The sequence below is a fragment of the Cyprinodon tularosa genome, unplaced genomic scaffold (assembly GCF_016077235.1).
Source record: "Cyprinodon tularosa strain WSP-4 unplaced genomic scaffold, ASM1607723v1 ctg469, whole genome shotgun sequence".
NCBI lineage: Eukaryota > Metazoa > Chordata > Actinopteri > Cyprinodontiformes > Cyprinodontidae > Cyprinodon > Cyprinodon tularosa.
The window spans coordinates 483996-588106 of record NW_024039195.1 but is presented as its reverse complement, the minus strand read 5'-3'; the positions used below and the strand labels follow the sequence as shown (position 1 = coordinate 588106).

The following is a 104111-nucleotide window of genomic DNA, read 5'->3' as shown; positions in this document are numbered from 1 at the left end:
TCTTATGATTAGTGCAGATTAATACACAACACCTCCATGGTTTATAAATCAGGATTTGTTCACCTATATGGTTTATAAATCCAGATTAGTTAACCTCCATGGTTTATAAATCAGGATTTGTTCACCTTTACGGTTTATAAATCCAGATTTGTTAACCTCCATGGTTTATAAATCAGGATTTGTTCACCTATACGGTTTATAAATCCAGATTTGTTAACCTCCATGGTTTATAAATCAGGATTTGTTCACCTATACGGTTTATAAATCAGGATTTGTTCACCTCCATGGTTTATAAATCAGGATTTGTTCACCTACACGGTTTATAAATCCAGATTTGTTAACCTCCATGGTTTATAAATCAGGATTTGTTCACCTATACGGTTTATAAATCCAGATTTGTTAACCTCCATGGTTTATAAATCAGGATTTGTTCACCTATACGGTTTATAAATCAGGATTTGTTAACCTCCATGGTTTATAAATCAGGATTTGTTCACCTATACGGTTTATAAATCCAGATTTGTTAACCTCCATGGTTTATAAATCAGGATTTGTTCACCTATACGTTTTATAAATCAGGATTTGTTCACCTCCATGGTTTATAAATCAGTATTTGTTCACCTCCATGGTTTATAAATCAGGATCTGTGCATCAGCATGGTTTATAAATCAGGATTTGTGCTTTTCCATGGTTTATAAATCAGGATTTGTGCTTTTCCATAGTTTATAAATCAGGATTTGTTCACCTCTGTGGTTTATCATAATTTGTGCATCAGCATGGTTTATAAATCCAGATTTGTGCATCTCCATGACAGGATTTTTTTTGGCATATGTACACTTCTGCCATGGATCATACTCATTTTTATAAATGAAACCCCAGAACCTTCCTTCCTTTACATAAAGTAATTTGACTTAAATTTAAATATCTAGTGAATTTATGGCAATCGTCATCAGTCCGATCATGGACCAACCCAGCTGGTTTCTTAGTCCTTTAACCCCAGACTGGAGTGTAGAAGCCTCATCTCATAACAGCATCCTCCAGGACAGACGGATGGATGTCGGCGGTCTCCAGACTCTGGAGCAGCCTCGCCAGCGTAGCCTTCTTCCCCTCGGACCGCCTCCACAGAACCAGGCCCGCCAGCGCCGCTGCCTGGCTGCTCAGGATGTGATCGGAGCGGCAGCGGTACAGAGCTTCGGCAGACACACCCAGGTCCAACAGAACTTCCTCCCACTCGGCGCCAAGTCTTGAGGCCAGCCGGGACAACTCCTGATCCGAAGGAACCTTCTGCAGGACTGAGTCAGGAAGCTGGCAGCCGTCTCCGTGGCAACGGTAAGGAGCAGCAGAGTCATCTGTGGACATTTATTTTTTATTACACATTTTTCTGAAAATCAGCTTCTGTAATTTGTTGACTAAATATTGAATTTCATTACAATTTTAATGTCACCTAAATGCTTTTATTAATTCTGTCTTTAGAACTTTATCAGAACCTTTGACCAAACCTTAAGACAATAAAAAATAATCTTTAATCAGACTTAGTGAACAAACTAAAAATGTTCATTCTTTAATTTTTGTTGAGATTATAGAAAATGATTTACTTGCATACATTTTTTACTAAAATGTAAAAATCTGATGTTCAGGTTCTACATGAGGAACCCAAACAGCATGAGTCCAAGTCCTGGCCCTGCCCAGGTCTGGGTCCATTCTAAGCAGAGAACACATCATTTGAGGGACTGCTATGAAAAAAATGACCAAAGCAGCCAAAGGCCACATTAAAGCACGGTGGAGGATGTATAATGCTGAGGGGATGGAAACTAATGAGCCTAAAGGCTACATGCCGACTGTCAGCTGAGCGTCCATTGCTGATGGACGATGCTGAGAACACATGGGTCAGCTGGAAGAAATGCTGTAGAGAACTCTGTAGGGAATGCTGCAGCAGGGAATGCTGGAGCAGGGAACGCTGCAGCAGGGAGCCCTGCAGCAGGGAACACTGGAGTAGGGAACGCTGCAGCAGGGAGCCCTGCAGCAGGGAACACTGGAGTAGGGAACGCTGCAGCAGGGAGCCCTGCAGCAGGGAACACTGGAGTAGGGAATGCTGCAGCAGGGAACGCTGGAGCAGGGAACGCTGCAGCAGGGAACGCTGCAGCAGGGAACACTGCTGAAAACTCTACAGGGAACTGCTGAGTGCTCTACATGGAACTCTGCAGCAGGGGACGCTGCAGCAGGGGACGCTGCAGCAGGGGACTCTGCAGCAGGGAACGCTGCAGCAGGGAACGCTGCAGCAGGGAACTCTGCAGCAGGGAACGCTGCAGCAGGGAACGCTGCAGCAGGGAACGCTGCAGCAGGGTACTCTGCAGCAGGGAACGCTGCAGCAGGGTACTCTGCAGCAGGGAACGCTGCAGCAGGGAGCAGGGAACGCTGCAGCAGGGTACTCTGCAGCAGGGAACGCTGCAGCAGGGAACGCTGCAGCAGGGAACGCTGCAGCAGGGAACGCTGCAGCAGGGAACGCTGCAGCAGGGAACGCTGCAGCAGGGTACGCTGCAGCAGGGAACGCTGCAGCAGGGAGCAGGGAACGCTGCAGCAGGGTACTCTGCAGCAGGGAACGCTGCAGCAGGGAACGCTGCAGCAGGGAACGCTGCAGCAGGGAACGCTGCAGCAGGGAACGCTGCAGCAGGGAACGCTGCAGCAGGGAACTCTGCAGCAGGGAACTCTGCAGCAGGGAACGCTGCAGCAGGGAACACTGCAGCAGGGAACGCTGCAGCAGGGTACTCTGCAGCAGGGAACGCTGCAGCAAGGAACGCTGCAGCAGGGAACGCTGCAGCAGGGTACTCTGCAGCAGGGAACGCTGCAGCAAGGAACGCTGCAGCAGGGAAGGCTGCGTTTTAATGCATTTCTGAGTCACTGCTCATTTCTTACTGTTAACCGAATAAAACTTCACTTTTTTTATTGCATTTAATTTCTCTGCATCAGTTTTTTTTTCACATTCATCTTCTGCGATTTTAAAGGACACCTTAAATTAATGAAACATTGAACATTCCTCAGAGACTCTTAAAAGCTCCTTATTCTTTTATTTGTTTATTTACTTTTGCTTATTTTCAGTAGTGTTTAGTGTCTGCATAGATATTAGATATAATAAAACTGTGATGGGATTATTGGCTAATAAAGGCTAATAACTGTGGTCTTTTGTATTTATTTTATGCAGTGAATGATTTATCACTCAGATCAGATTCAGTCTTCTTTCAGTAACAGCCGAATGACCACATACACATTTCTTTGGTTGGTGATTAATAAATTAGCTGATAGCCATCAGCTAAATTATTAAATTGGTGAAGGCAGCTGGATTTTAAACAGCTGGATTCAGGAGTCAAACCTTTATGTAACAAACTAAAAACACTGGTGAGTAAGCAAATTACGGTTATAATCATTCAACTAATAATCAATGATTGGTTTTACCCTTGACTTGAATGACCTATTAGATATGAGTGGGCTAGCACTGATCTGGTTCTGCTTCAACAAAAACATCTTTAACTCTAATTTCCACAACACACGGAACCATTTTCTCTGCGTTTTAACAGAACATTCCTGCTTTTGTCCTGAAAGATGGAAACCAGGTGTTTTTCCCAATGCAGCCTGAATCAGCCACCTCTGCTTCGGCTGATGCTAGCAACAAACAGAGGATGCTAAGTGAACACAAGGGGGCGCCAACTTTTCAACAAAGTCTTTAAAAAGGAAATCGAGCCCCTTCAGGACATTAGAGCCTCACCTCGGCAATGCTGCCCTGGGTCACAGCCTGTATCTCTGCTTCTGTCTCCTTGAACCCCAGTCGAACTCAGCAGATGGCCGCTCACACTGAGCCTGGTTCTGCTGGAGGTTTCTTCCTGTTAAAAGGGAGTTTTTTCCTCTCCACTGTCGCTACAAGCATGCTTAGAGTGAGGGATTGCATTCAAGTCAATGAGTCGATGCAATCAACTGGTTTTCCTTAGATAGAAAACTTTGAACTAATCTGACTGGATGATCTGGTGAACTATAAAGTGCCTTTAGATGACATGTGTTGTGAATTGGCGCTATAGAAATAAACTGAATTGAATAGAATTCCCTCTGTGCCACAGATACTGGTGGTTCTTGTGGTATTAGTCAGACCCGGGTGGTATCACAGAAGCTGGCCAACTCCACTTGGTCCTTAGAACCAGAGCCACCAGTAGAACTCCTAGTCTGACCAAAAATTTGGATTATAATTCTTCTAGAGACTGTAATAGAACAGTCATTCATCCTACCAGAAGCAAAGGTTCTATTAAAGGAAAAGTCCGGTCAGCAAGGAATAATCAATGGATCATTATTTATACCTAAAACTAATACGTTTGCGATAATTTAATGAATTTAGTGTTAATCAGTAAGAAAAAATAAAAACAACAACTACCGTTGCGATCATTTTTGCCCAAATATAGTAGCCCCTCCCTCCTGCCATCTTCCAGCAGTGACGTCACGGTGCGGTAAGCCTAGCGCCATTCTCCCCGCTTTACAAGCAGAATTAATGGGAACTACTAGACACATCTGCAATCAACAACAATTATTGAAGATTTCCAGAGGACTTCACCATTGAAATTCACCAGAGCTATAGTGAAACTGACAATGCCCACGTGTATGGCAGCTGGATGCTGGAATACATCGGTTAAAACTGAAAAAAAAAAAAGAGTTATTCAATATTTCTGATTCCTGATCCTCCACGGACGGGTTGGTCGTTGGATCGCCAACTTGAAGAGGGAGGATTCGCCATTGAACTTCTGGCCAGAGAAAAAACACGTAATCTGTAGCCAACATTTGGAAGAAGAATGTTTCCAAGATGACTTGGATAATAGCGCGTTGTGACAAACACCAGATACAGCACTGGGACTTGATCAACAGCCGATACCGCACCGTGACGTCACAAACCAGTAGGTGGCAGTAGTGTTCTTCGACAAACATGGATGCCTCCAGTAAAGCACATTCAAATGAAAATTACTCTGAATTAAAAACACTGATCATTTATTGAACAGGATGTAATAATTTCATATTTAAAGTACTTTCAAATTTGCATTCTGAATATGAGCGGCCTTTTCCTTTAAAGCAGAGAAAACGTGTCTTTGTTTTGTTTTTCCTCAGATCTTCTGTTAACATTCCTGCTTTCATTCCTCAAACAAACCGGTTCCTTCTGCTCCGGAGCGCCTCTTTAGGAATCCCAGCTGTAGGGAAACATCTGGATCATCAGCTGGAGGAGATTGGTGGTTCTACCATCAGTTCAAAAAGTCTGGCGAGATGGAGCAACAGGACGAGGTTCCTAATGAAGCTTTTCCTGGGAGTTTCACTCTAATGTTTAGGAAATCCCAGGAAAAGTGGGTCAGCTTCAGCAAACAGGAAGGAGACTGGAAGGCAGAATTCCTGCTAACTTGGTGGGAGCTGGAGCCCAGTTTTCCTGGGAAGCAGCTGACTGGTTCTGATGGGATTCTGGAGATCCAGTTCAGATGTTTGATTTGGTTCCAATCTTCCTCTTCCTCCTGTTTTCCAGGAACCAGCAGCAGCAGCAGGATGTTCGGAGCGTGCTCCTCACATGATCCCAGTTAATCCTATTCACTCTCTGAACCTTTCAGTCCCGCTGAATGTTCTGTGTGAGGGAATCGGATCTGTGGTTCTGTTCCTGGATCTGGCAGCAGATGGATGTGACCCAGATCCACCAGTTCGGGGAAACTAGAACAGATCTGATCCGTTTTTTGTTAAAAATAAATAAAATGTTGATCAGGAGCTTTTTAATGAAACATGAAACTTTTTATTTCATTGATCATCCAGAACCAGAACCACTCCTTAATGATTAGCAGAAGCTCTCCAGCAGAAAACTCGGGATCATCTCCTCATTAATGGTTCCGCCAGCTGGGTTTACACGGGTCAGAACGTTTTCCAGGAACTCTGGGGTTTCCACAGAAGAAGATTTCCAGGAAAGCCTTTAACCCCCGACCCGCTGGACTCGGCTTACCGCTGCAGATTAGCTCCAGGTTTTCAGATCGGATCTTTAGAACCTTCAGGTGTGAGGCAGACAGGTCCCTACTTGAAGGAGTAACTACGGAACCGGGTCATTGTTTACCTCTGAACTTAGCATCACTTTAAGAATAAAAATCCATCATTAACCCCAAACCAGAACTTAGTGTCGTCAGAACTATTTTCCTCTGGTTCTGAGGGAGCAGAATTAATTAACAGGTTTAAAAAAAATGAAAAAAATTCTTTAAACTGTTTGAAATCATCTGGATTCGAAGCTACAGCTTGGTTCTGATCCAATCACACTCCTTCAGGCTTCCTTAGAATCCCTTTCACCACATGGTGTCAAACAGAACCGACCTGGATCTGAGTCTCCTCCAGAGTTCTGGAGCGGCCCAGTCAAAGTCCGGACTTTAATCTGACAGAGAAACCTAAAGATTAGGATGAAGATGAGGAGTCCTTCCGACCTCCGACACTCAGAGCTCATCTCCGTCCCTCTTTAAGGAGTAACCGGATTCTGCTCCTTCATCTGACTCGTTTCAGGATCTTTGAGACGTTTGGATCATTTCCTGTTTGGAACCCTAAATCATGAACCCCGAGTCTGCATATGCGATTGGACCGATCCGATCCGGGCTCGTCTCTGAGAACAAACCAGACCCATCTGTCTGAGGATAAATTCTAATTCATGCGAGATTAATCTCAAATAGGAACCAAAAAATATGGAATAAATTCATTTTAGATTGTGACAAAAACTTAAAATTGATTTGAAATTATAATCAGACAAAAAAGCCTAATTTTTTTTCAGTCATTTATTTTGAAAATTATTTATAAAGTTCTATTTTATAAATCTGAGTTCTTCCAAATCAAAGTGAAAAACCAATTTGTTTAGTGCTGCATTTGACTGTTAAAGTGTTAACTGAGGTATTATTAGATTAAGGTTGTGATTCAATTGTTCTATGTGTTTTATTACCTGCTTTTATATTTATCTGCTTTTATTTTCAATTGTTTAATTCATGTAAATTGTGCTATAAGAAGTTTTCCTGATTTTGGTTTATTTATTGACTTTTTTTTTTTTTTTCTTGGGGTTTTTGTTGCTGTCGTTGTGGCAGTTAGTTTGTTCATCTTGTTAGTTTAGTATAAGAAGCTTTTATGCTTTTGTACAAAGCTTTTCCTGTATAGGTTGAAAAAGAAAGATATGTTTGAAAACAAATCTAAATCTTTAGACCTCATTAAGTTTTACACATAAATATAAAAGGTTTAAAACCTAATTATAGCTTTTAAAATGTAGAGATTAATTTCATCCATTGATTACAAACATAAAGATTGGAAAATTATGATTAGGCCTCTCAAATTAAGTATAGTAATTTTAATCAGATTTAAGGTTTAAAAAAAGTCAAATTTTTTTTTTACTGTTTTCAATTAATTTTTTTATGTTTTATTGCTTTTTGAAAATAATACATATTTTTTGTACAAATGATCGACGTCCAAAATTCAAAGTATAACAAAATAACAATTAATAAAGGTAAATAAATTAACTTCAATTTAACTTTTCTTAATTCTTGATTTAATCTTTATTTACAACAGACTATTACGGCCAGGCTAGAGATTTTTTTCTTCTATATAAAGTCGCAGCGAGAATTGTTATAAAATTACGAGAATTAAGTGGTAAAATTACGAGAATAAGGTCGCAACGAGAATTCTTAAAAAATTATGAGAATAAAGTCGTAAAATTAATAAAATGGTGTCGTAAAATTATGAGAATAAAGTGGTACCGAGAACTGTTATAAAATTACGCGAGTACAGTCATAAGATTATCAGAATAAAGTCGTAAATTACGAGAAGTTGTAAAGTTGTAAAATTAAGAGAATAAATTTGTAAAATTACGAGAATAAATTCGTAAAATTATGAGAATAAAGGCGTAAGATTACAAGACTAAAGTTGTAAGATTACGAAAATAAAGTCGTAAAATTAAGAGAATAAAGTCGTAAAATTACGAGAATAAAGTCATAAGTTACGAGAATAAAGTCGCAAGATTACAAGAATAAAAGCGTAAAATTACGTGAATAAAGTCTTAAGATTACGAGGATAAAGTCAGAAAATTACTAGAATAAGGTCATAAAATTATTAGAATAAAGTCGTAAGATTACGAGAAGTCGTAAGATTACGAGTATAAAGTCGCAAAATTACAAGAATAAAGTCGTAAGATTACGAGAATAAAGTCGTAAAATGACGAGAATTAAGTCTAAATGACGAGAATGGTGTCGTAAAATTATGAGAATAAAGTCATAAAATTACGAGAATAAATTCGTAAGATTCCGAGAATAAAGTCGAGAAATTACGAGACTAATGTCGCAACGAGAATTGTTCTAAAATTACAAAAATAAAGTCGTTAGATTACAAGAATAAAGTCGTAAGATTACGAGAATAAAGTCGTAAGATTACGAGAATAAAGTCGTAAGATTACGAGAATAAAGTCGTAAGATTAAGAGTATAAAGTCATAAAATTACAAGAATAAAGTCGTACCATTACGAGAATAAAGTCGTAAAATTACGATAATAAAGTCTTAAAATTAAGAGAATGGTGTCGTAAAATTATGAGAATAAAGTAAGATTACGAAAATGAAGTCGTAACATTACGACAATAAAGTCGTAAAATTATGAGAATAAAGTCGTAACATTATGACAATAAAGTCGTAAAATTACGAGAATAAAGTCTTAAAATTAAGAGAATGGTGTCGTAAAATTACGAGAATAAAGTCATAAAATTACGAGAATAAAGTCGTAACATTACGAGAATAAAGTCGTAACATTACGAGAATAAAGTCGTAACATTATGAGAATTGGTGTCGTAAAATTACGAGAATAAAGTCGTATTCTAATTTTATGTAATAGAAGAAAAAAAAACTCTAGCCTGGCCAAATACTCTGTTGTATTTATTAAATTAAGTAATGGGACCTGAATCTGTTATTTAGATTTAAAACTGTCGCCTGGTGACCCGATTCTGGTGACCCGGTTCTGCGGCATGCTCTCAGCTCCGGGTGTGATCTCACCTGGTGACCCTTCACCGGAAGTGTTCCGCAGCTCCAGTTCCAGCTGCTCCCGGATCCAGCTGTAGTCCCGCAGAGCGTCCAAGAAGACGCTAAAGGCTCGAGGTCCGCGGTTCGGCAGGAGGTCCAACAGCTTCAGGTTCTTCTGCTTGTCGGTCGGCTGACTCTCCACCTGCTGGACCTGGGCCACCGTCAGAATCCCCTCCTGGAACAGAAACGGAAGGATGGTGTCGGTGACCAGCAGCTGGTCGGACAGCTTCACCCGGAACCTCCGGAGCACCGCTCTGTGCGCCGGGTCCATCAGAACCTTTGGGCCCGATTAAGCAACCAGAATCCTCTATTTGGGTTAGATCAGAACAAATAGCAGGACCCGGGAAATAAACCCACCCCACCCGGTCCGGCCCGGTACCAGTGCCAAGTGGCAAGCGCCACAGCTCCGCCCTGGATTTTGTGCTCGACTAGAAACAAGGAAGCGGAACCAATGTTTAGTAGTCTATTCCAGAAATAAATAAGGAATGTTAAATTTGTTAGGTGAATGTAAAAAAAAAATAATAATAATAAAATTCAGAAAATTATTTTTTTTATTTTTTGATGATAGATGTGAAGATTTTAACTAAAATCCTCATTAAAATATAAATGTCACCAAGCCCCAAATAGCAATCCTACTTTTTTTTAAAGTGTAATATACCAATAATTTAACAGAAGTCAAGAACAGCCATGTTGGAAGTTACTGGGGTTGTACAGATGTATTTAAGCCTGCATGTATAATCTTGATTCTGGTCAGATGAGAGGAAATCAATTCAAATATGTATTTGATTAAATTAGTTGAGTTGGTTACCATGGTTACAGATGCAGACTTGGAGTCCTATAATATCAGATCCAGAACCTTCAGACCGTGAACACCAAGTGATGATCATTTATCCTGCAGGGATGAGAAGTCCAATCAGGCGGTCCAGTAAGATCAGCTGGAAACGAGTGCAGTTCTACTTTTTTTTTTCGCTACAGGGAAAAGAAAACCATACAATTTCTCCTTCAGATTTTATTTTATTCAATGCATTAATTCCTGTTTTCCAGGCTGTGAAAGATTCCATTAAAATGTGGGAGAGTGGATTAGATGTTTCAATATTTGCAGAGCAGATTATCCAGAAAAAATCCAAGGAATCAGATTAATTTCAGGGAGCAGCCTTACTTGGACAGCAGTGATCTATGGTCCTTCAGGAGGTTCTGAACCAGGAACCATATGGAGCAGGGATCTATTCAGCTCTAGAGAGGAGGTAACAGCAGGAACCAGCTTGTCAGGGCTCAGTGGATTCTGGCATGGGCCACCACACAGTGGCAGCATGGATCAGTTCTCCAGCTTTTTGTTGAAGGAATGTAAACACTGCCATTTATTAATGAGGTGTGATGGAGCTGAGGTAAAAATAGAAACAGGTTGTCTAAAGTTTTATTGATCCGTTTTTAGAGTCTGAGCAGCTTCTCAAAGTGGTGGAGAGCTGATTCCAGGGTGTTTTGTCAAACAATTATACCATTTTAAATGAGAGAACTCACCCAAACACTTAAAGAATTTACTTTTTATTCCTCTGAAGTGAAGAAACTTGTATTAAACATAGAATCTGAGTTTAAAAGCCAGAAAAACTCACCAATCAGCTCTCTGATCTGAACCATGGGAGGAGCTTGTGATCATCATCACTGTAGCCAATCAGGAAAGACCAAACAAAACGAGTATTTGATTGACTGTTAGAACTTAGACGTTTCTATTATTTTCTTTGACATTTTCTGAATGAATGTTGGTCAGTTATTAAAGATTTAGAATAAATCTAAAACATAACTGACCACGAGGCCATCAATTATTCATCTATTTAACAAATTTACTTGATAAAAATGTTGAATATTTGTAAAAAGGGTTATTTTAATTCCATTTAGACCAGCTATGTTTTACAAACCATCCAAATGTAGATCCTTCTTACTTAAGAAAAACTCTTTGATATGAGAATAAATCTCGATTCTTTTCTCAGCTCTACGCCTCACCCTATCTCTAAGGGAGAGCCCAGCCACCCTGCTAAAAAAGCTCATTTCAGTTGCTTGTATCCATGATGTTGTTCTTTCAGTCATGATCCAGATATAATGACAATAAGTGGAGGTAGAAACATAGACCAACCAGTAAATTGAAAGGGTTGTCTTTTCAGCCACCTCTCTCTTCATTGCAACAGACCTGTGTAGTGTTTGCATCAAAGCAAAAGACGCTCCGATCCGTCTATTTATCTCTACTCCATTCTCCCCTTAATCATAAGAAGGACCATATGATATCTGAAATTCTTTACTTGAGAACCCTCCTCCAACCTAAAGGGAAAAAGCCATCTTTTCATGGTCGTTTGGCAACATCTAGAAATGCTGTCCAAAAAGGTTCTGACTGGACCAGTAAGGGATGCCAGCCCTGCTGGGGTCTACCATGCACTGGCAACAGGTACGACTTGATGTCGGCAATGAGGACCAAACTCCTGCTTCCTCAGAACAGAGACCGGATGGCCCCTAGTCAAATACCTCATTGACACTACCCCTGAAAAACCGATCCATGCCGAGACCGGTCCGAGCTCGGATCAGTTAACCAGGCCGAGCTCGGTTCTGACGACCGTTTACACATCACGCTATCTTGGTTCCTCGCCTCCTCGCCTCCTAGTGACGATCTGCGGTATTACTGCCAGTATTGAAGGAGGAAATCAAGCAGCTGGTGGCGGTAATGCACCAAAAGTTGTTTGCCAACCGCCATAAAACACAAGAAGAAGAAGACGAAGGACGGAATCAGGCAAATCAATATGGCGGTGTTTATAAATTTATGGCCATTATTTAAAATGTTGCATGGAGAAGATTTCAATTGTTGTTTATAGTTGTTGTTGTTCTTCTTCTGTTTTGTGTTGGTTGGCAAGCAACTTCCGGAGGGGCATTACCACCAACTACTGGAATGGAGTGTGAATCGGGATGTGCAGCCAGACGGAGATGACGCGTTCTGCTCATGCGCTCTTGTTATCTGAGAACCAAGCCGAGCCCACCTCTGGAACTGGTCTGCAGTTAGCTCGGTTGGGTTGTGTCTAGCTCGGTTCAGTTCAGTTTGCTTTCCATTTACACCTAATAAGTTATCTCAGTAACTGAGCTCAGACCGGTCTCGGCACGGTTTTTCAAGGGTAGTGGAAAGGGGGTAATAGGCCACTAACTAGGCACTCCTAGAGCACCCCTACAGGGCACCATGATGGACATAGTAAAATGGCTATGTGAATTCTCAGGTACTAGGGTCATAGCAACCACAAAACAGACTTAAATTGGAAAGCAACTGCAGTTTCTCTAGATGTTTTGATATATATCCAGGAGTCTATGTCAATTCTGTCGGCTGACACCACGGTAAAATGCCTTCTCCAGGTCCACAATGTGGAGATATTTTGTAATTTTCCATGAACTCTCAGCCTGCAGAGGGTGTAAAGCTGGTTGAACTGGTCCAGTGTCCCAGTGCTGGGGCAAAAAAACAATACACACTTCTCCTCCTGAAGCCAAGGTTCGACAATCAGTCGGACTCTCCTCTCCAGCACCCTGGCATAGGCCTTCCCTGGGAGGCTGAGGACTGTGATGCCCCTAATATTTACAACACAACCTCTCTTGTGAAGGAGGACCATCATGCCAGTCTCCCAGTCCATGGGCACTGTCCCAGATCTCCACCTGATGTTGGACAGGCATGTCAAAAACAACAGCCCAACAACATCTACAAATGTAAGGTACTCATGGCAGATTTCATTCACCCCTGAAGCCTTGTCATTCAAAATTTTCCCACTTTCCTTGATGGGCCCTTGGCTGGTCCCCTACAACTCCTTCTTAAACGTCTAAAATATTGTCATGATTTGTGGACATTAAGATCTAAAGAGAAGCGTCATCTCCTGGTCAGACCCTGTAATTCAGTGGAAGGGTGGAGTCAGAGTAAAAGAAATATGCACGCCCATGAGAAGGCCAGTGGCTGGAAGTTGGAGGGGGTTTGGCTTCCATTGGGCTGGCTTTTAACTAGGAAGGGCCAATTTGAATGGCTGCTACTGTATTTTTCTTTGGGCATCTTGGTGACTTCAGCTTGGGTGATAAACAAGTCCAACTAAAAGCACCCTGTATCTGCTTCCACAAGGAAAGGAATGGCAATTGGGAGATCCCCAGAATATTTCCTCCACCGTTAAACAATGTCCTCAGTATAGGTCAGCAGCTCGCCGCTCCGACTGTAATCGGTGTTAGTGAAACACAGCTTGGCTCTCTGAAGGTCCTGCAGCGGAACACACTTGATAGGACTCCCTCAGCTTGACTGCATCCCTTACTAGCAGTCGCCACCACCAGGTTTTGGGGTTACCGCCACTGCAGGTCTTACTTCCACAGTGACAATAGAGGCAGAAAACAGGGTCCACTCAGGCTCTATGCAGCCAGCCTAACCGAGGATCTTAAAAAAGGCTCCTCTGATAAATCACGCACTTTTTGTTTTTGTCTTTTAAACATTTTCGGGTCTGCAAAGATGTTTAACATTTCTTATATCAGAGATCTGATTGTTCCTAACAGAGCACTTCGCTCTCAATCTACAGGTTTACTAGTGGTTTCTAGAATTTCTTAAAGTAGAATGGAAAGCAGATCTTTTCGATATCAGGCTCCTCTCCTGTGGAACCAACTACCAGTTTTAGTCCGTGAGGCAGACACCCTGTCTACTTTTAAGGCTAGGCTTAAAACTTTCCTTTTTGATAAAGCTTATAGTTAGAGTGGCTCAGGTTATCCTGAGCTATCTCTATAGTTATGCTGCTATAGGCTTAGCCTGCTGGAGGACATAGAGACCCCTTTTTCCATCATTCTGCTTCATTCTATCTCTATTCTCCCACTCTGCAGAATCTGTTAGTTCAATCTCCAACGTTCTGCTCTCTCTGCTTTTTCTCATAGTAGCTTCATCTGGTCTGTTCCTGTTTGGCTGTGACTCCATCCTGGAGAGAAATATCAGCTGTGCTGCTGCCATCAACACCTTTGTTTATAGATGTTGGAGCTCTGCCTGTTTTTTAGTGTATTCCTGTTTCTCTGACTGCGACTAATTGGATGTGCTCTCTTTATCCTCTGGCATTGGAGCTGGCTCGGAGCTCGTGTTTCCTGGATGCCTTTTACACTTGCCTTTTGTATCTCTGCTTCTGTCTCCTTGAACCCCAGTCGGCCTCAGCAGATGGCCGCTCACACTGAGCCTGGTTCTGCTGGAGGTTTCTTCCTGTTCAAAGGGAGTTTTTCCTCTCCACTATCGCTACAAGCATGCTTAGTGTGAGGGATTGCCTTCGAGTCAATGAGTCGATGCAATCAACTGGTTTTCCTTGCATAGAAAACTTTGAATCAATTTGACTGGATGATTTGAGGAACTTGAGATGACGTGTATATAACTAAACTGAATTGAACATTTCTGACAATAACATGGATTTAAGTTTAAGATGAAGCTAATGGGATATAGATTTCATACAAGGTCCTCTGTCTGCACAAACCCAACAGAAACAAACAGCCTCCATGGTGGATGTTTTGCTTTAGAGTACTACAGGTTCAAAGTCTACAGATGCCCGAAGAGGTCAAACTGACCTCATCATTCAATCCACTACTCTGACGTCTGTTGGCATCGACTCATCAGATGAATTCTGTTTACGTCAATGACAAAGAGTCATGGTCATCAGTCGGCCAATCAGAAAGCTTCATTCATGATCCAAAATGGTTTGAAAACAAAAACAAGAAGGTTTGAAAAACAAAACCCCTGGACTTTAAACACTCATCGTTGATGTTTACGGGGGACCTGGAAGGTGTTGATTTTGGCTGAAGGTTTTACCTCCAACATTCCGCGGGTCGGTTCCCTTCAAAACAGCAGTATACAGTTCCTGGGATCATCAAGGTAAAAATCAACCAGGCAAGATCATCATTTGTTAAATACTCAGAAACTTAAGTTTTCCTCCAAAATAAAACTCTGCTTTGGTTTTTAAAATAAATGAACAGAACAGAACCAGAAGAGAAGCGCTTTTTTTGAAGAAATCACCTGAACTTTAATCATGTTTTTTTTTTTACAGATCTGAATGGTAAAAGTCCAAAATAAGAATTTTACGGAGAAATTCTAAAAGAAGCAACGATTCAGACCCGAATAAGGACATGTAGAGGAAAACCAAAAGGAAAACAGCTGATCGGTCTTTTAATCGAAGCGTTGAATAAAAATGATCCAAATCATTTTCAGAACTTCAACATCTCTACATCCTTTACTTTTATTATGTTGTTCATCTTTTATCCTCATTCTGTACTTAAAGCTTAAACTATTTGAAATCAGAAGGACGAAAAACTTCAGGTTGGATGTTCAGGTTCGATCCAGACCCGTACTGAAGGACGCAGGATCAGGAATTGGCGGCCAATCAGCTTTCAGACGCTTATTTACATGACCTCTACAATAAAGTCCTGGACAGAAATCAATGGGATGTTTGGTTCTGCTGAGGCCCAGTTTTGGTTGGGTCAGGCTGGAGTTGGATCTGAAGCGGAGATGGTGACCAGAACTCCTGATGATTCTACAGCAGACAGCCAGCAGGTCGAGGATAGTGACCCCCACCGACTTTTTCTACCAGATCGTCTTTATTTTACCTGAGCCTGATTTGTTCAGAACAAGGACAATGAGTCCAAAAAGCTCACTGGTAGAAGATTAGACAATCTTGAATCAGAGGAACATTTTAAAGCACATAAATAAATATTTCTGCAGAGCTCCAGGCTAAGCTGGATCCGCTGGTCCAACCTTTGACCCGTTGGGTTTCAGTTAAAGCTCCGGCAACTGATCCATCCATCAGTTCTCCTGATTAGAACCTTTGAGTCAATCTGGACCAAACCTTGCTCAGGAATTTCCAATCAGAGGAACGTTACCGTGGCAACGAGAGAGGAAATCCCCTCCCTTTCGAAAAAACCGGCGGATCTTCCCGATGTGCCGCCAAAGTGTTCAGAGACCTACACATTGTAGGCGTAGTCCGTCAGGTAGTCCTTCAGGCGGTTGGGAATGGGCAGGTCCTGGACCTGACGAGCGGTTCTGTTGATGACGAGGCGACAGAGATGCTGCAGCGACGGCGCCGTGGTGTAGACGGGTTTGGTGAGGAGCAGCTGCACGGTGCCGTTAGGACCCGCTGCCGCCGCCGCCGGGGCCACCTTGCTGCTGGATCTGGACAGCTGGATGTAGTGCTCCACCAGGTGGACGACGTTGTCGAACTGCTTCAGCTTGGGCTTCACCAGAACCACCGAGTCCAGCTTGAACTTTCCGTGTCTGAATTCGATCCGCAGGTTGGTGGGACCCGCGGACGTCATGGCGGAGATGGTGAACAGGTAATCCCTCTGGGAGCTGTCCCGGAGCAGGAAGGTTCCCTCCGAGGAGTCCTGCAGGATCTCTCTGGCCTCGTTGGCCGTGAGGCTGCCCCAGTACCAGCCTGAAGGCAGAGAGACGGGAAGAAATCAGAACCTGCAGCACCTGCAGAACATCTAACCCATGGAAAACACGGCTGTCACTAAGGAGCCATTGATTGGTTGACCTTGGTTCAGCTGGACCAAAGCTATCTGCAGGTTCCTGTAATCCAGTGGTTCTCAAACTTTTTCTGTCATTCCCCACTTTGGACAAGGGGGAATTTTCAAGCCCCGCCTGTCCCCATCGCCCCAACACAATGCTAATGAAATGTGCAACAATCTTAAAATGTTCCAATTTTATTGAAGTAACAAGTAGTATCTAAATACAAACTATCTACATCAAATAACAGCAAGCTCAAAAATAAAGAAAATAAAAATGCAGCTGTGTCAAAATTTGTATCAAGCTCAAAGATAGAAAAAATTAAAGTGCCACTCTGCAATCTGTTAATAAAAGAAAAGAAGTGAAATCCATCTGGCAATACAGGTCTATTTATCCCTGCATTAGTGGCTGCAATGAGCCTGTTTTGCATTGCACAGTTTCTCAAAACGGGGTTGCAGGCTTGATACTGCCACTCTCAAGTCATGCTCAATGTTCAGCTGAGATCTGTATTTTGTTTTCAGTGAAGCAACAGTTGAAAAGCCCATCTCACAGAGATATGATGTGGCAAAGGGAAGAAGAATGCACACAGCTCTCTGCCCGATGAGTGGATACTCCCTCTCCACTCCAAACCAGAATTCACTATGAGTCTGAGCATTAAACCTGAGCCTCAGGGTGGAGTCAGACGTCATTTCAATAAACTGGTCCTATTTATTTAAGATAAAATATTTCAAATTCAGTTAATTATGATCAACCTGCGCCGCCAATCCCGGCGCATGTGCGCTTTATTTGCAGTCTGGACGCTGAGGGTAAACATGCTGTGTCTCTGCAGCGCTGAGAGGGACTCCTGCGATAGTGGGGGAGAACGGGGTTGGGACGGAGGCGCCCCACGGCAGCACCTGCCGCTGGAGGACAAGAAAAGGAACGATACGTGCTTTCACGTAAGAGTCTCCAAAAGTCGCTAATTTGTCGCTAGTCGCTTTTTTGATAAAGAGTCGCTGAAGGGGTCTGAAATATAGCGACAAAGTCGCTGAGTTGGCAACACTGGGGCGCGAAAGTTTATTCCGTTACAAATAATATGCCGACGTCACGTCAATCATTATTTTGGCACTTCAGTTCCAGGTGAAATTTTTCTCATATCTAATGTTCTTTTAATTAGACTGCATGTAGGCTAGTAATGATTACTTTGTGGGTTTGATTGGTCTAAAAAGCGGCAACATACAGCTATAAGGACAGTTTGCTCTCACACGTTCTACATTTATAGTCACACACACACACACACCGGAACTTGGCGCGCCCCACCTGTCACGTCTCAATTCCCCACCAGTGGGTCGCGCCACACACTTTGAGAAACGCGGCTGTAATCAATGAAACCTTTAGCTGCTCTCTGAAACTATCCCTACTGTATTTTATCAGGTCGAGTTCTAGACTTTGACTACACCACTTGAAGCCGTTCTACTGTAGATCTGCTGCTTTGGTTGGGTTCATAGTTCTGCTGCTGACCCGGTTTGGAGCAAGGTTCAGCTCTTGGGCTGATGGACTCTATTTCCTGGTTGTGAATAGAGCAGTGATTCCCAACCAGGGATACTTGTACCCCTAGTGGTCCGTGAGTGCATTGCAAAGGGTAGATGAAAATATTTTATTTATTAAGTGGGGCACATGCTGTGCGATGTTTTTCAATCGTCGCACGCAGCTACAGCTCACACTGTACGACGTTCACGATGTATGTGCGACCCAACGCTTTGATGCGATCCAACTGCTCACACTGTATGTCTAAAAACCACGTGGGACTCGGCTCCGCAGTGGGGTGGCGCTACTCGGACTTGTCTATCATGAAGCCAAATGAGTAGAAGAGGAATATGAAGCTCACTAGAGTGAAACGCGCTGCCTTGGCAATTTGTGCAGTTTTGTGCTGAAATCCCTAAAAAGAAAAGGCGATGACGTATTTGGACAAAGACATGGCTGAGCAAACGTGGCTACTACAGTCTGTCAATTATACAGAAAGAACTCAATTTATCTCTCTCCCCCACCATGCTGCTGTGTTTTTGCCTGAGAAGAAGAAGAAGAATCCTTGTTTGCGCACTGAACGATTTGTCCAAGATGGTCGACTGAAAATCAAACATGTTTGATTTTCTCCTGACCTCATGATTCCTGATCAGTAGGTGGTCGTGAGAGGCTGATCTCGTTACCCCCTGTACACTACACAACGCACCATCAGGCTGAAAGTTGGCCTGAATTGAAAATTCCCCCACGACTGGAAAGTCGGCCCGAAAAGGGCAAAATAAATACATAAATAAGTCGCACATTGTAAGCCCGGCTTTAGGCAGTAAAATGAAATAGGGCTGGGATCTATTTTGCTTTCTAAGGACCAAATTGAAAAAATTAAACAACCAAAAAGTTAGTTTTTCTTATATGTTTGAGTTCAGTTTCAGTTTTGAGCAGTGGCGGCTGGCCACTAGAGGGCGCTAGGGCGCTGCCCCACCCACCCAATGACCCTGATTAAGACATAAAAATAAAGCATATATATATTTTTTTATAATATAAGTTTAATTTTAAATTAAAAGTATTTTGAAATATATTAATATATATTTTTTTAGATGTGCAAAGTAAATGTTTAATCTTTAATGACTAGTAAAGCGTCATTTCATTTTTCGTCGGATTGGTGACGCATTTCCAACCTAGGGCGCAAACATTTTTATTGGAAAAATGATCTAGAAATAAAAAAAAAAATGTCTTCAATTAAGTGTATTTACCCTTGAGTCGGTAAATGAGATGATTTGCCAATGGAATTCGTTTTTTTATTCTTAAAATAAGTTAATTAGATAATATGCACTCTAACCTCTTACACCCTAAGGGGGTATAAATAAATTTCTGCCTGACAAAAACACACAAAAGTAAATAACTTATAGCCTCAAAGCTATTAGATTTAAGAAGAAACTTTTGGTACGTCTGTAAAGGTAAGATGTCATAGAATGGTTTTCTGGTGTCAGCACCATTGTAGCTTTGACCCTGCCTGAAATATGAGGGACAAAATACAAAATATTCTGCATTTTTTGAACCTCGCCAAAATATTCTTTGAAATACACATTGCAAAACACTACCAAAATATTATTTATAGCACAAAAAAGTAGTACAGACTTTCAAATCTAAATGTTGTGTAAAAATATACCAAATTTGGACTCAATCAGATGAATCATATTTATTTTAGAATGGTATTAGTGAGAAATTTCTTAGGCGGAGAGGCCATTTTGGCACATTTATCCATAAATGTCACCAAACTGTGCCAAATATGTTTTTTACATCAATACTGGGGGTTTGGTAAAACTACGAGGTCATGTAGCAGCTGGACCCGCCGGTGGGTCCGTAGGGTTCAAGGGGCTAAATAAGACAATGTAATTGGGATTTCTTATTTTAAATGCAAATTTTCTTGTTCCATTGGCAAAATGTCTCTTTTGCCTCCTCAATCCAAGAACAAGTGCACTTAATTTAAGAAAAAAAAAAGACTTATCTACATTTCCATTTTCCAGTGTTTGCCCATTGACTCTGGTTAAAAGTTGCACATGCGAGCCTTTGACACACATCCAAACCAAGCAGAGGAACAGCCTGGATGTAGAGAACAGTCTGGAATCAGCTGTTTTTCACACTGAGATATCTGAACACATGAAAGCAGCTCAGGTGTCTGGATGAAAACAAAGCAAAACTAATTAAGTCAGTCTGATTTTTGCTCTGTATTTAGCTCTAATCAAGTTTAAATGTGCTTATAAGGGAGTTACTCAGGGGAGCTCCAGTTTTATAAATACAGGTTTAGCTAGAAAACTTTGAACACACCTGACTATGACTAGGATTTAGCTAAATTGTCTCTGTAAAGTACCTTGAGATAACATGTGTTATGAAGTGGCGCTTTATAAATACACTGCTCAGTGGCAGCAAGACGGTTTGCGGGTCGATTCCCAGCCTTTCTGCATTGAGTTTGCATGTTCTCCCTGTGCATGTGTGGGTTCTCTCCAGATACTCCGGCTTCCTCTCAGTCCAAAAACATGACTGTTAGGTTAATTGGCTTCTCTAAATCCTCCTTAGGTGTGAGTGTGTGCGTGAATGGTTTTTTATCCTGTTTGTTGGTGTTGCCCTGCGGTGGACTGGAAACGTGTCCAGGTTGAACCCCACCTCTCGCCCATAGACAGCTGGAGATAGGCCCCAGCTTATCCACTTGGGATAAGCATGATGGAAAATGGATGGATGGATGAATTCAGGCTCAGACTGCTATGCTGTGATAGTGGCCATTTGCCAGGTAGGCTGGTCCTAATTTCAGCGTGCGAGGGCCAGTACCTTTAAAATCATACCAACGCTTACTCTCCAACCGAAGCACCTAGCTGTGACAGTAAATAACTCAAGGAGCTCAAGAAGTAATAAAATGTTAACTACCGGTACCTAAATGATGCATGCTGTATATATAGGCCTTCCTTGTGACGGTTGGCATATGGTGTAATTTTCTATTTCTTCAAACTGTAAAATCCTTGCAACTAACGAAATTATGTCCGCTCAGCAGGAAGCTCTTCCTCCCACCTGTTTTCCTTAGCTCCTTCATGGCCGAGGCGACGCGGCTCTCGTCTGACTCCTCGGTTCTGGCGCCGTCGTCGGCTCCTCTGTCGTCCTCAATGGCTTCGGGTGATTCTGAGGACTGGCAGGTCATCGAACAAATCCCACCTTTAGTCTACATGCACGGACACTGCTGTGATACCTGCAGAGACGAATGGATCTGAGAGGCTGGATTGGGCCAGAGAGGGATAACAACAGCACAAATATACGGAGGAGATTTGGTAAAGATGCTGAAATTCTCTGAGGGGATTTTCCTGGTCTGCAGCTGGAACATCTGAACATTTGATCCATTTATCATATTTCTATCTTGTCCTGCTTTATTACTTCTTCAGTTTTCATTGTTTTATGTGAGCCACTAACTGGAGAACAGTTTCCTGATGCTTTTTTTAATTTTTATTCTATCTCCTGCAATGAAAAGAAGCTGCATTTGAATCTGAGCATCAATAAAAGAGGAGGATAGATCAAGGGGTGAAACATTTGTTTCAGTTATTTAATAAAAAGCTGTCGGCTTTCCCTGAAGTTGAACTCAGTCTGGTTTATGTCTCTAGCTCTGAACTGACCTTTCTGTGACCTTTAACCTCCTCTTTTATCTTGAAAGGATCCATTTGACGACGATTCAGCTGCAGTGAAGATTCAGAGATGAGAAGGACTTAGAGGAAACATGAGACCAAACGTAGGACATTTCACTCAGATTTACATTATCAATGCTGTAAGGGTGCTGGTGAGGGTCAGTATTGAACCCTGGCTGTGTTCACAAAACCAAACCCTTAAGTTCTACTTTTATTGTCATATATCCAGCTTTGAAATTCACACTAAAGTTTAGTTCAGTGGAATGACCGAACATCAGGTCAGAATAGATTCATGTCATGGGGTCAGTTTGGTGTGATCAACTTAGCTTTGTTCTATCGGGTCGTTTATCATTAGAATAGACTAGTGCCAAACATTCCAGCAGTGGAACCCAGTGCACCTGAGTGGGTGACATCTGCAGATGTCCAAACTGATTCCTGAAAGTTCCAACAAACACCATCAAATAGTTAAAGAAAGCTGATCGACCAGCGATTCTTCCTGCTTTTTATGTGTTTAAGCTGCTAGAAGCAGATGAAAATATTAGGTTTCCTCACATAGCAGAACCAGAACTAACACTTGGTTCTAGAGAAAGTCTAATAAAGATCAGAGTTCATGGAAGAAGCCCATAAAAACTTCAAGATTTGAAGGCGGTTTGTGTGAAAGAATGGGCCAAAATCACACCTGAGCAATGCAAGCGAGTCATTTCTCCATACAGGAGAAAATCTATAAATCTCAGTAACTGTGTTCAATACTTGTTCCCTGTATCATTTCACTTTATTACCTATAAATTTGATGACTTCTATGATCTCAGATGTCTTTGTATGCGTGGATTGCAGGGATTGCACGGACATCTGGTGAAAACGTCCTGTTAATAGCACCTCTAGAAATATATTTACTGAGAAAAATGATGGCAAGTTCTGTACTTGTAACATGAACCCCTTAAAGAAATTAGTAGTGCAGAACTTTAAAGGAAAAGTCCGGTCTGCAAGGACTAATCGATGGATCAGTAATTATACCTAAAACCAATACATTTGCGGTGATTTAATGAATTTAAGTAAACAAGTAAAAATAATAATTTTCGTTGCGATCACTGAGTCTGGGAGCGGCCATATTCTGCCAATACATTGAATCTGAATTTCTATGAAGGGTCAGTTAAGTTCCTGTTTCTAACTGTAGTAAAGGTCAGCTAAAGTAAAAGGAATAATAATTATAAATATATAATAAAAGTAACAAACAAGGAAACAGACCATGCTTATCTTAGGTGAATAAACAATCAAAACAATCAAACTTTTCGAAGTCGAGTTCGCCACTAACTGTTGGTCCCTCCATTGTTGTTTTTGAGCGCGGTTGAAACTCAGAGCGGAAGCACTGTTGGTTTTTGGGTCGTGTAGTTTTTTTGACTTGCATTATAGTGTAGGCTTCAATGAAAAAAACTACAAAATGGCGGCGCCAGTACTGGATTTTTTTCTTTCTATTTTATTTTATTTTTTGGCATCAATCCTAGTTTTTTTTTAGTTACTATTGGTTTGCTCCTGCTCCCGTCTGCTCCCGTTAATGTTTAATCCTGTACCGTCCCAATCATGTGATCGTTACTAATACTGGCTCCCATCCCACAGGAATCCCGTGGGATTCCCGAAAAAATTTCAGTCTCTACACCAGATACAGCACTGGGACTTGATCAACAGCCGATACCGCACCGTGACGTCACAAACCAGTAGGTGGCAGTAGTGTTCTTTGCCTCCAGTAAAGCACATTCACATGAAAATTACTCTTAATTAAAAACACATCATTTATTGAACAGTATGTAATAATTTCATAATTAAAGTACTTTCAGAAGTTTGTATTCTGAATATGAACAGACTTTTCCTTTAACACAGTCAGTTTGCACCGATGATGTTCGACTGTAAGGAAACTTTTACTTTCAGGATTAAAGTAGCAATTGTGAAAAAACCAACAGGAAGTACCGGGTCTCAGGAATATACATGTTTAAGACTCTAAACTGCATTTTAAGCAGATTTCTGAGTACATGTTAATGTTCCTTCTGTGGGTGTAAGGAGAGATCCTGCTGACCATCCTCCGGTTCCCCAAAGATCCGAACCCGGCAGCTGTTTGGACCCTTTCCTGCGTCTCTTTGTTCCTCGTTTACTACCAGGTACCAAAGAAAGCTGTGGAGCTGCAACAAATCCCGGTTTTTAATCCCAGACAGAATGGATCCCTCCGATCCTGTGATCAAAGACAGGCTGAATGAAGTCTGTTTTAGAGTCAAAAAGGGAGGAAAATCTCTGCATATACCAAGATTTTGTAGTCTGCTTTGTGGAAACAGGAGATGATCTAAATGAACTGGAAAGAACAAAGGAAACCAGGAAGTCCAGCAGCTGGATGATTCCTGTTCCAGTTTGGAGACTGGAAAGGTCGGGACGAAAGCCCCTCAGAGGAAACCTCAGTCTAGATTACATTAATTCTGCTGTCTGATTTAATTTGCCCTCATTTTAAATAATCCGACTGTGCAGTTAAAGTTCAATTCACTGCATTTTAAAGAGATTTCTGAGTAAATGTTGATGTTCCTGCTGAGCCTGAGGGAGATTCTGCTGCAGCTGCTGCTCCTTTAGAGCCTCAAGATTCGAATCCAACAGCTGTTTGGACCCCTTCCTGCCCTGCGTCTTTCCTCTAATACTTCAAATCAAATAGTTGACTCTGAAAAGGAAACTGCAGAAACAGAATTTTGTTCTCCGATTTACAACATTTGGCAAAAATGGGTTTAAAAAAAACAGACTCTGAGTAGTCTGAGCAACTCAGGGGCGGATTTACCGGAAAACTAGGTGGCTGCCTAGGGCCCCAACTTCCTGGGGGCCCAATAAGACTCATTTTACATGTATGGTTAATACAGCTATTACTTATTTGTGCACATTAATGATGTATTAATGTTAATTATTAACATTGCAAAGAGCAGTATTGCCACATAAGCGCTTTTGTTGCTATATTTAGCAACTTTTCAGACTCCTCTAGCAATTTTATTTCAACAAAGCGTCAAATCTAGCGACTTTTTTCTGCTACTGCAGACTTTGGAGACAACATCTAAAAGCAGCGAACTCTGCTCTCCAGAGCAAGTAGATTGGTAACCCCGCCTCCTGCTATCCTCTATCTTGTCTGCTGTCATGATTCATGCAGCGATTATTTCATCCAAATGAAAAATGGAGAACAGAGAAGCAGATCATGGCTTGTCTACAGTCTCCTAACTCTTTCTTAAACGTCGAAGTAGCTGCTGGTTAATATTCACTGAGTGCTGCTGTGTGTCTCTCCTCCAACCACATAACGACTTCGTACGCAGTGAAATGTGACCGCAAATTAAATGTTTCAAAGCGACAGATCTGATTATGTTACACTGAGAGGCAGGAAGTGGGAGCAGCGGAGAGAGGAAAAAAATGGACTCAAAACGCACTGAATACAGATAGCTGCACCTAACTGTTTCCTTTGGTCAGGGTTCCTACAGCATACAGCAAGTTAAATTCAAGACTTTTTAAGACTTTTTAATGCCACTTGAAATAAAAATTTAGACCAAATTCACAAGAAAAACCTGCTTGCGACAACTTAACCCAAAGGTTTATTTTAACATAAACCACTGCACTAATGTTTCACATTTTGAAAAGCTTCCCATACAGGAAGAAAGCTAAAAACACACAAATGACAGATATATTTTAACAATTATTTAACTGAATTCACAAACTTTGTTTTAGCAGGGAACAAAACAAATCAGTTTTAAAGCCACAACATAACCAGTGCTAAGTCATTTTTGCAGCTATTTTTCTTTGTATGGTTTTCTTAGTACCGTATGTTTGATTTGGTGATAAGTGGAGGCGTTGCAGAGACAAGGGTGGAACTAAACTTAGAAATACCGGCTGGTTCTCGGTAACTTGATTTTGACGCTTTGTGTTTCGCGCTTCGCATGTGCGACTCCACTGTCTTGATTCCCATCGCTCTGAGCTTGAATGACTTCTTGCACAAAATCCACTGAGCCTCATGTATGTTCCCTGGTTTTAGCCATGGAGAAAACTCTTGGCTGGAGACAATTTTCATTACATTTACACTTGCTCATGTTTTCCAGACAAAAAGTAAATGCAGCATCTCCTAATTGTCCCGGCCGCAACAACGCTTTTATTGATTCCGCTATCGGGACGAAACCAATAATGGCGAGCAATTATTATTATTTTTTATATATATATATATAAAAAAAAAAAAGTCAATTTTAACGTTTTATTTAGATCACAAAAATAAATCCTAATAAAAATAATCCTATTTATGATGTTTTAAAAATTAAGACCTAAGAAAGACTGATTTAAGACATTTTAATACCAATTAAGGCCTTAGTTTTATTTTGAAGAATTCAATGCCTTTCAAGACTTTTTAAGGACCCGCGGGAACCCTGTTGGTGAAAGAAAATGAGCAAAAAGGGGGAAAAAAAGCTGAAATTATTAGTGGGGACGTTTTCACACCAGTCCTTCAGAAAGTTACGCTTGTGGACAAAAAGCAGACAAATAATGTATGTCTATTCTATTAAAATTTCTCTATCTCTATAATGGATTTGTTCTATATGTTGTCTTCTCAATTCAGAGGGCCCCCTGCCTGTCTCTGCCCAGGGCCCCACATTTCCTAAATCCGCCCATGTAGCAACTCAAAGTTTAAAAAAATGACAGGACATTTTCTGAGAACAGATACCCAGAGGAGTGCAGCAAACACTCCCAGTGGAAACAGGCCTGTGTTCTGTTAGAGAGAAGCAGAACCTGCAGGTTTGCATCAATTAAAATCCAGTTAATTATGAAATGGAGGAACTTGAATTACATCATTCAAGGACTATTATTTCCCGCTCTGAGGGAAACAGGAGCCAAGCTTTAAAGCCGAATAAATGGAAAGGTGCAGCAGGTGTCTCTGAATGATCCAGTTTGTAAATAGGAACAAATTCAGAAATATATATCAAGTTGTTGTATAATAAACCCTTCATCTGAAGCTGGTTCAGTCTGGTGTCTAATGGGTTTTATTTTTGCCCTTTTCTAATTAGCAGAATTAATGAGTGGGTCGGGTCCAAACAGCAGCATGTATTGTTGGTTCGGGAATCCAGCTGGAAGCTTCGGGCCGAGGAGGGAAAGTTAAATTAGAGGAATTCTAAGCGGAGTTCTGCAGGAAGCTCCTGGTTGGGGAGAGAACCTGGATGGAAGGTGAGATCCTGCAGCTGGAACGGGTTCTGCTCACCTGAGGAGACGTGCTCCTGGTTCCGGATCATGACATGTGGGGATTAAACTGGACCTACCGAGCCGGGGAGTCCAGCCGCACGTTAACGGCTCCGATTCCTGCTCCACGAACCCGCCGTCGTGTTCGCGGGACCGGGTCCACTCCTGCAGGTCCGGACGCTGCTATGCTCCGGCTGTTTCCTAGAATCACAAACGGCGGGAGGGGTGAGGGGAAGCGGGCCGCGAAGCTGGATCTTTGGATCAGAACCGACCGTCCGTCACGGAGCTCCGCTGCAGCCGAACCAGGACTCAGTGAGCCTGGCACCGAGTGGAGCAGCCGATGGTCCGGAGCTCCATAAACAACAACAACGGAGCAGGTTTCCAGGAACTTTCCAAGAACATGGTCACGTGACGCAGATACGCGCGGATTTAAGGTGGACTGGTTAGATGCGTCGTTCTGTATGGAAGCCCGTATCCGCCACTCTGTTAAAATAAATAAATAAATAAATGATCTCATTATACTGAGATAGTATTTCATTATTTCGAGTTACTATCTAATTATAATCATAATTAAATCATTATAATGAGATAGTATCTCAGTATAATGACAAAATATCATTATAATCATTCTTCATAAAATTGATATTTACAAGTAGGCTACTTATATCTACAAAAATGGTTATTTAATACATTTTTATTAAAATAGTTAGTTATGATTTCATCGAAGACTCCTAGATGACTTGCAGTCTTTACCCCATATAACACAGTTTTTTGCAGGTCAACAGCATGAATTCTGTATTTTAACTCTTTAATGTTAGTATATTGATATGCAAAACTAACCACAGTATTTTTGTTGTCAAGTAATTGTTAAAATATGAAAAATTTAAATGTTTTCAATATTGCACTTGGGAGTATTACTGCTGCCACCATCTTTATTAGAGGGGAAAATATGATAGGGGTGGCCAATGATTGGCTAAGGGTGCCCTTGTCCACCCCTGGCCCCCCATCTAGCACCGCCCCTGCTGGTCCTCTGATAATGAAAGGTGCCATGAGCTTCTCCCTCATTGATCTATAGTGGAGATCAGAGTGTGTGCAGCAGTCCTTTCATTGGTTCCTTTCAAGTACCTCTTTCTGCACAGCCGCTGCTAAATTAATTCAACCTTGAAGTCTGACAGTTTTTTGGGGGGTCCTAGAGTTTAGTTTTTTTTTCCATTTATTTTATCAGTTAATGGCCTGATGGAGGAATTTACCAACAAATGTAGCTGGAAAGTTTCCAGACTTCCTTCAAATTGCAGCATGTCCCATTTTCTCAAACCTGAACTGTCTCTTTGCAGTTTGACTTGTCTCTGCTGCCCCCTGCTGGTCCGACCCGACCATAACACTCAGAGGTTGGTGGTTTGGGAGCTACGTTCAGGTTCTCCAATTGAGCTTCTGACAGAGGTGATGTCCTTTATCAGTCAGTCCTTTATCTCAACAGATCATCAGCAAATGTTCCCTGGATTCTAAGAAAGTGAAAACAATCCACTGAACTTTGTTTCCAGTTTTGAAGACGTTTCGCTTCCCATCCAGGAAGCTTTTTCCAATTCAAAATGTCAGAAATGGCGTTGAGTTCGAGGTTTTATACAGTAGCCCAACAAAGCCTTTAGAAAACATGCAAAGTGAAACTGATGAAGGGGTCCACCCCTTTGGAATGGGGGTCATTTGGCTTCTTTTGTTAGCCAGCAATGCCCTATACACTGCAAAATGATCTAGAAATAATTAAAAAATTCTTAAATTAACTGCATTTATCCTTCATTTGAGTAGGTAAAATAGATGATCTGCCAATGGTATGAGTATATTTACTCTTAAAATAAGATAATTAGATAATATGCACTTGAAATAAGTGCAATAAAATGTTCTTTTCTTCTTATTTTAAATGTAAATTGTCTTGTTTCAATGACTTCCTCAATTCAAGAACAAATGCACTTATTTCAAGAAAAAAAATCATTTGTTTAGATTTTTTTTTTTTTTTGCAGTTTACCTGTCTATGTCTCTGAAAGGCGGGTCATTAAAGGGAATTGTTGGCCTGGCTGAACAGGCGAGGTCTTCTGTTCCCACGGGAACAGAATCTTGAATCAATGGTCTTCACCATTGTAATTCACCAGAGCTATAGTGAAACTGACAATGCCCACGTGCATGGCAGCTGGATGTTGGAATACATCGAGTAAAATGGAAATAAAATAAGTTATTCCCCCTTTACGTTTCCTGATCCTCCATGGACGGGTTCATCGATGGATTGCCAACTTGAAGAGGGAGGATTTGCCATCGAACTTCTGACCAGAGAAAAAACCCGTAATATGTAGCCAACATTTGGAAGAAGAATGTTTTCAAGATGACTTGGATAATAGCGCGTTGTGACAAACACCAGATACAGCACTGGGACTTGATCAACAGCCGATACCGCTCCGTGACGTCACAAACCAGTAGGTGGCAGTAGTGTTCTTTGACAAAGCACATTCAGATGAAAATTACTCTTATTAAAAACATCATTTATTGAACAGAATGTAAGAATTTTATTTAAATTAATTTCAGATATTTGTATTCTGAATGTGACTGGACTTTTCCTTTAAAGGAACCAGAGCTGGGAAGGTAGATCCCTATTGAGTCTGAGCAAAACGTCCTGGTGCCATCGTAGGTTCTGTTTGAGTCCAAACGGAGCCCATGGACGCCTCTGCATCTGGGAAAGGAGTCACACAGACTGACCAACCAATCAGAATTAGGGTCACCAGTCTTTCTCTGCAGCTGTGTCGACGCCATCATGACTGAGAATTTTTCATAATTTCTGGATTACGGTTTGATTATTCTAAAAGTTCACTAGCTCTTCTAGGACCATTCCAGATGTCTCCACTTTGAGACATCAAGTCAAGACGGGACATCAAGACGGGACATCAAGTCAAAGGTTTCTGGGTCAGAAGCCTTCTGTCAAGACACCCCAAAGGACTCATGTAAACTTTCAGCTTTTCTTCTCAACAAATTCCAAACCATGAGAAGGACGATAGAAGAAAATTACTTGGATCAAGTTTTGGTTGTTCTTCCTGTAGGACAGAGGTCCCAGATAAGCAGACCGTGGTCTGGATATGGACCCACCTGCTGGCTAATCCGGACCCAACCTGATTTAAAACATTTATAAATTACCGCATGTTGTCCAATGACAGTGTCTAATTTCACTTTTGCCACTTCACCTGTTAATACGGTAAAAAAAGAGAGCAGAGAAAGTGTGGACTGCTGGAAGAACTGTGGTGAACTGGTGAAAGAAAAGTGAAATGGTGCTCGAAGATGATCCTGAACGTTTAGAGGATGTTTGGCTCATCCTGCTGCTGTGAAGCAGGATTCTCCACCATGAACAGAATCAACAATAAATATGGATCCAGGCTCAAAATGAGCTCCTTGATATGCGCTTTAGAATGGCTTAGTCTCCATTCAAACCAGGTTTAAAGCCTTGCAGGGCAGCATAAAGCCCACTGCCAACATTAAGACGGAAAAAAGAAAGAAAAACGGTCAGTTCAGGTATTTTATAAAAAAAAAAAAAAAGGGAGACAATTGTCTATATGCCAAACTGAAAGATTTTTTTTTCTTTACTTCAAAAACGATTTAGATTTTAAAATGGAAAAATTTTCTATTTTCTTATTTAAATATTCACTGTGTAACATGGATGCATAAACACCTCATTTTATTTCAGTGTTAAATTCTGTTTAAAGTAACAGATTATAATTAAAAATGTCTCCGGACCTTTACAGGTTGATTATTTTCTTTATTCGGACACCGCTGATTTTTAATTGGTTACCCCTGCATTGATGGAGATTCTAATCTCCCCAGTCTACATAAAACCGTTCTCACTCAAACCCACCTGCTGCCAGGCTGAGTCAGCTCTGCGCTGGTGGCAGCATGCTTAGAAACCTATCACCCATTTTGGTGCAAGGACAGGAAGGTTGCAGCTTTTCTGAGGTGGTAAGTAACTGCTGCTTGCTTAGGAGGAGATGAAGAAGGAGACAGCGAGGAAGCAGCTTAATGTCGTTTTAAGGTCTCAAAGAGTGAAGCGACACTGAGGGATGTCTCAAAGACAGTTTTATTATGCCTGCACAATTTTGCCATACTCAAGCTTTCAGTCATTTGCTTGGATACATACAAAACTACAAAAAAAGTATTTCTAATAGTGTGTTTCTGAAAAATCTCCATAAAACCTCCTGATGCGTCTTATTAAAACACAGACTGGGAGCGGATCACAGATCAGACGCGGCTCCTCTACCTTCAGCCAATCAGGGGGAATAAATTAAACGTCACAGTTTGATGCAGCAGAATCCAAACATCTCATGTGAAATCCAGAAGGTTCTACAAGACGTGGAGTTGTTGCTGAAAATCTGTTTTATCTTCAGGACACCGACTGGAATCCATCAAGATAGAGACGTGCGGATGATGAAGGTCACATCCCAAACTCTTCGTCTGCAGAGCTCAGGACGTGATGTTCATAGAGGAGAACGTCCCCTGATGTTCCTCACAGACCCAATGAAGGAGGAGGAGTTCCAGCTGCTTGGACTTCCTTCAGCAGTTAGAAGATGGTTGCAAAGTCTTCTGCACCCAGAACATCTAGATTTGCTGAATACAAACAATGGTTATGCAGAGAAGATGTAGAGATCTGCATTGAGCTGAAGTATATAGAAAATAGCTTCACATTTTCTGCTTCGAGGCCTTTAAAATCGTCCCCATGTGGCCTCAGATGTTCACCTTTTAAGATTCTTACAACAGAATGTTCCTGATCAGGTCCAAACCCTGCAGAGATGGACCTAATCAGGAAGGTTCCTGCTGCAAAACAAACGAAAGTTTGTGGAAACGTCTGTTGGAAGATTTCTCATCCTGGATCATCTCTATAGCAGCTGTTCAAGCAGTTTGAGTGAAGTACTTGAGGGGAGCAACGGCCGTCACATCCCATGGAGAACAGGTAAGGACAGGAGAAACATGAGGAACCTTTCCTCCTCTGTGAGGAAAAGTCTTCAGTGCATCGTAGAAGATGAGGAGTCACCGTGTGGAGATGAAGCTGAGCTTGTTTAGGGGACAGTGACGTGGAAAGGACTTCCTGGTATGTTCTCATCCCCCCACTTCACGATGAGGATGTAGCTGCCCTGTTCCTTCACCGTGTACGTCACGTTGTACATCCTGTTGCCCATGTGTTTGACATAGACTTCCTCACAGGGTGTCTTTGGCCCGTGGACGCCCACCATCAACATGTTGGTGCCTGCAGCACACAGAAAAGATCAGAGGTTTCCAGGCAACATCGGGAGACTCCTTCCTTCACCTCGTTTCTCACCTGCTTTGCTGCAGTCCACTGTGAAGGTGTTCTTCTGACCGATGAAGGCTTTAGACAGACCAGCGCCGCGGGAGATGACTTTACTGGCGTCTGAGGAGAATTTGGGGAAGGAAGCGAAGGCCCCGCCCATCGCTGATGTTTTGGTGACGGTTTCCACGAGAACAGAAGACGTCTCATGGAGATTGTGACCTCCTGACAGGCGTGGTCCTGGAGGGAGAGAAAAAGCTTTTCACTGAAGGATGGCAGAGATCCTACTGCAGAAGAATTTAATCCATTCTAATGCTGGAAACACTTTGAGTCTAAAAGCAAAGCAGCGCGGGGTGTGATGTTACGGCTGCCAGAGGCTGCAAATATGAAACTAATACACAAACATGTAAAGGCAAAGCAATGCAATGGAGAAAGAAAATAAATAGATTCTAAACACACATTTAAAAACATGTGCAAAGGGAATATACTTCAAGTAGCAGAAACAACTACAAGTTAAGGAAAGCTGCAAACTAGCTACATATAAAAAAAGGGCTCCAGACCACTAGGGGGAGACGATAAGCATGTCACTTTAATGCTATCTGTTATTCTCAAAGGTTGGTCAGACTTTCAATATTTTTAAAAAAATACATCAAATTGTATCTCCTAGCTCCTGTTGCCTGTTAAAACTTCTACTTCTTGTTCCTGGCTCCAGTTCCTACTTCCTCTTCCTAGCTCCAGTTCATAGTTCTGGTTCCTCTTCCAGTTCCTACTTCATATTCCTAGCTCCAGTTCATAGTTCTGGTTCCTCTTCCAGTTCCTACTTCCTCTTCCTAGCTCCAGTTCCTAGTTTTGGTTCTTCGTTCCAGTTCCTAATTCCTATTCATAGCTCCAGTTCCTACTTCCTGTTCCCAGTTCCAGTTTCTACTTCCTGTTCAAACCTGCAGTTCCTACTTCCTGTTCCTAGCCTCAGTTGCTACTTCAGGTTCTTCGTTCCAGTTCCTACTTCCTACTCATAGGTCCAGTTCCTACTTCCTATGCCTAGCCTCAGTTGCTACTTCCGGTTCGCTTTTCCAGTTACTACTTCCTGTTCACAGCTCCAGTTCCTACCTCATTTTCCTAGCCTCAGTTCCTACTTCCTGTTCTTAGCTCCAGTTCCTATGTTCTGTTTCTTGCCTCAGTTCTATTTCCTGTTCCTAGCTCCAGTACCTACTTCCTGTTCATAGCTTTAGTTCCTATCTTCTGTTCCTAGCCTCAGTTCCTACTTCCTGTTCCTGGCTCCAGTTCTTACTTCCTGTTCATTGCTCCAGTTCCTACTTCCTGTTCATAGCTCCAGTTTCTACCTTCTGTTCCTAGCCTCAGTTCCTACTTCCTGTTCCTGGTTCCAGTTCCTACTTCCTGTTAGTAGCTCCAGTTTCTACTGCCCAATCCCAAACCGGCCCCTAAACACTAACCCTGAGCACTAACCCTCCATGTGCGCGTTCCCCTTGGAGGGTCCACCACATCAAGCACCGTCCCAAACCAAGTAGTGGGTAGGGCAAGTTCAGTCCTTAAGTAGCAATTCATTTTCCAAAATCATACAGCCCTACTTCGCAGTGTTTGTGTGGTTGTTTGCTTTTGTTTTCCCAGTTTGATAGATGATGGCATCTTGAAGAGCTGGAGCTCTCTGGTCATATTTGACAAACATTCAGCAGGTTAGAGCAGGTGAGTTTGGCAGTTCTATTCTGCCTATTCAGAGTGTGGCTTTCCAGAACCCGTGTTCTGGGGGTAATGTGGTAACATAGAAGAACACAGTAATGGGGTGGATATGCCCTGAGGAACGCCATTATCTTCAGTCTGAAGCAACAGAAAGTATAACATCAGGCTTCTGTCCAGTCCAGGAGGCGGTGATACCCTGAACCAGGGAGTTCCTCCAAGAAGAGAACCGTTTTGAACCAATTTCTGATCAGCACCACCTCTGAGCCCAGAACACTGACCCACCTGACACTTTGGCTTTGAAGGGGCTGCCTACAATGTGCTGTGGTCCTCCGTACTTGATGGAGATCAGGTAGCTCCCTGGAGCCATAGGGGTGTAAGAGACTTTGTAGCCCTCAGGACACTCCTGGCAGTCCATCTTCACCTTTGATGGCCCATCGATGGTCACAGATAGAGCTCCAGCTCCGGCATTACAGGTGTTGACCATAAACTCTGACGCCACGCCTGAACAAACACACATGGGATCATCAAATGGTCTTTAAATCTCCTGATGGTTAAAGCAGAAAACCTGAACGCTGTTTGTACCTGTGGTTCCTCCTTCCAGTCCTGGTCCAAAGGCAGACACAAGTCCTGGATCTCCAACCTGCCCCGGTTCTCCCACTCGGATCTTGAAGGGACTGCCGGGTACATGGCTGCCGTTGAAGCGAACGTCTATAGAGTGAACGCCGTTCTCCTTGGGGATGAACCTGATGGCGTGCCGATCTGCTGGAAAACAAAGAAAGTTTATGAGAAGTTATGGCAGACTGAAATCCAGTTATTCTTCCTGGTGCTCTGGGTTCTGCTCGGAGCTGTCAGGTCTTACCGCTGTCCAGCTCAGTGATGCAGCATTCCTCTGTGGCCCCCAATGGTGAGTGGATCTTAGCATCTATGAGGCCTCTGGCTCCATTCAGCTGGACAGCAAAGGAGGCCTCCTGACCCACCTTCAGCCCCATCTCCTAATAAAGAAAATATGTTACTATCCAGACTGAGAAGATAGACGTCTGCTTCCACGAGGACTCGGATCTCCTCACCTGAAGGCTGGTGATGGTGAGGTGGCGGGCGTCATCTGACAGGCTAGCCACAGGGACAATGAAAGGAGAGTCTGGGATGTGTTCATCGTTAAACTTGATGGAAACCTCATAATCACCTGTAGGTTTCAAACAGAACTTTATTCAGTGTTCTTGCATGATTCCTGAAGGATTTGTTCTCTCTAAGCTGCTTCTACCATAAATTATGTATTTAAAAACATACAACAGATTGTGACACAGCTGAACTACAGACGGTAAATCTGTGTTTAGATCTTACCAGGCTCCTGGACCACGTAGGAGACTCCACAGGAACCGTCTTTCCGGTCCTCAAAGGAGATCTCAGCTTTACTGGGTCCTTCCACAGCAATCGACAGACCTCCAGCTCCAGCCTCTCTGGTCCAAATACTGAACTCAGCTGCAGGGAAACACTAGATATCAACACATGGTACAGTCCGCACTTCACCAGAATCCACAGGATACTTTAGCAGATCTTAAGGTTCACCAGAACTTATAGGACACATTCTAATAACTTCAGGTTTCTTTCTGGAACCTAGAGGCTAGTTTTCCAGAACTTCCCTCAAGTTATATTTTTACACAACCGTGATGGTGGGGGGTAGTTTGTAGGACTGGCCGGTGTCATCAGGTCCTTTCTTAAAGGAGAAGTCCGGCCATATTTAGAATTCAAACTTCTGAAAGTAGTTTAATTATGAAATTATTACATACTGTTTAATAAATAAGTGTTTTAATTAAGAGTAAAATTCATGTGAATGTGCTTTACTGGAGGCATCCCTGTTTGTCAAAGAATACTACTGCCACCTACTGGTTTGTGACGTCACGGTGCGGTATCGACTGTTGATCAAGTCCCAGTGCTGTATCTGGTTTTTGTCACACTATTATCCAAGTCATCTTGAAAACATTCTTCTTCCAAATGTTGGCTACATATTACGGGTTTTTTCTCTGGCCAGAAGTTCGATGGTAAATCCTCCCTCTTCAAGTTGGCAATCTAACGACCAACCCGTCCGTGGAGGATCAGGAATCAGAAAGGTGGAATAACTCATTTTTTTTACTTTTACCCGATGTATTCCAGCATCCAGCTGCCATGCACGTGGGCATTGTCAGTTTCACTATAGCTCTGGTGAATTACAATGGTGAAGTCCTCTGGAAATCTTCAATAATTGTTGTTGATTGCAAATGTGTCTAGTAGTTCCCACTGATTTTGCTTGTAAAGCGGGGAGAATGGCGCTAGGCTTACCGCACCGTGACGTCACTGCTGGAAGATGGCAGGAGGGAGGGGTTACTATATTTGGGCAAAAATGGCCGCTCCCAGACTCAGTGATCACAATGAATTTTTATTTTTTTACTGATTAACACTACAAGTACAAGTACAAATAAAGATCCATTGGTTATTCCTTGCTGACCTGACTTCTCCTTTATTGTCTGTATTTGTTATAATTGGGTTGCCTCTCATGTTTTTGAAATTTTTTCTTATCTCTTTCCCCTAATGACGCATTTTGAGTTACCAACGTTACGATCTGAATAAATCTCGAGGGGGAACCTAAAACACTTTAGGTTCAGTTGGTAAACTGGAAGGTGAGGGCACTGTGAGTCTTAGGACTGCGTCTTGCAGGTTCCAGAAAATAAACCTGAAGCGTCCCAGAAAAATCCTCGGTGACCGTCAGAAAGCAGCCAGAAAGTTAGAAAAGGGACCTTTAGATTCCAGAAAAGTGATTTTCAAGATAAGAGAGAAAAGGTAAAAATGTCTGTCCTGCCTACCGGGTAGCCCTGCCACTCCACGGTCCAGCCCGGTTCCTCCTGCTCGCACCTTATGGGCCCCTCCCTCACCCAGGGGCCCCACAGTAAACTGGAAGGGGCTCCCCGGCACATGTTGGCCCCGGTATTTAACATTGACAGTGTGAGGTCCCATTTCCTGGGGGACAAAGCGGACACTGTAGGTGCTGTCCTCCCCTTTGATGATCTCTGCGTCCTCCGTCTTCCCTCCGGGACTCGTCACCTGAGCCGTCATCTCCTGGTTACCGGCCTCACCTGAGGGAGGGAGGAGATAAAAGATCGGTTTACTAATCAGAGAAACTCAGAGACAAACTAGAAATCTTCTGCTGCTTGGTTGCAGGTTTGGGGAACCTTTGATGAAGTTCTTGGAACGTTTTTTTTTGTTTTTGTGCTGCCGAGCCAACAGGCAGGAGTCCCTCAGTGCTCAGTGCTTGGTCCCCTTTGTTTTTTTGAAACTACATCTATTTAGCACCTTTGGCACACCTGTATTATTATGCTCCATTAACACATTCATTTTAATGTGATGGATTTGTATAATATGTTATATTACTTGATTTATAGACTTCATAATGACTATTCAATGTGATGTGCCTATTTTTTACCAAAAGTTAAAGTAATCTACTTATGCTATGAAACAGTAGGATTGTCAAAGTAATGAATTTATCTTTATTTTAAAAGTCTTAAGTCCCCTTGAAAATGAGAACATCATCGTTGTTCAATGCTATAGCGCACAGATTGTTTACATTGCGACCGGTCTAACTAGGGAGTACCAATATGGCGGCCGGTGGCTTCACTCCACCCCGAACTACCAACAGGCAATCAGTAATCCAGTGAATAAATAGAAATCAGTGGTCCACACTGCTTTGTTTAAAGACAAACCAGTGAGTTTCTGGTTCTGGTACCAGCATTGTTGTGCATGAATGTGTCCAATGAACGCCGTTCACTGAATATATTCATATTTTTTAGTGAACGGATCAGTTTTAAAGTAATGAACGTGAACGAGAGTGAAGTTCACTCTAAGAATAATAAGCAACACAGACATCTCATATTTGCGTTTAATTGTTAACGATGCTTTTCATTGGATAACGTCAGGCTTTACCGAACTTACGCCAACAGCATGACAGATCAGCATGTCTACTGCTAGTACCAGTCTGCATGATTCAGACTCATCTGCTGGTATTTCTGATATTAGGTACAACACGTGATAAAGGTTCAGGATATGGCGACAGTTCCATAAATAGTCCACGAAGATACAATTATGTAATTCTCAGTAGTATATGATCACACATCACTCATGGAAAAATAGTGACAGCTCACCTTCAATGGAACCATTGGTGACCGCACACAACCACATGTTACAGACATCCCAAGTTCCAAAAACTCATTTCAGGGAGATGCTTAACGAAACCCCGACCACGGGCCCACGACCTCTTAGGGGCCCCATCACTGACACCTGGTGGGTCCCCTACGCAATTGTAGACTAGGACGTTTCTTTGCAGATGTAATGGTGCGAAAAATTCTGAAGTGACTGATCGGACCGTATTTATACCGCAACACATGGCAGGTTTCAGCATGATGGTGAGACGTTTAAACACGACACCAATAGCAAAGCAGACAGTGGTACTTTTGATTACTACGTTAATAACTGTGTTTAGTTCATTAGACGGTTGGTAAAAAATACACTCATATAATATGTTTCAAACCACAATAAAGATTTTAAAAGAATTATGTATTTGAGTCTTTTATTTTTTACACTACAACTTGGAATTATGGGTTATGAGTTATGATGAACTGACTGAACATATTACGTATGTAACGTGTGTGCAGCGTGCAAGACGTCACATCACGTTAGACTAAAAGCAGAACGTAGATTAAACCATAACCATTACGTACAATGTGTTAGCGACAATGGATACCAAAAAGAGATACTTAAGCGGATTCCAGAAAAGAAAGAACCGAAGAGGCAGAGGTGGACGTTGCTGCTACTACCAGTCCAGTGATTAAAGATTGCGACCAAAAGAACACCCAGATAATGTTGCTTACGGGCCAATTGTTCGTTACAGCACTGAGCTGAAGGATCAATGGATGGATCTGAAATTAAGCTGACACTGAGGTCAAAGGTCACAAAGTGATGCTTTAAGTTAAATAAAAACATGAGAACAGATTTCTGACAGTGGATAATTTAACAGCTGAGCCCCAGCAGCAACAGAAAGGGTGAGAAGCTTCCAGAACACACACCGTCCTGCAGTGGCGGTCGGCTTCCCGCCGGCATCCCACTGAAACCGCTCAGACTCTCTCGTCCCAGAAAATCTCCAAACACATCCCTGAAGGGATCTCCTCCGACCTGGGTGCTCTCCTCCACCCGGACTTCTCTTTTGGTCTCCCCGGCTCGGGTTTTGCTGATCTCGGTCCGCTCGGTCCGGGTGTAGGTGTGGCTGCTGCGGGTGAACGTCCGGGTCAGACGTTCCTGAGCTGAAACCATCTGAAACCAGTTTCCTACGACCAGGAGGAGACGCAAACAGGTAGGAAGAGAAGGAGAGGATCAGGAGGAACCAGATGCAGATGAGGAAGCAGGAAACAGGACGAATGGAGGAAGAACAGCGAAGGAGAACCTGAAGACCCTTCTCACCTGGTATCTTCAGGTTGAGGTCGCAGGTGCTGCCGACTGTGGCAATGGATGGGGCCTGGCGCTTCCTGGTGATGCTCTCCTTCATCCGGCCTTCGCCGAATATTTTGACGGTAAATGGACTTCCTGTTTGCAAACATTACAGAAAAGAGATTAAAACAAATAGAGACATCAATTCTGTAACATTTAATTTTTGTGTCTGCCTGCAGGGGGCACTGTTGCTTTGACCAAATGCAGCAGCTAAGAGATTCCAAAAAAGGAAGCTTAATCTGTGATTTTTTCCAATTGTTTTTCTTGTTTTTTTTTTTTTTTTAACCAATTTAAGTTCCTTTGAAATTGTTAATAGTTGGTCTGTATAATAAAATCTTTAAAAAAAAAAATTGTGTGTAAAATGTCTAATTTAAGGTTCATAGTTTTTCTGCCATTTTATTTAAATAAGCTCAAGCAGATATTGAAAGTGTTTGTGCAAATTGGGCAAAGGTGTGCAAGGGTCATTTTTATTCAAACATAAAAATTTTTTTTGGTTGTAACCGGGCTGGAAGTTATGTGTTCAACCAATCTTTTGGTTAAACCAACTAATCTAATTCCAGCAGTCCTGAGGAGAAGGAACCGGTTTGTACCTGGAACATGTTGGTCAGCAAACTTGATGTTTATGATGTAGTTTCCAGGTTCAGTGGGGCAGTAGGTCACCTTACAGGTCCCATCCTCCACATCCTCACAGTTAATGTCCACTTTGCTGGGGCCCTCGATGGACAGACCCAGACCACCGTAACCTTCCAGACACAAAACAAAAGGGTGAGACTGAGACCCTGGATCTGACTCTGCATAGGTGGTTTGGGTCTTCACCTGCATTCCTGGTGTCCACGATGAACTCGGCAACCTCAAAGGTGTGCCCCTCCACCAGCCCCTGACCGTAAACCTTCACTCTGCTGGCATCTCCAATCTCAGACTGACCCACCATGATCTTAAAGGGACTGTTGGTCACATGTGTCCCACTTTTCTTCACACTCACAACATGTTCACCAACTTCCTTTGGAGTGAAGGAGATTCCTGCAACAATAGATGATCAGACATCAACCATTTATGTCCTGGTCACATGGTGAAACACCTGTAAAAGGTTTCTGTCAGAGATATCCCCCTAAAACCAGACACAGAAGGGGATTTGGTTTGTATGGAGTGAATTTTGTTCCAATATTGTTGCAAATAGAGAACACATTTTGTAATTAGAAATAATAAAAGAAAGATTTGAAGGTATAGTGGAGGATGGTGTTTTTCTGGGTGGATCATTAAAAGAAGTGGTCCTCCTAACTGTCAATCATTCTGGTGATATCATTACGCGAGTCCGTCCTACGTGCTCGTCCCCCATTTTCACTCTGTGAAAGTGCAAAGGGGTCATAGAATGCAAAACCGAGTTTCCATTGGCATAGATGAATAACGATAGTTCAGTGAGTGAAATGGACGTACAGAGAAGTCCAAACCCCATCAACACCTCCTTTCTCTGCAAATCTCACTATTCTAAACTTCCACCTTAAAACGGGCGAATTCAAACAAAGCCCCAAGTGGACGTAAATCTGGGATGTTGCCTTATTTGGTTTTGGCCTGTACTTTTGTAACACCCCCAAATTGACATACAGATCAGCCCACTGCGGGTATGAAGTGTCGACTGCTGGGCCGCTGACTGGACCGGACCTCGGCAGAGAGCCATGAGCCGCCAATCCTCAGCCGGAGGAGGGGGGCTGGGAGCCGGTAATGCAGGCGGGGGGAAGCATGGGGGAGCCTGTGTCCAGGCTACCGCCCCCAGGTCGGGTTTGGTCGCTCCGTCCCCCGCTGGCTCCCTGCCCTCGTCCGCTGGGGCTCCCGGACCAGCCCCGGAACGGACGGCTCAGTTCTGCTGCACTGTAGTCGACCAATCAAAAAAAATAATAATTGACCCCCCCCCAGGTATGAAAAGTAGGACATGTCCGGGAAAAAGAGGACGTCTGGTCACCCTACCATATCAACAATTTGATGTTTCAGTGAGTGAGTGCTTGTTGCTATGATGCGTCTTTGCTCAGCAGCTTTGCTCGTTGTAAACCAACCAATCAGCGCACAGCTCATCTAAATATTCATTATCATACCATAAAAGGAAGAAAACCTGTCGTTTCATACTAGGGCTTTTAACCAGGCTTGCATTAGGGCTCATAGAACAGCAAATATGCCATTTTCAGCCCAGCCAATGTTACACACCCTATTAGAGACATTAAGGACCAGATACCCTATAGAATCATTCTAGGAGCCCTTTAAAGCTAGAATAAGGCTGGAGTTCCACACTTACACAGCCACACATATATGGAGGACCAGATCTACCATATTTAAAAGTAAATACAGAAATAAATAAATACTCAATAAATAAATAAGCATACAATTAATCCCCCATTCACCAAATTAATCTTTTAATTAGCTTCTTTATTTATTTGTCTTTGCAATAATTACGTTATTCATTTATTGTCCTTTATAATCTTCAACTTTATTTATTAATTACTTATTTTTCTAAGTATTTATTTATGTGCTTGTTATAATATTTTTGTCTGTTTTAGTCTACCCTTGTTTTTTTACCCTCTTTATTTCTTCAATGCTATTTACTTCTGCCTGTCTTTTTAACATTTCTGTCTGCTTTTCTGCATCATTATGCAAATGAGGAGGGGTTGTCTTAGAGGGTCACGTTCTCCCCATTGGTTGGTTAGAATTTTACTGCATTGTTCGAGTGTACATGCCACCGGGCACAGTTACAACAAAGATGGCTACCTATGATGAAGTTATCAGTGTGCTGAGGCATATAGCAATGTTGTAAGTATTGACTTTATTATTTTACTCTCAATGAATAAAATCCTGTATAAAATCCGGATTTTATTCAGCTATGGGGTTTTAACAAAATTTTACAATTTACTTAGCTGACACACGTTTTACCATTAATAGTGCTTTTTAACTGACACTTGTTTTACATCAATAATTGATTCTATTGTTTGAATTGTGTAAATAAAGTGTTGGTAAAAGTCATTTTCACTCACTGGTGGTGAGTCTGACATGGTGGAAAAAATAGCAAATCTTTTGGAATGTGAGCTTGTATGACCGACGCAAACAGCAACTTTTAAACAGAGCGTGCACGAGGAGAAATGGGCTCGTGCACGCTTTTGTATAAGTTTAATAGGCATTCCCTCTCTAGAGCGGGTGCAGGGTTGGGTATGTGCAGGTTTTTTCTACGATTCACAAAAATCCTTCACATACCTTTTAAACTTTCCATTTAAAAAAAGTTTTCAAGAATAACTTTATTGTTTTCTCACATTATTTAATATACATATTTTTTCAAAATTGCTTTAACAGATTTTCTATTTCAAATTTCCGGTTTTCAAAAAGAGCTCTATGAATTCTATTCTTTTCAAAATCCTTTTTTTTTGCAGATCACATTGGCTGTTTCTCAATCTGTGAACTTGTGCGTTCTCAGATACTCATGAAACGCCATCATCCTCAGCCCTAGTACTGTTTCATTTCACAAGAACAAGAAGACAGAGAAAGACCTTGGATGTTGTTCCCGCCCCTCCCTCTTTACCCAGCAAGCATCAGAGCAGACTTGTCTGTTCTTGAGATTGACAGCTGTCCCAGCATGCACTGCAGCACCAGCAGCTTTCAATGGAGCGCTCACAGAGCTCAGAGTATTAAGTTAAAAGTTCTCTTTTCAGTTGCCGTTGTTCAATAAAAATAACTTTCAAGATCACTTGAGATGAGAGCATTATACTTGAAGCTTCACTATATTTCCCATTTACTGATTAGTGCATAATTTAAAAAACATTTCCAAAGTTGAGAGGACCGGGGGAAACCAGCGGACCTCCGAGGCTTACAGCAGCTGCAGCAGCCCTCTCTCTGCATAGCCGTGTGTGAAGGACCACTGACTCTGATGGCGAGTTTTTTGTTTTATCTGGTGAAATGTTCATTTGATTTGTTTTTATCTGACTGTGTTCATTATTAATGGACCCATTTTTATGCTGCGTGCACCCGTTCTCCTAGAGTCCACACTTTGCTGTGTTCTTCTTAAGAACATACTTGGTGAGGACACGAGTCTGTACTCGCGTCCTTATGAATTGAGAAACGGATATTGTCTTCACATTGGGGGGCGGGATTTCCTCTGGAGTGAGGATGGAAGACGTATTTCTACAGGGTTTATACAGGAATGAGTAACTCTAATTTAATGCTTTTTAATGCTCTTAGAAATAATTTTAATGCCATGAACAAGTACCCATGATTGTCATTTTATATATTTGATAATTATCCATCAGAATCAGAATCAGAAATACTTTAATAATCCTAACATACATGGAGAGAAAGTCCAAATCAAAACATACCAATGTGTCTGTTGGGGAGCCTCTTTAGAAGACACGGTTCTTCATGACCTGACGGAGCTCTGATGGTGGCCATCAGACTGCCCAGGTCCGTCTCTGTGATCTTTAGGGAAACGTCTGATGCAGTCCCAACGTTGAGCTGGGAGGTCCTCATAGAGTCATCACCTGGACAGGAGACATGCAAGCTTTAATCAGGCTTTGTGCTACATGATTTGTTTGGTGGCTTTAGGATTGCGTCTCTGTTATTCGCAGATGATGTGGTTCTATTGGCTTCATTAAATGATCTACAGCTCTCACTGGAGCGTTTCGCAGCCGAGTGTGAAGCGGCTGGGATGAGGAGCAGTGCTTTAAAATCCGAGACAATGGTCTTGAGGCGGAAAACGGTAGAATGCCTTCTCCGGGTTGGGGAGGATGTACTGCCCCTAGTGGAGGAGTTTAAGTATCTTGGGTTCTTGTTTATGATGGAGTAGGAGATCAATAGACAGATTGGTGCGGTGTCTGCTGTGAAGCGGGCGCTGTACCGGTCTGTTGTGGTGAAGAGAGAGCTGAGCCAAAAAGCAAAGCTCTCGATTTACCTGTCGATCTACGTTCCTACCCTCATCTATGGTCATGAGCTTTGGGTCATAACCGAAAGAACGAGATCCCGGATACAAGCGACTGAAATGAGTTTCCTAGTATGTCTGGGCTCTCGCTTAGAGATCCGGGGAGGACTCAGAGTAGAGCCTCTGCTCCTCCATGTCGAGAGGAACCAGTTGAGGTGGCTCGTGCATCTTGTTAGGACGCCTCCTGGATGCCTCCTTGGTGAGGTGTTCCAGGCACGTCCCACCAGGAGGAGGCCCAGGGGGAGATCCAAGGCCACACTGGAGGGACTATGTTTCTTGGCTGGCCTGGGAGCGCCTTGGGATTCCCCCGGAGAAGTTGGTCCAAGTGGCTGGGGAGAGGGACGTCTGGGCCTCCCTACTGAAGCTGCTACCCCCGCAACCCAACCCCAGGTAAGCGGAAGAGGGAGGATGGATGGATGGATGGATGGATGGATGGATGGATGGATGGATGGATGGATGGATGGATGGATGGATGGATGGATGGATGGTTTTGATTAGGGAAAGAAGAATCTTTAAATCCTCGCAGCTGATAAATAAGTCCAAGTACAGGATAGGTCTGTTTCAGAGATACTGTATCTTGGTGGAGTTTCCATACCGGTGATCTTTGCCATGAACGGGCTGCCAGAAATGTTTTCATCATCAAATCTGACGATGATGCTGTAGTCTCCTGGTGCGGTGGGCAGGTAGGACACCGTGCAAGTCCCATCTTTGTTGTCAGTGCAGCTGATCTCAGCCTTGGATGGACCTTCAACAGCCAGAGACAAGCCCCCTGCAGAGAGAGAGGAAACACTGTGAAACTTCACCTTCAGCTGTTGAAACAAAGCAGGTGAAACTCCCGGGTTTTGGCAGTCTTTGGAATTGATCGTCTGGGAGTGGCAGCGTAGTGGTTAGGGCATAGAGCTTGGAATCCAGAGGTTCTGAGTTCGAGCCCCACTCCCACAGACTGCCACCCTAGGTCTCTGAGGAAGACCTTTAACCCCACACTGCTCCCCGGGCGACCCAAGATGGCAGCCCCCTGCTCCTCAAGCGCATGGGTTAAATGCAGAGGAAAATTTCGCCAATGTGAGATCAATAAAGTTTAATTATTATTATGATTATCCTTATTATTAATTCGAATTCAGTCCGGTCAGAATGTTACCTTCTCCTGCATCTTTGGTGACGATGGTGAAGGTGGCGGGTTTGTCCACCGTGCCGTGGCTCAGACCAGGGCCGTACGCAGTCACATGACCACTGTTGATAGCATCCACAAAGAACTGGAGTGGGCTTCCTGAAACACACACAGTTAAAGGGGATTACTAAGAATCAATGAAGATTTGGAGCCTTTTAAATCGGCTCTGCCGTGTCCTGCTCCATCTTCCCCTTACTTCGGAGCAACCTCAACAAAACCCGAAGCCTGAAGCTCCCAAACCTGACCTCCTCCAATCCATGACCTGCAGAGCACATAAAGGAGCTTTGGAGGAGACCAGAATGAAGCCTCACTTGGTCTTGAAGATGCAGAAACACACAGCCTTTGATTTGGTGAAAGATCGGGCCATGCAGTGATCTTAGCAGCCAAACATCGACCAGAAAACGGCTTGGACAGAAGTCCCAGTAGGAGCCTCAGGAAGCTACATGTAGTCTACATGTGCTGACATAAACAAACTGACTCTTTCTGGTGTGATGAAGTGATAGAGGACTCAGGGTGGACACGTTTAACCACCTTTCCTCAGAGAGGTGGTGTAGAGCTCTGCTATCTACAAGAGCTTGGAGTAGAGCTCCTGATTCTCCATGTTTAAATGTCTCTGCTGAGATTGATATCTAAACTCTTCTGCTTCCCTTTGGATGATCTGCAAACACAGGGAGGGGACCGATCTGCTGACATTTGAACCGACCTGAGAAGGTCTAAAGACCAAGGATCATTAGGACCATGGATTATCCAGCATGGAAGCATCAGAAGTGTCAGATTCCCCCTGAACTCATCATGTTTGCAGATGATGTTGTGTTTATAATGAACAGAGCAGTTACCTGGGATGTGGTTCCCGTCATATTTGATGTCCATCTCGTGCAGTCCTCGTTCAGTCGGCGAGTATTTTACCGTCACCGTCCCGTCCTTGTTGTCAGCGATGTTAGGACAAGCTGTTTGACCCGACGGCATTCGCACCTCACCTAAAGAAAACCAAACACCACCTGAGCTTCTAGCTTATTACAGCAACAGAGATGTTTTATGAAATGAGTCTCAGGGAAAGTCTTTTTATTAGTCATACATTATAGTCAAGAAAATAAGTAAACTGAAATCAAGACTAAAGCTTAAAGAAGCATCTTAATGTCTGAAGGTAATGGGGTTAAAGATTGCATAATTTTACTTAATTATTATTATATCTTTGAAGCTCATTTCTAGAAAATCTGTAAAAGCAACATTAAAGGAAAACCAAACAATAAATGCAAACATGTAATCAGTTTCACCTGATTAAACTAGTCATGTTTCCACTTCCTCTATTATGCATCATTTAATGAATCTTATATCATTCTAATCACATTGCATGGGTTGCATGGATGTTGTTTGTCACTGTTTGGGAGAGGCATAAGTAACTGCTTCTCTGTAGAGTCCAGAACATCTAGTCCAGAACATCTGGAAATTCTAGTTCTTCACCAGTATATGCTTTACAATAGAGGAATAAAATGCTGTACTTTACAGTATCGTATTTTAATGTTTATATTTTTACTCTTCACTATTATGTTATTCTTATACATTTTTCTAAGGTCCACATTTGTGTGACCATTTTTTTTCTATAATCATTTTGCTGCTGTAAACACCAGAATTCGCCCATAGTGGGACAATAAAAGGATTTTCTATTCTATTCTAAATAGATCTAGTCTTCCTGGCTGTGTGTTTCCTGGACGGGGACGCCTTTTACAGTTGCCTTTTGATCTCTGCTTCCTTTGCTTGTCTGCTTCTGTCTCCTTGAACCCCAGTCGGCCTCTGCAGATGGTCGCTCACACTGAGCCTGGTTCTGCTGGAGGTTTCTTCCTGTTAAAAGGGAGTTTTTCCTCTCCACTGTCGCTACAAGCATGCTTAGTGTGAGGGATTGCATTTGAGTCAATGAGTCGATGCAATCAACTGGTTTTCCTTAAATAGAAACCTTGAATCAATTTGATGTATGATCTGGTGAACTGCAAAGTGCCTTGAGATGATATGTGTTGTGAATTGGCGCTATAGAAATAAACTGAATTGTATTCTAAGTTAACCTTAACATGAGAAAAAAAAAACATTTCCACCACATCAGCTTTGCAATAGGACTCATTTACAGCTTAGGCTGAAGATTATAAACAAGGATTTTTTCTTGAGTTGTACCTGTGATCTCTCCTTTCTGTATAGTGAAGGGGATGACCAGACTGAAGGGACGTAACACCGGCTCCATCCGATCTGCAGAGCTGACAGCATCATCTGTTGCCTAAACCAGTGCAAAGTGGAGGAATGTCAATAATAACATAGGGGGAGCTCTGGAAATCGGTCCAGAAATGGAAAGAGGAAGATGAGAGACTGAATGAAATGTTTGCTGACAGTATTAAGCAGCTTTGCTGCTGGGTCCTGTTCCCAGCAGGATCAGACGGTGAGGTGATGAAAATGATTTGGAAGAAAAGTAAGCTTCAGTTATTTCAGCCCAACGAAAGGCTTCCATGCATGCAGCAGCCAGAAGATGATTGGTTAGTGCTGTTATGGACCATGTGGTGACAGCAGCAGATATACAGCAGCTAAAGACAGAGAGCTGATACCCAGTGAGGGGAGAAGCCCACATAGGGTGAGTAGGGCTGCTTCAACTGAACTTTGTCACATGGTTCCTCCACTATTGGGACGGTTTCACTCGCCTGACGAGAACAAGATGCAATAGTTAGAGCAAACAACACAGTTAGCTGTAGGGAAACACCAACCCAAGAATAAACCAAAACTAACAATTAACCCAAGTAAACACTAAACCAGGCTTAAACAATCAAAACCCAGACTAGACTATACCAAACTCAACATTAAACTAGACTAAGCCTGAGCTATCTCTATAGTTATGCTGCTATAGGCTTAGACCGCTGGAGGACATAGGGACCCCTTTTTCATCATTCTGCTTCATTCTATCTCTATTCTCCCACTCTGCTGAATTGGTTAGTTCGATCTCTAATTTTCTGCTCTCTCTGCTTTTTCTCATAGTAGCTTCATCTGGTCTGTTCCTGTTTGGCTGCGACTCCATCCTGGAGAGAAATATCAGCTGTGCTGCTGCCATCAACACCTTTGTTTATAGATGTTGGAGATCGGCCTGTTTTTCAATGTAGTCCTGTTTCTCTGACTGTGACTAAATGGATGTGCTCTCTTCATCCTCTGACATGGGAGCTGGCTCGGAGCTTGTCTGCCTGGCTGTGTGTTTCCTGGACGGGGCCGCCTTTTACAGCTGCTTTTTCTATCTCTGCTTCTGTCTCCTTGAACCCCAGTCGGCCTCAGCAGATGGCCGCTCACACTGAGCCTGGTTCTGCTGGAGGTTTCTTCCTGCTAAAAGGGAGTTTTTTCTCTCCACTGTGGCTTGAAGCCACAGTGGAGAGAAAAATTGGGGAAAATTTGGTGTGTCAAAAATCTCGCCAATCTCACATTGGCGAGAGCCAAACCAACACTAGACAAGACTAGACCTACACCAAACTAATAGTATACCAGGCTGGACTAAACCCGACCCAAACTAACAAGATCAAGAATTAAACAAAGCACATCCAAATGGAGCGTTTACTCACCACAATACGGAAGGGGCTGTTGGGAATGTTTTCCCCTCCGAAGCGGATAGTGATGATGTACTGGCCGGGCTCCGGAGCCGTGTAGTAAATATCAAATGTTCCGTCTGCATTTTCCACCACGTCCACATCCAGCTCCGCCCCGTCCGGCGTCGACACCTTACAGGTGACTTTACCTTTGCCTGCAGCCTTTGCATCCACTGTGATGACCGTCTCTTCTCCGATCTGGATAGTCGGGCCAAGACCTGAACCTGGCGAAGGAGCAGCATGTTGGTGTTGATACTGACCATCCTAGTGGAAACTGTTTAGGTTTTTCACGTTGAAGCTCAGAGCTTCACGTCAACAAAGTGAGATCATTCTTGAGTCTATCAATAAATTCCGCTGTATTCTTTTCTGAGGTCAGAAGTTTTTTATTTTAGTTTTCCTTTTATTGAAAGTTCTCATAAAATCCTGTTTTCTTTTCATGAATCTCATGTGGGCACCAACATACGAATGTGTTTTTAGACATTATAGAAATTATTCTTTTTTTTCTACACTGCAAAAAATGGAAATCTAAGTAAGTCAGTTTTTCTTAAAATAAGAGCATTTTTTCTTGAACTGAGCTGGACAGTGAGACACTTTGCCAAAGGAAAGTGTTTCATTTCAAGTGCATAATATCTAATTATCTATTTTTAAGAGTCAGAATACTTATTCATTTGGTGGATCGTCGTATTTACCTACTTAAATTATGGATAAATACACTTATTTTAAGACATTTTTTACTACTTTTTAGATAATTTTTGCAATGTAATACTTCAGTAATGCATCTACTACAAAAAGGGTTTTATTTAAAAAAAAACATGCCTCCTGTGATTTCTACATACACTGCAAAAACAATCTAAAAATAAGTAAAAAAGTCTTTAATTGAGTGTATTTACCTTCAATTTGAGTAGGAGAATAAGAAGGTCTGCCAATGGAATGATGATTTTATTCTTAAAACAAAATAATTAGATAACATGTACTTGAAATAAGATTTATTTTAAAATTTTAATGTGAATTGTAAAATGGCAAAGTGTCTCACTTACCAACTCAATTCAAGAAAAAATGCACTTATCTTAAGTAAAAAAATACTTATTTAGATTTCCTTTTTTTCTTGTTCCCGGGGGCCCCATAAAACTCAGTTTACATGTATGGTAAATACAGCTAACCCCTTATTTGTGCACATTAATTACGTTTTTGATAAAGATCCTTTCGCTAAAATACCATCAGAACGCCTATAATATTAACCCTTCAGTGTCCACCATATTGGATCACTCCATTTGCTGCTCATGTTCAGAAAGGTCCAAACAGACAGCAGCAAACCATTTGAAAACAAACTATGTGAAGAGCAGTGTTGCTAACTTAGCGCTTTTGTCGCTATATTTAGTGACTTTTACGACCTCTCTAATACTTTTATTTCAAAAAAGCGCCTAGCGTCAAATCTAGCGACTTTTTTTCTGCTACTGCAGACTTTGGCAACAACATCTAAAAGCAGCGAACTCTGCTCTCCAGAGCAAGTAGATTGGTAACCCCGCCTCCTGCTCTCCTCTATCTTGTCTGCTGTCATGATTCATGCAGCTATTATTTCATCCAAATGAAAAATGGAGAACAGAGAAGCAGATCATGGCTTGTCTACAGTGAAAAGAAGGACTGGGTTATTTACTTTTTGGAAACACAGGAAGGAGCAATCAGCTAAGTGAGCTTAGTGCTTGGAAAAAGTCTTTCATTCCTTTAGAGACAACATGAAAAGTCAGCTGAGTACAAAACATAGAGAGGAAAACAAGAAGAAAAGGGACAAGAAGAGAGGGACACAACCTAGAACAAATAATCTTTTCTATTAGAATGTCTGTATCTGTATAATGGGTCTGTTTTATGTGTTTTCTTTTCAATTCAGAGGTGTAAATAAGCAGCAGTGTGGTAAAAACGTCCGTACACTCTCTCTCCTCTTTCTCCTGAAGCATTCACATAAAAAATACATGTTTTGTCATTACACGTCGAGATTACTGAAAAATAAGCTCTCAGAACCAGCATAATAATCTGTCCTTTAATAAAGTTATAGTGAAACCTAATAGGAATATATTTTCACAATCCTAAACCTATTTTCTATTCACGTGTACACAGATACGGTTGTGTTTTTTGTTTTAAATAAGCTTTTATTCTTTTGATTGGATGTAAATGTATATTTAACTTTTTCATGTTCTGTTAATTTTCCTTTGTGGAAATATTACAATAAAAATTACATTGACAATGTAAATTTTAGGTTAGGTGGAGTTGAGGTCCTAATATGAATGCCTTTTAATGGGGCCCCAGATTCCATGTGTCACCCCTTCATCGACCATGTGACGATGAAGGGGTGAAGCATCAGAAAAGATAAACTGCAGCAGAACGTGGAGCATCTCCGCTCCTGTTCCACCAACTCCATGATACTCACCCAGGCCGTGTCCTCCGATGGAAACTGGAGGGAAACAAAACAGTCCGTGAGGCTGAGTCACTCTCTAATATAATTGGTTAGTTAAGGTCCAGTGGGCGGAGCCTAACCTGTGACCAGACACTTGCTGGCATCCCCGGTGGGCACAGCGTGGATCCTGTAGGGGGAGTATGGGATCTCGTCTCCTCCGTACTTGATGGTGATGGTGTAACGTCCAGTGATGTCTGGGACGTAGGACACGGTGTACGTCCCGTCCCTGTTGTCCCGGATGCTGGCTTTCTTGGGTTTTCCCTCTGGGTCCTAGTGCCACATGGACAGGAAGTTAGTGGTCTGAAATGTTTCCAGCAGCGTTCTTCACTGATCTCTGACCATCAGTCACCAGGTAATCTGATTGGCTGAGACTTTCCTCCATTGGAGTGGATTATATCTTAGTTTTTATTGATGGAAAATAGAAATAATAGAAGACCTGAAAAGTTTAGTGTGCGTTTGCTTATTACCCCTCCTGAATCAGCATGTTTTAGAACCACCTTTGGCTGCAGGAACTTTAGAGGTTTGTACAGAATGAAGGTTATGTTCATCTCCTTCAGACTGGACAAAGAACATCACATTGCCACATATGCGTGGCTGGAATCTGTCTAGACTTTGACTAGGCCACTCTAACCCACGGATTTGCTCTCCTCTAACCCATCCATTGTGTCTCTGGCTGGATGGTCAGGCTGGTTCTGCTGGAAGGTGAACCTCCAGGATGGCTCAGGTCCATCGTTTCTGAGCCGATTTTCTTTATCTCAGCATGACGCTGCCTCCACCATGTCCAATCGAAGGGATGGTGATGAACAGTGTTAGTTTTTCCTCCATTCATAGGTGTTATTCTGCTCTGATTTGATCAGATTACACCATCTCCCACATGGATTGTGACAAAGTGAACTTCTGGCTTTCTTCTCTCCTCACCATGAAGCTCAGATCTATAGAGTCCACCACTAAAATCTCAGCTGTGGACAGATCCTCCCACCTGAGCTATGCATCTGCAGCTACCATGGTCCTTCTGGACATCCATGCCTTGGTAATTCTTCATCCTCTCTTGACATTCAGATGATGGAAGGAGCAGAGCTCTAGGAGGTTTTTAGAACCTGAATCTGCTTCAAACTGAACCAAAATGTTTTCTCTGACCTGTCTGCTGGGGTTTCTTGTCTCCATGATGGTCTTTTCTCCCTAAAAAACCTCTGAGACCAGAATATCTGGGCTCTGTTTGCTGATTTGGTGTGTCAAAATAAAGGTAGGTGAATGCAAACGGATGCCAAACTTCTTCTAAATAGTGAACAATAATAAACATGGTGTGAAAAGTTTCTCAGGTCTGCCCTGTAGTAATTTGATGAACTGGGTGACCAATCAGAAAGGGCCAGACTGTCAGGGAGGCGGGTCTATAGCCATCCTCACTGCTGAAGAATTTTCCTTTAGGGAACCCTGAAGCGACCTCCTCATAAGTACCACAGAACTGACCCGGCGTATTTAACCCTTTAACACAAACTAAGGTCACATGACCACAGAGACTGAAGCCTGATTGGCTGCTGATGGTCTGAGATGCAGGAACCAGGGTTAGTGTTAGCTCAACCCACAATGGATGGAGTCAGTCCACACATAGACCACAGAGGGGAGGAGGGGTGAGCCGGTTCCCTGAACTGACAGCTGTGATGTGGTAGAACATCTGTCTGGATCATCTCGAACATGTTCACTAAGTCTGAGGAGGAAAGCAGTTCATGGAGTCTGCCAACAACACACGTCTCCTCCAGCTCTAAGCTTCAAGAAACAGAACCGAATGGGAAATCCAGCCTCCGACCCATTTCTCTGTTCATTCTATTGAAACAGAACCCACCCGATCAGAATGAGGTCTGGACTTTGACTAGGCCATCGTTACACCTTTAATTCTGGTGAAGATTCTCAGTCATCCAGGTCATAGTCATTCGAACATAAGATAAAAAACAACCCACTGGACTTTGTTTCCAAGTTTGAAGACGTTTCGCTTCTCATTTGGGAAGCTTTTTCAATTCAAAATGTAAGAAATAGCGTTGATTTCCTTTCTTTATACCAGAGGTCCCAGATTTGCGGACCATGGTCCCAATCCGGACACAACCTGATTTAAAAAATTTATAAATTACCGCATGTTGTCTGAGAGCAGTGTCTAATTTCACTTGCGCCGCTTCTCCTGTTAATACGGTAAATCCCTCCGGAGCCAATGAGCTGTGTCAGTCTGGGTTGCAGCTGCTAGCTACTGATCTAAATAATCATCTCTGTTATGAAGGTCTGTTTGATGGAGCGGGGGAGGAGGAGGGTAAGGGTGAGGGTGGACATGAGATGATGTGAGGGAGGGCGGGGCTTACGCAGCCTCTCTTCAGAATATTGAAGGGGATGGTTTTCTTTACTATATGAGTCTGCCACACCCTCCTGCCCCAGTCCTCCACAAACAGCGAGGCCTCTCGCCTGCACCCGTCCGGATCCTGCAGCGGGATCAAACCAGCCGCCGGGTCGGGCCGGGATTAGGATTCAAATACAGACAGCAGAAGATGGGTAAGGCGACACTTCAGTGAGCTGGATCACTTAACTCTCATTACGCTCATTACAGCGTTTGGTTCCATCTCTGCAGCTCCCTCCCACGGATCTCTATTCATTCAATGGATTGCTGAAAAAGTCCTGAAAAAAAAATAAGCCACCACCCGGCATTCTGGTACTCCTAACTCCCACGGAGATGTACAGTAAAAATGCCTTCCTGTGCAGCATTTGGCTGCACAAACAAGCACTTTGATGGCTGTCAGTGTCAGTGTGTGCATACATACTTATATGTATAGTTTTTTTCAAATGATCAGATTGTCGTTGTAACTTAGCCTACCTTCAGAACGCACGCAGCAGGAGCAGCAAAAACGCTCGTGCTGCTTTATTTTTGATGCTTCTACATGTTTAGTTCTGCTAAGATGCTCTGGAGGCGCTCTGACACGCCCTGACACGCTTTGATGCGTGTCAACTATTAACTTTGCATGTAAACTAGGTGCTTTTGTTGCCTCTGCTGCTTTAGGTGTGAACGTAGCATAAGAGTAAAAAGCAGAAAATGAACTTGATGTTGCCTGTTATTTTACCAATTTATGTTATTTTGTTAGTGTAGAAACTGAAGCTCTGTGGAGTTATTGTAAATTTGTCAGATTTAAAGGCTGATGCACAGACACAGCATAAAGGTGTATGGCATCATGCATGCACAAATAGAAAAATACTATAGCATTAACAGACATGCTTGTAATTCAGTCTTTATCTAAAATCTTAAAATGATACACTATATTGCCAAAAGTATTTGCTCACCCATCCAAATTATTGGAATCAGGTGTTCCAATCACTTCCATGGCCACAGGTGTATAAATTCAAGCACCTAGGCATGCAGACTGTTTTTACAAACATTTGTGAAAGAATGGGTCGCTCTCAGGAGCTCAGTGAATTCCAGCGTGGAACTGTGATAGGATGCCACCTGTGCAACAAATCCAGTCGTGAAATTTCCTCGCTCCTAAATATTCCACAGTCAACTGTCAGCTGTATTATAAGAAAATGGAAGTGTTTGGGAACGACAGCAACTCAGCCACGAAGTGGTAGGCCACGTAAACTGACGGAGCGGGGTCAGCGGATGCTGACGCGCATAGTGCGAAGAGGTCGCCAACTTTCTGCAGAGTCAATCACTACAGACCTCCAAACTTCATGTGGCCTTCAGATTAGCTCAAGAACAGTGCGCAGAGAGCTTCATGGAATGGGTTTCCATGGTCGAGCAGCTGCATCCAAGCCATACATCACCAAGTGCAATGCAAAGCGTCGGATGCGGTGGTGTAAAGCACGCCGCCACTGGACTCTAGAGCAGTGGAGACGCGTTCTCTGGAGTGACGAATCGCGCTTCTCCATCTGGCAATCTGATGGACGGGTCTGGGTTTGGCGGTTGCCAGGAGAACGGTACTTGTCTGACTGCATTGTGCCAAGTGTAAAGTTTGGTGGAGGGGGGATTATGGTGTGGGGTTGTTTTTCAGGAGCTGGGCTTGGCCCCTTAGTTCCAGTGAAAGGAACTCTGAATGCTTCAGCATACCAAGACATTTTGGACAATTCCATGCTCCCAACTTTGTGGGAACAGTTTGGAGCTGGCCCCTTCCTCTTCCAACATGACTGTGCACCAGTGCACAAAGCAAGGTCCATAAAGACATGGATGACAGAGTCTGGTGTGGATGAACTTGACTGGCCTGCACAGAGTCCTGACCTCAACCCGATAGAACACCTTTGGGATGAATTAGAGCGGAGACTGAGAGCCAGGCCTTCTCGTCCAACATCAGTGTGCGACCTCACAAATGCGCTTCTGGAAGAATGGTCAAAAATTCCCATAAACACACTCCTAAACCTTGTGGACAGCCTTCCCAGAAGAGTTGAAGCTGTTCTAGCTGCAAAGGGTGGACCGACGTCATATTGAACCCTATGGATTAGGAACGGGATGTCACTTAAGCTCATATGTGAGTCAAGGCAGGTGAGCAAATACTTTTGGCAATATAGTGTATGTAAGATGTAATTACCATAACAAGGTAATAAATATATGTATATTACATGTAAATAATCAATTTAGCACTTTTTGCACATCTGTATTATTATGCTCCATTAACACATTAATGTTATTGTGATTGATTTGTATAATATGTTATATTACATGATTTGTAGACTTAATTGACTACATAATGACTATGCAATGTGATGTGCTTTTTTTTTTACCATAGATTACGGTAATCTACTGATACTATGAAACAGCCAGTGTGTGTCAAGGTGATGAATTTATCTTTATTTTAAAAGTCTTAAGTCCCCCTTAAAATGAGAGCGTCATCATTGTTCGATGCTATAGAGAACGTATCGTTTAAATTGCAACCGGTCTAACTAGGGAGTACATATGGAGGCCGGTGGCTTCACTTCAACCACGTACTACCAACATTTACTGGATAATTAATCCAGTAAATAAATAGAGATCAGTGCTCCCACCATGAGGAACAGGCTTTAGATGTTTTAGTAGCCACACTTTTCTGACTCACCAGGATCTGGACAGTGAGGAGTCCTTCACCAGCATCCCTAGCATCGATGGTGAACTCCACCGGCAGGCTAGCTGGGACCCCGGAGGCGTTCAGACCAGGACCGCTGGCTCTGACTTTACTGGCATCATGGGCCGGTAAAGTTTTGATCTTAAAGGGGCTGAGAGGAGATGGTTTGGTAGGTTACATCTGAACAGGAGGTCCGGTTCTGGAAGTGGAATCTATTCAGGACCAACCTTCGAGGGACCTCCTGATCTGCGTATTTCACACACACCATGTAAGGACCGTCGCTGGCCGGAGTGTAGTTCACCGTGTGAGAGCCATCTCCGTTGTCCTTGACAATGACCGGCTCGGCTACACCTGAGGACAAACCAGAAGATGTTCCACATGTCAGCTGGAACCACACGTCGCTCGGAAAGTCAGCCGATGGGTCCAGAAGGCCGCTTATGGAACAGATGGTGTGATAGAGCTGACCGGTTGCATTGGGCTTTGAGATTAACCTGTTTCAGTGGGTAGCTGACCATCATGCTGTCCTGATCTAGACCGATTCTTCCAGCTATGTTCCACAGACTGGTGCTTAATAATAAATAATAATACATTGTATTTCAAAGGCACCTTTCTGGACTCTCAAGATCACTGTACTAAAGATTCATGCTTCAAGCTAAGGTGCACCCCTCCTGAAGATCAATGCAATCCTTGGGGGTTCTTAAGATGGATACTACTTAGGTCTTTAAGACCTAAAGCCAGGCATACACTGTAAGATTTTTTGCCCTTTCAGCCTGAACGTGCTTCATTTAGTATACAGGGGGTAACGAGGGTCGATCAGCCAATCAGGACCTCCTCCCGATCAGGAATGGTAAGGTCGGGAGAAAATTGAACATGTTTGAAACTCAGTCTGCTGTCGTAAGGTGGTCGTGGGCAAATCGCTCAGTGTTTAAACAAGGATGAAGGACGGAAACACAGAAGCATGGCGGGGTTCGAGTGAAATGGAGTTCTTTTTGTAAAGTTGACAGACCGTAGTAGCTACGCATACTCAGCCATGTCTCTGTCCAAATACGTTGTCGCCTTTTCTTTTTAGGGCTTTCAGAGCAAAATTGCACAAATTGCCAAGGCAGCGCGTTTCACTCTAGTGAGCTTCATATTCCTCTTCCACTCGTCTTCCACTCGAGTCTGAGTAGCGCCATCTCAATGCGGAGCTGAGTCCGACGTGGTTTATAGACTTGCAGTGTGAGCAGGTAGATCGCGTCAGAGCGTCTGGTCGTACAGTGTGAGAACAAACATCATGAGCTGTGAACTTTTAAATCCTGCGGTTTCTTCATACAGTGTGAGCTGTAGCTGTGTGCAACGATTGAAAATATCGCAAAATGTATGCCTGGCTTAAGTAGGACCCTACAAATGCCATCCACACGGGCTAAGTTCTGAGTTCCTGGCATGATCTTTATCTGGTCCTGGACTAAAGCTAAACCCTAACAGGAAAACTACTGGACCATGTCAACAATTCAAAGTATTACTTCTCTAGTCAGACATGGAGTCTCTATTGCATAAAAATCCAAACTGAACCTGATTGAACTGCTTGTCTGTGAAGGTCCACAGGAGACACGTCCTGGACGTTAACCCTAAGTGTTTCAGATGTCTTCTCACCTGTTGGTCCGTAGAGCTGGACCTCCAGTGGAGCCACTCCCGCCTTGCTGCTGTCTACAGTGAAGGTCTGAGGAACATGAGCTCGGACTCCTCCTCCAAGACCAGGACCAGAACACCTCACTTTACTGGGATCAACCAGCTGTCGGACTGGGACACGGAATGGGCTACCTGCAAGAGAACCAGAGGGTCCGGTCTGTAGACAATCCTTCCTCAACAAGTTCTAGCACTGAAGGGTGGATCCTCACCTGGAATAGGAAGGCCTCCAAAGGAGATGTTCACGTCATATTCTCCAGGAGTGAATGGGATGTACTCCACACTGCAGCTGCCATCTTTGTTATCCTGACAGGACATCTTTGCCTCTGATGGACCTTCAATGGCCAGCCCGAGCCCTCCGGTGCCTGCACCCCTAATATGGAACAAATGCATATCTGTCCAAAACAGTCCAGCTCCTGAGAGTCCTGGAAGGTTTCACACAGGACACAAGTAGACTTAGGTTACCTGGTTTCAACAGTGAAGCTGTTCGATTTGTTGACAAGCCCTTCCTCTAAACCAGGGCCGAAGGCACGGACTCGGCTGGGATCACAACCCTCGGTAACCGAGACCCTTAAGGGACTCTTTGGGACTGAGACGTCATCTAAGAGAACTTCAATCAAGTGCAAACCTGGACACAGAGAGAAAACCTGTTAAGGTACCATAAGTTTTAGCTGAATGTCAGAAACCAATTGGTCAGTGAAGGCATCACGAATGACATTGCTGTGACGTAATCAAATGCCGGTTTGAACCAGGATGGTCTGAACCACAGAATCTGCCAGCAGGGACGACCTTGTCATTCCTCCTCCCACACACCTGGTAAACATCTATTCAGGTGTGGGTCCATGAACCCATACATATCTCCTGAAATCATAAATCCAACTGGAACAGTTTCGACCTTCTTCTGACTTTACACCATGGCTGAGGTCAATGTCACATCAGCTCCAAACATTTTCTCCAAACACAAAATCCCAGTACATTTCAAACTGAACAAGACCCTTAAACAGAGACTAGTGCATCCTAAGGACAAAACCCCCAGACCAAATATGAGCGGAGTGGAGTATGCAGTTCAATGCAGTGAGTAATGCTTTGATTTTTATATTGGAGAAACCAAACAATCTCTCCACAGACGCATGGCCCAACACAGAAGAGTGACCCCCTCCAGACGAGACTAGGCGGTACATCTACACCTTTTGGGCAAAGGACATTCTTTTGAGGACCAGAATGTTTACATTTTGGATAAAGAAAATAGGTGTTTTAGAGGGGTGTGAAGGAAGCCATCTATGTCAAGAAAGAAAAACCAACCTTGAACTGAGGGGGTGGACTCAGGTTTCAGCTTTCAAAAACCTACAACGTGGCAATTAAGTTAATCCATTCCCGCTATCATTGCAACCCCAATCCCTTTACAGGGGAACAGAGGACCTTGCATATTTAGCCAGGCCAACAAAAGAAAGACATAAACAGGTATGGGGCATTGATGGCTAACAAAATAAGCCAATCGACCCCATTCCAAAGGGGTGGACCATCTGTTTTAATTTGTTTCAAAACAAAAACAAGGTTTTGATGGGCTACTGTGTAAAGCCTTGAACTCAATGCTATTCCTGAATTTAAAAAGCTTCCTGGATGGGAAGCGAAACGTCTTCAATGTTTTTTTGTTTTTTTTTGGAGTCACATCAGCTCCTGCTTAAATTAGAGCTCATGTCCCATTATGAACATCAACTGGGTCCAGTTTCACAGAAAGGGTTTAAATTAGAGCCTTAATCCAGACTAGTTTATCACGCAGCCTTCGCCCAGACCAAACTGGGATAACTGGTGCTTCTATCTAAAGTAAAAAAGTGAAATGATCTCATCTCTGCCAGTCTGAACCAGCTGAATGAGAGTAGATGCTATAAAGCTTAAGTTTTATATATATAAAGATTGGTTTACACCACAGAGGAGCACAAACCACTATACAGAGTATGTGCAGAATAACAGAGACCCGCCTCAAAGGGCAATAATCATGGAAGATGCATGGAAATCTGTTAAGAGTCAACTTTAAACCTCAGGAGAGACAGAAAGGAATGATGAAGATGCTAAGAAGGTCTGCAATCCCACACAGGGGCATCATGGAGACTGTTAGCCATTAACAAACCAACACCGCCTCCAAGATTCACAGCCCATAATACAACCTTCCTTCTTAAAGCTTTAATTTCAGCCTCAGTTTTATTCTCTTGCAGTTTATCTCAGTTTAATCTGGACTACAATGAATCAAGAATCACCTTTAGATGAATAAGTAGATTCTAAATTAAGTCTGCAGTGATATGAATCAGATATTTACTGATTTCTCTGCTCTAATTCCAGTGCCTTGGATTTTAAAATGAAAATGGACAGTATTCTTTATGTCACAAGACTTCAGGGTTTGACACTAGAAAACTGTTTTTCTCTAACTGGAAATACACCCCAAGTATTTCCCACAATGCACTGGGTCCAGCTTGTTACTATCAGTGGAAAACACGCAGAGCGTCTGTAGCTATTAATACAAGCAGCCAACTGTTTTCACTCTGCTGCTCCTCGCTGGCCTGATTCAAACTGGTTTCACACATGGATGATTAATGTAAACACTCCGAGGTTTCAAGATGGAGGTGTGAAGGCTACATGTCCCTGGTCCTCTCCTTTATGGCTGCAGAGGGAAAACAGGTTTTATGAAAGCCTCAAAGCTCTTAACTTTACATTAATGAAGTGTTGATGTGGAAAAAAAACCCCATAAAACAGCAGCAGATCCTCTCCAGCCTGAAGCACTGTGGCTAAAACAATTTCACATTCAGGAGTCCCTCAGAACTCAACTGAACTCAACACTCACCATCTTCTAGAGGTGTGTACTCCACTCTGTAGGTCCCGTCTGCTTTATCAGAGACCTGGGCGTCTGTGTTGATTCCGGATGGGTTGGAGATTCTTACTTTGATGTGGCTGCCTCCACTCTTAAAGTGAGCCCGGGTATCAACCATGAAATGGGTCGGTACCTCCCTCAGGACGCCTGGAGAAGGAAGACAAACCAAGTTAGGTAGGACGACATCAAAGCCCTTTAAGACATCTGTATTTCCATCTGAACTTTGGCCTGCCGCAGAATAACTATAGCAACCACAGAAGAACTGTAGCAGCCACAGAAGACCCATAGCAACAATAGAAGAGCCATAACAACCACAGAAGAACTGTAGCAGCCACAGAAAAACCTTAGCAACAATAGAAGAACCGTAGCAACCACAGAAGAACTGTAGCAGCCACAGAAAAACCTTAGCAACAATAGAAGAACCGTAGCAACCACAGAAGAACTGTAGCAGCCACAGTAGAACCTTAGCAACAATAGAAGAACCGTAGCAACCACAGAAGAACTGTAGCAGCCACAGTAGAACCATAGCAACAATAGAAGAACCGTAGCAACCACAGAAGAACTGTAGCAGCCACAGAAAAACCTTAGCAACAATAGAAGAACCGTAGCAACCACAGAAGAACTGTAGCAGCCACAGTAGAACCTTAGCAACAATAGAAGAACCGTAGCAACCAAAGAAGAACTGTAGCAGCCACAGTAGAACCATAGCAACAATAGAAGAACTGTAGCAAGCACAGAAAAAACATTGTAACAACAAAAGAACTGTAGAAACCACAGAAGAACTGTAGCAGCCACATAAGAACCGTAGCAATCAGAGAAGAACAATAGCAAACACAGAAGAACTACAGCAGCAACAGAAGAACCATAGCAACCACGAAAGAACCATTGCAACCACAGAAGAAGCATAGGAACCACAGAGGAAACGTAGCAACCACAGAAGAAACTTAGCAACCGCAGATGATCAATAGCAGCCACAAAACAACTGTAACAACCACAGAAGAGCCATAGTAAGTACAGAACAGCCGTAGAACCAGCCACAAGACAACCAGCAATCTACACCAAAACAACATGAGAACAATAGAGAACATGACCAGAATCACCTCACACCAGAATATTCTAAGATAAACAGAACCACACCAGAACATCCTAAACCACGAGAGTCGCATCAGAGCAGGAACAGAACAAAGCCAGCCTCACTCAACCATGAACAGAACCAGACCTGTTGTGATCTGCATAGAACTAGACTGGACCACGAACAGAACCTCACTGGACCATTAACAGAAATAAACTGGACCATGAAAAGAACCAAACTGGATCATGAACAGAACCAAACTGGACTGTAAACAGAACTAAGGTGTACCATGAACAGAAATAAACTACACCATGAACAGAAAAAAATGGACAATGAACAGAACAAAACTGGACCATGAACAGAACAAAACTGCATCATGAACAGAACCAAACTGGACTGTGAAGATAACAAAACTGGACCGTGAACAGAACTAAACTGGACCATGAACAGTACCAAACTGGACTGTGAAGAGAACAAAACTGGACCATGACCAGAACAAAACTGGACAATGAACAGAACAAAACTGGACCATGACCAGAACAAAACTGGACCATTAACAGAACTAAACTGGACCATGAACAGAACCAAACTGGACTGTGAAGATAACAAAACTGGACCGTGAACATAACTAAACTGAACCATGAACAGAACCAAACTGGACTGTGAAGATAACAAAACTGGACCGTGAACAGAACTAAACTGAACCATGAACAGAACCAAACTGGACTGTGAAGATAACAAAACTTAACCGTGAACAGAACTAAACTGGACCATGAACAGTACCAAACTGGACTGTGAAGAGAGCAAAACTGGACCATGACCAGAACAAAACTGGACAATGACCAGAACAAAACTGGACCATGACCAGAACAAAACTGGACAATGAACAGAACAAAACTGGACCATGACCAGAACAAAACTGGACAATGAACAGAACAAAACTGGACCATGAACAGAACAAAACTGGATCATTAACAGAACCAAACTGGACAATGAACAGAACAAAACTGGACCATGAACAGAACAAAACTGGATCATGAACAGAACCAAACTGGACTGTGAATCTAACAAAACTGTACCGTGAACAGAACTAAACTGCACCATGAACAGAAATAAACTGGATCATGAACAGAACCAAACTGGACTGTGAAGAGAACAAAACTGGACCAAAAACAGAACCAAACTGGACCATGAACAGAACCAAACTGGACCATGAACAGAACCAAACGGGACCAAAAACAGAACAATCAAATTCTCCTTCATCCTCTAATCTTTCATGTGATGACGGCTCATCTGTCTTCTAAAGGGATTTCTTTCTACATTCAAGCATTAAAATATTTTCTAAACATAGTTGAAATAAAGAGCCAGAGAACTTTTAATGTGCTGCAGAGAATCTATGGACCCAGTGAGGTTTGTTTCTTGGCCTTGAGCACTGAGCTGAAACTGGATCCTGCTGGATATTTGACAACATCGGAAAATCTGAACTCAGAACAGCAGAGGGTGAAAAACAAACCCTCTGGTTATGAAAAAGGCATAAAAGTTCATATTTGGTTCAATAAAAACACCTTGATCATTTCACATTAAACAGTAAATATTAAAGAAAGACTTTAAAATAACAAAGGTGACTAACGGTGGGAACTGCATCATTTAAATCAGATGGAGTACATTTTACAGCAGGGCCCTACACTTTATTTGATTTATTTTCTGCTTGAGCTCTAATGAATTTACATGTTTAAACAGTCCTAATAATGTGATTTATACATTAAGTCAGAGTTTGGTCACTGAAAAATCATCATTAATGTTTAATTATGCTATTTTAATTTAATCTTTCTATTTAATTCAAACAAAGACTTTGAATTTGAAAATGTTATACTTATCAAAATGGTTATAAAAAGACTTAGGGATTACTGTATATTATCTATTATTTTTAATTTGTTTTTTAGGGTAAAGTGAGGAAAAACTTTCAGTATTTTAAGAGTTTAATCCCAACCAGATAATAAATGTGTTATTCTAAGAGATTCAGGTGAATAAACCAAATGGATTATAGTGTCGGTACAGATTGGAAAAAACAATTCACCTCTTGGTTCCACGCCCGGTCCAAACACCTTCACCCCGCTGGTGTCGACAGCTGGATCCACCTGCAGACGGACCGGGAACTTTGGCACCATGTGTCCTCCGTAGTTGATGGTGATGGTATACATGCCTGGGCATGGAGGGGTGTAGGTGATGGAATAGGTCCCGTCACCGTTGTTCTGAACATGGACCTCAGCTTTGGAGCCACTATCTGAGATTATCTCGATGGTGAGTTCAGCTTCACCGGCCTTAGAGCAGTCCACCGTAAAGGCCCCGGTCTCGTTCACCTTTCCCCGCTCCAAGCCGGGGCCGCTGGCCATCACCTTGCTGGGGTCAAACATGGACTGGACCACGGCCTTGAAGGGCGACCCAGGGACATGCTGGTCTGCAAACAGGATGTTGATGGCGTATTCTCCGGGTTCGGTGGGTAGATAGGACACAGAACAGGATCCGTCCCCATTGTCCTGGCATTCGATCTTGGCCTCACATGGACCTTCCACCGTCAGGCCAAGTCCACCGGTTCCAGCTCCCTTTGTGTCGATGGCAAACGGAGCTGGTTTGCCCACTAACCCACCCTGAAGACCAGGACCGTAGGCCCGGACCTGCAGGTCAACATGTGCATCAATGAGTAAACAGAGGCAACATTGACATTGACAAAAGTCTTCTCCATATCCTGGAGGAACCACTCAACTTTGTCAGTTAAAACAATCAACTTCATTTAGATTTTGGATTTATATCCTGACATTTATTTAGAACAAATGACAATGAATCCATTATGGACAAACTTTTCTTCAGGCTTGTAAAGTAAATATTTTATATCTTTATTCTCATATTTAATATTAATCATTGGTCCATATTGTCCTTTTGGATATCTACAGATAAGACTCTAGTTTTAATCAACATTGTTTTTAGTTGTGTTATCGTGAAAGTTCTCAGAATTTTAGGCGAAAACACCGAAATGGGTCCTCACCTTTGAAGGATCTGGGGGCATGACACCCTCCACAGTGAACGGACTTCCTGGGACGGGGTTTCCATCATAGCTGATGTCCACTCTGTACAGTCCCTCCTCGGGGGGGACGTACTTCACAGTGTGAACCTCATTGGCTGTGCCAGATTCCAGTTTGCTGGGGATTGGACGACGTGATGCGGAGGTGATCTTTACATCCAGTTTTCCCTGACCTCCAGTACCTCGAGTCGTGATGGAGAAGTCCTGATCCACTCCAACGTCCACCTCTTTGGTTTGAAAGCAAACACATCAGGAAAAGCAGGTAGGTAGGTAGGTAGGTAGGTAGGTGGGTGGGTGGGTGCTTGGGTGGGTAGGTAGGTAGGTAGGTAGGTAGGTAGGTAGGTAGGTAGGTAGGTAGGTAGGTAGGTAGGTAGGCAGGCAGGCAGGCAGGCAGGCAGGCAGGCAGGCAGGCAGGCAGGCAGGCAGGCAGGCAGGCAGGCAGGCAGGCAGGCCATTTATCCACTGTAATGTATTTCGGACCTCTGTCCTTCAGTGATTTCTGGACTAAGATAAGGATTTTAAAGTCTATTATCTGAGATATCGGTAGTCAGAGGAAATAATTTGTCTTACTGTTGTTGAGTCCCTGGACTTTAACCTTGGTAGGTAGGTAGGTAGGTAGGTAGGTAGGTAGGTAGGTAGGTAGGTAGGTAGGTAGGTAGGTAGGTAGGTAGGTAGGTAGGTAGGTAGGTAGGTAGGTAGGTAGGTAGGTAGGTAGGTAGGTAGGTAGGTAGGTAGGTGGGTGGGTAGGTTTTGGGTGCTTGGGTGGGTAGGTAGCAGTGACGTGCGGTCAGGGGAGGCAGGTGAGGCAGTGCCTCACCAGCCATCATGGAAAGAAAGAAAATATATAATCATAAAGTAATTTAAATTGTTATATTCATCCGGTGGTTTGTACTAAAAAATATTCATTTTTCATGTAGCTTCACCAATTTCGATTTTTATTTGTTCAAAATCGCTGAATTTTCTTATTTTCCCATTCAAATGCTTGGAAGCGATGCCGGTGAGGCAGCAGCGAGCTCTGCCTCACCTTGGATTGCGCAACCCCTGGCTCTGCGCTGGCTGCAAAGCGGAGAGAGCATGTTGCTGTACGGCGTCAATAAAATGGTTTAAACAAATGTAATATGTGAACTTATTTCTAATAATTTGGCTTATGTATATAATGTACAGAGCTTTTTGTCACCAACTGTGTTTGTGTAACGTGTTTCGTGTAATGAGCGATTATAAACGGCAGAGAACAAGTTCGAGGTGAGGCAGGCAGTTCTCTTGCCTCATGGCAGGGGGTGCTCAAGAGACTGAAAACATAAGGCAGGAACAGGACGGATCAAGGAAGGCTTTCTTCCCTGGCAGTGATCTCCATTGAGACAGAGAGACTTTTAAAACTGAAGGAAGATAAGGAGGACTTCTATTCATTTATAAGTAAAGGTAAGACAGTAATAACATTTATTTTGTTTTGTTTTTTAAGGAAATGTGTGTTTTGTGAGCTACAGTTTGTATGTGTAAGGATGCAGAAGTGAAACATAACCTGTAAACTGCTGTCAATCTATGCATCTATTTGCAAATCTGATTCTGATGACGTCAGTGCCTCACCAGCTATGAACCTCACCGCACGTCACTGGTAGGTAGGTAGGTAGGTAGGTAGGTAGGTAGGTAGGTAGGTAGGTAGGTAGGTAGGTAGGTAAGTAGGTAGGCAGGCTGGCCATTTATCCAGTGCCAACCAGTCTGTAATGTATTTCGGACCTCTGTCCTTCAGTGATTTCTGGACTAAGATAAGGATTTTAAAGTCTATTATCTGAGATATCGGTAGTCAGAGGAAATAATTTGACTTACTGTTGTTGAGTCCCTGGACTTTAACCTTGCTGAGGTCCAGAGGGGGGGCCACGATGATGCTGAATGGACTTCTAGGGATGGGGTCTCCTCCGTGGCAAACAGTGATGGACATGTTCCCCTGAGAGACACACACGCTGCAGTTATCTGGAGTGTATCAGTCAGAATAAACACAACCCTGATCTTCTTGGGGTAGGAGTTACCTGCTGCACTGCGGTGTAGCGGATCGTGTATGAGTAGTCATGGTTGTCGATAATCTCAAAGTCACGAACAGCTTCGCCTTTAGCTGCTCCAATAAAATGGACCTCTGGTTTGGCTTTACCGGCCCCTTTGGTGTAAATGGTGAAGTGTGTGGGCTTTCCAACCTCCACACCTGCCCAGGTGAGACAACATGGAGTATTACTAACTGAGATTTAGGCCTGATTGAGGAAAGAAATGGGTCCTCCTGCCTGTTGCTTTATGTATCTTTATAATTCCTTGAGAGGTTCCCAAAGAGCGGTTATGTGGAGTAACTTCCTGCTTAAAAAATAAATGTCTGAGGAGTTAAAGGTATAGAGGACGGTCTTTTACTTCCGGGTGGATGTTCCTTATTGTCCGAAGTGGTCCTCCTAATTGTCAATCATTCTGGCGATATGTTTACGTAAGGCCATCCTACATGCTATGTTCCGTTAGCTATCATTTTATGCGCATGCGCACTTTCAGCCGTTTATCTGTGGTGAGCTACGGTTTCAGACAGTCATTGAAGCTCACATTTCTCACCGCCGTTCTCTAAAAAATGGTCAAGGGTCATAAGAGAAAAAGTGTCTACGAAGTGTATGAGAAGAAAAGCCTAAAGAAGAGGCAGATATATCCCAGAATGCTTTGCACGAAGACCTCACCAAGCAAAGCATTATGGGATTTACTGTCACAGCGGCCTGGCAGGCATCGCGCAGGTAAGAAGGAGTTACATGAGCAACGGAGAAAAAAGCAGTGATCATCTGTCTGAATGGTAAGTTAACTGAGTTCGCTATAAAGTCCACCATATAGGCGCCTCTCTATATAGTGATTTAGGGATTTAGGGGTTAGGGCGGACGTTCGGACACAGTAAGCTTGTATGAACTATGAGAACAGCAACTTTTAAACAGAGCGTGGACGAGGAGAAATGGTTCATATGAAACAGACTCACCAGTCCTGTTGAGTCCAGGGCCCTCTGCTCTGACCTTGGCTGCATCATGAGAGGGATCCACCTTGATTCTGAATGGACTGACGGGAATTTCCTGTGTTCAACATTCATTGAAGAGGTTTGATGGTTAAACCCTCAACACAACATTTATTTAGAGGCTATTTAGTTGCTGCTGTTCTCACCTGATCAGCGAACAGCACCATGATGGTGTATTGACCAGGACCCGGAGGCATGTACTTCACTGTGAACGTGTCATTGTCATTCTTGATAATGTCGAAGTCAATGTCTGCCTCTGCCGGTCCGACCACACCAGGAGCACACTTGATCCCGATGCTGACATCACCTGACAGGAAAAGAGATTGTTTTGACCATTCAGGTCCACACATAATCAGCGGTTCTATTCCTGATAAATCAGAACATCTTGTGGTTAATGTGTTTTCAATTTGTAGAAAATGTCCACATTGCTTAATTAAGAAGAGAGAAAAGAAATGCAGACCACACTCAAAGATTAGACTCTCAGAAACACAGGATTTTAATTGGCAGAGATCCGACACACCAAAACATTTTCTTCTACACATCTTGGATCAATGAGGGTAATTGAAATTTCCTGGAAAATCTGTGTTCCCTGGATAAGATTTGCAGATAATGCAGCCAGGCAGCATAATGTTCCGCACATGTTGAAGGCAAGAGGTGAAGCAGGGGAAAGGACATGAACTGTGTGGGATTTGGACCATGCCTCACCTTGTCCAGCCTCACTGCAGTCCACAGTGAAGTATGTTGGCTCATTGGCCTTCAGGCCTGTCTTCTCCACACCTGGACCGTAGACCTTCACGTTCTCTGGATGGCTGCCCTCTCCGATTATCACCTAATCAGCAACATGCAAACAATCATTTAGACTGGAAACATTCAAACATTTATCACAGACTAAAGGGAAACATTCCTGCTTGATTTGAGCTTAAATGGGGCTTTAGAACTGCTTTATGTTCCAAACAACTAACTGAAAACTTTTATTGAAGGATTTCTTACCCTAAAGGGGCTGTTGGGAACATTAACTTCGCCCCAGGTGATGATGATGGTGTGTTTGATGGGTTTGGTAGGAATGTAGACACAAAAGTAGGTGCAGTCTCCGTTATCTGTGATTTGGATGTCGATGGGGAAACCGTCTGCATCCTGGTGAGAAACCCAACAATTTACTGTTTCTCCACTACAGCAGTAAAGGAAAGCTTCATCAAAACTTAAGGAAACTTTTAGTTCCCACCTGAGCGTAGAGCCTCAGCTCTCCTCTGCCAGCTTCACTCGTATCAATGGTAAAGTCAGCTGGTTTGTTGACAATACAACCAAGAGGCTCCAGACCAGGACCGAAACATTTCACCTAATGAACAGAGAGAAAACTCCACTATACAACCTGTTTTAGAGTCAAATACCTCAGAAACCCAGAAATGTTCTGCCCAGACCTTCTCAGGAAACAAATCAATGGCTCCAGGGAGGATGTGGGCCATGAAGGGACTGTCCTTAATGTCCTCATCATCACATATGACATGGACGGCATAGTCTCCTGGTTCAGTGGGCCAGTATCGAACATCACAGGATCCGTCACCTTTATCGTCACACTCGATTTTAGCCTGAGAGGGCCCCTCGATGGAGAAACCTGCACACAGATAACAAAAGAGCCTGAAATTTGGTCTATGGCAGTTCAGCAGAGGTCTGCATTTGTAGAGTTTCATAATGCATGTCCTTTATGACGGTTGCTCCAGCTCCAGAGATTTCAGCTATCACTCTACGCTGACGACATTATACTGCAGAAGACTGTTAAAGGAATAGTACACCCAAAACATGATTAGCCTTCATTTTCTACTCACCCCCATGCTGAACAACACTCTGGAGTACTTTTTTGATATCTCAAATGCATCTGGAGATCTGGGAGGCTTCTTGCTGTCTGCTGACATTCAAATAATGGATGTCTATGGCGCCCGAGGCAGAAAGGTCCATAAAAGTCCACAAAAAACGAGCCAATATTCCTCCATACTGCTCGTCCAATGCATTCCAAGTGTCCTGAGTGGGTAGCGTCCATAATTTACTCGAGACAAAGTCATTTAGAATGTTTTTAGAGCATAAACAGTAGTGTATAGGATTTCCTAAAAGCGCGTTCACGAGTCTACGGAAACCGCGGCAGACCAAACCAGATGAAAGTGCGCATTCAGCGTCTGCTCTGCCGATAATGCAAGCGTAGAAGAAGAAATGTGCTGTTTACCTGTGCAAAGAAAGAAACAACGAAAGTAAAATGTCTGAGGACTTCAGTGTTGAGGAAGAGCATGAGTTCTTTGCCGAGCTGAATGCGCACTTTCATCTGGTTTGGTCTGCCGCGGTTTCCGTAGCGTTGTGAACACGCTTTCAGGAAATCCTATACACTACTGTTTATGCTCTAAAAACATTCTAAATGACTTTGTTTCGAGTAAATTCTGGATGCTACCCACTCAGGACACTTGGAATACATTGGACGAGCAGTATGGAGGAATATTGACACGTTTTTTGTGGACTTTTATGGACCTTTCTGCCTCGGGCGCTATGGACCTCCATTATCTGAATGTCAGCAGACAGCAAGAAGCCTCCCAGATCTCCAGATGCATTTGAGATATCAAAAAAGTACTCCAGAGTGTTGTTCAGCATGAGGGTGAGTAGAAAATGAAGGCTAATCATGTTTTGGGTGTACTCTTCCTTTAAGAACACCAAGCCTATTCATTTTATCAAACCAATGCAACCATTGCATCATTAGGCTAGAAAGAATCTGAGGGGATCATTGCAGCTTTTTAACAGTCCTCACCCTCATCACACTTGATGTAAACAGGAAAACATAGCCAGAACATGGATGATAATGCAGGATCTCTGAAAGGTATTCCAAGTTTCTAAAAGATACAGTAGGCTCCCCAAGAGCGCAGAGTAGACCACAGAGTGTTTGGAGTGGTCTACCTCAGTCCTTGGTGAATAGGGGAAGCCATAGCTTTGTATCTATGATGCCTGCATTAGTAATGAAGAATTAGGCATGTCTGGTTCATGGCTAGGCTACGTATGGTGCTTCTATGGTGTTTCTGGTGGTTGCACATGTCTTGATGCCATCTTAGGGTGCAGTTAGGTAGTGGTGTTTATAGTGGTGGGGTGCAGGAGCACAGCTTTGGGATCGAAGAGCAGCAGGACAAACCTCACTGGTAAGAACTTAGAGCATAGTGGCTCCATGACTGCAGAGTCTCATAAGGAAGGAAAATAATCCTTCATAGTCCAACAGGGAGGAAACTGTCCTCTGCATTTACCCCATCCCTTAGGTTGGATTGTTCTCCCTCACTGGGTGCCACTGGGGGACCACTGTGACACTGAGGGTCTTGCTCAGAGACTTGGAGTGACAGTCTGGGTTTCAAACCAGTAAACTTTGCAGTCTCTTGTGGATGTAAACACTAGGCCACCACTTCAACGATCCAGAGCAAAAGGGATACTACCTTAATAAGTATTTACTTGGCAGCTTTGAGTTTTTCTAAGAAGTGGAAATAAAATTTATTTATTACAGTTTGCAGGAGTGCTTGGTTATAGAATTTAAAAGATGATCAATTAAACTAAACTGATGGTTCAAGTGTCAAATGGAGCAGTTTAAGGTGAGTTTTAAAATGGTTTCAGAGCTAGGAAGAAGAAGTACTTCCAGCCCAAATAACTTAATAACATTAAACGTCTTTGAAATCCTTACCCAGACAGATTTTGGTGTGAAAAGCTCCGACTTGATTAAACTGAGATTCTCTGAATTCTGAGACTGATTCTGATTCATGAAGCCCTTTGGTAGAATTCAAATGAGCCGGTATAAAACAAGATTAATTCCAGGATTACAGTGAGATTAATCTAGATTAAAAAATAATCTATGCCCACCAATACTTTAAATGCAACTGGTCTGAAATGTAACGTACCGAGAGTTCCCACTTCTGTGCCGATTGCCTCCACCACGAAGTCTGCGCTCTTCCCCACCATACCGGTCTCCAGACCTGGACCCCAGGCCCTCACCTTCTGAGGTCCCGCCTCCTCACTTACATGTACCTCAAATGGGCTGAAGATGCACAAACAGACAAGGCAAAAAAAAGGTTTGAATCCTCGCTGGAGGACTATTGTAAAATGGAAGAGGAACCATTGTAAAATAGTTACAGTTCAGTACATGACATTACAACATATTCAATACCCTGAAAAAGACAACAACAGCCAGACCTTCCTTTACTGGCATCCATTTATAAGAACAATGTAGAGTGTAAAAATCTCACCTGCGGGGAATGCTGTGTCCTCCCCATGTGATAATTATGATGTACTTCCCTGTCATGATTGGGTAATAATTACACTCATAAATGCCGTTTTCCATCTCCAGCACCTTCACAGGTTCCTCACGGCCCTCTGGGGAAGAAACAAACACAATCCGAATCAGTGAAGCTCTTTCGTGATAAACTGCTTTCAAGGAATGCTGAAAAAATCTGACAGTCCAGCTTGGATTAACTGGGATTAAACCAAAGAGAACAAAGACGGATGCGTTCAAAATGTGTGTTATTAACAGCTTTTATCAGTCTATGATGATGTTTGCCATCCTGAAAAGAAATACAAAAAAGCAACATATATAAATATAGTTTTATTTATATGTCAAGTTCAGCAATTTTTTTTGAGAATGCATATATGTTTTTTGCAGAATTTTTCTTGTAAATTAGCATTTAGAGAAATGCTAAATTTGTGAAATCCCTTTTAAAACGTTTGAAACTGTTTGAATGAGGTTCAATATACAGTATCCTTTTAAAAAACAAAAAAATGTGGGAAAAAAACCCAAGAAAAAAAAAAACATAATTATTCAATAATTTAAAAGACATCATGAAAAAATAATTGTAACTCAAATTAATGTAATGTAATTTGTATGTGATGAGTTTTTTTTTTTTTTTGCATGTTGGATTCCTGGTGTCTTACTGGGACCCTTCACGCTGACTTTGAGCTCCCCGCTGCCGCCTCCTTTAGTATACACTTTGAAATCGGCCACTTCCTTCACCCTCAGGCCCTTCTGCTGCAGACCTCGACCCGAGGCTCTGCAGGCATTCGGGTTGCAGGCTGTCAGAACCACAGGGAAACAGGTTGCTGGTTAGAATACAACCTTAACAACTCCATCCAGTTAACTGTTTTTACAACCAAAACAACATTTCATTTGAGACGTTTAGAGCTGCAGGAGCTTCAGTTAGTGAGCTGCTGATAGAGGCAGCAGTTTAATGAAGCTGAAACAGCGAGGACAACATGGGACCAAAGGGTTTTGATGTGAAGGTTCTGGAAATGATCTGAAATGTTAGAAATGACAGGTCTCAGCAAGATGCATTTAGATTGAAATGCTTAAAATTAGAGTTAGCTGCAGAAAAAAGAATTAGCAATGCAGGGGTGAGGAGAGAATCGGCTGCTTGATGAGGATGATGATGCCGATGGTGAATGAAGATTCTCCAAAGAAGAATGAAGCCAGTTTTAATCTGTTATTCTTCTGCTTTTAATGAAGGTTAATCAGACATAATGAAATGACAAAGCTGGTCCGATAAACAGAACCATTTGTCATGTTTTAAGGAACTGATTCATTAGGAACTCAAACCAACATCCAAGCTGTGTGGCTGAGTGAAGGTTTACCATGATTTCATTATGATGTCCCATTCCCCTGCTCTGAGCAGCTTTAGGTATCAGATGCTTCATGATAACCTGAGAACTGCTGCCGTCTTCAGATGTTGAAACAGATTCTAAACTAAGCTCGCCTGGATTACATTTAATTCACAGAAACAATCTGACATTACAATAGCATCTAAATATTCTTTATACGTAGATATGGATATTTTCACCTTTGTTATTTTACATATGATAATGAATCGGATGTACTATAAAAACAATGATGTCTCAATATCAAAAGAATACAAAGAACCAAAGTGGAGTCTCATAGTGGTTCCTAGAATTTCTAAAAATGGAATGGGAGGCAGATCTTTTAGTTATCAGGCTCCTCTCCTGTGGAACAAACTACCAGTTTTAGTCCGTGAGGCAGACACCCTGTCTACTTTTAAGGCTAGGCTTAAAACTTTCCTTTTTAATAAAGCTTCTAGTTAGAGTGGCTCAGGTTACCCTGAGCTATCTCTATAGTTATGCTGCTATGCTTATACTGCTGGAGGACACAGGGACCCCCATTTCATCATTCTGCTTCCTTCTATCTCTATTCCCCCACTCTGCAGATTCTGTTAGTTCTCTAATGTTCTGCTCTCTCTGCTTTTTTCCTTTGTAGCTTCACCTCGTCTGTTCCTGTTTGGCTGTGACTCCATCCTGGAGAAAAATATCAGCTGTGCTGCTGCCATCAACACCTTTGTTTACAGATGATGGAGATCGGCCTGTTTTTCAGTGTAGTCCTGTTTCTCTGACTGTGACTAACTGGATGTGCTCTCTTCATCCTCTGACATTGGAGCTGGCTTGGAGCTAGTCTGCCTGGCTGTGTGTTTCCTGGATGGGTTGAATGTGGGTGTTGTTTTTTGTATCTCTGCTTCTGTCTCCTTGGATCCCAGTTGGCCTCGGCAGATGGCCGCTCACACTGAGCCTGGTTCTGCTGGAGGTATCTTCCTGTTAAAAGGGAGTTTTTCCTCTCCACTGTCACTACAAGTATGCTTAGTGTAAGGGATTGCATTTGAGTCAATGAGTCGATGCAATCAACTGTTTTTTGTTAGATAGAAAACTTTGAATCAATTTGAGTATGAGTATGAGCTGCTGAACTGTAAAGTGCCTTGAGATTACATGTGTTGTGAATTGGTGCCAAATAAACCGAATTGAATTGAACCATTGATCTGAACTGTGAAGCAGGTTTAACTAATCCAGGCTAGGTTACGGTTTACAGTGCTGGTTATCAACTAAGATAATGATCTAACCTTGAGATTTTGTCCAGAATCTGTATCATTATTTCCTGCAGAGGTAGATAAAAGACATTAATGATGTTAAAAGCTAAACCAGCCGTTCGCCCATGGGGGGCTCCAAACATCCACATTCACTCTGTTTCTGTAGAAAAAGAAGAGGCAGCTCAGGATGAAGCAGTGCCGGCACATGCGGTGAAAGCTGTGGAGAACCGCCCATTGGGCCGAGGCAGAGAGGTTCGGAGCTCAGACTGAAAGGAACAGGTGAGGCGAGCGCAGGCAGAATCCAGTCACACCCCCATCATCCCAAGCTCTGTACTAACTTGGTCGCCTGGATTTTGGCGGTGTTGGTGGGGGGGCTCTTCTGGTCTTTTCTGAGGGTGGGGTACGTATGGACTGTGGTACAATCTGCACTGGAGAGTCAGGGGGAGGGGCGTTCTGTGAAACTGAAGGAGGGAATAATAGCCAGAATAAGGACAGGAACCTCCAAACCTATAGGTGGCAGTACCATCAAAATGGAACGCACAAGTAAAACTGGTAGAATCAGTGGTGAATTCACAGCTAATGGCCGTTTCTCAATTCACAAGAACGCAAGTACGGACTTGTGTCCTCGCCAAGTTTGTTCTTGAGAGGAACACAGGAAAGTTTGTACTCTGGGAGAACGGGAGCACTCAGCATAAATATGGGTCAATAGGAACAGAAGCATATTTGTGACATCACCACACGCTCACCTCGTCTAGAGCTGCATTTCACCTCCTGTTATTAATAGTCTCTAGATAATTATAGATTCTTACTTTTTTCATTTTTGGGGGGAATAATAATCAACACAGTCAGACAAACACAAATCAAATTAATATTTTGCCAAATAAAACAAAAAAATCGCAATCAGAGCCAGCGGTGCTTCACACACGGCTATGCTGCTGCAGACGGACTAATGTTAGCTATGGCTCCCATTAGCATCGGATTTTTCTTTTAAATGGACCATATAGTGATGCTTAAAAGTATAATGCTCTCACCTCAAAAGATCTTAAAACATACTTTTATTAAGCAACAGCAACAGAAAATACAAATACAAAAAATACAATTCAAGGATTAAAAAGTCTGGACAGAAAGTTGTCTGCGAAGTCTCAAACTAAGAGAACGTATCTCAGCCAACATACATCAGAGCCCATTTACCAACCTCCTCGACACCTTTGCCTCTGGAACTAGACCAGAAGAAAAGACAGATGATCTAAGACCCACACCTAAACCAAACGTACAGTTTTTCAACTCCCAGTTCTGCTTCTGACATCAAGAAAGTACGGACCTGTCCAGTCCCCGACAAAGACAGACAGAAAGGTTAGTTTTACTAAATTAAACGATAAACTGGGGGTAAACAAGAATATTCAAATGCTAATAAAGCTATTTTAGAAGGTTCTGACAACCCAATCAGAAAAGGACAATTTTATGTTTTGAGGAAGAAATAATAGGTCAAAACGAACCTTCGGAGATGTTGACAGTGAAAGGACTTCTGGGAATCTGTTGCCCAGCAAAGGTCACATAGATGGTATGAAGGCCTTCCAGGACAGGCACATAGGTACACCGGAATATACTGTCTCCTCTGTTCTCCAAGACAATCTCCACTGTGTCCCTCCGGCTGTTTGAGTCTACAATGATAACACCTACGTCCCCAGAACCTGCCCCTAGTGGACAGAAAAACAGACTTTTTAGCACTGGAAAAAGAACACAATCATTTATAGAACAACACCAGAAGAGAGGACAGGGAAGATGTTCTCCACATCCACATCAGGATACATGACTGGGCAGTTACCTGCTGTATAAATGTCAAAATAGGTAGGTTTATTGGCTACGTTTCCCATCGGCTGCAGACCTGGCCCTCGGGCCTGAACCCTGGTGGGGTCCCCCATGGCTTTCGAAACATTCACCATGAAGGGGCTTCTGTCAATGTCCTGCCCGGCAAACAGCACTTTGACCTTGTAGAAGGAGGAAATAAGAAGATCTTTAGACTTATCTTTATTACCTTAAAGTACCTCAAGATAAGAGTTGAAATGTTATTCTTGCAATGAAGCATACAACATAGTGGAAATAGTTACTCTAGTTCAGTGGTGCTCAAGTCCAGTCCTAAGAGCTACCATCCTGTAACTTTTCGATTATTATCTTCTCTAAACCACCTGGATCTAAAGTCTCAGTCCCCCGAGCTGAGTATAGGTATGGTAATGAGCCACTCATTTGATTCAGATGTGTTAAAAATTGGGTGCATTAGAAAGTTGCCGGATAGTAGGTCTTGAGGACTGGACTTGAACACCCCTGCTCCAGTTTGACCAATTAGATTTAGTTACCTGAATCTGAGCAACTATTATCTAAGAGCTAAAATTTTAGAGTGTGGTTGACCACATTTACTAACATTCCCCTTTGTTGGTAATATATCTTTGAAAACGATTAGAAAATAAAGTCTTTTGAGTATATTTACTATAGCCAGACCACATGACCGCAGGTACAATGTTGCGTATGTATCCAATGGGTAAACCAAAGATCTATAGACGTAAGTTTGTGAAATTAGCAATGAAACAGAAAACTGAAGGGCTAGTAATATCAATGCAAGAGGTTTGTACAGTATATTATGAGTTATATTCACCAATCATTCAAGTTTCCAGTTTGCTAATATAAACCACCAAACAATAGTTAAAGGGGAACACTGTTTTTTTTTTATATTGGGCCCTTGATTTTACGTTATTCCATCATGTTCTATTCACCCATATTAGTTTTGTGTCATTTGGAGCCGTTCTGAAGATATTCCGTTAGGTTATATCCAAGTAACGTCTTCCTATGGGCAACGACTTGAAGACACAAACTAAACTGTTCAGAATTTATTCTTTATGGTACGCCAGCATTCATAACATCTAGGAGAATCACTGTCCCCCAGACATCCGTGGTTAGCTTAGTTTGTGCCTTCGACTAATTGCCCAAAGGAAGACGTTACTTGGATAACTTCAAATGACATAAAACTCATATGGGGGAGTAGAACATGAGGTAATAACGTAAAATTAAGGGCCCAATGTAAAAAAAACGGTGTTCCCCTTTAAGTCTTCCCATCATGCCAGGGGCAGATATTGTTTTTAGGCTAAAGGACTACGTCAACACTATGAGGACGAATGCTTGACTCATTGTATTTTACCTTGAATACATGTTTTTTGTGTTTCGTTTGTACTAACTGTATGTGACTCTGCTCTTTTAACCACTAAATCTCATCTTTGTAAATTGTATTTAATTTCATTTTATTTTATAAATGAGATATTACCTCTTTGTAGGGTACAATATGAACTTTTTTACCTTATGAAGACCCTCCACCTTGGGCAGGTACACCACAGAATAGGTTCGGTTCTTGTCATTGTTGGGGATCACTCGGGCCTGACAGAACCAAAGCCAAAAAAGCATGAATTCCAACATAGGATCACTTCTACTTCAGTAAAAAATTCTGACTGTGAGGCTTTTCTAACTTCTTCTGTGTGTCCCTCCGGATCCTCCACATAAACCAGGACCTCTCCCATTCCAGCCTCCACCGTCTCCACCAGGAACTCTGCTGGTTTCAGAACTGTGTTGCCTCGTGCTTCAATACCTGACAGGAAAACAATAAAACATGTGAGACACGGTTTTGGTATGAATCTTACACAAATTACTCCCACAAAATGCGTACTGCTAAATCTGAACAACCTTGTGGGTGCTGGGAACGAACATAATGCATCATTACTGACCTTCAGAACCAAACCAGGTGAGACAGTGTTTGGGCTCAATGCAAGCTGTCTCAAATCCTGAGATGTTCAGAAACAGTTGGCTTCTTCAAACAAAGACTGAAACCATTTGGACCAAATAATCTGACTGATGAGCATCTCTTTAATCACTGATTGATGATTCCAGGTGATTAAAGTCTATTCTTAGGAAACCTTTTGAAGTTGTCGACATACTAAGCTCTCAATTTAAGCAAAGCTGAGAGGTTCCTGTTAATTTAAAGTCTTTTCTGATTCTTATATCTATGGTGCTTTATGAACAATCATGCCTCAATTTTCTACTAGGATCATGGATGGCATCAACATAGAGTATTTCATTTTGGACTAAAGGTTTTTACTGAAGTATTTTTCTGAGTGTTTGCTGAAATATTTCATCATGAAGAGAAAAACCTCCAGAAGCTGGTTTGATTTTAAACTTTAACTCAAAGTTAAATTTCCCGTCAGTTCTGGTAGGTTTCCATACCTGGACCATAAGCTTTAGCCCTCTTTGGATGCAGTGTCTTTGCTCTTAGCGGCGCTCCGGGCTTCAGCTTGGCTTTAGGGAACTGGGACAGGTATGTCATGACAGAGTGCTCGTCCACGTTTGGGTCAACGATCTCCTCTGGAGCAATCACCTGAAGAAGAAGAAAACATGGACAGCATTTCAGGTTTGACATCGCAGAGGTGTGACCGAGCGATAGCACAGACTGCAGAAGATCCTGAGCTGTTAAAGTCTGTGAATGGATGTCACTCCATCCTGAAGAGAATTATCAGCTGTGCTGCTGCCATCAACCTCTCCTTAGTTTATAGATGTTTGAGCTCAGCCTGTTTTTTAATCTACTCCTGTTTCTCTGACTGTGACTAACTGGATGCGCTCTCTCCATCCTCTGACATGGGAGTTGGCTCGGAGCTCGTCTGCCTGGCTGTGTGTTTTCTTGATGGGGTCGCTTGTGGAGCTTGTTGACAAGTTCATTTTGTATCTCTGCTTCTGTCTCCTTGAATCCCAGTCAGCCTCAGCAGATGGTCACTCGCACTGAGCCTGGTTCTGCTTGAGGTGTCTTCCTGTTAAAAGAGAGTTTTTCCTCTCCACCGTCGCTACAAGCATGCTTAAGGCTGATTTATACTCAGAAACCGGATCATGTGCGTGTGTTTTGCAGTTAACGCTAATGTGCCCCCTTTTGTTGCACCTCTCCAAAATAGTAGGTGACTGCAGACAGGAGGCCTCTGATTGGTCAAATCTACATCCGCTCTACACTATATGTATTTTCTGTTTGGTACCTGACCAGCTTGTTTTGTTTATATGACTGCCATTGTGGAAAACGAATCGTGAAGATGGTCCAGCTAGAAGAACGAGGTGCGCGAGAACGCTGGGACCCTTTTTCTACCTGGATCCCCGCTTTTTTCACTCTCATGTCCCTCCATTGTCGCACAAATTCGCCCCCACTTCCTCACCGCCTTGGGCGTATCTAGACCCACAGGTAGATTGTTATTGTCCCTCTTGCGTTGTGGCGTGGAATAACATAGCGTGGAACCACGCTTCAAAATAGGGCATAAATCAAAAATATCTGCAACAAGCTTACTGCGACTGGAGGATATCCAGCCCTTTAGAATGAGGGATTGCCTATGAGTCAATGAGTCGAAGCAATCAACTGGTTTTCCTTAGATAGAAAACTGTGAATCAATCTGACTGGATGATCTGGTGAACTATAAAGTGCCTTGAGATGACTTGTTGTGAATTGGTGCTATAGAAATAAACTGAATTTAATTAATTTAAAGTGAAGAAAATCTACCAGCTGCACAGAGAAACCCAACTCCAATGAAGATCAACAGGAGGGAAGTCAAATAGAACCACAAAGTCGTTCCCGTAGAACTACTGTATAGAAGAACCAGCTCCTGGTTACAGAGCATGCTCACTAACACTAAGGGTTAAGGTTTGTGTCAAAACTGTAGGAATGTCTGGATTGGTATTAATCCTACGACGCTCATACACATCCTGACTAAAATTACATCTGCTGTTTTAGAATAAAAAATATTTTCACTTTAATGGCTGAAATAAATGCTGCAGCCGGAACTTTCAGGGTCTCAGCAGCGGTACCTGTGGGACTCCCAGCCAGTCGTCTGCCTGCTGCATGGCCTCCCGGGCGTTCTCCACCGGCTGACTGGGATCCCAGGTTTCCCAGTCTGGACAGAGACCTGGAGGCAGAAACACAGACATAGGACAACAGCTTCACGTTCCGCTCTGAGGTGGTCTGTTCCTGAGAAAAAACATCAACATCTGTGTTCTTGTTGGTCCAGAGGTCCTACCAGGGGCGCAGTTGTCCACCAGTGCTCCCAGTGCTTTTCCATCCCTCCAGTCTCGGTGGAAGTTGGTGATGGGTAGCTGGGGAACCTTGTTCTGGATCCAGCCCAGCAGGCGCTGTTTGGGGGTCAATTTCTTGGCATCTTCATCATCCTCATCCTCCCACATGGGCATGGAGATGGAGTAGTGAAGGATCAGGGTCCAGATCAGACCCAGGATCAGCTTCAGGTTCCCGTCCACGATGGCCTTGGAGTCTAGAGGACAGCAGGGGGGATTTACCATTAGGCAATACTAGGCAGCTGCCTAGAGCCCCAAGTTCCTGGGGGCCCCATAAAACTCTGTTTACATCTACAGTTAATACAACTATTACTTATTTGTGCACATTAATTATGTTTTTGATTATAATCCTTTTGCAAAAATGCCATCAGAACGCTTATAATATTAATGGTGTTGCCAACTTAGCGCGTTTGTCGCTATATTTAGCGACTTTTCAGACCCCTCTAGCCCTTTGATTTCTAAAAAGCTCCTAGCGCCAAATCTAGAGACTTTTTTCTGCTACTGGAGACTTTGGCGACAACATCTAAAAGCAGCGAACTCTGCTCTCCAGAGCGAGTAGATTGGTAACCCCGCCTCCTGCTCTCCTCTATCTTGTCTGCTGTCATGATTCATGCAGCTATTATTTCATCCAAATGAAAAATGGAGAACAGATAAGCAGATCATGGCTTGTCTACAGTGAAAAGAAGGACTGGGTTATTTACTTTGGCCTTTTTGGAAACACAGGAAGGAGCAATCAGCTAAGTGAGCTTAGTGCTTGAAATAATCTTTAATTCCTTTTAAGACAGCATGAAAAGTCAGCTGAGTACAAAACAGAGAGGAAAACAAGAAGAAAAGGGACAAGAAGAGAGGGACAAAACCTAGAACAGATAATGTATGTCTATTCTATTAAATTTCTGTATCTCTATAATGGGTCTGTTTTATGTGTTGTCTTCTCAATTCAGAGGGCCCCCATGTCTGTCTTTGCCTAGGGCCCCAAATCTTCTAAATCCGCCCCTGGAGGACAAAGAAGGTCAGCAGTGGTGAACATCTGAAAATCCATTTTCAGGTTTTCTAGATGTAGATTCAGAAAATGATCCTGATGCTGTTCTGTAGAGGCGAGACCTTCCAGGTCTGTTCACACATATTGATGGATGTTTGATCTTTAGGCTGCTGGACCTACAGAATTTACTCCCAGCTTTTTAATCCAGCCATGAACTCAGACTGTAGGAAATCTGCTGAACAAGTTAATGAGCGCTGGAACTGTTCCTGATTGTTTTCAGGAAGACTCCCTCTGACATCAGTGACCCACTTTCTGCTGCTGCTGAGCTACAATAAAACTTCCCTTTATTTTCCAGACATCAGAACACTTTGATTGTTTCTGTCATTGTGCAGAAAAGCAGCAGCGATCAAGTGTTCAGCAGGATGATGTCATCCCGGGGTGAGGAATGAGGTCACCCTAAATGGGAAACACATGCACACATAGAGGGATCTGGAGGAGGACGTCCAGGCTGAGCAGAGAAGCAGAGTTTGGTTCCCTGCAGGTCTGCGGAGGTCAGCGAGCGTTCATGGCGTGACCTCCTGTCGGCTAGAGCCTCAGATGTTCCCTCAACCATAGGGAGCATCCAGGACGAACGTCTGCTCATCTTGGTCCTCATGACGGTTCTGCAATGTCTTGATTTCCTCATTCTAAGCCTGAAGAACTCGGAAGCAATGAAAGGAGGTTCTTCAGATCATTTGGAACTTGAATCTTTTATATTTGGTCTTTTTTCCCATCATGGTTGAACTTAAGGTTAAGGAGGTGCAGTCTATGTCGCTTTCATCTTAAATCTGATCCTCAGATGGATCAGCTCCCCCACGAGTGGCAGATTAAGGAGGGAGCAACAAACCCTGAAACCGCCTCATAAAAAAAACAATCATTTAGATTGGTTACAGATGAAAACACGTAAAGTCACTCTGACCGCTGAAACCAAAACAATCTGCTCTGATCTCCTAGAAAGTCTCCTCGGCTGCTTAGAGTTCTGCTGATTAGATATAAAAATAAAATATATCTGGACTAACCGGAACAGAATAAACTCTTGGTTGTTGAACAGAGGTTTCTCACTGAAGCTCTCCTAATTCTGTTGTGCTGCAGGCAGGAGAGAAAAGGTGTAAATGAAACCTGTGAACGTTTACAAGCACTTTATTCAGAGCAGTTACACCCGCTGCAGGAATTAAAAATAACCTGCTACATTCAAACACAACAACTGTCAGAGGAGCTTTTCTTCTGTGGATTTGAGGGTTGGAGCTGGGCTGTTATAGAAAGTAACTAAGTACATTTATTTGGCTACTGTACTTAAAGTCGTAGGGAAGCGGCTGTTCCAACCATTGCATTTCCGAATTCTCCCTAGTGGTGCCTGACTTTACACGAGTGAATAAAGTGAATGTGATTGGTCGTTTATCAAGGGGGCGGGATTGTGGTGGCGGAAGGTTTGCAATCAAGTTTGGTTGTAGCCGGTTTGTTTGAAGCATCTTGCTAACCAGTTAGCAACTTAGTGCTAGTAGGTTCCCAATGGGAAATTCCATTGGGACCAAGTAGCACTAAATTGGTGACTTAGAAACGACACTGTCAAGGAACGCTATGGACAGAGGAAACATGCAAGAGGAGGAGAGTTTAGTGTCGGAGGTCGTGGATGAGTCTCCTCCATCATACATGTTTTATCTAGAGGAGGAAAGCGGGGAGGAAGATGTTGTGGAAGAGGACGCCAGGGCGGCAGAAGCTTGGTTTGGTGTAGAAGGCATCCAGCCGTACATGTTTGAGCCCTTGCCTCACAACGCTGCCAGTTCTGTTAGCTCTACGCCTGCTGAAGACACAGACGTCCATCCTCGTGAACACTGGGACGGAACTCAATGGGAAAGGAAATTATTCTGATTTCTTATTTCATCCGTTGCGTATATTAGCTGTGACATATGAATCAAGATGCCATGAGCGAAAAAATTTGATTGACAGATGACTGGTCATATATGATTGGCCGAATTTAGGTGCTCAGGCTGACGTATAACTAACTGGCCTGCAGAAGATAACGGAAAAAAAACATTATCTTATGCAGGTCTTTTTAAGACCCGATTTTTTTTTTTTTTTTAATAGAAATTTTCTAAATTTCAATATCGTCTGAGCACATTTATATACACTCACCAGCCACTTTATTAGGTACACCTGTCCAACTGCTCGTTAACACTTAATTTCTAAGCAGCCAATCACATGGCGGCATTTAGGCATGTAGACATGGTCAAGACAATCTCCTGCAGTTCAAACCGAGCATCAGTATGGGGAAGAAAGGTGATTTGAGTGACTTTGAACGTGGCATGATTGTTGGTGCCAGAAGGGCTGGTCTGAGTATTTCAGAAACTGCTGATCTACTGGGATTTTCACACACAACCATCTCTAGGGTTTACAGAGAATGGTCCGAAAAAGAAAAAACATCCAGTGAGCGGCAGATCTGTGGGCGGAAATGCCTTGTTGATGCCAGAGGTCAGAGGAGAATGGCCAGACTGGTTCGAGCTGATAGAAGGGCAACAGTGACTCAAATAACCACCCGTTACAACCAAGGTGGGCAGAAGAGCATCTCTGAACGCACAGTACGTCGAACTTTGAGGCAGATGGGCTACAATCTGCGGCAACTGTGTGATGCCATCATGTCAATATGGACCAAACTCCCTGAGGAATGCTTCCAGCACCTTGTTGAATCTATGCCACGAAGAATTGAGGCAGTTCTGAAGGCAAAAGGGGGTCCAACCCGTTACTAGCATGGGGTACCTAATAAAGTGGCCGGTGAGTGTACATGTTTAAGCCAAAATGATTTGAAATTTAAATATGATTTCCCTACGACTTTAAGTACTTTTCTTGAGTGTCTTTACTTTACTTAAAGGTATTTTGGAGGATGTTCTTTTTCCGGGTGGATCATCTCAATAATTGGTCCTCCTAATTGTCAATCATTCTGGTGATATGTTTACGTAAGGCCGTCCTACGTGCTTGTCCCCATTTTCACTTACTGGTGGTGAGTCTGACATAGTGGAAAAACGGAAAATCTTCTTTTGGAAAGTAAGCTTGTATGAGCGATGCAAACAGCAACTTTTAAACAGAGCGTGCACGTGGAGAAAGGAGCTCATGAACACTATCGCGCGCGTTTAATAGGCGTTCCCTCTCAGGAGCGGGTACAGGGTTGTGCATGTGCATAGTTTTTTAAAGTGGAGAGTGGTCTTTTCAAAAATTGGCGAAAACCCTCCACTGTGCCTTTAAGTCATTTTTTTTTTATGGGGTACTTATACCTTTCTACTCCACTACATTTCTCCGAAACTGTTAGTTACTTGTTCCTTTTGGCTCAGCTTAGCTTTGTAATCCGCTGTCGCTGCTTTTCTTTCTTGAAATGCGACTTCAAAGTGCAACATAGCAGCCCTTTGGACTGGACTTGGACACAACTGCTTTATAGATTTGCATGACGTTCCACAGATGTGAGAAACTCACAGGTAGTTTGTAGTTTTATTAGTAGTTTGTAAATGTTATTAACGCATCAGTTGTTGCCATGTGACCAAGTTATCAGTAGGATTTGTTCTCATATCTGAGTTTTGTTTTTTTTTTATGATAGTTTCAACCTTAAACATCTATATCATGGTGAAAGTGTGAGGAGAATCACACTCCTCCTGTTTTATTTTTGGTTTGTTTTTAAATAGGAAATCATAATAAAAATAGCTGGTCTTATTTCAGTGGCATTTTTATGCTAGATTCTTTACAGGCTGTGTAGAATCTGCATCAGGTGGTTCTATGCATCAATACATCAGAGGATTTCTGAAAGTTACACGTTCTTTAAAATTACTCAGAAAATTATACAGAAATCTATCAATATTTAAAATATATATATATATTTTTTATACCTAAGTTTTTTCAAAAGTACTTTAATACTTTAACTTGAGTAGATTTTTGACCTTGTGGAAAAAATAATGCATCAGTTTTCAGCATTTACTTAATCATATTTAGTTAATTTAAAAGAATTATTTCATGTTAGGACATAAAACAATTGTGTTAAAGTAACTAAATATGATTAAGTAAATGTCAAAAGCAGTTACATCAATACTTTTACTCAAGTACTGCTGCTGAGTATGTCGTCCAGAACTTCAGCTGAGATTATGATCCAGGATTTTAAGGCTTCAAACTTTTGCTTTTTTTTTTCATATATATAAAAATGATAACAAAAATTTTTACTAAATAAGAAAATAAAAACAAAAAATAAATAATAAAAAGCTTCAAACTGTGATTTTCACTGTAAAACATCGATAAAATCCTCCCAAACTCTGCGAAAACGTCAAACTAAATGCTGCTGTGCTACTTTGATGCACAGAAAGTACATTTCCTGTGTCTCCAAGAGAGAAATCCACCATTTCTGATTTAATATCTCAGTTATTTTAAAGCCGTTTTCTTCTGGAAAGAGCTTTTTAGTTGTACTCCTGTTGCACTAATTAAATTCAACAATTACCAAGAGCTGAATTAAACACCAGACTGAAAAGGAACCCAGAAAGTCTTAAACATGGAGAAAAAAGCCCACCCCCTCATGTTAGGGCAATAATAGTTAAACTTTATCAATCTCCCGTTGGGCAGCAATGAGTGGTCTTGCAGCGAGAAGGTGGGCGTGCTTCGGTGGTGCAGCGGTTAGCGCATACGACCCATGTACGGTGGCCTTAGTCTTTAACGCGGCCGACCTGGGTTCGGATCTGGCCTGTGGTCCTTTGCTGCATGTCTCTCTCCTTTTATGATTACATACCCCCTTTCCTATCACCCTGCTGTCCAAAAAACGAGCCAAAATTCCCGTAAAAAAAAAAGGTTTTTCTGCATGGAGTTTGCATGTTCTCTCTGAGCATGCGTGGGTTCTCCCCGGGTACTCCGGCTTCCTCCCACAGTCCAAAAACCTGACTGTTAGGTAATGGGCTTCTCTAAATCCTCCTTAGGTGTGAGTGTGTGGGTGAATGGTTGTTTGTCCTGTTTGTCTCTGTGTTGCCCTGCGATGGACTGGCTAACCCCGCCTCTCACCCATAGACAGCTGAAGATAGGCACCAGCACCCCTCGTGACCCCGCTTGGGATAAAGCGTGACAGAAAAGGAATGGATGATCTCACATTTGAGAAATCCACTCTCTGCATTTAACCCATCCCCTCTGGGAGCAGTAGGCTGCCATTGTGCGGCACCCAGGGAGTAGTGTGGGGTTAATGGTCTTGCTCAGGAACCCAGAGTGCAGGCTGTAGGGATCAAACGGATATTTGCAGCCATTTCATAGCACAAGTGCACTGTTCTAACCACTAGGCCAGCAATCCCCCATTAAGGTGAATCACACCTTATGACCTTGGTTGATCTCATTTATTAACATTTGATGTTTTGAGCAGCACAGTGTCACGATAGGGGAGCTGAAAGACTCAGGAATTGTTGTTCCAAGTGGTAGGGGAAAAAAAAGAAAAAGAAAGAAAAAAGCTGGATTTTCTGTTTCCAACCATGAAATCATATTTTCCATCCCACTTTCAGGAAGCTGCAGAGATTGAGCCGATCAGCTCTGGGAGGAAATGTTGTGTTTGGAGCGTTGCTGTAATCTTTCAGCAGGAAACAGGAGCTCCTGACTTCCTTCTCAGAGTTGGAAAAACATGTTATGGGATAAGATTATCCCAAAAAGCAACAATGTATCCCTGCTGAAAACTTCCAGACTTGTTTTTGGGGTCAGAACTTCTCAAAGTTCTTGTCTTTTTGGGGGATAAAGATCAATTTTTAACAAGCAGGAAAGTCTGGCTGAGCATCAGCTGATCTGAGCAGCACAACGACTCGTTTGTTTGAGCACAACTCATCCCTTCGTTAACACGGCTGATCGCCATGGTTACCAAACAAACAAGCTGAAGGTCACTAGTCTGAACAATGAAGTCCTGACAGCAGAGAGGAACACCCCCCCACCTCCATCCTAAACAGGGCTGAAGGAGGAGAAAAGTGGGTAAGAGGACGTTCAGACAGAATTGCTTTATAGGAGGGATGGGCAAACGGGTCCTGGATAAAGTCTGGGCTTTTTCAGAACATCAGAGATCAGTGTCCAAAAACTGGAAACCTGAGCGACCCAGACGACTGAGGTCCAGAACCAGTTAAAGTGCTGACTGGTGGAGAAAGAAACCAGATTCAGCCTGAACAGATTCAGTCCAGATTAAATCAGATTTAAAAATGAGCGGATCTGAAATGACCCAGAAGATGACTGACGTTCAGGAGAAACACACCAGAACCTTCTGATTCCTGCCAAAATCAGAGCTTTATCAAACAGGAACGTTTCAGAGCAGACAGGACTGGAAAGGAGCTGGACCTTCATCCAGATAAGAACTGTCCTCCTGCCTGGTTCTGGAGATGTGTGGAGTTCATCTCCTCAGGCTGCAGGTCCAAGTTCTGGTCTTTCAACACTGATAGAAAATCTGCTGCTGTGAACAAACCCAGAGAGGCTGCAGGCGAACCATGAAGCTCTGAGAGGAGGAGGAGGAGCTCTGCAGGGACTGAAGCAGAGCAGACGGTGCCAGTTGGTGCTGGGCTCTGATGTCAGCATCTCTGTTATCTGCAGAGCTGGAGGTCAGAGATCAAACTACAGCCAGTGACAGAGGAAAAACTTTCATCCTGTCGGCGTGGAGGTTGGAGGGAGAATTTCAGCGTTTCCAGACTCTACCTAATCACAGAAATGTTCCCTGGAGCTAAACTCCTCCTGTTAGAAACATCTGCAGGAACCAGGGGAAGGAAAGCAGAAGACGAGCTGATGAAGAGGATTTTATAAATCAACCTGAAGCTTCTGTCCTTCAATCCTTTCATCTTCATCTCCTACAGGTCATCCATTATGAAGGAACCTCTGCAGCAGACCTGCTTTGCAGAACCAAATTCCTTTACAGCTAGAAGGTTGCTGGCGTGAATCCTCTTTAAGCTGCTAATGTGGTTCCTCCTCACAGCCAACATATGCACGTCACCAGGGGTGTGCACGTCACTTCATGTCACAATGGGCGTGCATGTCAGGTCATGTCACCGGGGGTGTGCACGTCACTTCATGTCACAGGGGGTGTGCATGTCAGGTCACGTCACCAGGGGTGTGCATGTCAGGTCATGTCACAGGGCGTGTGCACATCACTTCATGTCACCATGGGCCTGCATGTCAGTTCATGTCACCGGGGGTGTGCACTTCAGCTCAGGTCACTATGGGCGAGCACGTCAGGTCACGTCACCGGGGGTGTGCATGTCAGGTCACTGTGGGCGTGCACGTCAGGTCATGTCACCGGGGGTGTGCATGTCAGGTCACTGTGGCCATGGGCGTGCATGTCAGGTCATGTCACAGGGGGCGTGCACGTCAGGTCACATCACCATGGGCGTGCATGTCAGGTCATGTCACAGGGGGCGTGCACATCACTTCATGTCACCATGGGCGTGCATGTCAGGTCATGTCACAGGGGGCGTGCACATCACTTCATGTCACCATGGGCGTGCATGTCAGGTCACATCACCATGGGCGTGCATGTCAGGTCACATCACCATGGGCGTGCATGTCAGGTCATGTCACCAAGGGTGTGCATGTCAGGTCATGTCACAGGGGGCGTGCACATCACTTCATGTCACCATGGGCGTGCATGTCAGGTCACATCACCATGGGCGTGCATGTCAGGTCACATCACCATGGGCGTGCATGTCAGGTCATGTCACGAAGGGTGTGCATGTCAGGTCATGTCACAGGGGGCGTGCACATCAGGTCACATCACCATGGGCGTGCATGTCAGGTCACATCACCATGGGCGTGCATGTCAGGTCACATCACCATGGGCGTGCATGTCAGGTCATGTCACCAAGGGTGTGCATGTCAGGTCATGTCACAGGGGGCGTGCACATCACTTCATGTCACCATGGGCGTGCATGTCAGGTCATGTCACAGGGGGCGTGCACATCACTTCATGTCACCATGGGTGTGCATGTCAGGTCACATCACCATGGGCGTGCATGTCAGGTCACATCACCATGGGCGTGCATGTCAGGTCATGTCACCAAGGGTGTGCATGTCAGGTCATGTCACGGGGGCATGCACATCACTTCATGTCACCATGGGCGTGCATGTCAGGTCACATCACCATGGGCGTGCATGTCAGGTCACATCACCGTGGGCGTGCATGTCAGGTCATGTCACCAAGGGTGTGCATGTCAGGTCATGTCACAGGGGGCGTGCACGTCACTTCATGTCACTGTGGGCGTGCACGTCAGGTCACGTCACCAGGGGTGTGCATGTCAGGTCACTGTGGATGTGCACGTCAGGTCACGTCACCGGGAGTGAGCACGTCAACTCAGGTCACCATGGGCATGCACATCAGGTCATGTCACAGGGGGTGTGCACGTCAGGTAACTGTGCACGTGCACGTCAGGTCAGTTCACTGTGGACATGCGCGTCAGGTCCACAGGTGTTTCAGCGTTTCCAGACTCTACCTAATCACAGAAATGTTCCCTGGAGCTAAACTCCTCCTGTTAGAAACATCTGCAGGAACCAGGGGAAGGAAAGCAGAAGACGAGCTGATGAAGAGGATTTTATAAATCAACCTGAAGCTTCTGTCCTTCAATCCTTTCATCTTCATCTCCTACAGGTCATCCATTATGAAGGAACCTCTGCAGCAGACCTGCTTTGCAGAACCAAATTCCTTTACAGCTAGAAGGTTGCTGGCGTGAATCCTCTTTAAGCTGCTAATGTGGTTCCTCCTCACAGCCAACATATGCACGTCACCAGGGGTGTGCACGTCACTTCATGTCACAATGGGCGTGCATGTCAGGTCATGTCACCGGGGGTGTGCACGTCACTTCATGTCACAGGGGGTGTGCATGTCAGGTCACGTCACCAGGGGTGTGCATGTCAGGTCATGTCACAGGGCGTGTGCACATCACTTCATGTCACCATGGGCCTGCATGTCAGTTCATGTCACCGGGGGTGTGCACTTCAGCTCAGGTCACTATGGGCGAGCACGTCAGGTCACGTCACCGGGGGTGTGCATGTCAGGTCACTGTGGGCGTGCACGTCAGGTCATGTCACCGGGGGTGTGCATGTCAGGTCACTGTGGCCATGGGCGTGCATGTCAGGTCATGTCACAGGGGGCGTGCACGTCAGGTCACATCACCATGGGCGTGCATGTCAGGTCATGTCACAGGGGGCGTGCACATCACTTCATGTCACCATGGGCGTGCATGTCAGGTCATGTCACCGGGGGTGTGCACGTCACTTCATGTCACAGGGGGTGTGCATGTCAGGTCACGTCACCAGGGGTGTGCATGTCAGGTCATGTCACAGGGGGCGTGCACATCACTTCATGTCACCATGGGCGTGCATGTCAGGTCACATCACCATGGGCGTGCATGTCAGGTCACATCACCATGGGCGTGCATGTCAGGTCATGTCACCAAGGGTGTGCATGTCAGGTCATGTCACAGGGGGCGTGCACATCACTTCATGTCACCATGGGCGTGCATGTCAGGTCATGTCACAGGGGGCGTGCACATCACTTCCTGTCACCATGGGCGTGCATGTCAGGTCACATCACCATGGGCGTGCATGTCAGGTCACATCACCATGGGCGTGCATGTCAGGTCATGTCACCAAGGGTGTGCATGTCAGGTCATGTCACGGGGGCGTGCACATCACTTCATGTCACCATGGGCGTGCATGTCAGGTCACATCACCATGGGCGTGCATGTCAGGTCACATCACCGTGGGCGTGCATGTCAGGTCATGTCACCAAGGGTGTGCATGTCAGGTCATGTCACAGGGGGCGTGCACGTCACTTCATGTCACTGTGGGCGTGCACGTCAGGTCACGTCACCAGGGGTGTGCATGTCAGGTCACTGTGGATGTGCACGTCAGGTCACGTCACCGGGAGTGAGCACGTCAACTCAGGTCACCATGGGCATGCACATCAGGTCATGTCACAGGGGGTGTGCACGTCAGGTAACTGTGCACGTGCACGTCAGGTCAGTTCACTGTGGACATGCGCGTCAAGTCACGTCACCGGGGGTGTGCATGTCAGGTCACTGTGGGCGTGCAAGTCAGGTCACATCACCAGGGGTGTGCATGTCAGGTCATGTCACAGGGGGCGTGCACATCACTTCATGTCACCATGGGCGTGCATGTCAGGTCATGTCACAGGGGGCCTGCACATCACTTCATGTCACCATGGGCGTGCATGTCAGGTCATGTCACAGGGGGCGTGCATGTCAGGTCACATCACCATGGGCGTGCATGTCAGGTCATGTCACCAAGGGTGTGCATGTCAGGTCATGTCACAGGGGGCGTGCACGTCACTTCATGTCACCATGGGCGTGCATGTCAGGTCATGTCACCAAGGGTGTGCATGTCAGGTCATGTCACAGGGGGCGTGCACGTCACTTCATGTCACCATGGGTGTGCATGTCAGGTCATGTCACAGGGGGTGTGCACTTCAGCTCAGGTCACTGTGGGCTTGCACGTCAGGTCACGTCACCGGGGGTGTGCATGTCAGGTCACTGTGGGCGTGCACGTCAGGTCACGTCACCGGGGGTGTGCATGTCAGGTAACTGTGCACGTGCACGTCAGGTCAGTTCACTGTGGACATGCGCGTCAGGTCACGTCACCGGGGTTGTCCACGTCAACTCAGGTCACCATGGGCATGCATGTCAAGCAAGGTCACCATGGGCATGTGCATGAACGTCAGGTCACGTCACGTCACTGTGGATGTACACCTCAGGTCACTGTGGACATGGCGTCAGGTCACGTCAACGGGGTTTTGCACGTCAGCTCAGGTCACTGTGGACGTGCACGGCAAGTCAGGTAACTATGGGCATGGGCATGCACGTCAGGTCAGGTCACTGGGGGTGTGTCTTTGATTTTGTAGGTTTTTTAGGTTTAGATCCAGCTCCTCTGGTTCTGGTCTTTGTTTTAGTTTGTAGTTCCTGGTTTCTGTTCTCAGTCTCTTCTCCTCTCTAACCAGCCTTCCACCTGAATGAGGAGAACATTTATCTCCTAGATGTGAAAACATCATCATGGGCTCCGCTCCGTTCTGTCTCAATTCATAATGTTCTGCCAGGTTCTAGATATTTCAAGATCTTTCCAGGAACCGATCCGATTGGCTCTCATGAGAAGCAGAATCATTTCCAATTTTTGGTTCTGGAACTCAACATCTCCATAAAGCATCTTCAAAACTGGAACCAAAACCAGAAAACTAAAATAGAAAGAATATAAAAACATGAAATGAATGAATGAAGGGGAACCAGAACCAAACGATACAGAACTCTTTGGACCACCCGGAACATCCTCACACCCATCCTGGTTCTCTCCAGCTTCTGCTCCAAGTCTTAGAAACACAAAACATCTTAAATTGAACAGAGCCAACATTAAAGCTCCAACAAACAGAAACCTGGGTTCATTTGGATCAACTGAATGACCCAGGTTCTGATTTAGTTCTACAAGCTTCTATGGAGGCTGCAGTGATTCTGCTAGTCAGGGCTAAACTGCATCATTTGGTAATAGAACCCAGATGGAACAGAGATTCTCCAGGTGAAGAATGTCTGTTCATCTGCTCAGAGGAATCAAAGATAAATGTCTGACTGGGACCAAATCTTCAGAACCATCACAGCGTGGCCCTCCGGACCAGTTCTGGGCGGTTCTGATGGATGGACACCAAAGCCTGGTCTGGATTCTTTCTGCTGGTCTGTTCTGCTCGGCTCGGAACAGAACCAACCACTCAGCTGTGACCTCGGCCGACGCACCCACAGGGATCACGAGTGTGTCTCAGTGGGAGCCGGCGTCGCCTAAATGGACCCTTTGTTTCTGGATCCCCGGTCTGACCGTCAGCAGATCCGCTGCTGGAGGAGGAACCATCTGAGGACAACAAGGCTGCAAGAAGCTGCTGCGAACAGAACCGACCCAAATATGACCAACTCAACTGGTTCCCTGGCTCCATTCTGGATCAATGGTTCATCTTAGAGCTCTCCAAGTCCAGGTCTGGGGCATGTAGTGGTTTTCTGGGTTCTGAATGATCCCGACAGAAAACAGTTCCTAAATGGGAACCGGCACTTAAGAGATGAGTCACGGTTAAACCTCAAGATCCAGAATCAAACTGGATCTGCAGAACCTTTGACCCAACCGGGCTACCTTAGAGACATGGCCTTTGAAAATTCTACAGAGATTGTCAGGTGGGTCTCTAGGTTACCACGGTTACAACCATCTGTTTGAAATTAAAAGCTGCCTAGACTGGTTTCTGGTCCTGGTTCTGCTGCCCTCCCTGGTCATGGTTCTGGCCGGTCCATGCTCCGATCGGTCAGATCAGCAGCTTCAGCACTGCAAAAAAATCTAAATCTACATAAGTAATTTTTTCTTAAAATAAGTGCATTTGTTCTTGAATTGAACAAAAAGGTAAAAAAGAGACATTTTGCCAATGGAACAAGACAATTTACACTTAAAATAAGAAAACACATTTCCATTGTCTTATTTCAAGTGCATATTATCTAATTATCTTACTTTAATAGTAAAATTACTAATTCCATTGGCAAACTATCTCATTTAAACACTCAAATTAAGGGTGAATACACTTAATTTAAGAAGGATCGTTTTTGCAGTGAGAGCATTTCAGCCTCTTTATTCTCCTTATTTTGGATATCAGATCATTTTAGACAGGAAGTCCAAAAGTTTTAGCCAGTGGGAGACACAGCAGGTCACTGGACACGGTTCTCCAGGATGTTCTGATCCATGTTGTAACTAGAGAACAGAACAGCAGTGTGTGCTCTCTTCATCCTCTGACATGGGAGCTGGCTTGGAGCTCGTCTGCCTGGCTGTGTGTTTCCTGGACGCCTTTTACAGCTGCTTTTTGTGTCTCTGCTTCTGTCTCCCTGAACCCCAGTAGATAGCCGCTCACAGTGAGCCTGGTTCTGCTGGAGGTTTCTTCCTGTTAAAAGGAAGTTTTTCTTCTCCACTGTCGCTACAAGCATGCTTAGTGTTAGGGGTTGCCTTTGAGTCAATGCAGTTTTTTCTTAGATAGAAAAACTTTGAATCAATCTGACTGGATGATCTGGTTAAATTGTAAAGTGCCTTGAGATGACGTGTTGTGAATTGGCGCTATAGAAATAAACTGAATTGCGTTTGCAGTAGCAGAACCGGTTCTGAGGTGAAGCTTCATTAATTTACGGTCCGTTCCTCCTGCTGCATCTGTTCAGCAGCTGACAGCAGCAACAGATGCAGCGACCCGTCTCTGACTCAGCACTTCAGGGAGCAGACAACTGCTGCTAATGCGTCCAAGTTTTGCTAAACACCAAAAAGGTTCTGCAACAGCTGAGAGATTCCTCCATGCAGCGCAGGCCTCAGCTGCTGCAGCATAAAAGATTTGATTTGAGACAAACTGGGAACATTTAGTTTGTTGGAAAAAGAAAATCGAGCATCATCCCAGAATCATGAAATGAATACAGTTAGAGGAAAAAACTGAAGCAAATACAGGAAACAGTCAATATTTCAAAGTAAAGAAGATGGTTTTATAGCTCTGTTATCCAACCAGGCAGACTTCCTAATGAAATAATTCAACTAAAGGAAACAAAATTAAAATCAATAAATTAATCAGATAAAATTTAACTAAATCTGGTGGATCCATTGACGGTTTCTAGCAGCTCCTCCCTGCAGAGGATCTGAGTCAGTGGCAAGAGGGAACAGAACCAGCAACTCAAAAACATCCAAAATCAAACCCAGAACCTTTGTGGTGCAAGACAAAGCTGGTACCAACTGGACCAGAGAAAAGTGTTCTCTGTGACATTTTACAAAGGAGTCTCTATAGGTTTAACTTAAAATCGATGACTTCAGATAATCGATTGAGAACATCCACATTGGAACCATCAGTGCTTAAAAATAGAACCAGCTCTGAACCAGGGATCCTTCTTCCTGGGTCCTCAGTCAAATGTTCCTTAATTCCTGGATCTGACACCAGGATAAGATCAGATAAACACTGATGAGGCTGTGATCAACATAACAGATGAACAGAACAGAACCAGGAAGGAATCAGAACCTTTAATATCTCTCTCTTTCAAATTACTACCGACTCAAACTGGATTCTGTAGATAAGACTGACAGAGTGAACATAACAAACTGGTAGACCTTAACAAACTGGTAGACCTTAACAAACTGGTAGACCTTAACAAACTGGTAGACCTTAACAAACTGGTAGACCCTAAGGAGCAAGTAGACTTTAATGAGCTGATAGATCTTAATGAGATGCTGATTAACAGGAAACACTTTCCCAGTCAGAGACCTGCTGATGGAACCCTGTACATGTTTTAGAACCACCTAAAAAAGGGAAACTGACCCAAACCAGGTCTTAGAGTGTCTGAGACCCAAAGAGTCCTAATGAGTCTCAGACAGTCCCAGAGAGTCCAAGAGAAGAGAAAACTGGTACCGAAAGAGAAAGATCAAAGATTTCTGCATGTTTTCCCCGGACTAGTCGGTTGACTGGTTCAGAGGTCTGCTTTTCTGATCAGTGTGTCTCTGTGGACTAGGTATGTCCAGGATGGACCCCAACTCTCACTAAATGATCAGAACCAAAAACCACCACAAACAGAAGCCCTGTTCAACAGAACCCACATGACTAAAAAAACAGAACCGCTGAAAGAATCTAAACAGGATCAGTTCCTAGTCGGTCCCTGACTGATCCAACCAGACTTTTCCTCGGAAGTACAAGAGAGTCTCTGAGACCCAGTGATTCCCAGAGTGTCCCAGTGAGTCCCAGTGATTCCCAGAGTGTCCCAGTGAGTCCCAGTGATTCCCAGAGTGTCCCAGTGAGACCCAGTGATTCCCAGAGTGTCCCAGTGAGTCCCAGTGATTCCCAGAGTGTCCCAGTGATTCCCAGAGTGTCCCAATGAGTCCCAGAGTGTCCCAGTGAGTCCCAGAGTGTCCCGGTGAGTCCCAGAGTGTCCCGGTGATTCCCAGAGTGTCCCAGTGATTCCCAGAGTGTCCCAGTGAGTCCCAGAGTGTCCCAGTGAGTCCCAGAGTGTCCCAGTGAGTCCCAGAGTGTTCCAGTGAGTCCCAGGGAGTCTCTGTGATTCCCAGAGTTTTCCAGTGATTCCCAGAGTGTCCCAGTGATTCCCAGAGTGTCCCAGTGATTCCCAGAGTGTCCCAGTGAGTCCCAGAGTGTCCCAGTGAGTCCCAGAGTGTCCCGGTGATTCCCAGAGTGTCCCAGTGATTCCCAGAGTGTCCCAGTGATTCCCAGAGTGTCCCAGTGATTCCCAGAGTGTTCCAGTGAGTCCCAGGGAGTCTCTGTGATTCCCAGAGTGTCCCAGTGATTCCCAGAGTGTCCCAGTGATTCCCAGAGTGTTCCAGTGAGTCCCAGGGAGTCTCTGTGATTCCCAGAGTGTCCCAGTGATTCCCAGAGTGTTCCAGTGAGTCCCAGGGAGTCTCTGTGATTCCCAGAGTGTCCCAGTGATTCCCAGAGTGTCCCAGTGATTCCCAGGGAGTCTCAGTGATTCCCTGAGTGTCCCAGTGATTCCCAGGGTGTCCCAGTGAGTCCCAGGGAGTCCTATTGAGTCCAAGAGAGTGCAAGAGAGTCCAATAGACTCCAAGAGAGTCCAAGATAGTCTCAGAGTGCCAGAGAGTATCTGAGTCCCAGAGAGTCATAGAGAGTCTAATAGAGTCCCTGAGTCCCAGAGAGTCCCAGAGTCTCTGAGCCCCAAAGAGTCCCAGTGATTCCAAGAGAGTCTCTAAGTGTCAGAGATTCCCAGCTTCAGAATAAGAAGTGTATGAGAGTAAGCACCATTTTATGATTTCACCATCACAGTGAGGACATTTTACTGGTCCTCATCACCCATCTATGGTTTAAGGATGAGAGATGAGCTGAGTTTAGGTCCAGGCTAGAGTTGGGTTTGTGCCAATAGTGGTTGGTTAGGGTTATAGTCAGAGTCAGACCATAGAAAGGGTTAAAATGACTAAAAATCAACACATGATCCTCACTACATATAGCAAAATGAGAATGTGTGCTGATGTGTGTGTTTGGGGTGTGTGTTGGGTGGGGGTGTGCTGGGGGGGTCCTGGCTTCAGATGGACATTCCTAAGAGCTGACTGCTGCAACACATGGCAACCATTACACTGACAGACAAACACGTACAGACAAAATTAGAAAATACAAGAATGGACCTTCACACTGAGAGCTCTGATAGAGTTCTGCAGAACGGAGCCGCTTTAAAGGTGCAGAACACAAAACAGCAAAGCTCTGTGTTCAGAGGCCTAAAGCAGCAGAAAAACTGCTGCTGTCCTCAAGGAGTTCAATACGGTCAACAAGCTAAAGACACGGGAAATACAAGAGTCCAGAAAAAGAGACCAGGCTTTAAATGGCAGAACCTGGAATAAAAATAAACCTTAAAGACCCAGAATCAAAGTTTAAGAAATAAGGTCAACTAATAAAAAGAAATAAAGAAAATGGAAAAACCTTCGACAGCTATTATAATGCAGAAAATAATAAAAGCTACAAACCAAACTGATCCTGAAATGCTCCCCACAGCTTGATGTAAAAACATTTCAAAAGGATCAAATAATAACAAAAACTAACCAAAACAATGAACTAAAAACGAGTAAAATCCAGATATGATGGTTAGAAGGTTTATAAATGCTGAGGAACAAACATCTAGAAGCTTTTTGAAAATATGTGAATAGATGAAGATTATGATGGCAAACGAAACAACAAATAAATTCCAGACGCTAATGTGATGGAAAACCTGGAGACCAAAGATCAATCAGAATACAAGGCTATAAAAAATGTCATAAAGCATAAACTATCCAGGCATCAATAATCAATCAACGATCTATATAAAAGCCAGAAAATATCCTTGAAATATTTCCAAATTACCTCATAAAATACACCATGTTCATATTCTCATTCTGGAGATCTTTTAGATCATATTTTCTGAGGGGGGCGGGGGTCTTTGGGGCCCTACAGGGGGTTTCCGTCCCCAGGCCGCCCAGCAGCTTGGGCCAGCCCTGCTGCTTTCCTCTATAGGGTCTATTTTCAGCAGCTGTCTGTGAAGAAATGGCAGAGCTCAGCTGTCCCTCCATCAATCACCTCCACCCCCCAGCAGCTCAGCCTGTCCCCACTGAACCGGTAATGAATGAAACCAGGAGCTGAAGGTCCATCCTGGAAGCATCTCATCTCCAAGAACTCCTCCTGCTGGAGTCCACAGAGCACGTTACCTTCTGGAAAAATTTTCAACCTCTGAACAGCATCTGCTGACCTGAACCTGCAGCTGAATGTCAAAAGAATCCTAGATGTTCTATATCAGAACCTAATCTTCTCCACCCCCTGATCATCTGCAGTCATGAGAACATCCTGCAGTTCTTCTCAATTCTCAGAGATAAAAACATCTGGTGAAGGCTAACTAAAACCTTTAGATATTCATCTGCTGAACTTCCAAGCTACCTTTTTAATTGTTATCTGGCATCTAAAGAGAAAACCATGAGAACTGACAGATCTTTCAAATGTTTCCATGATCCTGTTTAAGAAGCTCAAACATGAGCTGAAGCCAGTGATAAATGTAACCCAGAGGAACGTCCTCTAACATCTCCAAAACAACCTTCCTTTCTCTACGTTTTTGCATCATCTGAGGAATCCAACCAGAACCTTCAGCTTTAAAACATTACAGAAGATTCTGGAAGTTTTGTTAAGTTTTTCAGAGGATCTGAAACCCCCCTTCAGTGTCCACCATATTGGATCACTCCATTTGCTGCACATGTTCAGAAAGGTCCAAACAGACAGCAGCAAACCATTTGAAAACAAACAGCTCGAAGAGCATCAGTGTTTCCAACTGTATTTAGCGACTTTTTTAATCATTTCTAGCGCTTTTATTGCAAAAAAGTGACAAAAAAATTGTAGCAACTTTATTCTGCTAATGGAGACTTTAGCGACAGCATCTAAAAGCAGTGAACTCTGCACTCCAGAGCGAGTAGATTGGTAACCCCGCCCGAGCTTTCAAGATTTCACTCGCTAATCAGTCTGGAGACTCTCCATTAAAGAACATTTGGAGCCGTTCACCAAACGAACGTCCAATCAGCGTTGGCTTTGAGGCGGGTTGAGGTGTGACGCAACGAGAAGCGCGACAGTTCAGTCTAAAGAACATGGCGGCTTCAGCCGATGAAACTAGCGTTAGCGTGGCTATCGAGCAAGTTTTATCAGAATTACAGAGTATTTCTTCACTGAAAGAAGAGCAAAACACTGCTCTGGAGGCTTTTCTCAGAGGAAAAGATGTTTTTGCTCTTCTCCCGACTGGTTTCGGCAAGAGTAGCCTGGCTGTTAGTACGTCATATGCTTCGTTGATCTGATTGGTTTATTTCGCCCGTCTATCACCAACATAGGCCAATCAGCTAACCAGTATTTTCGCCCCTTCCCAAAATTACTTCAACGGAAGGTTTCCGGATGGAAATGCGGAGCAAATCCATCTGGCGGAGTCAGGTTACCAGGCAATGGATTCAAATATATTAAGAGAGCTGCATGAAATTTCTATTCAATTAAGTTTAATTAAAATTATATGTCTTATAGGTCAAATTACATTCATAATGTAGGAATTCTACATATTTAACTGTTTAAAAAAATGGGATCCTATCTCAATACCACTGAAGCTATCACCTTATAGTTTTTAAATAATTAGTAAATAGGAAATTGTAAAGATAAATGAAATGGATCCAAAGGACTGATCAGTAATCATGTCTGTTCCAGCGCAGATCATCATTAGAATTTCTTTGAGTATTATGGCTTCAGTACAGGGGCCATTACAGGGGCCAGGACATGATCTACAGGGGCACTGGCCCCCGTTGGCCCCTGTGTAGAACCGCCCATGCCTCTGAGCAGGTTAGGTTCCTCTAATTGATGTGAAGACCAGAGGAAGAACTTCCTAACATCTAAAGCTGTGAGGAGCTTCTGGACCTTCCTTCCTCTGCCTGTCCTGCTGTGGAAGCACCAGGCAGGGCCCCTCACACCTGTCTGAGCCTCAGGGGCCCCCAGCCTCTTACCGATGGAGACCAGCTTGATGTGCTCCCTCTCCAGGAACTCCAGAGCCACGGACACGTTCTCCAGCTTCATCTGCCTGAAGTTGGGTCTCAGGTGGTACTTCCGGTACATCTTCTTCTGGCTCAGCACCTCCAGCAGCCCTATCAGCTTCAGCCCGTCGCTCAGGTCCTTCTGCAGGTCCGCGATCCGCTTGTTGAGCACCTTCAGGTGCTCGTTGCACCACCTGGTGAAGGTGTTCTGCTGGATCTTCTTCCAGGGCGCGTCCTCCGCCAGGTCCTTCTCTGTGGCCGGCATCTCCTCCTCCTCCTCCTCCTCCTCCTCCTCCTCCTCTGGATCTGCGTTGCTGAGGAAGAAGAGCTGCTGCGGCTCCAGGAAGCCGCTGTTCTTCATCATGCTGCGCTCCTTTTATATCGGAGGAACCGAAGAGGAGCGGCGGGGGGCAGAGCCAGGATCACAGGGGCCAGAGCCGGAGGGTCCAGTCCGAGGGGGAGGATCCCAGAAAAGTTGGGCTTGCTCCGAGGAAAAGCAGCGCAGACTGCGGGGCTGTGGCCCGGAGGACTGAGGCTGGGCTCCAGGGGACCCGCAGGGTTAAGGAGATCAGCGTCACTCTGCTGGACTCCCAGGAATGACCCCCACCATCACCAGATCCATCTGCAGCCCCCCAGAGAGCCGGCCCGCCAGCTGATTGGTCCACGGCGGAGCGGGAGGTGGGGCCCCTCCTAGGGCCAGACCCGGGGCTCCCCGTCCAGATGACACCTTCGGGTATTTTTAGAGAAGCAGCAGCTTGTAAAAGCGGAGCTGGAGAACCAATCAGATCCCAGGAAATGATCCAGATTCTGCCTTCTGAAAGACCCAGAGATCACAGGACCTGCGGTTCAATTAGTTCAAATTCACTTTTTGATCAAACTAAAAACTAAACTGAACCTTCCTGCAGTTTGATGCAGCAGCAGCGCCGCCTGCTGCGGCTTTATGGACACTGCAGCAGCAGCTGCTACATCCTCTGATCACACCTCCACATGGGGGGGATTCACCATTAGAGAATACTAGGCAGTTGCCTATGGCCCCAAATTCCTGGGGGCCCATAAAACTCTGTTTACATGAATGGTTAATACAACTATTCCTTATTTGTGCACATTAATTATGTTTTTAATAACATCGAACGTTCTGCTCTCTCTGCTTTTTCTCATAGTAGCTTCATCTGGTCTGTTCCTGTTTGGCTCTGACTCCATCCTGAAGAGAAATATCAGCTGTGCTGCTTCCATCAACACCTTTGTTTATAGATGTTGGAGATCAGCCTGTTTTCCAGTGTAGTCCTGTTTCTCTGACTGTGACTAACTGGCTGTGCTCTCTTCATCCTCCGGCATGGGAGCTGGCTCGGCGCTCGTCTGCCTGGCTGTGTGTTTCCTAGATGGGGCTGCCTTTTGTATCTATGCTTCTATTTCTATGTCTGCTTCTGTCTCCTTGAACCCAGGCGGCCTCAGCAGATGGCCGCTCACACTGAGCCTGGTTCTCCTGGAGGTTTCTTCCTGTTAAAATGAGGTTTTTCCTCTCCACTGTCGCTACAAGCATGCTTAGTGTGAGGGATTGCATTTGAGTCAATGAGTCGATGCAATCAACTGGTTTTCCTTAGATAGAAAACTTTGAATCAATGTGACTGGATGATCTGGGAAACTGTAAAGTGCCTTGAGATGACATGTGTTGAGAATTGGCGCTATAGAAATAAACTGAATTGAATTGAAATCGATCAAAATCCTTTCACTAAAATGCCATCAGAACGCTTATAATATTAAGTGTGCTTTTGTTGCTATATTTAGCAACACTTCAGACCCCTCTAGCACTTTTATTTAAAAAAAATAATCTAGCAACTTTTTACAGCTGCTGGAGACTTTGGCAACAACAGATAACATCTTTCCTTCCTTTAGAGACAGCATGAAAAGTCAGCTGAGTACAAAAAATAGAGAGGAAAACAAGAAGAAAAGGGACAAGAAGAGAGGGACACAACCTAGAACTAATATGTTTATTCTATTAAAATTTCTGTATCTGTATAATGGGTCTGTTTAATGTGTTGTCTTCTTAATTCAGAGGGCACCCTGCCTGTCTTTGCCTAGGGCCAACACACTTCTATTTGCATGGTTTGTTTTCAAATGGTTTGCTGCTGTCTGTTTGGACCTTTCTGAACATGTGCAGCAAATGGACTGATCCAATATGGTGGACACTGAAGGGGGGGCTGAAACACACTAAATATCATAAGCATTCTGATAGCATTTTAGCGAAAGGATTTCTATCAAAAACATAATTAATGTGCACAGATAAGGAATAGTTGTATTCCAGGAACTTGGGGCCCTAGGCAACTGCCCAGTACTGCCTAATGGTAAATCCCCCCTGAGGGAAAATACACCAATTTTAAGAAAAAGGCATTCACTTATATTTACTTTTTGCAGTGTATATTTTCAGGGGCTATAACAGGGGCCAGTAATACAGAAGCCTTGGCCCCTGTTGGCCCCTGTCTAGAACCATCCTTGTGGATTTGGAACCAAACGCCCACAGAACCTTCATCATGGGCCGAACCTTTCATCAAACCGATGGAGCTGGAGCAGAAATGGCGGTTTAGTAGTTCTGACACCATTTGGTAGAATTTGCCTTAACTGCTTAAAGACAGCAGGGGGCGCTGCTTCGTGGTGGAA

At 43.6% G+C, this 104111-nt stretch overlaps 3 protein-coding genes across 15 annotated transcripts; all 3 read right to left on the bottom strand.

Annotated features, from left to right (window-relative positions):
* Positions 1-92: 92 nt before the first annotated feature.
* On the bottom strand, positions 93-9509 carry cradd (CASP2 and RIPK1 domain containing adaptor with death domain). 2 transcript variants are annotated; one of them, XR_005282188.1, is made up of 3 exons: positions 9051-9509; positions 467-1349; positions 93-435 (listed from the first exon to the last, which is right to left on the bottom strand). XR_005282188.1 is itself a non-coding variant. In XM_038301481.1 (2 exons), the coding sequence occupies exons 1-2, from the start codon at positions 9346-9348 to the stop codon at positions 1018-1020; spliced, it is 630 nt and encodes a 209-aa protein (XP_038157409.1). In that variant the 5' UTR covers positions 9349-9509; the 3' UTR covers positions 93-1017. The 2 variants fall into 2 exon arrangements, 1 of the variants encoding a protein (XP_038157409.1); XM_038301481.1 differs by having other exon boundaries at positions 93-1349.
* Positions 9510-15087: 5578 nt separating this feature from the next.
* On the bottom strand, positions 15088-27371 carry socs2 (suppressor of cytokine signaling 2). The gene is made up of 3 exons (XM_038301500.1): positions 27053-27371; positions 21151-21325; positions 15088-16516 (listed from the first exon to the last, which is right to left on the bottom strand). The coding sequence occupies exons 2-3, from the start codon at positions 21275-21277 to the stop codon at positions 16047-16049; spliced, it is 597 nt and encodes a 198-aa protein (XP_038157428.1). The 5' UTR covers positions 21278-21325; positions 27053-27371; the 3' UTR covers positions 15088-16046.
* Positions 27372-31054: 3683 nt separating this feature from the next.
* LOC119794133 (filamin-C-like) lies at positions 31055-102075 on the bottom strand. Of its 12 annotated transcripts, none has more exons than XM_038301485.1 (50): positions 101430-102075; positions 81352-81600; positions 81143-81240; positions 79532-79682; positions 78781-78899; positions 78614-78691; positions 77094-77256; positions 76765-76965; positions 75607-75729; positions 73341-73478; positions 72659-72785; positions 72314-72450; positions 69824-70017; positions 69628-69741; positions 69396-69539; positions 69111-69234; positions 68552-68712; positions 68373-68463; positions 67411-67580; positions 67211-67328; positions 65351-65613; positions 64385-64982; positions 61209-61382; positions 58838-59000; positions 58585-58745; positions 58340-58507; positions 56935-57058; positions 56702-56858; positions 53993-54109; positions 51728-51917; positions 51621-51644; positions 49175-49422; positions 48182-48274; positions 47760-47859; positions 46433-46573; positions 45567-45695; positions 45024-45197; positions 43830-43991; positions 40300-40503; positions 40074-40226; positions 39457-39579; positions 39066-39323; positions 36813-37082; positions 35317-35454; positions 35043-35158; positions 34835-34967; positions 34558-34737; positions 34258-34476; positions 32314-32520; positions 31055-32241 (listed from the first exon to the last, which is right to left on the bottom strand). In XM_038301485.1, exons 1-50 carry the CDS (start codon positions 101818-101820, stop codon positions 32054-32056), a joined length of 8466 nt encoding a protein of 2821 aa, XP_038157413.1. In that variant the 5' UTR covers positions 101821-102075; the 3' UTR covers positions 31055-32053. The 12 variants fall into 12 exon arrangements, with proteins under 12 accessions (XP_038157413.1, XP_038157416.1, XP_038157421.1 ...); XM_038301488.1 differs by having other exon boundaries at positions 34558-34734; positions 101430-102074; XM_038301493.1 differs by lacking the exon at positions 75607-75729.
* Positions 102076-104111: the final 2036 nt, after the last annotated feature.

Coding starts and splice junctions, on each gene's coding strand:
- LOC119794133 (XM_038301485.1), bottom strand. CDS start 101,820: ATGATGAAGAACAGCGGCTTCCTGGAGCCGCAGCAGCTCTTCTTCCTC. Junction 59,001..61,208: donor GTACACACCTCTAGAAGATG/GTGAGTGTTGAG, acceptor CTCTGTGTCCAG/GTTTGCACTTGATTGAAGTT. Junction 45,696..46,432: donor TGACGGGAACCACATCCCAG/GTAACTGCTCTG, acceptor TGTGTGTTTCAG/GAAGCCCACTCCAGTTCTTT.
- cradd (XM_038301481.1), bottom strand. CDS start 9,348: ATGGACCCGGCGCACAGAGCGGTGCTCCGGAGGTTCCGGGTGAAGCTG. Junction 1,350..9,050: donor TTCCGGTGAAGGGTCACCAG/GTGAGATCACAC, acceptor AAATGTCCACAG/ATGACTCTGCTGCTCCTTAC.
- socs2 (XM_038301500.1), bottom strand. CDS start 21,277: ATGACCTGCCAGTCCTCAGAATCACCCGAAGCCATTGAGGACGACAGA. Junction 16,517..21,150: donor GAAGGAGCTAAGGAAAACAG/GTGGGAGGAAGA, acceptor CTCTGCCTTCAG/GCTGGTACTGGGGCAGCCTC.